General features: G+C 47.0%; 1 protein-coding gene across 1 annotated transcript; it reads left to right on the forward strand.

Annotated features, from left to right (window-relative positions):
* The first annotated feature begins 31,584 nt into the window (after positions 1 to 31,584).
* Positions 31,585 to 99,119, forward strand: ST8SIA2 (ST8 alpha-N-acetyl-neuraminide alpha-2,8-sialyltransferase 2). Its single transcript, XM_045448730.1, has 6 exons — positions 31,585 to 31,878; positions 64,643 to 64,705; positions 68,484 to 68,612; positions 72,485 to 72,742; positions 78,517 to 78,810; positions 94,645 to 99,119. Exons 1-6 carry the CDS (start codon positions 31,781 to 31,783, stop codon positions 94,928 to 94,930), a joined length of 1,128 nt encoding a protein of 375 aa, XP_045304686.1. The 5' UTR covers positions 31,585 to 31,780; the 3' UTR covers positions 94,931 to 99,119.
* The last annotated feature ends 45,060 nt before the right edge of the window (positions 99,120 to 144,179 follow it).

A 144,179-nucleotide genomic window follows, 5' to 3' on the forward strand; every position in this document is an offset into this window, starting at 1 on the left:
CCAAGTAACCTCTTTGCCCAAAACCTTCAAAGTCACAGCGCCTACAGAGAAACATCTACAAATATCAACATCGACTATACACAGGACCTACAAGGCTTTCCCTACAGTTTCTCACCAATCTACCCAGCGACCTTAGTCAGTTCCCTATTTTTTATGCCCAGCTTAGCAATGGGGAAACTGAGGCTCGGGAATTTGGGGGATACTTGCCCAATGTCGCATTACTGGAAAGCATTAGTCAAGACCTAAACTCGTGTCACTTGGATTCCAATTACCATTCCACTCTTCATAGAACTTGTCCAGCTTATTGTTTGGCTGATTGACCAGCTGTGACATTCAATGGATCCTAAGACAGGTTGGATATGTACATGGGCTCTGGCTTTCAAGAAGACAATGCTGTGCTGCCTCAGACGTGAGGAGAAATGTTCTCAGCACTCTGTATGCTGTGGGAAGCAGGCAGCTACTGCAAGTTCATTAGATGCCCCTAATTGCTAAGAACACATTCAGGAAGTATGGTAAATGCAACTTAATTGAGAACTAATTAACTTGTTATAGTTATCTCGTTACATGCCAATTAAATGTCTAAATATTCTTTTCTTCTCAAATAAAGGAATTTAAAAAAAAAGAAAATTAGTGAAGAAGTTGTATCTCCAAATGAATGAATTCAGATAGTTGTTAGGTTTAGGTAGGTATCAACTCTGCAGGGGCAGCAATGGGGTCTCCTGGTCCAGAAGAAGTCAAGCTCATTAACATCCTTTTAAAGGAAGATGTTCAAAGGCAGTGGGCAGATTTTGACTTTCAGAAGAATTCTCCATTAAATCTGGTGTGAAATGGGATTTGGCCTCAAAGGCCCCAAGAGACAGGACCTGGCAAGGGCTGTTCCTACCACCCGGCTGCTGTCTAGCTATTTAAGGTTTGGTCTTCTTATCCCTTTGTTTGCTTTTAATCTGCCCTTTTCCGTGAAAATCCAAGGAGACCTTCCATGTAGCTGCATGCTGTTATCACAAGCATATTGCCAGGGCAGGGCTCGGTTTCAGCTCAGCTCCCAAGTAATCATTCGCTCTTAATCTGTTTTCAATGGCAATGTCGTTTAAACATCTCCTCTACAGAGTTTCCAGAAACTCTTCCAAAGAGAATCAGCAGCAGTGGAGGAGCTGAAAGGGGCCTCCCCAGAGGGCCAGGAAGAGAACTCTGTTCACAGCACTCTACCTTCAGCCCGGATGTTTCTTTCTAAATTACGCCTGTTTAAATCACGGAAAAAAAGCAAATCCTGCTTTTTTTTTCCTGCCAGAATCTCAAATCAATATCCGGTCCTGACAAAGGAGAGAGGCAGATCTTATTCTCACCAGCTAGTTCCTGTCAGAACTGATGGGCAGTGAGTTTGGGCTGCCTTATTGAGATCAGCTGGCATTGCATGAGGAAAGGACCTATCTGGTTTTCCATCTTAATGAAAAGCAGGCATGGCTGCTCTGAAATGTTCCACTTGACTCCCTCAACCTCTCCAGTTTGACAATTAGTACCTGTTGCCGATCTTTCTGGTTCCCTGTTTGGCTGAAGAATGTCCCAACTGAATTATCCCCAGGGTTTTTCCATTCTTCCTTTCTCATAGACAGTGTTTATTCTCTCTTCTAGGGACTGCTGGTGCGGACGTAACTAAACAGCATTCTAGAGAGACATTCCAATGCTGAAGACCCATTCTCTAAGGGGAGATACACATCCCGTCTGCCCCCGACAGGGCCTCCAAACCCCAGAGTCCAGGTATGTTTCTGCAAAAGGGACTGATGGATTCCTTAGTTCTGGCCTTTGTGAAGACAACAGAAGAATTAATTGAAAACAATGAGCCACCCAATGGAATGAAAAATGATAATCCACTTATTACACAGTTTAAGCCTTGGTGCATACAGCAAACTATACATAACACACAGGGATATTCTGATATGAATCTCAATTTCTTTTCACTACAAAACGAGGGCGACCTCTCTTTAGTATCATGAGAAGCTTGCCTGCCCTCTGATTCATCTGGGTTTTTGAAATTTATTTTATTGCCTATGTTTGGCTACTTTGCTTTCGCTGAGGCTCCAACTCCATTCTTATTCCCCTTCAGTCTGTGCTGGGACATGGCTTCATTGTGTGAAGCCCTTGCTTGCTTCTCTTTGCAGAAAACACTCAATCTCTGCTTATGCATTTGTTCAAAGTTCACTTTAAGTACAGAGTATTTATCAACTGTATTGCTCTGCAAAGCGCCTGCCGCTGGTTACTCATTACAGGGAATGGCTTCGCTTCCTATTTTGCATGGCCCCACAGCTTTCTGTCTGTGTCTCTCTCATTTGAGCGCTCTGTTTTCTTTGGCCAGCTGCCTCTGTGCTCAGCCTGCAACCTGATGATCATGGCATATTTCAAACTCTACTCCCTGAGGGTGAGGAAGTTAACTACTAGTTTGGGAGTGAGATTAAAAGAGCTCTTCTAGGGACACCTGGGTGGCTCAGTAGGTTAAGCAACCAACTTTGGCTCAGGTCATGATCTCACGGTTCATGGTTCGAGCCCCACCTTGGGCTTTGTGCTGGCAGCTCAGAGCCTGGAGCCCTCTCTCTCTCTCTCTCTGTCCCTTCCCCACCCCCTACCTCAAAAAATGAATAAACATTAAAGAAAGCTCTTTTATTGCATGGCAACGTGGTTACTATGTTAAAACTCTCCTAGTGGAAGCAAAACCCTGGTAACAGAGGTTTAACCAAAGCTTTGGGAATGGAGGTAAAGGTGAGGGCCACAGAGAGGTGTGGTTTCTGCCAGAGAATGGTTCTCTTTAGCCTAGCTGCCCAGTTCAGTCTTCTGGGGGGGGGGGGGGGGGGGAGGGGGGAGGGCATTTGAAAATTCTAACATCTCTATCCTCCTCAGAGATCCTGACTGAATGATTGGGAAAGAGGAAGCCTGAATCCAGGTTGTTTGAAGTTCCCTAGGTTAGACTGAAGACCACTGGACTGAAGGTTTGAGCCAAATCAGAGTCTGTAAGAAAAAGCTCAGCTTCACATGCAGAGGAGAGCAAGGCTCAACCTCAAGTCCAAAGGACCAGCAATAGGATTGGAGTCCAGGCTACAAAGTGAAGAGTTCAAAGCAGGGCAGAAAGGAAGCACAGTGTAAAAAAAAAAAAAAAAGCCAACCATACAAGAGCCACAAGAGCCCACAGTGGCCTCTGCAAGGGCCATGGCCTGGTGGGGCCCACAGCTCAGCCTTGGAGGCTAAGGTGTCTGGAGCCCCAGTAGGTCAGCTTGGCTTAATGTCTGAGGCAAGACCCATGGCAGGTCTGTGATTTCCTATTTATACCTCTTTGGCACCATTCTGCCTCTGGTAGCTAAGCGTTGGTCCATTTCATGCCATTGCTACACAGATTGTAATGACAAATGTAATGGTATAAAACCACAGAGTGTCAGAGCCCCAAGAAATAATGTAGTCCAACCTCCTCCATTACATCAAAATCAGATCAGACACTGTTTCCCTTCCCAGAGACCTCCAATATAAAGACTTGAAAGACTCAAGTCAGATGTTCATAGAGACAAGCACAAATGGTTTAAAATTTTAACAAGAAAGTTTCAATTATCATCAACTCTGTTATTATTGCAGGGTGGTGGGAAATGGGAAAGAATCCCTAAATCAACCTTTCTTGAACATCATTGTGTTTGAAAAGTGCCCAAGGGGGAGTGTGTTAAAAATGCAAAGTCCTGGGCCTACTGCAGAGAGTCTGATTCAGTAAGCCTAGGAAGGGGCCCAGGAATCTGCATTCTTAATGTGAGAGCTGGCCTACTACCTCAGGGATTCTAGTGTATGTGGTTCTAGAGCCAGATTTAAAGAGATACCAGTTCAAGAAACGATATCATCACCTGATTCCTGAACAGAAAAGAAATTCCAAATGGGCAGTCATCAACCTTGGTTGCATCACCTGGACAGCATTTTAAAAATACTAATGCCTGGGCCTCAACTCCAGCCAACTGAATCATAATCTCTGAGGACTGAAGCCTTGTATTAGTAAGACATTGCTATAATGATACTGTGTAACAAACATCTCAAAACTCAACAGCATAAAGCCACAAGCATTTATTTCTCACTTACAGGTCTGTGGGTGGACTAGAGTTGATTGACCTAAGCTGGACTCAGCTGGGCAAATACTAAAAACTGCAGGTTGCATTGAGGTCAGCACTAAGTATATGTCATTCTCCTTAGATCAGTGGCTACTTAGGATATGTTTTCATGATGGATCATTGGAATGCAAGAGACAAGCCAAACTAAGCACATTTAAAGCTTCTGCTCATGTCATGTCTAGTAACATCCCATTGGCCAAAGCAAGTCCTATGGCCAAGCCTGATATCAACAAGATGGGAAAAAATATTCTGCTCAGTGGTCCAAACTATCACATGGCTCCATCTCAGAGCAATTAAATAATAATTTCTGGGTTGGGGAATGGGCAATGAAAAAGCCCCCTAAAATATGCAGCTGGGGTCGGATTCTTCCTCCTAAAGGATGATTCGGGTCCCAAGCTACCCCACAGATAGGCAGTTAACCCTGCATGAAGGAATTACAGGGCAATATAATTGGAATAAAACATGAGAGTAGCACCATGACAATAGAATTATTAATGATAGACAAAATAATAAAAATCAAACAAAGTACATTATTTGTCCATGTCAGCCCTTCATATATTTGGACTCAATGTTCTACACTGCCAACCCCATCTCCTAATCTGAGCTTTATACTGTCTGTTCTACCAACTGTCATCTACATGCTATGCTTTCAATTCCCCTCACCATCTCATCCCACACGTCTCCAAATGCACTCTACATTATATGTGCACCCCTTCAATACTAGGTCCCCCCACAATATCCCACAGTGCTCCTGCCATGGCCTTGACCGAGAGGAATAAATTAGATGGCCTCTTCCATTGTCTTGAGACCAAATTCCTATTAATTCATCCCAAGTGAGACCAGCGGAAAGGGACAACACCCACCCACCCACCCAAGTCAGTTGCAGCAACCTTGTCAAGACCAATTCCTTAGCCAGTTGCCCTCACTTTGGGGTCTATTCCCAGATCTGCCTCTGACTCCCTGAGTTTCACTGGATAAGTTGCTTTCTCTCATCTTGGTCCCAGTTTCCTCATCTGGAAAAAGGTGTCTGCAGATGGCCTTTCCTTTCCTACCCTGACCTTGAGTATGGGTTTATGCAGGCATGAGAATGGCCTTCAGAGAACATGGGGATCATTCATCCAACTGCCTTTACCCTAACCAGTGAGGCCATGTGTAACCTGGCCCTTCCTCTCACTCTGTGCTTGTCCCCATGCTTTACCACATGCTCATTATATCAGCCTCCTGGACATCCCTGAAATACACCACATTCTTCGCCTCTCACTGGACCTTCTCACCCACTGTTTCCTCTGACTGGGACACTGTTACTAGAGTAACCAACCATCCTGTTTTGCCTAAAACTATCCTGCTTTTAGCACTGAAGTTCCCACCTCTTAGGAAATGCCTCAGCCTTGGGCAGAAGGAGGTTTGTCTATCCTACTATACTAAATATTCACATGGCTGGCTTTTTCATTTCCTTCAGGCTACTTTCCAATGTTATATCTTTAGGGAAGCTTTCATAAACCACCTTTATAAGATGGCCCACCCTAATTTCTTTTCACTTTTTATCACTTACCATATGCTAAACTTGACTGAAATTTATTGTCTGTCTTTTCCTTCTACATAGAGATCAGAGGGTTAGTCTTATTCCCCACTTAGAGGAAAGTCTGGTCCATAGAAAGCATTCTATAAGTATTTTCTGTTGGAGTAATTTTAGGTAAACTGAATTGGTGTCTTTTGTTCTCCAATTACAGAATGGAGTCCATGGGCAATGCTTTCAACACCACGCTCTCCTGGAGCATTTTAGGAGGCCAACTCGTCCTTGAGTCCCAAGAGCTTGAACCTTTGCTCACATCATTACTTGTTTAACAACAGAACAAGCTGCCCAGAGATGCAATAGTGTAGGCAGAAAACAGAATTCTGTTAGCTCTTTAAACCTGTAGCAAAGGGGCGCCTGGGTGGCGCAGTCGGTTAAGCGTCCGACTTCAGCAAGGTCACGATCTCACGGTCCGTGAGTTCGAGCCCCGCGTCAGGCTCTGGGCTGATGGCTCAGAGCCTGGAGCCTGTTTCCGATTCTGTGTCTCCCTCTCTCTCTGCCCCTCCCCCATTCATGCTCTGTCTCTCTCTGTCCCAAAAAATAAATAAAAAACGTTGAAAAAAAAATTTAAACCTGTAGCAAAGTTTCATGGAGAAACATGGGTCCTGCTAAGAACAAATTTAAAGAGGAGAGGTATGGTATGCCCATGAATTGGAGAATAGCTCAGAATCACGCATCCACTCTTTAATCATAATGAAAATGGCAACCAAGTATAAAATGCCAATCCTTAAGGTGTTTTTCCTCATTGAATCCTCATACCTCTATAAAAGTTAGATGATATTACTTCACTTTAGAAATGAGGAAACCAAGGAAAAGAGAGAGCAAATAATTCACATCAACTGGTAAGTGGAAGCAGATATTTGAAGGCAAGTCTGTCTGACACTAGAGCCTTTTGTCTTCTCTCCAGACCAAGTAGCCTCCTTATTTCACTAGCTATGCAGAAATTTAAAAACGTATTAGGACGTTTCCATAATAACTTGGGAAATACCATGTTGTAATGTTTCAAAAAATTAGGATGCAAACATGTATGTGTGCTTTTTTAATATTTACATTTTTTAATGTACATAGGAAAAAGTATTAATCTAAACCAAAATGATACAGTGGTTAACCAAGTAACAGACTTTTAAGTAACATTTTTTTAAATTTTTTTTAACGTTTATTTATTTTTGAGACAGAGAGAAACAGAGCATGACCAGGGGAGGGGCAGAGAGAGAGGGAGACAAAGAATCTGAAACAGGCTCCAGGCTCTGAGCTGTCAGCACAGACCGTGAGATCATGACCTGAGCCGAAGTCGGACACTTAGCCGACGGAGCCACCCAGGCACCCCTTAAGTAACATTTAAAATAGTTTCCAAATATGTGGTAATTTTTTTTAATGTGGTTATTCAAATGGGAAGTTGCTGACACCTTGTTTATCTGTGATGAGGTGGGAGGAGAGCTCTGGAGATGTCTGATCTGTAATCTCATTTGGTTCTTCAATGGCTGGGAGGCAAGAGGAGGCTAGAGAATGAAAGTAGCTTTTCAAGCAATGGAGTGAGAAAGGTGGGGGGGGGGGGCGGTGGCTGGACAGTATCATGGATGACATCAAAATTAAGGCAGGGTCTCACTGGCAAGGGCCAAAGACCCATGTGGTCTGACCAACCTGAGTTAGTGTCCCAGGTTGAGGCTATTAACAGGCAAGTGTCCCAAACCAAGATCATTCCAGAGGGAAAGTGGAGAATAAACTTGGTGCTCAGCCCCCTTTCACTCACAGGGCAAAATATCAGGCATGATTTCCTTCTGTTTTAGGTACTTTGGATCTGATGAGTTACCTGAGAAGCTCTCAATATGGCTCAGCCTTTAGATGCTCAACCATGAACAAGCTTTGTGTGCACTTTCAACGAAGTCTACTTTTCAAAGGCAAAAATTGGGAAATAGTTAAAGAAGGACTCGTCTTCAAGGGGAAATTTTATTGCTTAGGATTTTTAAATAGATTCTATGAAACAGAGTTTTATGGAACCCAGGACCACATATGATAGGTGGACTTCTACGGATGGCAGAATTATTGATTGTGGATTACTTTCTTTCAAAGGAAGGGAATTAGAAGTCTCTTTTTGAACACCATCCTTATGACAAGTTTAAAGACCAAAAACTATCCCAAGAATATTAGAAATATCTCAGGGCAGTTTGCATGTGCTTTGTCATGAGTTATTTTACCACTATTGCATGATATGTTAGCAGAATAATGGCCTAGTGGAATAATAGATCATCCTGGAGAGATGGCAGGGTACACTGGAATGAATATGGGTGCTCCGGTCAAACAGACATAGGTTGAAATCCAGTGTCACAGTCAGCTCAGGCTTCCATAAAAAATATGGCATAAACTTGGTGGCTTCAACAATAGACATTTATTTTCTCATGGCACTGAAGGCTGGAAGGCACAGATCAAGGTGCAGCATGATTAAGTTCTGATCAAAACTCTTTTCCCTCATTTGCAGATGGCCACCTTCTCATTGTGTCCTTATATGGAGAAGAGAAAGAGCAAACTCTGTGATGTCCTTTCTTATAGAAGTACTAAGCCCATCATGAAGGTCCCCACCCTCATGACTTCCTCTAAACCTAATTATTTCCCAAAAGCCTCATTGCCAAATACTATTTTATTGGGGGTTGGTATTTCAACATATCAATTTGGGGGAGGTAAAAACATTCAGTCAATAACACTCAAGCACACCACTTACTAGCTAGGGGGTCTTAGGAAGGCCATGAGACTTTCTGAGTCTCAATTTTGTCACCTGCAAAACTGGGAGACCTGGACAATTCCCCAAGTTAAATGAGCTAAAGTACATGAAAACCGCAACATAGTCCGTGGCACATGGGAAGCATCCCACATATGTTATTGATGCAGAACACTTTTCTTCATAGACAGAAGCACCATCTACACAGATAATAAGGGAAGAGCTGATTCTGTTAAGGCAGCCCTCACATTTGAGTCTCACTTCTCTCTAGAATCAACAGTAGCACCAAGGACTTCAGAGAACATCATTTAAAAATCACTCATCTGGCATAAGTCCACCACACCTACTGAGTAGTCATCCCACCCTCACTTCCAGGGGTCTTAAATGCAAAATGCACACTCATATGAAGACACTGTCATAGCTCAGGCAAGCCTGGACTCCTGGTGACACATCCACACCCTCAGCACGGGTGTCTTTCTCTGTACAACCATCTTATCCCAATGCCCTATGTTCTCTCTTCGATGTCCGTAGCATGCCTCCCACTCCAAGCATGGACTTAGATTCTCAGCCTCCTCCCACTTGTGTTTAACCCTACCCCCCCCACCCCCCCACACACACACAAAGGAAAAGGAATCCAAAAGATTTATTTCTTTCACACTCCAGGTTAAAAATTTTGGAAGGGTACAGTGTGTGTATGTACCATGGGTCTCGGTATAGACAAACTTACTAGATTTAGGAGTCTTATTTTCTCTTAAGGAGTTGTACAGCAGGTTAAAAAGTGCATGATTCATAAGTTTTGCATTCATTAGCATCATTTCTGTGCTGCTGAATGCATAATTCTGACTCATAGTTCCCACTGAACCTATAAGGAAGAGGATTTATTTTATCCTTTCCTTTTATTCATTGCTTTTTCTTCATTTTCAGAGTTTCCCTAGGACTGTGTCATGGGCAAAATTTTGCCTGTGGTTAGAGATGGAATTATAGCAGTGGGAGTTGGGAATCCGGGTACCAGTCTCTGGTTGGCTGGTACTTAGACCTGGGTGGCATGAGGTTGTTTTGAGAAGAGTTGTGGCCTCAGCCAAAATGTTTCTTGCCAACGCAGAAGAAGACTTGACCCTAAGGTATTAGGACCTACTCCTTAATATTTTATATTTTTGATAAGCTGCTTAGATAATGTATCTTCCTTTCAATCCAACTATCCTAAAATTCATAACTAGTTTCCATCATGAATAGCAGTTCACAGAAGAAACATAAGATGTTCACTCACACATATAATGAAATGATTTTCATTTAAAACAACAAAATACCAATTTCTTTCCACCTAGCAGATGGCAAAGATCAACAAGTTTGATATAATGTTATTTTAACAGGTGTGGAGAAACATTTTGATGGAAGAGGATATTTGCATAGCTCTTTGGCAATGGCCGCCAAAATGTAAAGTGAATATGATCCCTGATTCAGCAACTCTGCTCCTGGGACTTCTCAGAGCTACAATGGCCCATGTGAACATGGCTGGAGAAAATCCCATGCCTGTGCAGATTGGACTCCTTTTATTTTTAGCTTCAAATCTCAAACAGCCTCCCTGACCCTGCTCAGGGATTCTACCACTCTTTCCTAGTCTCATGACTTCCTGTTTCTCTAGATGACCCCATCATACGGGCGCCTCACTTCTTACCTTGAACTTCTCTCAGCTAGAGATCCCTCCTCAGTGTTCATGGAGAAAGAGATGCAGATACAAACTTGTTTTCCCAATTTCAAAATTATGGCAGGTCTATCATAGGAAAGGAAAGGAAAGGAAAGGAAAGGAAAGGAAAGGAAAGGAAAGGAAAGGAAAGGAAAGGAAAGGAAAGGGAAGGGAAGGGAAGGGAAGGGAAGGGAAGGGAAGGGAAGGGAAGGAAAAAGAAAGGAAAGGAAAGGAAAGGAAAGGAAAGGAAAGGAAAGGAAAGGAAAGGAAAGGAAAGGAAATGAAAACAGCCTAGGATTTGCTAGTCAGCTTTAGAGGTAAATAGGTTTAAATGTCACCTATTAGCGTGAAATTTTGGCCAAGTCATGTAAACTCTCTGAAATTCTTCTTCTTTACCTAAATAGCCTAGGTAGATCCTGGACATACCCTTGAAGGAAAGAGAAGAATCAAGAATGACCAAGAATGACCAAAGTCTCATACAAATAGGTGGCATTTAAACCCATTTACCCCTGAGGCTGACCAATCACCAAATCCTGTGCTGTCTTCCATGCACAGACAAACCCTCCACAATCTTTCAGTATGTTTTCTTCCTCTGGGTTTTTTTCGCCTACAGTTATAAGAAATAAACTAAATTCTCTAGTTATCCTCCAAAGCCTCTTGTCAGGAAGGGACTTTTCTTATCAGAAAAGAGATCTTATTAGGAGAAGCAGGGATGAGGCCCCAGGCAGGTCTTTGTACCTTCAAAAGCAAAGGTCTTCTACTAATTTCCTCCCATAAGTACTTTCACAGAAGGGAAACATTCAAAGATATAACAGGGAGAAAAAAAAAGATCCACACTCCCTCCCCTTGATTGTTTCAGGTTAATAAGCCAGAATTTGTGCAAATGGATTGACTATGATGGCCACATGAATCTGAGCCTGCCAAAAAAGATTACTCCAAAAATGAGCACAAAATGGACAAGTCAATGCCACACTCAAATGGGGTCATGATCTGCCTGTCACTCACTGTCTTCCTAAAGACATCAGATGGCATTACCTCCCAGGGTCTGGGCCATCAGATGGGCTGTTAAATCTGAATTCATTCTGTATGGACGCAAAATGTACTTGATTTAGTCAACTCAAGAGAGGCTGGAAGCCAGCAGTGGGTTCCACAAAGGTTTTAAAATTATTTTCTGATCAAGGAGACTGTGAGCCCCAGCCAGCATGCACCTGCAGAAGCTGGGGAAATATTCATGGGTGCTTGATCAAGGGATCCAGATGTAAGATTGGATTGGGCAGGACTGTGGGAGTCATTAATGTGTATGCATGTCATAGTGTAGGGTCCTTCCTCCTGGGACTCAGGTACCTCTTCAATCAAAAATTGGCTGAAACCAAGGATATGGGAAAGGAGATGTAATATTTTATGGAGGTGATTGCCCCCAGTCTTCTTCTCATCCATCCTTGATTTCTTCTGGTTTCACAGCTGAGCAGTAAGTACCCTTGTTGGATGCCATTTATTTCATCTCTAGTGCCATTGTGTTCTATTACTTGTCTCCAGAACATTCTGAATTTTCTGTGGGTCAAGCCTCTTGGATTCCACTCCCGCCCTGGTCCGCATCATGATAAATGTGCCCACATGGCCTTCATTGTTCCAGTGCCCTCTCATCCCTATTGCTCTCACTGTGCCCAGCTCAGTAACAGCTCCTCCTATCACCAGCTCTGGCTTATAGAGGAGTAAAAACCAGTGAACTTTTTGGTGATTCTGGTGCTCCCGAACCACTGGTCTTAGAAAATTGTATCTTTGAGACTTCCTTAGATAATTTGTTGAGTCTCCTGGCTTTACATGACATATCCACTTCCTAAGGGACCTACAGCCATTAATTTGCATAGGTGTACACCTAGAGAAGGGAATACTCAAATGTTTGGAGGACTGTTGGACACAGGTCTGAATTAACACAGATACTTACAAACCTAAAGCATCACTATCCTCTCCTGCTCTGTTAGGGAAGGGATCAGATGGGGTCCAGGTAATAAGTAGAAGCCTGGCCAAGTCATGGCTTACAGTAGATCCTCTGGGTCCATAGGCCCACCTACTAGTCACTTCAGGGCCCCAAATGCATATTTATGGTTAACATACATGGGAGTTGATGCAACCCCCATATTGGGTTCTTGATCTGTGAGATGAGAACTATCACAATAGGGAAGACCAAGTGGAAGCTTCTGGAATGGTATTCACATTTGGAGGTAATTTCCATAATTCTGACATTTCTGTTCATCTTTCAAGCCAAAGGCCGTGCAGGAATGTTTCTATAACAGATAGCCTTAGAAGCTAGAAAGAGTGTTTCCCTAAAGATAGAAACTGCAGGAGACATTCCAGGATGATAAAATCTCCCTCCTCCCAGGAGAGGATTTTCTTACCTTCCAGAGTAATGAGCCTAATCTGGAGAAGAGGATGGGCATGTTTGCCAGCAACCCTTATAAGATTTAGCATTTCCTAAGCTTAATGTTTCTTGGCTGTGACACAGACCTGTGTGTGCAGCATCTATCCATTCCACATCACCCCATGGTATTTGGGGGGGGGGGGGCAATGGGAATCCATGCAAATACATTGTGCCATGACTAATGAATTGTCTAAATTCATTTTTCCTCATTTTTCTCTTACCAAATTTATGGAAATGTAGAAACCAAATTTTAGGAACTGCTTGACTGCTTGGTTTAACACACCCTCCCCCAAAACAAGATAGTAAAATTTCTTTAGGATGGTAGAAATTAGTGACACTCTTAAAGACCTAAAGCTGGGGTTGGCAAATTAAAGTCCATAGGCCAAGCCCATTCTACCACCTGTTTCTCTAAATAAAGTTTTATTGGAACACAGCCATGTTCATTTGCTTATATATTGTCTATGGCTGTTTTTGTACTACAGTAGTAGTGTCAAACAGTTATAACAGAGATTGTGTGGCCACAAAGCCTAAAATATTTATTATCTTGTACTTTAAAGGTTTGCTAAAATCTAAAGATTGCAGGGTATGAAATCCACATCATACCTCAAATGAATTCATCAATATGGCTCCTGGCAGAAACCAAATGGATCCTGAAAAATGACAATAAAGTGCCACAAACTCAACAATAGTACCCCTAATAGCAGCTGTCATGTCAAATACATTGACGTTGTTAGGGCAAATTAACATGGGCTCAGGCACATGGTATGAAAAGAGGATCTGAAACAGTATTCACACGGAATGGGCAACACTATATATTCATTTTGTCCCCGAGATATAGGAACCCTCCTGATAAAAGAGATAGGGATGATTTGGACATCCCACAAAGCCTCACATCTTCTACATTGATTACATTATGATAATTGGACCAGATAAGAAAGAGTTGGCTAGCACACTGGATGCTTCGGTATGACACATGGTCCTGATGGTGGAAGGTAAACTGTGCCTATGCAGGGCCTGCTACATCAATACAATTTTTAGGGTTACAGTGGTCGGGGGCATGCGAAGACATCTCCTTCCATCCTTCCACGTAAAAGATAAAGTATTACATTTATATCTCCAGCCATGAAGAAGGAAGGAAACATAGTGCCTGGTAGGCTTCATCGAGTTCTGGAGGTATCATATGCCACACCTGACATTACTGTTCCAGCCTACAGACTGGGTAAATTGAAACACTGCATACTTTGAGTGGAACCAGAACTTTCCATCATGATCTAAGTCTCTCAGACCCACCACGTCCTAAGTTTGGGCTGGCCCAGCAGCAGCCCATCATAAAACGGAAAAGAAGTGTGCCCAGAGGGCACAAGGAAGCTGCAGGAACAGATTGCCCACGTGTCTATGACTCCTCCCTTAGCTCATGTCTGCAGCTGTATTGGAACCACGTATAACTGGCTAAAGGAAGAAAACAACAAACCTTGGTTTATAGATGGATCAGTACCATGGACTGCATGCTTACATACCCTCAGAATTCATACGTTGAAGACTTACCCTCAATGTGATGGTATTCAAGGTGGGGTCATTGGGAAGTAATTAGGTTTAGATGAGGTCATGAGGGTGTGTCCCTTGTGATGGGATAAGTGCCCTTATAAAAAAGGAAGAAGCACCAAAACTCCTCTCTCTACCATGTGAGGATACAGAGCGAAGGCAGCTGTCTGAAAACCACGTAAAGAGCCCTCACCAAGAACTGAACCTGTGAGAAAATAAACGTCTATTGTTTAAGCCACACAGTTTCTGATATTTTGTTATGGTAGTCTGAGCTGACTAAGACAGCTTGGTACATAGATGTGAGCAAAAACTGGATGATGGTTGCACTAGAGCCTCACTCCAGGGAGTCTTGAAAGACAGTGGTGAGGAAAATTCTTCCGACAAGTAGCATTTCCAGCAACATGCTTCATTGTCCTCTTTGTACAGAAGGATAAGTGGCCAAAGGTGAGAATATATATGGCTCATAGTTAGTGTGATTAGTCTGGCTGAGTGGTCGGGAGCCTGGACACAAAGATTTGGAGATTGAGAACAAAGAGATTTGGGTAGTGGCATGTGGATGGGCATATGGCAGTGGACACAAGGTGTGAAGATCTTTACATCAAATGTTAACATCTACCAATGAGCACCCACCATGAATGAGGCACAAAACAACCAACAAGACAAAATGACTCAGCCATTTGAGTCATCCACCCTGAGTTATTGGTCACCCCAGTGCTCATACAATAGGCACATGAATAGGGTGGCCACAGAGGGAGGGGTGAATGCTATGCATGGTCCCAACAGCATGGGATCCCACTTACCAAGGTTGGTAAACTACTGCTGCTACCGAGGGTCCATTTGCCAGCCACCGAGAAAACCCTGAGTGCCTAATATGGCAATATAGTTTAAAGAATATACAGCTGGCCACTTAAATTCTTCCATTCTGGAAGAGCTAGAGATCCTTTTTAAGAGGAATAGACGTATATTCCAAGTATAGTTTTGCCTTTCTTGTCCACATGGCCTCAGCTAGCACCACTCTCCAAGGGCTTAAAATGTTTGATCCACCAACGAGGGATCTTACATAACATTGCATCATAAGAGGCACACTTTGCAGCAAAGGAGGTGTGGAAGTTGGCTCATATGGAATCCACTGGTCATATTACATAATGCACCACCCAGAAGCTGCCAGCCTTATAGAGCAACGGAATGGCTTGTTGAATATTCAGTTGAAACACCGCTTAAACACAATACTTCATGAGGATGGGGTACCATTCTCCAGGATGCAGTATACACATTAAATTAAAGACCTTTATATGGCATTGTGTGCCCAATGAGAAGAATGCATGGGTCTGGGAACCAAGAGGTGGAAGGAGGAATGATCTTACTTAACATCCCTCTCAGTGACCCGCTGGACAACTTTGTGCTTCCCATCCCTGTAACTGTGTTCTTCAGAGTTAGAGGTCCTTTTTGCCAATAGGGGCACACTTTTGCCAGAGGTAGAGCAAGAATGCTATTGAATTATAAGTTATGATTGCCACATGGGCACTTCAAACTCCTTCAGTCCAGAGACGAAGAAGAAAAGCAAGGAATCTCCATTTTGACAGAGAAAACTGTCCCTGAATGTGAGGACAGGTAGAGCTCCAGGTTATCTACTCAGTGCCTGTCAGCTGGTCTTCCCTTCCAAATGTGAAGGTGAGGGGATGGTGCACAACCCTGGCCTAAGAAGGAACAGCGACAAGGGACTCAGACCTCTGGATCACTTTATCAGGTAAGCCACTGAGACCAGCAGAGGTACTAACTGATGGTGGGGGAAATCTAGAGAACAATGAGTTCCAGGTGGGGCCCAAAGACCAGCTGTCATAGGCCCTTCTAATCTTTTTCTCCTAAATTTTCCACAGGAGGGGAGCAGCACTCTGGGATCTCGGCAGAGCTGCTTGAGAATGTACGTGAAGAAGTGAGTCTGGTGGTGCAAATAGTGGACTGTGGACACAGAGACATCCACTAAGATCCCTATGGAAGAGAAGGCTTGTTCCTGCAGCTGTGAAGATTGCTCTCAGAGGACAACTTCCAGCTGTCAACTCCTCCAGGTTTTCTCAGCTGCAGAGAGTGACCTCACCCAAGGGCATGTCTTTCCTAGGGTAATACAACCAATGACCTATTGTGAGGAGTATAATATCTGTCATTTTCCACTCAATGGGGAAAAATCTCTGGTTGGCCAAACATAGTCAAGAGTTCCCCATGTAGTTGGCCAAGGTTTTGTTAGGTCCACATAGCACCACTCCCCTACTCCCAACCCCCAACCCAGCCTTGCTTCCTTTACCTCTTTTTTACTGTGGTTCACAGAGAAATGAGCTGCCCCAAGCCCTATTCAAGGAAAGATATGGTGTCCAGAAGATGCAGTTAGCAGCTCCAGTGTCAGCTCCTTCCTGCTCTGTGTCAGGGACAGACAGCCCCCAAGCAGAGGTCACTCCCCTCTTGGGGGCAGCTTGCATCCAGTGGCCCAGAAAGCTGGGCTATAGAGGCTCTGCCATTTCAGTCCCATTCCAGACACGTCTGATGGACAGTATTTGCTCCAGAGTCCTCCCAGCCCCAATTAGATGAAGCTGTATTAGTGGACACTGTGATTCAGTTCTCTTTTCTGCCCAATCCTTTTCCCTTCCCTTCCTTTCACAGGTGTTGAACCCTGATGAACGTCTTGCAAACCAAACTCTGTTTCAGAGAACCCAACCTACAATGAAGAGAAGGGGGGAAATGTGAATTAAAGTCACCCCAAATCACAATTTCCACCATAAATATAGAGTGTGTCTCAGAGACATGATAGCTCTGTCATAAGTATATGAAATCAGCCAAATAAATTGTAAACTGTTAAGTCACCCTTCTGTTTACTCAATGACAATGTCAAAATCTCAATGTTTTCATCAGAATAAAATATAAAAGCCTGTCAGTGCTGCATCTAAGTGATGTGTAGCCCCCAAACGTTTTAAGAATGTTGGATTTATGCCATCCAGACACATTGACTTCTACTACTTTCCTATATATACCTCTAGATCTCTCACCTGGGGTGTTAGTTATCTATTGCTATGTAACAAATTACCACAAGCTTAGCAGCTCAAAACAACACACATTTATTATTTCAGTTTCTGTGAATCAGGAATCTAGACACAGCTAAGTTGGATCCTCTTTTTAAGAGTCTCCCAAAATCTGCAATCAAAATGTTGTCCAGAGTAGGGTCTCATCTGGAGGCTCAATAGGGGAAGCTCACTCAATGGTTATTTGCAAGATTCACTTCCCTATGGGCTACTGGCTGAAGGCCTCAGTTCCCCACTGGCTGCTGGCTAGAAGCCACCACCTCCACGCTCACCCCCACCCCCCGTTCCCTGCCAGGTGGGCCTTTCTGACATAGTGGCTGTCTTCACCAATGTGAACAAGCCAAAAAGGCAGCATAGAGAGCCCAAATGCAAGACAAAAGTCACAATCTTTTGTAGCCTAATCACGGAACTGACATCCCCTCAGTGTTGCTGTATTCTATTGGTTAGAAACAAGTTTCTCACAGGAAGAGGGTTATACAAGGCTGCAACACCAGGAGGCAGACATCCCTGGGCGCCATTTTGAAGGATGCTCACCACACCATGCATCTATGTGCATGTTAATAGTTGCAAAACTGGGGTCATATTGTTCTATAATCTTCAACTTACTAAAATGAAAAACAACTTTGATATATCACCTATTTATGATGATATAAATATCACCTATTTATGATTGCTAGTGACAACATTGTATTCCACTGGATAGCTGTCACATGATTTGTTCATGAAGGCCTATTGCCAGCCATTAGGTTATTCTCAATATTTCATTTCTATAAATGACATTGTCATAAACATCATGTGTCTAGACGTGTCCACATTGAATTATGTACTTCCTAAGGAAAAAAATTTCTAGAGATGGGTGGGATTGTTAGGTTGAGGGAATTCTCTCTTTAAACACTTCTGTTATGTTATGGGATGTTTTCAACTCCAATTAATGGACTTGTTTGGTTAACGAGAGGCCTCCACCCCTCTCTGTAAATCATACTGCTAACCGCTTCCAGGGCATGCAGACTGTGCAGGAGGTGCAGACCACCTTCCTGGTGGGTCTGCACACTTGTATTCTCACTGATCATCAATTCTAGTATAAGTGCCTCGTATAACAGGGCTTCCATATATCGCCAAATTGGCCTCCAGAGGTGCTGTTCCAATTTACCCTCTCTGAACAGTATAGGGGATTCTCCCCCATTTAATATCTATTATGTGAGAAGGTGCTAAACCATCCTTAGTGAGGTACACACTTTCTAGGTTCTTTTTCCTAATGATGTAGGTTTCATGTTGATCCAGTTCCCAGATGGCCCTGGAGCCAGGCAGAGATCACAGCGTGTGAATCAGACTAGATGTAAAACGGCAGGGAGTGGTGGAGCCTATTGAGAGCTGGGAAGCCTGGGGTCCCCTCGAGCTTTTCAGTCTCAAAAACATTTTCAAACACTTGGCTAGTCCAAGAAAATATTTGGGAGGCTCGGATTAAACTTGGGCTATGAGTTTATGACCCATGATTTACACTTCAGAGAAAGACAGTGGAGAACAGTTATTGCCTCTGAACATGGAAAAAAGGAAAGAAAAAAAAAAAAAGCATTGCCTAAGCAAAGCCAACTGCCTCAGACAGGTGACCCAAAAGCAACACATCCTTACTACAAAAAAAAAAAAAAAAAAAAAAAAAAAAGTCATACAAAATGGGCCAGCAGGAACTCCAAGATGGACAAAATGCAAAAATCAATAAGCCTTCTCTTCTTGGGAAGCAAAACGAGGTGTCATAAAAAGCATAAATGAATGAACAAACAGTGACAGCTGGTGGGAACAGTGCTCACTTCCTCCTTATCTGCCACAGGACCAGAGCTCTCCTGCTTTCAGAACCTGGGAGCAGTGGGAGACACACTTATAAATACTCTGCACTCACCATGAATTGCAGTAGCTTCACTTCTACATCCCTGGGGGACTGACTATAGGAATCCATTAAGTTAATGAGGGGTTGGGTGCAGCTATATCTGTGCAACATGTGACAAGCGTCACCCCATAATTGAATCAGAGATCTTTTCCAAAGACTCTGGGGGAAGAGTTCTGATTTCTATTTCCTAATACCATAGCACTGGGCACAGTGGTGGGCACATAAAGGGATGATACCAAATAGTGCCTCATGGCTAGTGCATGAGCTGTAAGGACATGGATGCCATATTAATATCACCCCCGTCCTCCGTTCCCTAGGAAGCGAGCAGATTTGCAGTTTTATGTACCTTCCTTGGGGGAGGGGGGAAAGGCACCAAGAGAAAGGCTGATTCTTGGTCTAATTATATGTCGGGATAACTGGGAAAGTGGAAACATTTCATATCTTCTAACTCTTCAATTTGAATAGCTGGAAATGCACATCTACTATTGTGCCCAAATCAGGGACACTGCATTGATTTTCACCGATAGTGCAAAGTGTCCATCTATTATTGATTTCCATTATGGATTATCTGAAGAACTGCTCAAACTTACTTCCTCCACCAAGGCTGGAAGGGGCATTAATAAAAGGACCCTGCTGCAGAGATAACTTGGATCTTCCAACCAGTTTTAGGTGATCCATGGTCATCTCCTGTTTTGCTTGTCTTGAATACTGATTGCTGGAGATGCTATGTCTACTTCTCATCTCAATCCCAGTTACAAGCTTGAAAACTGGCTGATGGAAATTGGCTTCCGTGAGTCGAACACAGGTCAATACGCAAAATGCAAGATTCTTGTCCCTCGGGTGCTCCTGTGCTCTCTCTGTTCACATTCCCTCTATCTCTCTTTTTGACCCTCCCTGGCCCAGGATCCACCCCGCACAGGCTCAGCCCTGTAATTCCATTTCATTTTCTGGAGACCCTTGTCTAGCACGGCGCCACCTGGTGGCCCCTCTCAGTGATTGCAAAAGCCCAGAAAAGTCAATCAAATGAGTGAGGATGAGAACATCCTGGATTGATCGCATGAAAGAAATCAAATGAGGGATAAAGAGAGATAAATTCCTCCTTTTGCGGAATGGCCCATAAATCCCCAACCTGTATGACAGCACAGGAAGGATTGATTCTGCAGAGACTATTTTACAAATATCAAAACTATTCTCTTCTCCACGTCTTCTCTCAAAATACCTTTTACATCGTGTTTTGTCAGTGGACAAGGATCACTTTCGAGTGGTTAACCACTCCCAACGGAAGCCTTCTCTTTACTGGCTTCTGAAAGCAAAACTGTAAAATGGTTTTCTACTATCTAGCAAATTATGATGAATCATCAATATTATTGATACTTAATTCCTGCTTTGCACAAAGCGTCTGGCTCTCACGATGGCTAGCTGCGTGCTATAGTCCTGGATCCCAGCAGGTACTCTGCTGTGAGAAGAAAAAAGGAACAAAGTGGCAGTTATCTTTTTAAGCAATTATCTTTTTTTTTTTTTTTTTTAGCTACGCTTTGGAAATGACAACGAAAATGTTTGTTGGATATGATTTTTACATTTCTCTACCTTTTAAAGTGGATGCTGCTTAGTGATTTCCACCACATCATTATTTGTGGTCAATTAAATTCTAGAAACAGAGAAAAAGAAGTTCTTTTCCATCAGCTTCCTCTTTCCCATTGGTTTCCTCGCCCAATGCATGCCCCTAATGGATCTTGAAATGAATTTAGTGCTGCTGTTATTTTCTTCCCTTGTGCACACACCTCTGCCAGGGCCAGGCTCCATCTAAGCCGTGAGGACACTCATCCTGCAAGGAGGACGCCTGCCCCTGGGGCAAGCAAACAGGAAGTAAGAAAGAGGAGGGGAAGATGTGTCCCCCTCCTTTGCTGGGCCTGGAACCATCAGAGAACGTTTTCTTTTGAAATGAGCCTCACTACAGAAAATAAAAGAGAACCAAGAAGTTGGCAATTCAGGTGGAAAGGTAGGGTGGCAATACTAGAAATGTGGGAGCTCCTTAGAAAAAGCCAGATGGGGACGCCTGGGTGGCTCAGTCGGTTGAGCGTCTGACTCTTGGTTTTGGCTCAGGTCATCATCTCATGGCTTAGTGGGTTTGAGCCCCACATCGGGCTCTGCACTGGCAGCACGGAGCCTGCTTAGGATTCTCTCTCTCTCTCTCTCTCTCTGCCCCTGCCCCACTCTGTCTCACTTTCAAAATACAGAAATAAACTTTAAAAAAAATAAAAAGCCAGATGAAGCCCTTTATACCTTTTAAGTACAAAATTAAGTGCCAAATAAGTACTACAAGACTCATCTTAAATGGTCCACACTAGGGATTATTCACACAGAGAACAAGGCAAAAGGAAGGATATTGTAAAGAAAGCGTTCTGAATCCAGCTGTCAGTGGTTTGTCGTCCGTTTTGACCGCCCCCGAGCACTCAAGAACCACAATCCACACAAACAGCTGAATCCATGGACGTGAGCCAGTGTGTCCCTCTGGTAAAATTTAGAGAGTTTGGCCAAGGATCTTATGGGCATTTAGAGAAGTATAATAAGCCTCTCTGGGGCCTTTCTGGATCTGAGACCCTGGCATTTTCCTTTTGGAATAAAACTGAAAGATCAAGCTGGCCTTCCTAATCTCTCTTGGACGTATGTTCTGCTGTACTGGGAAAATCACATAGCATTTTTCTGACTCAGTATGTGAGTAACTTAAATGCTCACAGGGACTGCTGTTATGTGCCCAATTTACCTCTGGTGATGTCAGGTGGCTGGAGGCCATAGCTGCTCCCAGGGCCACTCAGGAAAATTTACGAACCTGTTTTCAGAAGAAAGAATGACCCAGAACTAACTTGTCATGTCAGTGAATTTCCAGAAACCTGCAAAATGGACCATATTTCTTCCATTGGATCAAGGCTATGACTGGGGTTCTGTTACTGACCAGCGGGCTTGGAAGCAAATAAATGCTAGCTAGTACCAATAATATGTGGATATAAAGGCAGATACACAGCTACAAATCTCCATAATCATTTAAAATTATCAAAATCATCTCCCTGTTGGTGAACATCTGCTCTTAAGCTTTAGTTATACACGGGATCCCAAAGCACTCTGAAGGATATTTGTAACAACAACAAGAACAAAACAAAACAAAACAAAACGAAACGAAACGAAACATGCAACACTACTAAGCCATAAAGATAATCTTTCTCCCAAAAATGTTAACGATAATAAATGTTACATAGTAATAATGCCTTTAGAATTTGGAAGAGTTTGAGACAATTTGGATTTTACTGTTCAGATTAAAAAAAAAGTCTGGGGGATCTTAAATTATCGCCTTCTTTTTTCATCTCAATAAATTTCTTCCCACCAAAAAAAAAAAAAAAAAAAAAAAAGTGGGGAGGGGTTAGATATTCCAAACTAGGAAGTGGTCACATAGCTGCATTCAAAGTGAGGGTCATTCTTCTCAAAGAGAGCTGTGTACAATGAGATGCAAGGACTTCATGTGTGAGGATTTGAAAAGGAAAGATGTCTTGATTATGTCCCTCGTGTTTGTCTTTCCCCCTCTGCCCCTCATTTTAATACATCTTCAGTACAGTCGCCTGCACAAAACCTTCAGTGGCAGAGTGTGAGCCATGGTGAGAATGGAGAAGAGAGTCTGTCCCTTCAGCCCCAGGAGCTGGGTGATTTGAAGCATCGTGTGGGTGGGAGGCTACTTCCTTCTCTCCCTGCACACCAGTCACCCCTTTGGTCCAGAAGCTGGGAATTGGCTGTGACACAGAGCCACAGAGAAGTCCGGGTTCCATGCTGAGCGGGTGGCATCAGGTGAGAACCAGAGGAAAGCATCTCCAGGGCTCCCAATGCCAGTGGGCAACATTTTACGGATTGTGTTTTCCTTCACCAGAAACGGCAGTATGAATATTAGGCAGCTGCTCACAAAACATCAAAAAAAGAAATTGCAAAACCAATTTTCTTTACTAAATACGTGTGTTTCTATTGGGTTATTAAGAAAGAATATTAAATTCTGGCAGAAAAAAATTCAAGGCAGAGAAAATAGGCGCAACAAATTGTAATGACTTTTTTTTTTCCTGATCACAGAGTAATTTATGGTCATTGTAGAAAACGTATAAAGTGGAAAAAAGTGTGGAGAAAATAAAAAGCAACCCAAATTTCACCACCCAGAGATAACCACGCCTTGCATTTTACATACTGTGTATCTTTTTTCTTTTTGCATTATCCTAAATAATAAACAAAAGCCCGGCTGTAACGAACACTTACTTTATGCAGGCATCCTCCCAAGTACTTGAGTTACCTTCTTACCAAAACTCATGAGCTAAGTAAGTGTTATTATCTCCCCCATTTAATATCAAGAAGACAGGAACTTAGATCAATATCACGGAAAAAGCGAAGTTCCAAACAGGAATCGGAGTGATCTCAAAACCAGCTCCTGTCAGGACCTTTCGAGGTGTGGCACAGGGGCCAGCGCTGGTGTGTGAACTGTACCTTCCTGGTCCGTGCTGAGACAAGCACAGAAACCGAAGACAAACGTTTAGAAACATTCACAGCAGTTCCACGTTTTGCAGCATCTGTGTGTGTGATCAGGGACTCCCCTCGATGAAGAGGGTTTAGGGGTGCTCGACAGGCATGGTGAGTGGCGCTCGGTGTGAAATGCCCACTAGTGGGTGCTTTGCAATCAATGACACTTAAAAGCGAATAAAAACCCCGGTCCTGTTCCACTAATAGTTTGAGAAGCTCTACCCCAAACCATGTCTTTAAATGTAGGTGTTATTATAATTCAGCTGGAGACTTTGACCATCGAAAAGATCCTTTGTTACAGCTCCCACGAGGAGAGCACAGGCCGTGCCACACAGGGCCACAGCATCCTTCAGGAGGCAAAGGAGTGGGAAGAAAATGTGGGCAAGAGCCTTTATTGTGGTTTTCACGGGAAGGACCAGGTGGGTCAGGCTTAGGATTCACTTGTTTGTGTAATTTCAGGGGACTCTGGGGCACAGGGGCTGTTTCTGGCTGTCTGGTATGAGGCCTTGGGGTGATGAGGGCACAGAAATAGTGGCCCAGAGAATGAGAGTCCACAGAGGAGGTGGATGGGCTCTGGGCTCTGGATTGGCTGGTTTGCATACGAAAGGCATACTCCCAGGCAGAACCCTTACTATCTCTAGGAATTGACTAGTCCTCGGAGGGTACTTTCCAGGGTCAGGGAAGCCGTAGATGTCAAAGTATTCGAATAGAAAGATCTGCTTAATTCAGATCACTGTGCTGCCTCCCTAGGGCGATAACAAAGAGATAAATGTGGCAAACTAGGGAGCGGAGAAACAGGAAGACATCAACAACGTGGAACTCAGCTTCAGAAACAGCCCTGTTGCCACGGACTCAGGCATTTCTGGTCAGTCCGCACAATTATCTGAAGGCAGGGCTAATGAGGACTGGTGTGCAGAGCTGAAGACGGGAGAGAAAAACCCTGCGGTGAGTGGTCTCTTCGTTGCCTTTGCGGCAGATCCCAGCACTTACCCCTCACATCTGCGCTGCCCTTGTTCCATAATGGACTATTGAGCTGAGCGCCCAGAGAGCCAGAATCAAGGTCTGCTTCATGCTTGCCCTGCAGCTGGGTGAGGCCGTGTGACAGCATTCTTCTGGCTGAAGGGGACTAAGCAGAAGCACCGTGTGGTAGGTTTCAGGAAGTTTCCTTGCTTTTTTATCTCTTCCTCCATTCTACTGCTTGGAATCTGGATGGGATGAGCCATGAGGAAGAGCCTCATCAAAGGGAAAGCTGGAAGGACCTGAATCCTAAGGACGTCAGGAGCACCCCAGCCAAAAGCCAGCCCTGCATGCCTCCTTGGGCATTTGCACAGGACAGAGAAATAAACTTGTTTCGAATAAGCCATTGGCATTTAGGGTTCACTGTTGCTTGCCGTTTAACCTAATCCAAATACACTCATGCAGCCCAAAAAAAACACTGTCTCTAGATCTCCCTGCAGTTTCCCAGTCTGCTTTGTCCAACCAGACTGGGGAAACTGGGGAGAGAGGATGTGCAACCACAAAGACTCTGAGGCAGGGAGAGGTAGAAGACGACGCCCAAAGGGACATTTTGCAAGAAATGCATTTGGGTCCCAGGGCACTCTCCTTTGGCCACTGCTTTATGCCAAGATCCTAGCAGGTCGATATTCCACTGAATGCTGCCACCGCTTTGAAGACTATCCCATCTGGAGTTTGCTGTAGAGATGTTATTTCACCGGGGCACCTGGGTGGCTCAGTCAGTTAAGTGTCCGACTTTGGCTCAGGTCATGATCTCCTGGTCTGTGAGTTCAAGCCCCACGTCAGGCTCTGTGCTGACAGCTCAGAGCCTGGAGCCTGCTTAGGATTCTGTGTCTCCCTCTCTCTGCCCCCCTCCCCCCCCCCCCCCCCGCCAATCACTTTCTCTCATTCTCTCTCTCTCTCTCAAAAATAAAATAAACACTTTAAAATTTTTTCTTTAAATGATATTTCACCAGGGCACCTGGGTGGCTCAGTCGGTTGAACGTCCGACTTTAGCTCAGGTCATGATCTCACAGTTTGTGAGTTCAAGCCCCACGTCGGGCTCTGTGCTGACAGCTCAGAGCCTGGAGCCTGCTTTGGATTCTGTGTCTCATTCTCTCTCTGCCCCTCCCCCACTTGTGCTCTGTCTCTCTCTGTCTCTCAAAAATAAATAAAAATGTAAAAAAAAAAATTTAATAAAAAAATGGTATTTCACCAAGCATGCTCACCAAGTTCATTGTTGCCACTGGTCACCAGTATTGTGCTGACGGTGACCCATGCTGATTGCTAAACAGAGCCATGTAAACTCCCACTAAATAAACTTATTAAACGCAAAAGCCATACGTACTCAGAACTCATCACTTCCTAATTTTATTTTCTACCTTTTACTACTACCTATGCCCTTGAAATGATTTCTTTTATCATACGTATGTGATGGACATACGATACCATGGTGTGCCACTGCACACCCTCCCCAACATTGCCTTCAATGACATGATGTTGGTGGCTTGAAATTGGCCATGGGGGGAACCGGTATTCATTGGGTTTCTACAGCACTAGATAATGTGGGACCAGAAGAGGAATAAAGCTCTCTACCCCTTGGGAGCTTACGATCTCCTCGAAATGTCATGAAAAACGAGATGAAATTGTGTATGTGTGGGACACCTGGCATGGAGTTTAGCTAGGGGACAAGACAGAGAGGATTCTGTTCTCAGCTCTAAAACTCTAAAACTAGCAATGGGCCTGCGGGTTGTCCCTTGATCTCTGGGTCCCAGCATTCTCTATCTGTAAAATCCCATGGGACCCCGAGCTCCACAAGGGCAGAAACTGTGCCTGCAGTTCACCACTGCCGCGCGGGCTTCTAGCATAATTCCAGACACACCATAGGTGATGCAGCAATATTTGTTGAGTGAGTGAATGGACAGGGGGCATGCTCTCTACCCAACTTTCCAGCTCTGACAATGGAGAGGTCTGTGATCCAAACAGAGGCTAGGAAAAGTGATACAAGAGGGAGAGCCAGGGATGGCTGACAAGGGCCAGCTTCCTTGGATGCTCATGGGGAGGGAGTCATGCTGGCGTTTGGGCAAAGTTGGACGAGCTGATTCAGACATCCCAGTTGTAATTTTGCTCAAGCACTGTTGAGAATCATGAGAGCACATTCCTTTTCATTTATCTCTGCCATCTGGTCCTTGACTTCATGTTTTGGTTCAAAACCACCTTTAATCCTGACTGAAGACTTTGGAAAAATCCCAGCAAAATACTGAACCACCACCCTCCCCCACCCCCCACCTTCTGCTATTACCTCCAGCTCCCCTGTGGAGCCCATTCCAAGTCCCTCCCAAGGTCTCTAGCAGATAATCCCAGAAACCTTTACAGCACTTGCCTGGGTATATTTCTTTTCTTTCTTTAGCTAATATACAATTTTGCTATTTACAAAAGCTACAAATGGAATGCAAATGTGCCCATTTATTTTCCCATATTGTTATCAACGGGTTCTGATTTTGAAGGGGGAAATGTTGCATTTGTGAGAACATTCAAATTTGGTGTAAATTTCAAAAGGGAAGGCAGGTTCTCTCCTTATGGGAGGTGCAGAAATACAATAGCCTATTAGTCTGTTCCAATTATGATATTCTAAACTCTTTACCCCCTCCTAAACAGCCCCCTCCCCTCTACTAGGCTATTCATAGCTCCTCCTTCAGAGATGTGAAAACACAAGGCTATTACCACTCTATTTTTTCTTAAGCGTTCTAAACTGCTTTCTGAATGAGTTCAAGGGTGTTCAGGACTGGGTCAGAATGCTGGATAAGAAAATTATTATTTATTATTGAGGGGTTTGGGGTGTTTTTTTCTGTTTTGTTTTGTTTTTTGAGATTGGATTAAGGGGCACCTGGGTGGCTCAGTCAGTGAAGCATCCAACTCTTGGTTTCAGCGCAGAACGTGATCTCAGAGTTCATGAGATCGAGCCCCGCATCAGGCTCTGTGCTGACAACGTGGAGCCTGCTTGGGATTCTCTTTCTCCCTCCCTCTCTCCCCTCACCTCTCTCTCAAAATAAATAAAAAAATTTTTTTAAAGATTAGATTAAAAGGACTGGTTTCTTCTGTGTGGAGAGATAAAAATTGAGATTTATGATTACAGTCTCACCAGTGATGGAGGGTGTACTGTGAGTGAAGATAAATTTGCTCCCTGAATCCTGACATACCCAGGCCGAAGGGGATTCCATTAGAATCAAAGATGCTGCCTACTTATACATCCATTTAGAACTGCCCAAAGTGCTGAGAGGACCTTGGCATTCCCACAATCCCAGAAGTCAGTGAAGCCCAGAGGAGGCCAACTGCATTACGATTCCCTCTCTGCCAACTGAGCTATCTTGGGCCACCGAGCCTCCTTTGAGCCTCAGTTTCCTCAAGTGTAAAATGAAGATGATGGTACCTGTGCAAAACGATTGCCAAGAGGTGTCTTTTTTGCCCCCAGGAAGTAGTTCAGATGGAAACTCGCCACATCTGGGGTGAGCGGTATAGAGAGTTTGTTGATGTGTCAGTGATACATACGGTTTTGGGGTTTTCATGAGCTTCAGCTCTGGATGGGGGTCCCCACTGTTGAGGTCAGCAGCTGGAAAGAGAAGCACGCCCTTAGCCAGAGTCAGAGACAAGGAAGGGCCGCCTAACTGCTACGTGTGAATCCACTAGATGCCTTGGGGGCTCTGCAGAACCTCCTGTTACTCTATCCCTCATTAATATGAACTTCCTAGGGCCTTATCAGTTGCCCAGATAACGAATATACTACCATTAATGTGAGTTAAAATGTTAATGTGTGGTAAAGACTTTTAATTTGCTGTCACTCCCATCTAACACCTGTGTTTTAACCCAGATACTAACTTACCCTAAAGATGTGATCACTGTGGGTTTTCCCAGTTTCTTGGAAAGACCAAGGCAGGAAAAGGGACTTGTTTATTTATTTTTTTTTTCAATGTTTATTTATTTTTGGGACAGAGAGAGACAGAGCATCAACGGGGGAGGGGCAGAGAGAGAGGGAGACACAGAATCGGAAACAGGCTCCAGGCTCTGAGCCATCAGCCCAGAGCCTGATGCGGGGCTCGAACTCACGGACCGCGAGATCGTGACCTGGCTGAAGTCGGACGCTTAACCGACTGCGCCACCCAGGCGCCCCGAAAAGGGACTTGTTTAAACGGAGGGGTCGGAAAGAGGGGAGCGGTCAGGATGGCTGAGCAAAGTATGTGTGCATGTGGCAGTTAACTCAGCATCCGCAGCGATGACACTTACTGCCAATGCAATCATGTTCCCTCTTTCCAGACTCCAGGAACAAACTCAGTGTTCAGAGACAGCTGTGAGGCAGTGAATGTGCACAGGGCCATGCAGATTCAAACTGCCTCCAGACAGCATTGCGGTCAACTGTCATGAGGGTTCCCTATCACCCTCCAAATAAAATCCCGTCCCAGTAACTCTCAGTGCAAGGACAGCCTCAATAACAAGGATAGCCAGTTTTTTCCCAGCAGGTGTAGTTGAAGATGTTGCTCTGTGGGTCTGGTTACAAGCATTTCTCTGTAAGGGATGGAACTGTCCAACAGTGTCCACGTTTCCTGTCCGGTCCTAATGACTCGTCTCAAGTTGAGTCCAAAGAAGGAAGGCCCTGATTTGGATGAATTTAGGATCACAATAATCTCTCCATGCTGTTCAGCATGGTAAGAGTGTAGCTGGTAGAGAAGCAGGGAGCAGAGAAGAGAGAGGCCAGCCAGTTTCTTCTTGCTCTCTTGTGTGATCTTATTAATTAGTTATAAGCTATGCAGGAGACCATAGCTATAGTGTAGCTCACTCACATCCCATACCATGATTACATCTGTCTTCCTCCTAAACCATGAGCCACTAGAGGGCAGGAAATGTCTCTCTCTCTCTCTCTCTCTCACTCTCGCTCTCGCTCTCTCTTCCTCCCTCCTTCCCTCCCTCCCTCTCTCCTTCTCCCTCTCTCTCTCCTCTTCATAGCTCTAGCCTGAAGCACAGAGTGGCTAGCACAGGGTAGGTGCTCAATAAACATTGCTGAGTAATGAAGTGAATGAATAAGTGATTGAAATATTGAGTAGCGTAGCAGGTACAACCTGTTCTTTCTTACCTCTCCCTGTTCAGATATCACAACCATTCATCTCAGAAAAATAAAACAACAACAAATGCGATTCAACAACTCCTTAACCACCCATCCAGCAAGACAGAGGGAAAGATCAAGGCGATCAGAAGATGTGGAGACACGATGGTTAGACCATGTGGCCAGCCACACACACAGACTTAGGTAAGCCCTCTTTTGATGCATGTTACCACCTCTAATGGACTGGGAGATGGACATCCAACATTGTACCTCAACATCACACTCCAAGAAAAATATGGGGTATTCTGGAGAAGTTCACTGTAGGAATGGAGGAGCAAGAGGCTGGGAAAGAAATTAAATGCTGTCGCGGGCATTGGTACACCCCTCCAATGGGGACAAGACGTCTGCTCCCCACAACCAAAGCTCTCCCCCTTTCTAAGGGCTGCTTCCCTTTCCTGCTCTCCAGGAAGGCTGATGGAACCCCTCCTGCAGAACCGAACTTATCTCCACTTCCAGGATCAACAACAGCTGTCCAGCAGCCTCCTAGCTTGGAAGCCTTGGTCCTGTCCCTCCTTCCTAACACAAAGAGGCAGGATTCTGGCCAAAAGCAGTGCTTTAAAGGCCCTCTTACCTCCCCAAGGTGACCCTGAAAGGACTTAGCCACTGCCAGCCCCTCCCCAAACCCTCTGAGAACGGGCTCTGTATTGGTGGCCCTGAAGAAATAGCCAATCTGCACCCCCCCCCTTCATTCTTCAGTCCTTTCCAGGCAGTTAAGATATTCCACACAGCTTCTTGAACAGGACCGTTTTCCCCAAACTCAGACCTCAAAGACCCTTTCATAAACCCGACCATCACTTCTGGGAAGTTACATTTCCTGATTTCAGGATTGTTACAATTAGTGCAAGAAAAAAAAATCAGGTAATTACCTAATTCCAGTAAAACTTAATGGGGCCCTTCCCAGGCTAATGGTTGGTGCAAAGTGTAATTTGAGTTAAATTGTCTAAGGCTGGGGAAGCGAAAAATATTCGGCATGGGGGGCATTACCCCTTTGTGGGAGCCATATTTTCTAGGAGGCCTTTAGATCAAGGTAGGACTGGGTGGCGGGGGTGGGGGGTGTTGATTTTGCAAGGAGAGGATAAGAGCTGGGGAGAGGAAGCCCAGCCCAGAGTTAGAAGGGCGAGGGCCAAGGCAGGGTGGGCGCTGAGTCTGCCATTGTGGGTAGAGCCACCACTCCGGCAAGAGCCCAGAGTTCTAGCCAAGGCTGTGTGACCTCAGGCAACTCAGGGAGCCTCTCCGGATCCACTCTCGGCTGTACCAGTGGTGACCAAGATGACCGCCCTGAGGGGGTGGTTTCTCACGGGCTGAGCACCTGGCCCTCAAATTGCAATCTGCATCTCCGCCGAAGTTGGCCTATCTTAGGTATCTTTTCTCTCCTCCCCTTCCCCCACCACCCCTCCTAATTCGTCAACTGCTGAAACATCTGTCTGGTTGAAACCGCCTCCTCGCCGAGCGCTGGGGGCAGTCCCCAGGTGTAGGTCTTTGTGTCGCCAAAACTTTGCAAGGAAGCGAGGGCGCTGGACAAAGAGCGAGCGCGGGAGGGCGTCTGCCAGCCGTCTGGGGACGCCGGGCGGTGCGCGCTCTTCCCTGGGCTCAGCGCGGTACCCGGACGCCCGCGGTGCCCCGAGCCCAGCCTCCCTAGGCGGGGAGTGGCAGGTTCTGGCCACATCCCAGCGCCCTCGGGAGCTGAGAGAGGAACCAGGCGGGAGAAGCAAAGGCGGATGGCTGGACATTGGAGTTGACTAGGGTGGGAGGAGGCGAGCTGAGGCGCGGAGCAAAGCTGTCAAACTGCACTCAGAGCCCCGCGCGGGGCGGAGGAGGGAGGGGAGGGGAGGGGAGGGAGGAGAAGGGAGGGGAGAGGAGGGGCGGGCAGGAGCGGAGAGGGAGCGAGCGGGCTTGCCGCGCCTGAGCAACCCCTGTCTGCCGCTGTCGCCGCCGCCGCCGCTGGCCCGCACTCGCCCGGAGCGCAGGGTGTCTGCCCCGCTGCGCGCCGCGCGCGGAGGCTCCGGCGCCCGCCGCTGCGCCCTCCAGCCCCCGCTCCTCGCGCCGGCCCGCGCGGGTCCCGGCGGGCGCGAACCCACCATGCAGCTGCAGTTCCGGAGCTGGATGCTGGCTGCGCTCACGCTGCTCGTGGTCTTCCTCATCTTCGCGGACATCTCGGAGATCGAAGAAGAAATCGGGTAAATAGCTGCGCCCAGGCCCGTGCGGAGCCCTGGCGGGATCTCTCCCACCCCGGTACTCCGCCCCCCACACCCGCTTTGTGTGCGCCGCGCCCCCCTAACGCTCAGCTGGAGAAGTGGGGGGGAGGTTTCGGCCCGGGGAGGCGGTGCCGGGGGACCGGGACGGTTTGGGGAGCGGAGGATGGGGGGCGCGGCTGCCGTGGGGTGTCCCCAAGCGGGGAGCACGGGCAGCCTCCAGCTGGCCCGCGTCAGGGAGCAGACTCGCCCACCCTACCCCGCTTCCCTAGCTTGTCCGCGGGCGCTGTCGCCGGGTCGAGGGAGGGCGCCGGGGAGTGTCTGGGGTGGGCGGAGGGGCCGAGAGTGGAGGAGGCAGGAGTTTCTTTGTCTCCAGCTCGGCCGCTTTCTCGCCTTGGCAAAGTGGGCAGGGGGCGCGCGGGGATCTCTGCGCTGGGGGAGGGGATCCCCGGGTCGGAGCGGAGGGCGGGGGCTCTGCACTGGCTCCCGGGAAGGGGAGTGTCCCCAGTACCCACGGACTGGCACACGATCCTCCCGCCGGCCCGGGAGCCCGGCGTTGGGGCGCCGGCTGGTACCGCTAGAGGCGGAGCGCTTGGGGCTGCGCTGAGACTCTCGCTGTCGCCTGGCTTTGGACGCTCAGCCAACCCCGCGGCGCCCCCCTGCGCCCCCGGGTTCCCGTGCGCTCCCAGCGCCGATACCGAGACCGAGACCTTTCGAGAAAGTCTGTACCGTCGCCGGGGGTGTCTTCGAGGGCCCCCAGGCGCGCTGTCTCGCCCCGGCTTTTCTGGGATCTCTCCAGAGGTGGGGAGGGACCGCGAGCCCCTGCCATGGCGCGGGACTTCCAGGAGTGCGCACTTGCGGCTCGGGACGCACCCGCCGTGGGTCCGGGAGGCTGAGACTCGCGCCCCGCCCGGCCACCTCCCGCACGCTCCTCGCGGTCTCTCTGCTTCAGCGCCACAAAGAGCGTCCAACCCGCGGCGTGCAGGTGGGGAGGCAGCTAGGGTTCTGAGGGGCCCTGTGGAGAGCTTCCTGGCCCAGGGCAGGGAAAAGGTGAGGTCGCCGAGTGGGCAAAAGGTCCCCTCTTCTTTGAGGCTACGGCCGAGCCGGAGCCCTACTCGAGTCTGCGCCGCGCGCGCCCCCTCCTCCTTTGTCCCATTTGTTGCCTTCATTATCACAGCGAGTTTAGGGCCCGCTATGCTGACACGTCCCTCAAAAGGGGAATGCCAGGATCCCAAGGCCCTAAGGACCCAGACCCCAGCCCCGGGGGAGGCGCCCACCTCCTGCTCTCTCCTTTTCTCCCTGCGCCTTCCCATCTCAGGAACCCAAGAATTCCTTCTGTGAACTCCACAGCACTTCAAGAACCCCTCTGTCTGCCTCTTCTTCGTCCTTGGTTTCCCCAAGAGCTCCGCAAACTTTCACAAATACTGTTAATACATGACGTGCTCCCAAGCGGAGATAGAGGAACACGCTACTTTCCGGAGCTGTTCGCCTCAAAAACCAGGGTCGGAAAGGAAATCAGGCAAGCCAAGTCTTGGGGTGATGGATGACCCGGTGGGGAGGGCCTTCCTCCCAGTTCTCCCTCTCTCCTCCCAGATGTGGGCTTGCCTGGCCCAAACCACTTGCTGACCCTGCCAGGTGAGAGGGACGGATCAGCAGCTGCCCATTGTTCTACTATAAAAACCTAAGGAGTGCTGCACTCATTCAGGCATCCCTGGCTTATCCATTCCCTAAACTTTTACTGAATAGCTTCTACATGCCAGGGACTTTTAATTTTTAAAACACAGTCAGGAAATCACTTTGCACATAATGCTGCACTTTCCTGCCAAATGCCTTATAGAGCCCCCACACCCCACATCAGGTTACTCCAACAGTGTATCCAGGAATAAGCCAGAAGGCCTGAGCTAAGAAGGACATTTGCATATATATTTAAAACCCAGGGCTTTTCTGCTATGCGTGTGCCCCTGGAGACCTGTTTCATTGGGAGGTTCCCTGTTTAGGCTGACCCTGGGGAAAACTGTCAGACAGGTCAAATGTGTTATCTTCTGTGGCATTATCCTTCCTTCTTGGTGCCCCTGTCCTCAGGGTGACCCCTGGCTAGACCACTTGTGACCCAAGCTTGAGAATATCCTCCCACTTCAATCCCTCCCCCAGGCTGCCCCACAAGTGTTTAAGTGGAGCGGAGCCGTATCTAGGATTCGCCGTGACTGGAGGAAGAAGGACATGGGGCAGAAGACTAGAATCCCAACAGGTCTGATATCTGCTTCAGAGCCAGGTTTCAAGCTCAGTCGTGTATATAACCCTTGGAACCAGCCCATCTTCGAGTAGCCAGTAGGGGCTCAGTGGTTTAAGAGCCCTGGCACAGTGGCCAGTAAGGGGCGCCAGGAGTAGGGTTCTATCTTCCTTATCATAGTCCTTCCTGGGGGACCTGGAATCACACTGAAGACCATGGTGCTATTATACCAGGCATGCCCACCCTTCCCCAACTTGACCTCCCCTATGCTAGGGGAGATGGAAAATTACCTGCCGGAGAAGACGATGGTTCTGTAAAAGGATGGCTGTTTCTGGAAGGCAGTGAAGAGTGGGGACCTTGTGATTTTGGTAGGAAGGAAAGAAGGAAGGAAGGGGAGGTAGGGAAGGGGAAGGGAAGGGGAAGGGAAGGAAGGGAAGGAAGGGAAGAAGGAAGGGAGGGAGGAAGCGAGGGAGGAAGGGAGGGAAGGAAGGAAAGAGGGAAGGAAGGAAGGAAGAGAGGGAGGGAAGGAGGAAGGGAGGGAAGGAAGGAAAGAGGGAAGGAAGGAAGGGAGGGAGGGAAGGAGGAAGGGAAGGAAAGAGTGAAGGAAGGAAGGAAGGGGAAAAAGGAAGGAAAGGAAGGAAGGAAGGGAAAGGAAGGAAGGAAGGGAGGAAGGGGAAAAAAGGAAGGAAGGAAGAGAAAAAGGAAAGAAGGAAGAGAGGGAGGGAAGGAGGAAGGGAAGGAAAGAGTGAAGGAAGGAAAGGGAAAAAAGGAAGGAAGGAAGGAAGGGAGGGAGGGAGGAGAAAAAAAGGAAGAAAAAAAAGGAAGGAAGGAAGGAAGACTTGTCTTTCTGGAGTAAATATTCAAAGGATTAAGGAATGAGAAGTGAACAAGGAAAGAGAATTGTATATGCATATCAGGTCGAAAAAACTGAGACACACTTTTCTTAAGTTCTCCATCCATCCCCTTTCTTGTAAAATGAAGCTTCTGGTATGGTAGTCTCAGAGGTCCTGTCCTGCCCAAGTAATCGTATGATGGGTTATGAGGGGCAGGATTTTCTTCCCGAAGCTTTTTCTGAGAGACTCGTTTCTTTTCCTCGGTGATGGTTTTCAACTTCTAACTTGCGCACTTGTGAAAATGCCTCCCTGGGGCTGGAAGAGAAAAGGAAATGTAGAAAGATGAATTCTCTGCAAAGCACTCAAACAAAGAGCAAATTCAAATTCTACATCCAACGTTGGATGGGGCTTTGATAAAACAGCCCCCATGGATTCATGCCATGCCCCAATTTTTAGACCCAGTCGTAAGCTACAATGTTTTTCTGATTGTCCCCTGAGCTTTAGTCTTCCATGTAACCCACAAGAGAGGAGCATGAGGCACGGCTGTCTTGCCCACCATGGTGTCCCCAGAACCCAGCACACAGAGCATTCAATACACATCTATTGCACTGGCCCAGTGATGGTCATGCATGGCATCCTTGGGCAAAGCAGACACCCACACAGCCTTAGGATGGAAAGGAAGTGTGAGTTTCCCCCTAGGAAACCTCCTCCCTTTTTACAGTTAGGGTAAATTTGACCCTGAGAAGCAACTTCACCTATCCAACATCACACCCTGACCTGGTAAAGAGAGGCCAGGCCCGCACAGATCTGCATATTTGCAACCCAATCCCCTCCTCCCCAGAGGATCTCCATGAACATAAAAGAGTCTCTGGTTTCAAAGGAGGTAACTGGCAATAATAATAGTCATCGTGATAATGGTGAAGATGAAGGTGATGACGATCATTAGCATTTATTGATTTACTGAGTGCTTGCTAGGAGCCAAAGGCCATTCCAAGTGCTTCATAGATGTAATACATGTTATCCTCATGGCCACCCAATGGTCACCTCCCACTGGCCACAAGAGCTACTATTTGTTGAGTTCTGTTGTGTCAAACATGGGCTAATTTCTTTAAAGTACCACTTCACTCAATCCTTACTGAACCTCCTTAAGCTAGGTACTTGTGGCTGTCTCCAAATTATCAATGAGGAAACTGAGGCTCAGAGAGGTTTGGTGATCAAGCAAGTGACCCTAGTTCTGTGAGAAGCCAAAGCCTGTGCCCTTTTTTTTTTTTTATTTATTTTTGAGAGAGAGCGAGTGGGGGAAGGGCAGAGAAAGAAGAGGAGAGAGAGAGAGAGAGAGAGAGAGAGAGAGAATCCCAAGCAGGGTCCACACTGTCAGTACAGAGCCTCACGTGGGGCTCAACCTCAGAAACTATGAGATCAGGACCTGAGCCAAAATCAAGAGTTGGATGCTTAACCGACTGAGCCACCCAGACACCCCACAGCCTGTGCTCTTGACCACCTTGCTAGACTGCCCTGCCCTGTGGGTTCTTTCCCCCTGTGCCAATAGTAGGGAGTGGGTCTCAGAACGTAACCCATTCCCCAGGGATCTTCCACAGGCCCAGAGATTTCCTGAGAGACTAGTCTGGCCTCAGAACCTTATAAAGAGGGAAGGTGAATAAAGAAGACTGTGGAAGCACTGAGCGCCTGTCTCCCCAAAATGCCCCATTGGTCCAGTCAAGTTCAGTAATGGCGCCATCCCCCTGGCTTGCCAGACAAGCTCCCATGCCATAGGCATGGGCATCCTAGACTCACAGCTGGGGCCTTGGCTAAAGCTTCCGGAGGGAAAACTCTCATCCCTCTGCAAATCTGATTCAGATGTCAATTGAAAGAGAATGCTGGCATCTATGTGCCACATGATTGGGCATCCAGAGGCCTGGAGCAGGGGTGATAGTAAAGATATTTAACAACGGGTCTATTGGAAGAGACATCCAACTGGTCAGAATGGATGCCATCCGGTCACCCTGGCCAGGGGTCCCAGTGCACCTCAGGGAGACATCAGACCATGTCTGGGGAAAGTAAAGGCAAGTTGGGGGGCAGGGGTGGGCTTCTACCTCTGGTCCTTGGCTGTGACCAGATCTGGGAGCAGGCAGCAACTGTGGCCGTCAGCCAAGAGTGAGGTGAGGCACACCTTTTGGTGGTGGAGGAGTCCAGGCTGATGTGAAAGAAAACAAGCTCTCCTCTCTGAACATTTGAAGTGCAGGCACTTTGTAAGAAGCACACATATTTGCTCAAGACGATACAATCTTTTTTTTTTCCATTCTTTCTTTTTTTTTTTTTTTTGGAAGAAGCTCATTCTTCTCCCCAGTCATGGTGTACTTCCCTCACCTCGCGTAGAAATATGACTGGAGGGTAAAATAAGAGAGAAAGCTCTGGTTTTTAAGTCACTTGCTCCAAGTCCTCTTGCCAACTGTTCCTAGCATCAAATTTAAATTGTAAATACAGATCCGTCTTAGAAACCAATTCACCACTCAGGGCCTCTTTCCCCTTATAAAGCAGGGTTGCTAGGTTTTTAAAAATTATTTAGGTTTTACAAATTGGGGATGTTGTGAGTTGCCAATTATAAATACTTCTCGGAGAGAGTGGAATTCCAGAAGGGCTCTCATGGCTTTTAGCACAGTGTACAAGGTAATACATAATCTGGCCCCTGCCTCCTGTTTCAGCCTCCCTGGGTTCCAGCCATTCTGTTTTGCTTACAATTTCCCGGGATGAGCCATGCCTCCATGCCTCCATGCTTTTGCACATGTTCTTTCTCCTTTCTGGAAAAGCCTTCTTGCATATCCTATCCCTCCTGAGTCCCACCCCACCCTATCCTTCCTTCCCCTGCCTCCACTTTCAAGGCTGAGGTCTGGTATCAGTTCCTTTGTAAAGCATTTCCAGACCCCAGACCCTCCTTGGACAGTCCGCGGTAGCTGCCCCTCCTGTGTGTTCCCTTAGCATGCTGTCACGCCAGTATCCACGCCAATGAAGAGAGCCTCGATTCCGTTTTCGTTCTCCCTGCCCCCAGGCCCCTGGTGATAAGCATATGGTCTAGTGCATAAAGCCCATAATATATTTTTTTGGATGAGCAAGTTCAGGCCTAGGACATGGCGAAAATAAGCTCTCAGTGTTTCTGCCCCCAAAGGTCTATACTAGTCTAATAACAAGTAAACACCCTCCACTTAGTCAGAAGGCCCTGCTTTTTCCGCCATATGCATCCAACATGGAGAGCACAGCCCTGTTAAGGGCATTGTTCATCATCTTAGAATGTTGGAGGCGGGCCAATGGAAAAGCCTTTCTAGTTTGTAAAAGGAGGAGACCTGGTGGTATGTTCCGAACTGCCAGTTCAGATAAAAACCATAGCTGTAGAGACCCACCTCCGAGCCTCTGTTTAGCTCTTTATCCTCCACTGAGCCCCTTCCAGCCCTGCCACTGCCCAGAGTGCCAGTGCCCCCAGACGTCGTCCTTTTGCCCGGAGAGAAAGTGCCAGCCCTTGTGCGCCTGTATCACCTTAATGCTTCCATACGGGTGCTAAGAGCAGGCTTCACTTAGAGCCAACTATTTCCTTCCAAGGGCTGATCCCCAGAGAGGATGCTGGAAGTTGCATGTTTGAAACATTGGGAGGGTAAGAGACGTGAGGTCAGGTCAATGTGTGTGATCTCCAAGACTTTTGTTATTAAGCATTTTTAACTGGTGTTCTGATTTTCAAACACTGAGCAAACCAGGGAATCGTGATGGATGGGTCAAGACTTGTGGCAGCTGTGTGGACCCCAGAGAAGCTCCAGAGATTCTGGAGGAAGTTCTGGAGACAGATGGAAAGACAGAATGAACATAAATGCCATGGTGGGGGGAGGGGGGCGCAGGAGGGGTGGACACATCAGGTGGCCATCTCCTACCAGGGGATGGAGTAGGTCCATTTGTCCAAGAGAAGCCCCAGGGTGAGACACTTGGGTGCCATCTGGGTCCAGGAAAACTGTCTCCTGTGTCTGAATGACTGCCGGTCTGGGGCTTCTCCTTAAGTGTTGAGATTACTCACTCTCCTGGGTGGCAGCTGGGTTGGTTTTAAATTCTCCCCAGTCGCCTGCAATTCGTCACTAGGCTAGGAAGCTGCCCGGTGTCCTGACGGGACCTGTTTGTCCCCGCGTTTTCTCGGCTTCAGCTGTCACAGACTTCACAGTGGCAAGGGGAACTGCTCCATCTGGGGAGAGAGCAGTGGCTGTGACAAGACATGTATCCTGGTGACATGCCAGCAGGAGCGGCCCTTCCGGACACTTGTCCACTTGGAATCCTGATTCGCTGCTCTTGGAAATCCAGCGTCTGCCTTGCGGGGTGGGTGTGGGTGTGAGGTCCTAAATTGCTTTGCTCTGCAAACCAGGAGGCTCTTGCTTTGACCCAGACTTTCCCCGAACACTTTTGTGTTCTTACTGGAGGAACATGGAGGCCCTCAGCCCTGCCTGTAGCCCCTTTTTGAGGCTTAAAGTTTTTCCTTCCCCTCTAGCCTCTTAGTCAATGACTAGGGGGTCGAAATGATCCTTAGAACAGTGGTCCTGAAGGCTGATCTGCAGACGGGCGGTGATCTGAAAGGGAGAAGAGAAAGAAAAAAGAGAAAAAGCACAATGCATCCATGACAGTTATGTTCTTTTCAAGTTGCTCATCACCATTGCTGACAATGACTCTTCTTTGTTCAGAGATGACGTCCTTTTTTCTTTGGGGTATTCCTCCCTGAAAGAGGGTGTCAGTAGATAGTGATTGTGATGGTCTTCCTTAGCCAAAGAGGTTGATAACCCTATGACTCCCCAAGTCCCAATCTGGGGGAAACATTACCCGTCCCTGAAATCAAACATACTGGGGTCTGAGTTTGCCTTGACAGGTAAAGGGAGGTGGTTGCTTCTGGAAGCATGGCTTCACTACTCACACATCTTTTCTGCTCAGAGGCTGAAGCCAACAGAGACTAACGCATCACCTGCGGGTGTCGGCTCTGCACTGAATGATACTCTAGACCCGTGAGCCTTCTTCACCCCTCTAGCCTTCCCAGAAGTCCTGTGAGGGCTGTGTTACTGCCTCGCCCACAGATGAGGAAACTGAGGCACAGAGCAGTTAAACGACTTGGCCAAAGTCACACAGCCAGTAAGCTGTGCAGAGCTGGGATTTGAACCCAGGCTCCGGGAAGCAAGGAGAACTATCCAGAAACGAAGTGCTAAATAGCATCCAGTAGGGAAGCAGGCATGCTCCTGCTCCAAAGGCTAACGCTGGGAAACACAAAGGTCTGTGGGAAGCACCAGTGCCAAAAGAGACCCACGGGGCGGCGGGCCAGTGCCGAGGCCGGGACAGCATCCTGCAGCCTAAGGACCACTGCCGCATCGAATCACCCTGTGGCACAACGGTGCTCCCGCTCTGCCTTCCGTCTTTCTGCCTCCCCCAGCCACCTGCTTGCCCCGCCAAGTCTCATCACATCGGCTCTGGAGCACGGCATTTGTTTGCCTGTCTCATTACCAGACAGACAGATACACACTGAAGGAAGAGAGAAACAACACAAATGATTAAGGCCTGGAGCAATTTTCTTCTGGGGAAAGACAGAAGGGCTGGGGCTTTCAGCTTCCTCAGGCTGGGCAGGGGCCTGGCGAGAAAGGAAGGAAGCTGCCAGGGAAGGGGACAGGCTTCTGCCGGGAGGAGGTACCCACCCAAGGAGTCCCGTGGCCTGGGGGCTGCCTCTGGGCCCCCGTTCTGCCAAGGGCCCCACGGGTCACCCGCTGAAGCCTCACAACCACCCTCTTTGCCCATTTGCAGAGGAGGAAGTGGAGGCCCGGAGAGGTTCCAGGATTTACTAAGGTCACGCAGGTGGGGAAACTGAGGAGCTGGGGTTCCAGGCCGGTTTGCCTGATTCCACGGCCCACGCAGGCTGTAGCCGCTTTTGTGCACGGCAACTACAAGGCGGCTGGTCCTGGTCTTCCAGCTCCCGAGGCCTCCTCTCTACACTCTGTGCCACACAGTTTGTACAGGGGACTAGGGACATCTGACACTGCACACTAGACTCACGGCAGGGCAGGTGAGCCTCCGAAACGCAGCGATGGCCTTTGCCCTTGGGCGCACCGTTTCGGCAGATGCTGGGGGAAGGGGCAGCCGCGCTCAGACTCGGCCCGGTGAGGCGTGGGTGTGTGTCGCCAGTTACCCATCTCCGATTTCAAGAACAAGAACATTGGCTGCACTCGGAGGAGCGATACCCAGGATTAATTCACACCTTCTCTCTCAGTAAATGCCACCGTGGCTTAAATAATGAAGGGAGGAGGCAGAAGATATCCAGAGAAGATGAGTTGGTAAATTCATCAGGCCAGTGGCTTTCATTTGCCGTTCTCCTGTGAGAAGCAAATCCTCTCCTATTGAACCTCTGCAGTTCCCAAAATTTGGGAATTGGTGCTAAGAGGACCCTGGGTGATGTCTGACTATACCCTGATGGGTAGATTTAGTTCCAAGGAGAAGCAAAGAGAAGGGCAAGAGAGAAACCTGCAATGGTGCCTCTATCCCGGCCCCGGGCAGGATGCCTCTTGTGCTGCTGTGCATGAGGACGGCATGCTGACAAACGGCCTTGGATGGGCCCGCGTGGTCCAGCCTTGGGGGTGGTACCAGCCAAAGCGCCATGGCCATTTCTCCAGCCTGCCTGGTGCTGCCCACCAAAGCTCCGATCTCTAGCAGTGTCAGAATAACTCATTTAGGTCTTCCCTGTAGATTTCTCTCAGCTGCCAACCTGAGGGGTTACTGGGGGAACACTGAGGCTCTGGTCTCTTGAGAAATACTTATTGCCTATGTGACCGCAGGCGGGTGCCCTCACCTTTCTGAGCTCCACTTTCCTAATCTAAATAATGGGGTCAATAATATCCAACTCACCGTGTTCTGAGGATTAAATAAAACACGGACTATGGGAATGAAAAATAGTGCAGCCGTTATGGAAATCAGGATGGTGGTTCCTCAAAAAATTAAAAATAGAATTATCGTACGACCCAACAATTCCACGTCTGGGCGTCTACCCCAAAGAATTGAAAGCAGGGGCCTGGACAGGTATTTATATTCCTACGTTCACAGCAGTATTATTTACGGTGGCCAAAAGATGTCCATGGGTGGATGACAGGATAAGTAAAATGTGGCACATACGTACAACGGGATATTACTCAACCTTGAAAAGGAAGAAAACAACGTGGATGAGCTTTGAGGACATGATGCTCAATGAAATAAGCCAGTCACAAAAAGACACATAGTGTATGATTCCACTTACAGGAGGGGCCTAGAGTCGTCAAATACATCCAGACAGGAAGTAGCAAGGTGGTGGCCTGCGGCTGGGGGAGGAGGGAGCTCCTATTTAACGGGTACCGAGTTTCAGTTTTGCAAGACGAGGAGAACTCTGGAGACTGGTTTTACAACCACGAGAATGTACTTAGCGCTACTGAACTGTGCAGTTAAAAATGGTTAAGATGGTGAATTTTATGTTATGCGCACTTTACCACAATTAAAAACACACATACAGATGCGAGCTGCCGAAAGAGTGTCTGGCAGGTGCTCAACACCCATTGATTTACTTTAAGAGGGTAGTTACGATATTAACCGAGCAACATCAATGGGAACGTGCTTTAGTTCAAAAAATAATACAGTGACTAAAAGCGTGGTGCAGAGGAAGTAGAGGGCGAAAAAGAAGAAGGGATGTAGACGTAGATTTACAGAAATACAAACCGGTGTTTGTTATATTTGGACACACTTGCTGCAGGTGAGCAAATACCCAACACCTGGGATTTAGGACTGTGGAAAGTGCAAACGCGTAATTTGTGTGTGTGTGTGGCGTTCTGTAAATACTTGTTGGTCTGCCTGCCTGTCTCCATTCAGTGGAGGAGCGCATGAGGTCTCGTAAAAGCCCAAGCCACATGTAAGGCACCAAATGGTGGGGGAAGACAGTAGGGCGCTGGACAGCCAACTCATCCTCCCTAGCAGAACTAGGTCCCTAGCTGCCCCTTTCCTTACCACCTGCATTGGGGTCGCCTGATCTAGTGTTTGGGGGTCAACAGTGAATCTGAAAACAGAAAAGAGCCCCCACATGCTAATGCCCAGAGATTTGGCTCTTTCTGGCCTAGGAAGGGCTGAGATACAGCTGTCTCTTCCCTTTTAGGCTCAGGCCACATGGTTCCCATAGCACAAGAGGAATTAGCAAGTGCTGTGGGTGGATTCCAGGGACGGGAAGTGCCAGAGCTGTGGCTCAGCATCACATGAGGGTGTAAGAACACACACACACATTGCTAGCCCCACCCCGGAGGTTCTGATTCAGCAGGTCCCGAGTGGGGTCTGAGAATCCAAATCTCGAACAAGTCCCAAGGACCCTTGGTCCTTACAGGCACCATCCTTTGAGAACCACTGGGCTAGAGCCTTGTCACTCAAAGGGCAGTCCTCAGACCAGCCACATGGCATCCTCTGGAGTTTTGGTGAAAATGAAAAATCTCAGGCCTCACCCCAGACCCAGACTTAATGAAATGGAATCTGCATTGTAACAAGACCCCAGGTAACTTGTGTATACACTCCTTCCATTGGTGGGAATAGTTGGTTTCTGCAGAGTCCCAGCCCAAGGCAGTGATGTAGGCCCATGAGACAAGGGGAAACCTGTCTGAGGATCCCTGTTACCCATCACAAAGTTGGCCTAGAGTTATGTTCAAATGGATGTCAAAAGACATTAATTATAATTATAGCCACTTGCTGGATGCCTGTGTATGCACCAGGAGCCTTTCATACATTGTTTCACACATTGATGATAAAGCCCCTGCAAAACCCACTTTATGGAGAGGTAAACTGAGACTGAGATAAAGTAACTACTTACTAAACACAAAAAAAAAAGAACTGAATTTTCTCAAGGTCAAGCTGGCCATTTCCCAGGTGCTGGCAATTTAGCCCTAGAGATTAACCTGATTCTCTCTCTTTGCCCATCTCCCAGATGAGGCAAGGCAAGGAGAAATCCTAATCAAGTATTTAACTGACTTACTAAATCAGTTTTTAAGGAGGCTGCGGCCGGTCTGTACCAGAAACAACTTTGACCCAGGCCTAGAGCACGTGATTGAAATTTCTGGAGAAGCTGGACAGCAGAGCACTCCTCGACTGGATCATTAGGCCCCCTGGAGCTTGACTGAGAGGTGGCCATTCACACAGCAAATGGCACTCCCTTTACAGTTGGCACATACAGTAACACTCCCCTAGAGTTCTTGGGGTTCCCGAGTGTTTTTGGTGACCTGCCCAGCCTACAGTCTCATTCCAAACTGTGCTCTGTTCTGGAAAGCAGAAGATTTGAGGGAGGAGGCCTCTGGGGGCGATCTAAGACAAGTATAATGGAGCCTTTTAGAACCAACCTGCTCCTTCAGGTACAGACAGCCTCTGGGCAGGTCGGTAGCAGAGAATTTAACTGCGTTTATTTTTGCCATTACTTTCTACTCGGGGCAGGGGATATTGGTATTCTATTTATGGCAGTGATATAAAGATTCCTTTTATGATAAATTCATTTGCATTTTTAAGTGACTCATTGCAAAGTAAAGTATTAAGTCAATAATGTGGACCTGGCAGAACACGTGAAGGTGGATCCAGAAAACAACTGACGTCTGTGCAGCGACCACGTGCTGGCCTTACTTCTTCCCCCTGGTCACTATCTGCCCCTTTGGTAGCAAACCTTCGACAACTCCTTGCAAAATTCCTATAGAGAAGAAGTGAGTTAATCTTCCCAGAAAAGTACCTAGTGACAGATACATTTTCTCACTGTACCTGGGAAATTGCCCGGCGTGCAGACAAGGAATGGTCCGATGAAATAATCTTGTGAATGACTCAAAAGACAAGGACAATTCCGACTCGAGAGACCTCCCCACCCCCAGCAATGCCACTAGGTTAGACCCCTATCTTGCCGTCTTAGGGCATGCTCTCCTGCTTTTTTGCACAATCCCTTGGGCTTTATGGGTCTTGTGTGTCTTGCATGGTATCTTTCTTGCCTGCTAGATAGTAGCCCGAGGAAGGCTGGGACCACTTCAGACCTGGGCTCCATTGTACTTCCAGCTCCCTGCAGGGTGCCTGGCAGAGAGTAAGTGCTGGGTTGGAGAAAAAAAGAAGGAAAGGAGGGAATTAGCTCCTTGGGGTTCAGAAAGGCCCCTAACATCGACATCCTGAGATCATGTATATGTTTCTCTCCATGGCCAGAGGTGAGAAATGTATTGAGTTATATGAGCCCCTGCCATAGAACTGTCTTCTGTGAAATCCTTAGAGTTCTATCTTATTTATAGATGAAGCCCCACTTTCCTTCTTCCTGATTCCATGAAGAAAGACCAGCCCCCTGCTAAAGTATTCCTTGCAGGGTAATTCACGGTTCTATACCGGCTCCGTGGCCTGGTACACAGAAGCCAGAGGACTGGAGGGATGTGGCCAGAATCGGGAATCAGACAGGCTGGCTCCTGGCAGGCTGAGATTAAGCTGATAAAGAAGGAGATTAATAAGGGTCTGCAACCTCTTCCATCCTGTAGCATCAAGGAGGGTTTTTAAATCAATGCTGGTCTGACTGGCTTAATGGTACCTAATCTTACCTTTTGAAGCTGGAACATTTGGGAGTTGAGATCAATTGAGAGAAAATAAAGTAAAACGTGTTGACTTTTGGATTTCTTAGTCTTCATCAGAGTCCCATTGTGTAGCGTTGTTTTTATTTTGTCTTGGAAACAGGCGGAGATTAGCCACAGAGAGGGTCGTTCAGCCTGGACGAGGCAGTGGTCTGTTTACTTTTGTTCTTACTGTTTTCATCTGCCACAAGATGATCTCCGTGAGGGAAGGATCCGTTTCTGTCCCGTTCGCCAGTGTGTCTCAAGTGCAGGCCACACAGTACAGGCTCGAGTGTCAGTTTCTCACATACAACATTTCAGTGTAACCAGGGCATGCTATGCGCCACGGGCCAGTCTGCTGGAAAAGTCCATCTGCTCCCGATGCGGGGCCGGGGCAGAAACAGCAGCCTTACTAGGCGTTCACGGTGCCCCTGGAGAAAAGCCCCGGGAGGCTCCTTGGTGCCTACTTTTCTGTGACAGTGACCATGAGCTCCGTGCAGTCATCACAAAGCTGTGTGAGTAAAATGCATCCGACTCAGTGTATACAGGTGCTCACAAGCCCTCTGTTGGATGCTGGCGCCGTGCAAAGCTGAACCCAGTACAGAGAAAGGACTCAAGGCGTTTGTGGTGTGACGGGGCAGAGAATCCTTAGGGGTTGATGACAGGCGTGTCTGGAGTGAGCAACAATTTGGAGACAGGGCTTTGGTTGTGGATTCGCCACCACCGGGCCGTTACCTTAATGGCAGGCCCTAAGCTTTCTGGGCCTCAGTTTCCCCATCTGTACAATGAACATTCGATGAACTCACACATCACAACTGGTGTCTCCCTGGATGAGCTTCCCTGCTGGATGGAGTCCAGACTCCCTGGAAATAGCAAATCCTTTTGCTATGCCTCTGAATTCCTTGCCCTGAAATTTTAGAGCGGGACAGTAATAGGTGCTGGTCTATTTTCACCCACCATCTGCTCTACATTAAATAGAATAAAAAGGCCACTGTCAGAGCGGGCAAGCCAACACACTGAGCACCTGCCACACGCGAGGCATTGCAGTAGACACTTTCACATCTCAACGAAGCGCCTTGATAAACTTGCAAGAGAGGTGCAGTAGCATTGTTGTTTCCCACCTTCCAGCACCACTTGGAGACTCGTTCTATTACGGCAGGATTGGCGTTCCAGATAAATTATGCTCAATATTCCGTGTTTCAGAAAAGCGCCTGAGTGTGTGTAATAAAATACGAAAAAGCTATTATCGAACATAGCTAGGTTGGCGGATTTGGAAAGCCTTCTTCCTTTGGTTTTCAGGAAGATTCATCGTCACCAACCAACCTCTCGAGTGTGCAATGGCAGAGCCTGTCCTCAGCGGTGAGCCCTGCCTTGTAATAAAAATGAAAGTGACATTATTATGCTAACGGTACTGATGATTCGTACTATAGGAGTTACAAAGAGGGAGTCCCCACCAAGGGCTGGGGACAAGGTACACATTTTCTAGAGGAGACAGGATCAGGGTGGGACTTACAGGAAGGGTCCAAGGACTTAGCTGGAAAAAAAAATGAAGGTGGTGATCCAGATGGGGAAAATGGCCCAAGGCAAAGAAGGTATGAGTGACAGCAAGGGGCTTGGCTGGAGTGAAGGCTTCTGGGTGCCTGGAGGTGGAGGGAAATATGCCAGGTCAGAGGGCTCAGAGCGAAGCTGTCTGTGCTGAGGAACTCACACTTGGTTCTTTGGGGAGTCACTTCAGGTTAAGCTGGGGTCCAAAGACCTCTAAAGAGTCCGTGATGGATCTCAGGAGATCTGTGAACCTCCCGAAATTGTAGGCATTTTTCTGGGCAAAGGATACATGTATTTTAAAGGATTCTCAAAGGGATCCACAAAACTGAAGACAAGATGCTATGGACAGTGGGGACCCCTGAAAGGTTTTGAACAGGAGTGTGCAGAGAATATGTGAGTTGCTCAGAAGGGGACAGGCTGGGGAGACCAGTCAGGTCATCTACAGGAGCAGCTTGGAGGGTGTGGGGTGTGGTCATGTCAATGGAAAGGAAGACAGAGTTAGGGCGTCTTGGTACAGAAAAGAAGTGACAGCACTTTGGGGACCATCAGTGGTGGCCGGGACAATGGCTTGGTCTTAAACATGATGGTTTTAACAAGATGGAGTTTATCTATGTGGGAATGAAGACATTTAAAAATAACTGAAACACCAATTATTGGAGCACAGGGACAAAAGGCCAGGTGGTCCATTCTCCTTTATGTTTCAAGTATGGCCACAAAGGCGCTGAGATGGTGAGAGACTGTCCGTGGTCACCGAGATGGTGAGCAACAGGGGACCAGTCCATGAGAGAATTATATTCAGGAGGGAGGTCATGGAAGATGGAGATGGAAATTGGAAGCCATTTGTAGGGAGACATTGACTGAAGCCACGAGTAGAGATGAAATCCCTAAAGTAACAGAGACCCTAGGATTAAGCCTTGGCCATTGCCCTCATTTAGAGGGTGGGAAGGAGAGGCCAAGACAGCAAAGGCCATGGAGAAGGATGGCCAGAAAGATGAGAGGGGAACCAAAGGAAAGGCGTGAGCAAGAGAGGTGAGTGCTCCTGGCAGGAGGGCCACAGGAATGAGTGTCTCGGCTGTTGTCAGGCCCCTGGTGACCTGTGAGACAATGATGAGGTGGAAGGAAAATTCGAATCATGGGAATCTACCCCCAAAACCAACAGCACACTGTCCGCACTGTATGTCAGCCAATTTGACAATAAATTATATTCAAAACAAAACAAAACAAAAAGAGGTCCCTGATCAAAGGAGCAGTGATCGCAGTCTGGCCACGCCCGAGGTTTGAGAAGGAAGGAGAAGCAGGTCTGGGGCGGGGAGACCAGGCAGGAGGACACTATTTTGCAAAGGGAAGAATGCGTTTGTAAAAATAAGGCAGAGAAACCAGGAGTGGAAGGAGGAACGGGAGGTTCTACGATAAAGCCACAATGTTGAGGTGAAAACAGGCCCAGTATCAGAGGTGGGCAGGAGGAGGGGGGTGGGAATGAAGGTTCAGAGACCATATTCTGCAGTGGGGAGGGTCCAGAGACATGAATTTTAAAGGAGAGAAGGGGCGCCTGGGTGGCTCAGTCAGTTAAGCGTCCGACTTCGGCTCAGGTCATGATCTCACGGTTCGCGAGTTCGAGCCCCGCGTCGGGCTCTGTGCTGATGGCTCAGAGCCTGGAGCCTGCTTCGGATTCTGTGTCTCCCTCTCTCTCTGCCTCTCCCCCACTCACACTCTGCCTCTCTCTCTCTCTCTCAAAAATAAATAAAGATTTAAAAAAATTAAAGGAGGGAAGATTCGGGATCCACTGACCCATCAGGAGCTTCTTGCCTGCATGCTCTGGCCTCAGCTGACCCCTCTGCCTGGGGCTCTTCCCACAGTCGTTGGCAAGGCTGGCTCCTCATCAGATTCTAGGATTCTGACAAAATGCGGCTCCTTCAATAGCTCTTCCCCGACCACTGCCGAGTCTCCCCCCAGTCCACAGGCTCACCACTCCCCCTGTTTTGTTCTCAGAGCCACTCTTCCTTTGCTGGGGCATTTTGCTTTCCTCGGGTGCGTATGTGTGCACTTCCCGTCTCCAAATGGAGATGCTAAGCACCTTCAAACGGGGAGCTCCCTGTCTATCCCCACTGTGCCCCCAGGGCCCAGCTCAGGAGCCTGTCACATAGTAGGTGCTCAGTAAGTGCGTGCTCATTGGCACAAAATGACAGGAAGGCAGAGGAATTCAGCCGTGACCAACCTCTCCTCTCTGAAAAGTTTTAACGAGAACAATAAAATAAAACAAAGCATCTGCCAAGCTGTTTGTATGTATTCACCATCTCAGTGACTCTACAGAGTTTACTCCCTTGAAGGAGTGAGGAGGCTCAGTTTTAAATACTCTGCTTGTGAAGGCGGAGCTAGGGAATCACCCCAAAGCCTGTGTTCTTTTGCTATTCATTTTTTGACAGCGTTGGATCAAAGACGCCTTTCTGTCAAAAAAAAAAAAAAAAAAAAAATGCCAGGCGGTGGTAGGTGCCCTGTCCCCACTCCTCCCCATTCCAAACATGCCATACAAAACCCTTCACATGCCGGGGTGTTTTACCAGAGCATGAAAAGGGTTACATTCCCCATCCACTTGTCAGTCCGCTCTGGTCACATGGAGAGGAATTCTCTTTGCCTGTGGATTATTCTCAACTCCAGGGAGGGGCAGACTAGCCCCTCCCCCTCCACTTCACCCTAGCTTCTTCCCTGGCATATTCCATGGGAATTTGGTGGCAGGAGAAGTGGGGAGAGGGTAGTGCTCTCAAGCAGCCCCAGTACAAAGCCCAAAATTGTACCTTGAACCACTGTTCCCAGAGCACCATGCAGACCCACCAGCCCAGACGCTGGAGGCAGACAGGCCTGTGACTGTGATGCTCCCAGGCCCCAATCTCCCCCTCCGAGAGTCTGGACTGAGGCTCAGGGCAAGAGGAAAAGCAAAGGAGGGGCTAGTTTCTTGTCCAGCGTTGCACCTCTCGTTTGTGCATATTCACAACAGACACCAGGCACAGCCTGAACTCCCTGAAAAGCTGCTAGAAACATTCCATGCATGAGGGCCAAAGCCTTCTAGAATGAAAGCGTAGGAATCCAGTCGGATGGACAGTCCCAGACCCCTGCGCGCACACCCGTTATAGGACTTGGCTTCATGCTTCCTCCTCTCCACTCTGCCCGGTGACGTTTTTTGGGCATCTGTCTGGAGTCAGGTGTAGTGTCCCAGGTACAACGACTGCCTGGCCCTGCTCTCTGGATTCTCTTCTGGGTTTGTTCCAGTCACACTAAGCCCCAGTTTGGACTCCACTCAGGCTTTGCCAGGCTTTACCTGCCCCCTCACCCCAGCCCTTTACACCACGTTCCTGATTTGGAGACAATCTGTCAGACAAAGCCGGGTTCAGATCCTGCCTCCAGCCCCTCCTTGCTGTAAATCCTTGGATTCAATGCTTACCATCTCTAACTGAATGGGAATACTAAAAATGTCCAGCTCACAGGGCTGTGATAGAGATGGAAGGAGAAAATCCTCAGCGAGGGCGTGGCCTGTGAGTGCTGCATGCTAGGTGCCCAGCAGTAGTAACTCTGCATGGTCCCTCCTCTGGGCTCTGTCCACCCACACAAAGTTCTTCTTAAGCCCCCATCCAGACACCTGTTTCTAGATCAACCTGACACACCCTCTGTTGCCACCATCCTCCCTACGCCTATCCCTACCCCACCCCCACCTGCTACAAGCTTCAGTGATCTTTGTTGGGTGGACTCATTTTTCCATGCCCTAACTCAGCATGGCTGGAGGTCGTGTTTTCCACCCTGAGCACCATCTCTGGGCTTTTCTCTAAGGCAATCAAGAGTAGGCTCACAGAGAGGACCGAAGGAGCAGAACCCCACCACGATCCCTCCCCAGAGCCCCAGACTCCTGCAGAACACAGGGCGGGGTTGATGACGGAGGCCACGACTGTCACCTGAAGACAGTGGGGCTAAGTATCCCTCCGGAGCGTGGGCTGGCTTCCTCTTACGGTTCTATCAGTTGGCGATTCAATCAGTGAGCCTCAGGGAGCAGCCTTGCACTGTGTTGTAGGAAGAACAAGGCTCCCAGATATTCCCTTCTAGCAGCTTCGTCTTCTACACGTTGCAGGGGGCAAAGGGCTGGGGTCCTGGGTGTTCCTCTTCTGTCTATGGTTGACTTGGTCAATAAGCATCTTGTCAGTTGTCCCTGAGGAGCAAGAAATTAGTACCCCCCAGCCACTCCCTGCACATCATCAGGTCCGGCAGGGTTACTCTGCCTGGCATAAGATGGGCTTCTGCATCAGGGGAGTTAATGGAGAAGATGACGTGCACGTTGCTACCTGAGTAACAAAGAGTCGGTCCAGGGATCTCAAACTTCAGAGTCAGGTGGGACACATACATAAGTGAGGCAGCTCAGTGTAATACAATGGGGAGTGGAGAGGACTGTGGCATATCCCCCGCCCCAACTCCAGCCAACGTGAGGCATGGCTGCTTCTCCTGTGTGTCCAGTACATGTCACTGCAGTCCCACAAAAAGACCCCACTTTATCAAGAAGGGCATCAAGACCTACAGAGGTCTAGAGCTGCAAAGGTAGAACCATCAGGAGCCAGAACTCCTAATCCCCTAACTGATGGTCCTGGCTGGCCTCCTTCTTTTTTTTTTTTTTTTTATTTTATTTATTTATTTTGAGAGAGACAGAGCGTGCAAGTGGAGGAGGGGCATAGACACAGGGGGAGAGAGAATCCCAAGCAGGCTCCATGCTGTCAGTGCACAGCCCGACACAGGGCTCGAACTCATGAAGCCACGAGATCACGACCCGAGCCAAAACCAAGAGTCGGACGCTTAACCAACTGAGCCACCCAGGTGCCCCGTGGCTGTCCTCCTTCTGTATGACACAAACACTCCCTGCTGTTGACCGCTGGGCAGGCAGGGTGGGGACACATCTGACACCCAGAGAAAAACATGACTTCAAAGTCCTCTGTAACACTGGTGCCTTCGGGGGCTTTCCTCGGGAAAAGGCCACAGCTGGCATTAATGGGGATGCTGTTTCTGAATGTGGCTCTATCAAGAAGTGAACAAAAGACGGGGAAGAAAGGCCGGCTTAAGGTAGAGGCCTTTCAAGTGCTGGCGAGGTGGGTTCAAGAGCAAAGCACGGCACGGTGGACGGGCATTCTGCTTCTCTTTAAAGAGCACGGATTTATCCACAGCAGGCCACATGAATGAAATGAGAAGTCTTCAGAGCTGCCAACCTCTTGCCTCAGGTTTTGCAGGAGTATATTTCCAACACAATGCGAAAGGGAAAAATGACAGCCAAGTTTAACATTGCGTCTGCAGCAGGTGGCCCAGGGACTGCCGATGATGGTCGCTAAGTAACTGGCCAGGGGAGGCACTACCGTCTGAGTGCGTGAGTCCTCCCCCAAATTCACAGGTCACAATCCTAACCCTCAATGTGATGCTGTTAGGAAGTGGCGCCTTTGGGAGGTGATCAGGTCACAAGGGTGGGGCCCCCAGGATGGGATGAGTGCCCTCCCTGTAAACCCCATGGAGCACCCTCGCTTTCCCCACCACGCAAGGCTAGAACAAAGAAGGGGCCTCACCTAACTGTGCTGGCTCCCTGATCTCAATCTTCTAACCTCCAGGACAGTGAGCAATAAATTTCTGTTTATAAGCCACCCAGTCTCTGGTGTTGTTCTAGCAGCCCAAAAGGACTCAGGCAGTAGGATCGAATGAATTTTCATATAAAACCATTCCTAACTGTAGCTTCCAATGGCTGGATCATGTTTTGTCTTTACTGGGGCGGTGTGGGTAAAGAATCCAACTTGAGTATTTCCCCAGTTAGCTCACCAGCTGCCTCAAGACTACTTGTTGAGCTAACCTTTGCTTCCCCTTAACCCCCTGGAGCCCCCTTGACAATATGTTAAATCCTTACTTGCAGCTGGTGAAGGGTGGGGGTCAGGGACTGGCTTCTGTGGTCACAGGAGATCCCAATGCCTGCTCTGTCAGTGTTTCCACTGGGCCAAATCTTTTGGGGCCCAGTGGATCTTATTTTTAAAACCAAAATATGGAAATTAATATGTCTCTTGTACCCAGCCTGGCACATGGTGGGCTCAGGCAGATGAGGTTACTAATATTTTGCACTGATCTCTTGGAATCCACATCCCCGTCCCAGGAATATGGTTTTGTTTTTTTTTAAGTTTATTTATTTATTTTGAGAGAGACAGCGTGAGCAGGAGAGGGGCAGAAAGAGACAGGGAGAGAGAATCCCAAGCAGGATCTACCCTGTCAGCGCTGAGTCCACCACAGGGCGCAAACCCATGAACCATGAGATCAGGACCTGAGCCGAAACCAAGAGTCAGACACTTAACCAACTGAGCCACCTAGGTGCCCCAGGAATATGTTTTATTAACATGTCCACCTGGGACAGGGATTATCACCTGGATTGGAGAAAGCATCACTCTTAGGAAGTAAAGTTTGGTGGGAAAAGAGACTTTTTCATTTGGGAAAAAAAAAAAAAAAAACACATATTCTGCTATACTGTGTATTTGAAAATTTTACATAACTCATATTTTGTGAGAAAAACCATAGAAAATACTGCTGGACAAAACCTTGCTGAGTTTGAATATAGAGAAAAATCAAGACTTTTAATTGGGGGCGCCCTGTCAGGGGAGCAGTGAGAATCAAGGAGGGATTTTATGTCACTGTAAAGTGGAACCTTAAAGTGTTCAGAGGAGATGATTTAATATAATAATGGATTTTCTGAGCCAGAAGGAATCTTAACGATGCCCTGAGGACTCCAACCCATCTCTTCATTGGGGATCATTCATCATGTCATTATCTAGTAGCATATTTCCTCCAGAGGGAGAAGGTCTGTCCCATGGCCAGACCCAGGAAGCCCTGACTTTACCTCTTTACCTCTCCAGGAAGGAGGACGCGGCCACTGGCGTCACACAATGACGGGGTTCAAATAAGACGGGGACTGAGTAACGTCCATTGCAAGATACTCACACAAGAGCTCTTCTGATGGTGTGATGAGGACGTAGACCAGATGGGAATGATGCCAGGAGGGGATGGAATGAGGAACACAGATGGTTAGTATAGACAGTGCATTAAGAAGTTTGCAAAGTGCTGGCAAGACACAGAGAAAGAACTGAGGGGAAATGTCAAATTAAGGTTGGGGTGTTTATTTCAGAAAAGCAAACATAAGTATATAAATGCTAGTGGGTATGAGCCAGTAACTCAGGAGCTGGGCTCCTGAGCCAGTCTACTGGGATCAAATCCCGGTGTCCCTACTTTGTCCCTGTGCTACCCTAAAAAAAGTATTTCAACTTCTCTGTGCCTGGGTGTTGTATAGAATGGATAAGATAAATATCAGAAGTATTACAGAGCTGAAAGGAGGCTGTTGAATATAAGGAAGGGAAAAGAAATAGTAGAGCGAGAGTCTCAAAAGGCAGGAAGCAATGCAATTTAGAGCCCAGGTGGAAGCAGTGGGTTTGGATAAGAGATCAGCTAGCTTCTCTGTTTTAACAAAGGAAGGGAGGGGGCAGGCTCCTTCTATTTACAAATATTCATTGGGCCCTGATGACGTCCTGGCGCTGTGCCCAACACTGGGGGCGCAGCAGTCAACAAGACAGACACAACACTTCCATCACAAAGCTTATATTCCAGGGGCAGAAGCAGACAGGGCGCTTAATACACAAACATGGTGATAAGAAGGCAAAAGGAGATAGGAGTGAGAAGGGCCAAAATGGGGGAGAGGGGTGGGAAGAGCAGAGCAGATGCTATTTTATGGGATGGATGGAGAGGTCTCTCTGAGAAGGTGACATATGAGCCAAGGTTTGAACTAGCAGGGAGAGAGCCATGGAGATATCTGTAAAAAGAGTGTTCTAGGGAGAGGGCACAGCCAGTGCAAAGGCCCTGGGACTGTAGCACCCCTGGGGGAACATGGGTAGGTGGGCAGTAGTATTGGAGGTGAGGCTGGGATTTCCTTTCTTCTTCCCCAAGCCATGCTTCTGGGAGGCTGAATCGTCTTCTCTACAGCAGAGGGACACTTTTAGCTTTTCTGACTCATCTATTCATTCAGCAGCACTCTCCAGAGCATGTTTGATGTGCAGGAGAAACACACCCACCCCTCGCAATATGGAGATGAGCAGGACCTTGTCCTATGCTTGGCCGCGTTCTGGCAAAGCCACATGCTAGGCGACACTGCAAGTAGTAGGGAACACTTGGGTGCAGATACAACCAGGACACTGAGTAGGACGAGTGCACTGGCTCGCTGTAAAGTGGGGTCTTCAGAATGGGGACAGGAGTCCGGGGGACTCAGAAAAGCCTCCAGAGCCATGAACAACTTACAGAAGTCTTCTCTGCCAACAGCTTTACTATTTCCAGCTCAAGCAACACAATAAATATGTCTCCTCTCTGACTTACAGCTGCTTTGGTTTCTGGGTGTTTGAGTGCTCAGGATTTTGGAATGAAGCATTCTCTTAGAAGTCTTTCTATTATAAAGTCCATCGCCTTTAGAGCATGGGTGTGGATTGGACCATCGATGAGTCCCACATGGATTGGTAATCGGTGCCTCAGTGTACTCTGAAAGGGATCTGGTTTGGATGATAAGTCATATGACCCCCCTCTCCCCCACCCCATTACAAGGGACAGTTTGACGATGAGAAAGGATCAGGAATAAACATGGTACAAAATGTTTGGCGTCCGAGTGACTTGTTTACTTGAATTTTGATGTGCAGATGCCTCACCGCACCTTTATATAAAGATGAGGGAAATTGGCTGGCACATAATCAAAGCCCTAAGTTCACACAGATGTTTTCTGAAGTTGAGCAAAGGGAAGAGCCATGAGCTGGTTGCTTTTTGTACACCGACAGAAGCTGAGTAACAAGCAAAAGCTTGCCGAAATCAAAGCAAATGGATAAAATTTAATAATTTAATAATAAGCTAATATGTAAAGTGAGGACAGCAGAGAAGGGAGCTGAGTAGCCAACAGGGAGAGCGCAGGGGCATAAGAGAGACACCCACAGGGGTGTAAGAGCGACACCTGCGAGCTTGCTGTCATAACCCTCCTCCCTGGCATCTACAGCAGATATCTCAATCGCCATGGCAACACCACGATCAAGGTGGAACCCCACACAGGTGTCTTCAGAGCTCTGTGCCCAGGGTGTTTCAGTATCTGTGAGGTTCAAGAGCTTCTGTACAGTAAGACTTGCTGTACAGGAAAAGGTGTCTCAGAGACTGTTGGGCACATCAGTAAAACTTTAGGCTTACCTGATGAGCAAGAAGCTGAGTTCATGGAACCAGAGGGGAGGGACAAACTGGTGACAGACATGGGTGGCATGGAAAATAAGTCTAAATTTGATGGAAATACCATACTCAAAGCGTCACCTGCTCCCTATAAAGTCAGAGCTGCTGTGACCTTTACAGTGACACACAGTCCTGGCTGGCAATCCAGAAGTGACTGGTCAGTTCCTGCTTTCTATGTGATCCACGGTAGTTGTCACCGTGGGGAAGAGCTGGCAGTGCAGGAGGACATAGTCCTCCTGGTTGGAGCTGTGCCCAATCAGAAGGACATCATCAAAAACAAATATGGCAAAGACACCTCCCATGTGCAGGATGAGGGGCATTTTGCTCTTGACTTCCTAGAGCAGAGGTCAGCAAAGTGTGGCTCACAGGCCATAATCCAGCCAACTACCTGCTTTCACGTGGCCCTCAAGCCAAGAATATTTGGACATTTTTAAAAGCCAGGGTAAAAAAAATCAAAGGAAGTCTAACACTAATATCGAGTGCTTTATAATATTCTGCAGTGTTCTAAAGCCTTGCATTCATTAGCATATGCAATCTTTACAGAAACCCCATGAAGTAGGTAGTGTTACTCATTTTGTAGACGGGCAACCCAACGGAAGCTTCTAGATAGGTTAAATAATAGTCAAAGGTCACACCACTAACGATTAGTCCAGCTAGAAGTCAGACCCAGGGAGTCATCCCAGAGCCTGTGTTCTCAACCCGCATCCCCATACAGAGTAAGGGTAGGTAGAGTAGAAGTCTGAGAGATTCGAGTCTCATGTTCCAGTGGGTTCATGGGAGGGAAGATAACAGTGTGGTGGAGAAGCAAGGGAAGGTTTTGTGGAGGAATGATACAGGAAGACTATTAACTCTGAACCTCAATTAGGCAAATTCTAATCTCCCCCAAAAAGAACTATATTCTTCTCATTGACAGACCTATACCAAAAGAAAAAAAAAAAAAAAAAAAAGGTACTCAATTACGTTTTCTATTTCATAATGAGAAATATGTGGACATTTGTTTTTTTCTCTTGTTTAAGTTCTTCAATTTTCCCTCTTGGACCACAAAGCCTAAAATATTTGCTGTCTGACCCTTCAAAGGAAAAGTTCGCTGACTCATATCCTGGAGAATATAGAACCTTGGAGCTGCAATGAAATGTGACTAGAAAGGCTGGCTCCATTGGGGCACCTGGGTGGTCCAAGCAGTTAAGCATCTGACTCTTGATCTCAGGGTTGTGAATTCAGGCCCCACATTATGAAGGGAAAGAAAGGGAAGGGAAGGGAAGGGGAGGGGATGGGAGGGGAGGGGAGGGGGGGAGGGAAGGGAAGGGGAAGGGAGGGGAGGGGAGGGGAGGGGAGGGGACAGAGAGGGGGAGAGAGGGAGAGAGAGAGAGAGAGAGAGAGAGGGAGAGAAGGGAGAGAGAGGGAGAGAAAGAAAGAAAGAAAGAAAGAAAGAAAGAAAGAAAGAAAGAAAGAAGAAAAGAAAGAAGGAAGGAAAGAAGAAAGAAAGAAAGAAGAAAAGAAAAAAGAAAAGAAAGAAGGAAGGAAAGAAGGAAGGAAGGAAGGAAGGAAGGAAGGAAGGAAGGAAGGAAGGAAAGAAAGAAAGAAAGAAAGAAAGAAAGAAAGAAAGAAAGAAAAGAAAGAAAGAAAGAAAGAAAGAAAGAAAGAAAGAAAGAAAGAAAGAAAGAAAGAAAAGAGGGCTACATTTACATGGTGGTGAATGATGTGAATGCAATAGCCTCTAGTTCTTAGAGTTTGGAAAGTATGACCTTGAACTTCAGGTTTCTTGATGACCCCAGCCATTGCCTCACTCCTGACTAGCTGGTGACTGGATGCAAGTACTTCATCAAGGACTACCCAGTGGTGTCTACTGAAGATGCCTTAGACCAAGATGACCAGAAAGCTTGCAGGTAGTATACAGGTTGTAGGGGATGGTCTCACAGCAACCAACCCAAAACGGATTACTAAGCCTATGGACAAGAAGGCCTGCAACTACCTTCTGCTTAGAGTGAATCAGAGACCAGTGACAGAGAATCTTCAGGAATGCAAATTGGCTTAGTCCAAAGGATGGGGTGCCATGTTTCCCACTGTGCTAGGGCAACTGAAGATACTTTCATTGCCAGACTCATAGTGATGATCTGCACTGGATCAACCAGGCCGGGCCCCTTGCCCATCTGAGCACTTGGCCAAGTACAACGAGCTCCATGGAGGAGGAGATGGACAGCAAAGCTTAATTTTCTGGCAACAAACTCAGGAAGCTCCTGGGCAAGAGAGCCCCCGAGCCATTCAAACACTGGTCAACCGGTAGAACCTCTGCTCCTATTCTAATCATGGGTGCTCAAGGATCAAGACACGAACGCTTTGGAGGGGTCTTTTCTTCTCTGGTCTCGATAACGTTCTGCCTCCTTACAACTGCCACATCAAAAGCCAGGCTTCTGATACATGCGACTACATGGAGGAATCTTGAAAACATTATACTAATTGAAAGAAGCCAGATACAAAGGACAAATATTATATGATTCCATGCATGTAAAATATCTAGAATGGACAAATTCACAAAGATAGGAAGTAGAGGGGCGCCTGGGTGGCTCAGTCGGTTAAGCAACTAACTTCAGCTCAGATCATGATCTCACAGTTTGTGAGTTCGAGCCCCATGTCGGGCTCTGTGCTGACAGTTCAGAGCCTGAAGCCTGCTTCGGGTTCTGTGTCCACCTCTGTCTCTGTTCCTCCCCTGCTTGCGCTCTGTTTCTCTCTCTCTCTCTCTCTCTCTCTCTCTCTCTCTCAAAAATAAATAAACATTAAAAGAATGTTTGGGGAAAAAAAAGGAAGTAGAATAGAGGTTGCCAAGGGCTGGGAGGAGGAGGGATTGGGGAGATATTGTTTAATGGGTACAGAGTTTCTGTTTGAGGAGATAAAAAAACAAACAAACAAACAAACAAACAAACAAAAACCTGTTTCTGTGTGAGGAGAAAAATAGTGCTGATGGCTACAGGATTTTGTGAATATACTAAGGCCACTGAATTGTACACTTTAAAAGGGTTAAAATGGGAGTTTTATGGGAGCACATTTTAGCACAATAAAACTATTTTTTAAGAAACCTGCTCTTGAACTCTGTAGGGAAGCCCTAGCTCGGTCCATGTGATTGATCCCAAATGATTCATCCTTTTCATGACTGTCCTCCCAACCATGCGTCTGTGGAGCCATATACTTATAGTGTGTCCCTTGGATGTCAACAAGTAGGAACCCCAAGTGGTTTTAAGGAAAAATTAAAAAACAACAACAACAACACATTTAATATCCTCCCAAAACTCTGAAGGAAGAACCATCTGCGAATTCATGAATTATGCTTTAGTTTAATCTTTTATTCTCAAGACTAGTCAATTGCTTAAGTTGGGTCTAGACTCTTAATTAAAGCTGACAGTTTGTTTACTGAGCCTGAGTCTCCAGTGAAAAACAGAGAACACAGGAGATTCTCACACAGCTACAAGACCCCAACATGCCAGGTGTTACCTTACCCATAAACAACTGGGCTTGGGGGAAGAGGCAACACAGAAATGCAGTTTTCAGGTTTGCTAATTGCTTTTCACTAAAAACAGAGCTAACTGTGCATGATGTATTTTTTTTCTATGCCATTTTTATGTATTGTCTTAGTTGACCACATACACTGTACTCAGAGGAAGTATTAGGTCAGTGGTGGAAGGGAGATCACTGTGCTAAAATGTAGAGCTTTAAAGCAGTCAATCTCTATTGTCGCTGTGGCTGAGAATATTTAGCAGGGTCAAATGAACAGTGGTTATTACTAGTATTATACCTTGTTTTATAGGGTTCTTTATGTGTGCGGAGTGCTTTCCCATATATTTTCTCCTTTGCATGATCTAAGCGCCTTTGTTTCTATGACTTAAGCACACTGTGAATTATCTTTAGCAAACCTTTCCCACTTGATCACCTTCTTATGTCACTCACCCAAGCAGATATCAGCATTCCCCTAGCATAAGGAATGTAAGCTTATTTTAATAACATTGAAGGCAAAACCTAATGAGGAAAAAAAAAATCCCTTCTTAATTCATGCGATTCTTGTTGAGCCAAAAATCTGCAGTCTGTTTCTTTGAATGTCTGTCTGCCCCATTCTATGGACATGTGAGAGGTAAAACTATGTCTGGTACAGGTGGAAATAATATGCAGGAACACAGTCTGCACACTGAAGTGAAGACTTTGGAAGAAAAGTCCCACTAAATCTTGAAGTCAGATTTGATTCACTGAGCCCCAGTTGGGTAAGGCTGTGAAGGTGAACAAGGCAGGATCCCCCCATTTTAATATAGGTTTTATTATTATTTAGATATGGTCAGGCCAACAGATCAGGGGACAACTGCCATTAAAAAGATATTGGTTATACTCCTAGACCCCAAGAGGAGAGGACATGGTGCACCATGCAGGGCCACGTGGACGAGTGCCAGGTCACTCAGGAGGCAGGAAGATGGGGACAACTGTGGACAAGAGCCTTTGCTGTCATTCTCACCAGAAGGAAGAGTGAGGCAGGGCAAGCAGGCTGAGGGTTGGCTAATTTGAATAATTTCAGCAAGCTCTGGGACATAAGGGCTGTCCTTAGAATCTGACACCTAGCTCTGGGGTAATTAGGGCAGGGGAATAGTAGCCCAGAGTATGAGACTCCAGTAAGGGAGGTGGCAGGGGTGTGGGCTCCCGATTGGTTGGTTTGCACTCCCAGGTGAGTTGTTTACTGTCCCTAGGAATTGGCTAACCCTGGGAGGGGCGGCCCCTCCAGAGTCCACAAGACCTCAGACATCAAAGCATCAGAATACAGAAAATAAAAGATGTGGTTAATGCATGCCCTCCAGGGGCTTACATTCTAGTGTGGTGAGCAACCAAGAAAGCTGCAACCAGAACCAAATCTCTAGTCCCTGATTTCAACTCTAAGAAGAGGAGTTTAGATGATACAAATGAGATTTTTTTTTAAAGCCTCCCATCTGTGAGTCCATGATATAATTAAATACGGAACTAAGGTGACAAATGCTATAAGAGAATTGAATGCTCTGGGAGAAGGAAAAGATGGTGGAGAAATGAAAATGGAGATGGTTCAGAAGGAAGGCGCAGTAATTGGCTTGGGGTTTCGCATGGGAAGGTGATGTGGATGGGCTGGCTGGTGGGGGATTCATCTTCCCAGGGGCACCAGGCAGAAAACAGGAGTTAGAGCAGAGATCCTGAAATGGAGACAATTTGGCCCCACGGCCCCAGGGGACATTTGGTGATGTCCAGAGACATTTGGGGTTGTCACAGCTTAAGGGGTAGGGCGGGAGGCCTGCCACTTGCTGAAAGTGATGGAGGCCAGGATGCTGCTAAACACCCTGCCCCAGAACCCGCCAACAAAGAAATATCCCAACCAAATGTCAACAGTGCTAAAGCTAGGAAGACCTGAGGTAGAGGAAGGCTTGGTAGAAAGAGTGCATGGAGGTGTGGTGCCACGTTGGCCAATCTGGGTGCCACTCAGCACCCGGCCTGGAGGCAGGTGAAGAGAAAGACCAGGGGCAGCTGTTGTCTGGCATATGGTCCTCTCTAAACTCGGGTCACATTAAACCAGAGGGTTCATACAGACAGTGCTCTCTCACCTGGTGGTGCTTCTATTTCATGAAAGACACTGTGCATGGAGTTTGTTGAGGCCTGTTTTTTGTACAAGCAGAGTTTTACATTTTTATGAAGTCAGATCTGTCTTGTATTTCCTCTCATGATTTCTTCTTACCCCTCTGAATGTAAAAAGTCCTTCATATACACTCTTCATACCTCAACAAGTATATGATAAATATTCTCTTCCATTTTCTTACCAATTTCTTATGGGATACCCTCCTTAAATATGTAACTATTCAATTCAGTCTTTCCCAGAGGGTGCTATAAGTATTCTTGGGGATAATGTAAGATGCTTCTAGGAATTCCGTTGATAAATACTTTTGTGTTAATGATTTTCTGTTGTCAAATAGATATATAACCATCATATCAAACCTGTATTTTCACAGATGGCATTGCTTAGGATAAGGAGTTTTTAAAGATGAGTCCATTTTAAAACTTAAGTAGATAATGGTGTGAGTGATAAACAAAATCCAGCAAACTGGTGATAGGGGTATGAGAATGGCTGAAGTTTAGGAAACACTAGTTAAATCACTTGAAATTTATTTCACGGTGTAGAATAGAGCAACACTCAACTGACTTCCCTCCACCTCACCTCCTGGTTGTTAACCAACTACTCTGAACCATTTATTGAATTTCTCATTGATCATGATTTTTTAAAGTCGTAAATCAATTCTTATATGTAGCCTTTTTGGATGATCTTTTTTGTTCCATTAACATTTCACTAGTCTTGAGCTATTACCACAGTTTGAATTACTGCATTTGACTTAATATCTGGCCATGCAGGTCTCCTCTCCCCACAAGGAGTACTGATTTTGAGGACGGGGGTCAGGGTGGGGGTGTGAAAGGTCAGTGACATGTGGACAGCAGTACACCCAGGAAAGCCCTTGGGGTTTGACCTGAGTAGCTATAGTTACAGGGCCAGAGCCCTGAGTTACAAGGACCAAAGATCTGTCATCCCAGGGAGAAACCAGGAGGAATAAAAAGGAAATATGAGACATTGATTTAAAATGTGAAGAACAAATGATATTCCATGTAATCAAGAACCAGACAGGAAGTGATGAAATCTGAGACCCGAGGGAAGAGCTGGGAGGAGGCTCTGGGTAGGACATAGCACGCTTCCTCTTGTCTGGCTGGCTGTGAAGTAGGAGGACATTGCCATTGCCAAGTAATGCTAAAAAGACATTTCAGTCCATCAGGAAAAGCCATGTATGTTTTCACAGACACACACACACACACACACACACACACACACACACACACACACAGACTTATACCTACAGATATGCTAACCCTAAAGAAAGTAGACAGAAAAATTCAGATGTAAAGCCAGCATAGAGATAGGCATTAACATCCCCTGAAGAGTTCTCATTAAATCATAGGATCCCTCGAAACACAGAGCTTTGCTAGTAATTTAAGCATTTCTTTGGATTGTACCAACACCCTGACCAAAAAGCTAGATGGAATTTTAAAAAAGTGAGAAAAGTATGAAGAAATAGCTCTTCAAACCACATAGCCTATATAGATCAGTGGGGAAAAATTGTTTAATTTAATAAAAATAACTCATCTCACAACTTTTTAAAAACACACACAGAGCGCAAAGTGGACTAGGTACTGGGGATGGATGGGTTCATCTGTTCCCTGGCCCATTATGATCGCAAAGCGGGGTGAAACTTCATGGCCTGAGAGTCCCCTGAGAATGGAAGTTTCTAGAACCAAAGGGATCATGGGGCTAGAAAGGGCCTTAGAAAGCTTTTATTCCAAAACTTGATATGCCAAAAGAAGCAAAGGACTCCATTATTCCCCCAGCTCCTGCTCCCCCCACAAAGTGACACCACTTAGTATTTTTCTGCCACCAAAAAGCAAATCATTATTACATTTGGTTGGAGGCAATGACTGAGTCGATCACTGCTGCCTCTGTTGAACTTCTGATGTCTCAGTTTTGGAAAGAATGTGATGGACAACATCCTAACACATGTGAGTGAGAGCAAGAGAAGACTAGGGGCAGAGGCTGAATCAGGCTAGCGTGAATGCCAAGCCATGTTGAGTCATACTAGAGCACATGCTGAGTCATGATGAGTCATGCTAGAAAGATGCTGAGTCATGTCGAGTCATGCTAGAACAGATACTGAGTCATACTAGAGCACATGCTGAGTCATGATGAGTCGTGCTAGAAAGATGCTGAGTCATGATGAGTCATGTTAGAGTGCATGCTGAGTCATGATGAGTCATGCTAGAACAGATACTGAGTCATACTAGAGCACATGCTGAGTCATGACGAGTCATGTTAGAGCACATGCTGAGGTGTACCTGTCCTGTGGGATTAACTACCGGAGATTAATCTCAGAGGAGTTTGTCTCAAGAGTCAAATGAGAGTCTCAAGTGGAAATCTTTGTGCGGATTCAAACAGTGTTCAAGTGGGAGGCAGGGAGGATCTGGGAGGCCTCATTCCCTGAAAAATGCTTGGGTTTGTAGCTGGGCCAGGATGTTACCCATTCTGGAGAAGCCAAAGTAAGATCTCCTTCTCCCTCTGTAGTTCTCCAGGCGGGCTGCAGGATCTCCTGGTGATTGAAGAGGGCTTTACAAAGAAGAGCTGGGTTTATAAATAATGCATTTCCTTTGTCTTGCAGGGATTCTGGAGGCAGAGGTACAATCAGATCAGCTGTGAACAGCTTACATAGCAAATCTAATAGGTTTGTAAATTAGATTTTGTGTTCATTTGTTTTTGCTGTAAGGCAGCTATTAATCTGCTTCTCCTCTTTGCTGGATGGTGCCCTTCTTCCTTAGCAAATAGATCTGTTTTGTTTCACTTTGGCTTTGCATTTCCCTAATCACTTTTGGGGAGGAGCTGTCGATAGAAGAGCCCATGAAATGGCCCAAGGTCTAGAGGCTTCAGAGGTGGAAAACTGAGATGGGTAAGCGCTGCTTTCTGGAAAAGAGCCCACGCTCTTTGGAGCACTTGAGCCGTCAATGTGCTTATTCAGAAACTTGGCATTTTTGCTGAACAGTGGAGGCTCTGAAGAGAATCCGGACTTTCACTCCATTTCATTGTGGTAGGTGGCTTGTCCAAGAGATTAAGACAGAAAATAAAACATTCGGGAACTTCACAAAGATCTCTTAAAATTTTTAGGGAGCCCACTCAGTAATGTTAACCTTGATTACTGAATGCACAATCTAAACTCTCAAAAAAGCATTTTCTCCTGTGATGATCCCTGGCCAGGGGCAGCTGGGTATGGAGGCGTGAGCACATGTTTTGTAAACCAACAGACTCACACTTGCTACTGGCTATGGTTGGACCATGCCTCTGAGTCCTCATTCTCCATTAATGACAACTGCTCCATAGCTCTGACTTACAGTCTCAGGAGCTCCAGCTAAAGGAACGGTAGAAGGGAGAAAAGAATGCCAAGTTACTTAATATAGACAACCACTACTGAAAATGAAGGTCTTGCTTTACTTCCTGGTGGTCAGTCTTGGAATGAGAGACCTAAATTATTTAGAGCAGGGTCTGTTATTTGCTCTTCCGTAAATTTTTTTAGGTCTCTTGACCCTATTAGACCTATCAGTTGTGTCCCTCCCTGACCCCACATGATTCAGGAAACTGACCCTCTCTCCCTGATGTCATTGCTTCTGGATATCTAATGACCCCTTAACCACCTGGGAGCTACAGATGAAGCTTATACTGGGCCTGGTAAAATGCGGAAATAAAAAAGGAGGCCATGTGACCCTAAGTTCCTCTCTCTTCTACTGTGGAAAGATGTCCCCTATTGGAGAAAAAAGATCTTGCCCCCCGAGGGGGAACCCTGTGCCCCATGGTAATTTCAGGGTGGAAGAACCTTTCTTGAAATAGCGTGAGAAGCGGGAAGAAAAGTCTTGGGAGCCAAGCAGACCTGGATTCAGTCCCCATGCTTGTTAGCTGGGGCTGTGGGCAAATGATCTCTCCTCTCTGAGCCTCAGTTTCCTCACTCAATTAGAACAACCCACCAATCCAGGTGTGTTGGTGCAACATACAGCACGTAAACCAGTGAGCTGAAGTGGCTCCTGGGGTCACCTAATCCATCCCCTCGATGTTATAGAGAAGAAGGCAGAGGCGAGAGACCCGAGATGACTTGACCAAGTTCCCCAGCTCAATAGCCACAGAGCCAGGTTTAGTCCAGGAAGACCATGGCCGGTGGTGGTAGATGATGTCCCCTCTGAAGTTTCACTTAGAAGTGGAGACAGAAACAGAACATTACCCCCAGCCACGCCAGTGTTTATCTCCTTCCCTTTATTGCCTCCACCACACTGTGTCCCAGAGAAGCCTGGAAACTCCTTCTGGAGTGTTCCAAGCAAATCCCCAGGGCAAGCAGCCATGACAGATCCCTCTGCAGATCCCTCTTGCCTGAGATAGCCTGGGGTCACCCAATGTGCCCCAGTTTCTGAGGAGCTTCACCTTAGACTAAGTCCACTTTAGGCCACAGATGCCAGGTTCTGGTCACCTGTTACTGACGAGAACATCAGCTAGCCTCTTAAGAAGACAACTCCCCATCACAAGTAGTCAAGTGTTTCTATCATAGATACCATCTGATGTAAGCTGCAGTGAAGCTTGGGCTCTTGGGGTGTGACAGCTGAAGCTGTGGTCCCAAGTGTCACTGCTCCTGCCTGTGCCCTGTGCAGAAGTAGGCTGTACCAAAGGTTGACAGCCACAAGCAGCTCCTGCTGGAACCTCATGAGAGTGCAGTCAGTGACAGGTGCAGGTGACACCATGGTCCTCACTGAATTCCAGAACCTTAGAGGTGGCTATCTTCCTCTTCCACACCTTCTTTCTATAAGTGGGCAAACTGAAGCTCAGAGAGGTAAAGTGGTTTACCCACAGTCACACAGCCTGTGAAATCTTTTCACTATGCCTTCTGCTCCCTTTCATGAAAACAGCAAAATTTCCAAGGGTCGGGTCTTTGGTTTCCTTTTCTAGTCCTCTGCAAAAGTTACATATGTTTGAATCCAGGGCCAGCTGTATCATCCAGAGGAGTCAGGAATATAGAGAAATGGAGGTGTGTGGGGAGAACGTGCAGAGAAAATTTGCACCCCCAACTTCTCTACCTACAAAAAGAAAAATAGAGCATTGACTGTATACCCCCTTAAAAGGCCTGCAGCTTTTTTTAACTTAAGTGCTCTGAGATAAACACTGAGGACATAGATGTTTCGTTTGAATTCTTTTTTTTAAATTTATTTATTTTGAGAGACAGCGTGCACAAGCACAAGTGCAAGTGAGGCAGGGCAGAAAGAGAGGGAGGGAAGGAGAGACAGAGAGACAGAGAGAGAGAGAGAGAGAGAGAGAGAGAGAGCAGGTGAGGGGCAGATAGAGAGGAAGAGAGAGAATCCCAGGCAGAGTCTGGGCTGTCAGCATGGAGCCCAACATGAGGCTCAATCCCACAACTGTGAGATCACGACGTGAACTAAAATCAAGAGTTGGACGCCTAACCGACTGAGCCACCCAGGCACCCCTGGTTTGAATTTTTTAGAGCTCCAAAATTTGGCATCACAAACCCACTTATTCTAAGTGGGAGAATCCACTTAAGTGGGAGAATCCACAGCAAAGGAAATTCTGCATTTGTACACATTCGACAGAGGCAGGCTGGCTACCACACTGCCTTTAGAGACGTAATTGTAACCTAGTTTCTTAGAAACCTACTAGCAAAGATTGAAACCCTCAGAATTCAAGTGGGTCCGAAATGCCTGGCGTTCCAGCGTCAGGCGGAAAGACCGTGCGCAGCCAGAATTGTGATTTGCCCCAAGACAGGCAGGGCCAACCAGCTCCTTCACACATCCAGGCTCCCCACCCCCCCAGGGTGAAATTCAAACTCAAATTCAACAAATGGTTATTTACTGAGCACCTGCTATGTTAGACCATCGGGGAATAAAGAAATGAATGAGGGAGCTCCCCTGCTCACAGCCTAGTGGGAGACACAGACCCAACACCGATAACTCTGGAACAAGGCGGATGTGTGAGGTGGCATTGGAGAGTACAAAGGAGGCAGTGATAAGATAAGGGGGAGGTGGGGGAAGCCGCAGGCTGCATCTCATTCCCCTGGCATGAGCTTTTGTTTTCTCTTTATTAAGTTTGCAGACCATCGTATAACACCCAGCTGCTAATGCAACTGCGGAGTTTCACAAAAGTAACTCGAGAGAAGACGTATTACCGTTCTGACAGTGACAGCTAGATCTCCCTGGGAGGAGACGGTGGGGCGGAGGGTGGGGAGAAAGATAGTTTTAATACCCCCTCCCTGTCTCCAAAGCGTAAGGAGCTTATACCTAAGGGAGAGAGCTCGGGCATTCTAGAGGATAAATAGACTTCCTTCTCTTCTCAGGTAATAACCTCAATTTTGCTCTCCCGAAGTTTACATCCAAGCCCGTGCAAAAACAAAACTATTAGACTTGTCATCGGCATGCTAACACATCATGTCTACCCTCTTCCTTTTTCTCCCCCCCATCCAGAGCTGAAGTTGTAATAAATGGTTCCTCGTCGCCAGCTGTTGTTGACAGAAGTAATGAAAGCATTAAGCACAACATCCAGCCCGCCTCGGCCAAGTGGAGGCACAACCAGACGCTGTCTCTAAGGATCAGGTAGTGGTAATTACCAATAGGACAAGAGACAGACCTGGCCTTCTTCAGCACAAGCCAGCAAATTGCCACTCTCCATCATCTCAAGAAGTCAGGATAGAAATAAAATGTTTACCTCCCGCCGAGGCAGGTGTCATCTGTAAGCGATCAATTGGAAATAAAAACCCAAGACAAGCCGAGCCGGCCAGCACGTGTATGCAGCGACCGGGGCCTGAGAGGGGGCAGGAGCACCCAGCTAGGGTCCTGGGTCTGGAAGGAGTGAGGCTCTTGGGCCAACAGCAGCAGGAGCCTGGGGGCTAGAGACCACAGGCAGGAGTCCTTCTCTGGCAGGATATGTCTCCTGCTTGGGCCAGTCTGGCACCTGTGGCCCCCTTTCTGTGCATGACCCAGAGTGACGCGACACCTGTTTGCCAAGGGAGAAGGCTGCTTAGCCAGAGAGCAGCTCTTGTCCAGCACTTGGACCGCGTGACTTTGACGTAGCCATGACTGACCCAGCAGAGGGTGGTCAGTATAACCCCAGCATCGTGCTGGGGGCCCAGGGTGCTAACGTGAATCAGACATGCTAGCAGGGAGACACAAATGTCAGACAGGACGGGGCCACGTGACGTACACAGATGGTGTTGCTTCTCATCAATAGGTGGAAATACAGAGATCGTGCTGAGAAGAGAGCACACTTCATTTTGTAAGGGAGCTGAGAGGGATAGCAGAGAAAGAAGCAATGTGTTTTGAGCGGTAATTAGGGGTTTGCCAGGCATGCCAAGCTGGGTCCCACTTGCACACAGGCTGACTTCCGCTATTCGCGCTCAATGCCTCTGGAGCTCTAAGTAGGAGGTAGGGGATACGGGTGGTGAGGTGGGCACAGTCGCCTGGACCAGACGGGGAAAGCCTCAACTATGGTGGCCAACCTTCCCAGGCCTTCCACCATGGGGAGGGAGAACAGGGGGCCCAGCTACCCAAAATGTCACCACACAGAGAGGGGGGCCCCTTCCAGGTAGGCTCATTGTCAAAATGGAAATGCCCCCACCCCGTAGCTCTCAAGGTTTTGTGTGGGGACATGAGAGGGTGTCGGGGCTGCAGAGGCCTGAGACCCAGATGGCAGCTGAGAAGCCATCTGAAGGAACGGACTTCTGCTGCCCCCAATCTGCCACCCTCACCAGTGCCCCTCCTGGGGCCCCCCTGGGTGGACCAGCTGCAGGCCTTCCTCACTTGCCCTCGGATCAGTCAGTGAGAACAGCTGTGGCAGTAACCAGTTCCCACCCACTTGGGGGCTTCAAACAATGGGAATGTATTCTGTCCGAGCTCTGGGGCTAGAGTTCCAAATGCTCCCTCTGCAGGCCCTGGGGAGATCCTTCTTTGTCCCTTCCAGATGCTGGGGGGGGGCGGGGCAGGTGAAGGTTCCAGCCCTTTCTCACCCTGTGGCCTCATCACTCCAATCCCTGCCTCCATGTCACATGGTCTTCTTCTCTGTGTCTGTGTATTTCCCTAGCCTGCCTCTTGTACAGACACTTATCACTGGATTTAGGGCCAGGTAATCCAGGACCATGTCAAGATCCTTAATTTCATTATCTGCAAAGATGCTCTTTACAAATAAAGCCACATCACAGGCTCTGAGGGTTAGGGACCAGACATATATTTAGCGGGTGGGCACTGTTCACCCACTGCACCACCTATGAGTGAAATCCTTTCCGTGGCCCTTTCTCGGCCACTGCGTAGAGAAATGGACACTACACACACACACACACACACACACACACACACCTCACTTTCAGAGAAGACCAGACCATGGGAGCCTACACACAGCCACCCTGGCAGGAGCAATGTGCCTTCACCAAGAGGGAAAAGAATTTCCTTTAACTTCCTTCAATTAATCACCAAAATTATTCTTAATAAAAGATGCTGGGAATGATTTGGAATGATGTTTAATAATTGATAGTAATTTCTCATAATTAGTTATAAATTAATTCACTCACAGAGGTGTTTATTTATGGACTTTCTGGGGGGCTCTCCTTAGTTTTAAATACTGTGGGGTAAGTGACTGCAGAGGCTGTAGCAATTTCCATACTGTGTCAGTTTGCCAAATTGTATAATCCTTGGTAAAGGGCAGGGTGGTAAATAAAATTAATGCCTCTGTTTCCTATCAAGAGATACAAATTATTCAGCAAAGGGTGTCTCCCCTGCATGATGGCAAGAGTTCCCGGTCATTAATCAGGAAAGACTAGCAGAGAGGTGGTGCCCTGCCAAGCATTCTAGTTATTCCTTGGCTATTCCAGAGGCTCCCAACCCTGGGGACATGCTGGAGTCACCTGCTGAGCTTTGGGAAGCATGCTGGGACCTGGGCCACTCTTGGAGTTGGGATTTCTCAGGTGGGATCCCAGAACTTCTGAATTCTTTATAGTCCCCTGAGTGACTGAGTGGGCACCCTACTGGGATGCACTGCAGGTTGTAAATATCTCACATCTCACAGGCTCTCAGGCATCAGTGTTACCATCTGCACAATGGGGCAACCGTCTTGCAAATTCTCACCTTTGCCAAGTGCAGGAAGGTTCTATCCCTCCAGTGTTCTGTGGAAAAGAAGACTGCCATCATTGTATCTATTCTAGATAGGGGTTTGCTGTAGGAAATGAAGTGCATTTAGGCTAGTGTGGGTACCAAGTTTCTTTCTATTACTGGAATCATTTCTTTTTTCTAATGTTTATTTATTTTTGAGAGAGAGAGAGAGAGTTTGTGTGTGCACAAGCAGGGGAGGGGCAGAGAGAGGGAGACAAAGAATCTGAAGGAGGCTCTAGGCTCTGAGCTGTCAGCCCAACACAGGACTCAAACTCACAAACCACTAGATCATGACCTGAGCTGAAGCCAGACACTTAACCAACAGAGCCACACAGGTACCCTGACTTGAATCATTTCTAAAGATCTTTTGGGAGATTTAGACAGTTCTTCATGTCACTGCAGCCACCCCCCCCCCTCCCGACTAGGATCCCCTACCTTGGCCTGAGTGGTTTCAATAAATCTCCCCAGGTGATTCTAAGAGGACATCTATCCTTTTTCTGACCATCCCCCGTTCCAACTGTGTACTTTGCCAGATGATTCTAGAACTTTCATCCTAGAGCCTAGAGAGCTGTCATTTGCTCACCTTTGTTCTGGAACAGCACAAAGGAACTTGCTCAGAGGGACCAGACAGGTATCAATATTTACAAACTCCAAACTAGACAGCAGTGGGTTCAGGCAGCACACCGCATGGAATGGACCGGCTCAGGGACACCAGGAGGCATGCTCAGTCTCTCAAAGGGAGAGCAGTTGACACACCTCACAGTATCCATTCCCACTCACCCCATAGGAAACCCTTTGCGCAGAGAAGAAAACAGACCACTGAGGCGTGAGGGACAGGTGCCATCCTGGTTCAGGACCTCCTGTCAGATGATGGCCCCGAATCCTACTGAGAGGAGAGTGTGATGTATGCTGACCACTGTCTGGGTTTATCCGAGACACGGGTTCCCTGCCACGTGGGATTTTCAGTGATAAACGCAGGTCCTGGGCCAACCAGAGCAGTAGGTCACCCTTCCTTCCAGGGCCTTCTGTGATGAGCTCACAGTGTGTCCTAATGGAGTCATTTCTCTGGGCAGTTATCACCTCTCACAGGAAGAGGGCGTAACCACAGCAACCAGACTGGTCACGCCCGTTGTTGCCTCTGGGTCATTTCTGATACTCCCCACCTGGAACCCATTCTCAGAGGGCCTCTGAACTCAACTTCACCCGGGGGCTGGCTGAAGCAGGCCACAGGGTGACACAGGACTGGGAAAGCCGGGTTGCAGGGCAGAGGGCAACTGGCAACAGGACAACAGGAAGACCTTTTCTTCACGTGTATTTGGTGTTTGTAGGAAGCAGATCTTGAAGTTCTTGGACGCTGAAAAGGACATTTCTGTCCTCAAGGGGACCCTGAAGCCTGGAGACATTATTCATTACATCTTCGACCGTGACAGCACAATGAACGTGTCCCAGAACCTCTACGATCTGCTCCCCAGAACGTCTCCACTGAAGAACAAGCACTTCCAGACTTGTGCCATCGTGGGCAACTCGGGGGTCTTGCTGAACAGCGGCTGCGGGCAGGAGATTGACACGCACAGCTTTGTCATAAGGTAACGGCTGCAGGGGCTCTGGGCCCAGAGCGACAGGCAGGCTGAAGTTGAGCCTGGCCACTTGTCCCAGTGTCTCTGCAACCAGAGACACTGCTTGGGTTTGTCCCCATTCTCAACCTTGTGCATTAGAATTTCTTCAGGTGCCTTTAAAAGTCCTGGTGTCCAGACGGCACCCCAGTCCGATTAAATCAACCTGAGGGGTCAGGGGCATGTGGCCCAGAATGCTTCTGGTGAACAGCCAAGGTTGAGAATCTCTAATCTGACACAGAGGTAGGCAGACTGTGGCCCACAGCCTGCTTTTGTCAATAAAGCTTTACTGGAACACAGTCATGCCCATTCATTTTCATATCCTCAATGGCTGCTTTCTCTCTGCAAAGTAAAGTTAGATTAGTTGGGCAGGGTTGAAGTGTTGCAACAGAGAGAGCATATACCAGAAGCCTTTATATCAGGTCCTTACAGAAAAAGTTTGCTGAGCCTTAGATAAAGCCCGGGCTGACCAGTCAGTTGGTTCAAGTTTGCAAACCTCTTTTAAGTATTCGTGAAGGTGGTGCTCCGCTCGTAACTATTATCCTGCAGTCAAAATCTGGAAAGTGAAGGGGTGACAGAGAAACTTGGGCTTCAACTTGACCATCATTCTGCTGAAATATCAGCTCTCATTGTTCAGTCTCCGGGGACACATTGGGACACATTTGCCAATGGCCCTGATACCTGACCCCCAACCCAGACAGACTTGGAAACAAGGCCTTGCTGTCCTCTGGTCAGAAGTAGGGCACACAGAGCCTCGAGTTTCGTCCCCAAACAGTGCCCCAGCCCTGGCAGAAGTGCATACGGCATCTCACATTTCCATCGGGGCTGTCCTGATGCCAAGAGAGCCTTGTCCTGAGGCTTTGGGAAATGGCCTTTATCACAGAATTCCCTGGGCCTCGGGACATGGGATTTTAGAAGGTGTGTTTACTCCTGCGTCCACTCTCATGGAAGAGCCACCACAACCTAGCAGCCGAACTTGTGTTAGTGTCCCAGGCTTTGTCTGTGCCTGGCATAGCCAGTGGCTCAGTCCTTCCGGTCTAAAGACTCAGGGACAGAGGGGGAGAAGAAGGCAGGCAGAAAGCAGAGCAAATGTCTGACAGAAGCTGAAGGAGGGTCGGGGGGAGCAAAGGGGACAGAGGTGTTAAAGGTGCAGGCGGAGGGTAAAAGCAGGGGTGCCAGGCAGCATGGAGGGAGGCCTTTCTGATTTGGTGTCACACATATAAGCCAATGCCTTTGTCACTAGTTTTGATGACGAGGTTTCCCTCTCTGAACTAGCCCTGCCCTAGCAACTTCCAAAGGCAACGGCTGATTCCAGCCAGAACTTTTCCTTGTGGGCACTGACACAGCAAGATGAGCAGTGTGGCGTCAGAGTCCCATCTTGGCTCTGTGGCTCATTTTTGTCACACGACTCGGGAGTGTGTCACTGCCCTTTCTGGACCTCTGCTTCACCCTCTGTAAATGGAGCCGGTTGGACTGGTTGTCTTTGAGGTCCTTCTGTTAGGAATACCGGCTGTGCTCTGGGCACAGACCCGGCAAACTTTGACCTTCACAGGAGCCCCCTGAGCTTATCCAAGGGCAGAGTCATCCAGTCTGGAGTGGGACCTAAGACCATGCATATCTAATGCCCTCCCTGCTGCTGTGCAGGCTGTACTTGGAAAGCCATGCTTTGCCTCTCCCGGGGGTCCTGTCCACACCTGTCCACACGTGCTTAGAAAAGAGGGAGCTGAAGCACCAAGGAGAGAGCACCTCAGAACAACGCACAGTTGTCCTTCGAGCTTTACACTCTGCACGTGGCTTTCACACACCTGTGTGTTTGGGGGGTGGACTTGAGCGGTCTTTTAGGACAAGATCACAAAGCTGTTCCGGGTACAGACCCCTGCTGGTGCCGAGTGGCAGCACTGGCTCCTCCGCCCCAGTGGGGCCATTCCTCTGGGCTCTTCCCATCTGGAGAATCATTCGTGTCCTCCCCCGGGGGGATCCCACAGGCCAAAGGCCCCATAAAGAGTAAACGGGGTGTGATGCTGTGGCCACTGCCTGAGTTGGCATGTGTGAGTGTGCCTGGGCCATGTCTCCCACAACAAAGCACAAGTGTTCATCTCCCCGCTGCCTTTCCCTTGGGGTGCAGGGAGGTCACCCCACAATTCCACACCATCTCTCCTGTACCATTTGCCTCTGCAAATGAGAGCTCTCCGTGGACCCTGTGTCTCCACCCCATCTGCCTCACACTGACCATGAGCTCCCCTAAAGCGGACTGCTTGTGTCCATCCCTGAACGCCAGCCCAAGCCTGTGCCTGGCATAGATGAGGGACTCGGGCTCGGGCTCAGGCTTGGAGCAGCTTCCCTGAGAGAACAGATGCCCGGAGGGTTCTGATGGGATGTTCTTTGTCTCCATCAATTGAAGTCTTCAATCACTTTGCCTTGCTCTATGTCATTTGGGCCCCTCTTCTGCATGGGAGACAACAAGACCTTGCCCCCTCTCAGAAAACTCAACACTGAACCATGGGAAGACACCCCCATGCAAAATGCAATGAGGTTGCAAAATACGCAGCCTCCTGGGGGACCTGAGGGCAGGCTTCTGGAAGAAGGTGGCTGAGTTCAGCACATGAAAATGGTGAGCATGAGGACGTAGTGTGAGGAAAGCCATGAAGCAAGAAGATAGACTCATGGATCATGGAAGCTGGTGCCTGAGTGAGCCTACGTTGTCTCGGGTGTGGCTGGGAAATGGGGCCAGACAGGAGGGCTGGTCCCCACAGGGTCCCCGTGAGCCTGCAATGGCAGGTTGAAGAGACTACCTAACTCAGGGTCATATATGTACAGAGTATATTCCCAGATGTTTAGGGATCAAAACTTCACTGTTTGCTCACATTCACATGTGTGCGCATGAACACACACACACACACACACACACACACACACACTTTCAATAGGGAGAGTCTTATGAACAAACGCCCTTTCACAGATAAATCCCCATCATTATCATCATGCTCATTAGCTACTTAGCAGGTGCAAATCTATGCACTTCATGTTTATTAACTTATTTTATTCTTGCAACAACCCTGTCAGGAATGTTCTATCTTGCACTGGCTTTTGCAGGGAGGAAATTGAGGCTGAGAGAACCAGAGGTCCATGGCACACTCGGGCCAGGCTCAGGCTGTGGGCCTCACCCTGTGCCTGTGGACATGCCTGTTTCTGGAATGGATGGACTCTTGTCCAGCCCACCCACAGCCCACCCCAGAATTTGCTTTGGGAGGCCGGGCCTGCTGTGGGATAAGATAGAGCTGAGCAGACTTACTCTAATGTCTCCATCATCCTCGCTCAAGAAGTGGCCCTGAGACATGGTCATGGGAAAATCCTAGCCTTTGCAGTTTTCCCCTGCCTGGAATACCTTCCATTAGCTGGGTCCCATGTTGAATGAGGTTGGGAGCCTGCCCCAGGGAGGTTGAAGCCCCAGGGCTCCCCAGAGTCTATCGCACCTTACTTGGACGATATCCCGAGCGACCAGTATCGTAGCTGGGTATGGACTTCCATGGTTCCTCTCCCCTAACCACCCCAGAAGCCTCCTGGTGTCAGGCTCCACATCAGTTCCTCCTTTGCCTCTCCCACAGCCCTCACCGGCCCACGATAGACTCAGTACACCTGAACTGCACTGAGGACCCTGCTCTCAGGACCTGGTGGCTGGCCTGGAAGAGGCCCCAGGGCTTCAGGAAGCCCTTAGAAGCCTGGTTCAGCTGGGCTATAGGACAATAGGGGTAACTGTCTCTAACTGGTGGACATGATGAGATGCTCTGTGCCTCTAAGGTCTGCAGCAGGGGCCCCTGAAGGTGTCTCAAGTCAGTTCTGCCCCCTTGCAATGTGTAACCACAGTCAGCGATAGCAAGGCCAGGGTGGGAATGGGGAGAGCGGGCATTTTGGGGGGTCTAGTCTGAGCAGCAAACAGGCTTTTGAGCCCGACCCACCAGAGACTGAATCCTGGAGATTCCCTTACTAGCTCTGGGACTCTGGGCAAGTTACTTGGCACATTCTGGGCCTTAGTTTCCACATCCATAAAGTGAGGGTGATTAATACTGAGCCAGAATAAGATGAGCAGACCTGTGTTAAAGGACCAGGGGCTGGCACACACCCGGAGCCCCAGGATGTTAGTTTTCTTTCTGATGATCCTACTTTTTCTCCCCAATTGTTGAAGGAAGAAAGTCCTGGCTTGAAAGGAGGGTAAGTGGTGTCTCTCTGGATCTCATCATTTGGCAATGACCTGTGACCCTGGTCTTCATGTCTCCAGCCTCTGTTCTATAAATACTTACTCTAATTTCTCAGACTTAACTCCACTGGTCAAAGGGCTCCTCCACCAACAAATCTTCCAGGCAGACAGCAGCAAGGCCTCCCCAGCAGTGCCCTTGGCCACCCTAGTCTGATCAGCTTGCATCACAGGCAAGAAGCCCCAGTGTGCACATGCAAGCTGGACCCGTGAAGGTGGGAGAGTTCCCCACAAAGCAGGCCTCTGGTGAGATATCAGAGGCCACCCACCCAGAGTCCCAGGCTTGTTCAGCAAGAGATTGCAATGGCCTTTTAGTTTGTCCTCCTAGATACAATTCCATCCACTCTAAATACCTGTACAACTTCATCTTATTGTTGTCTAGCTATTGCCTAAAATGCAAATCTGTTACTCTCCTGCTCGGGAATCTTCAGTGACTCCCTATTGCCCTTGGAGCCAAATCCCTGACATATAGGCCCTGCTGACCTCTCTAGATTCATCGCTTCCACACAATATGCCCCAGAAGGCAAATCGCTTGCCTTCCCCTTAATACCCACACTGCTCCACAACTCTATGCCCTTACATACATTTCTTGTGCCTACAATGCCAGAGCCTGATGTTTCCCAAACTGCCTGGTTATAAGAATTACCTGAAGAGCTTGTAAAAATAAGTATCAATTCCTAGGCTCACCTGCTGAACCTGGATGCCCAGGTGAGAGACACAGTGAATCTGTATTTTTAACTACTGCCTGAAGTGATTCCTCTGCTCGGGAAAGCTGGAAAAACACTCTTCTAACTGCCTCATCCACAAATGGACTAATGCTCACCCATCCTTCTAGATTTCTCTCAGTGGTCACCACCTCTGGGAACACGACCAAACATTCCTCCTTCCCATACTAATATGGGAATATTAATAGGCCAATAGTTTGCATTTACTGAGATCTTGGTGTGGTCCAACAGGGTCCTAAGTACTCGATATGCAATGACTCCTTTAATCCCTGGAACGGGGTGCTGTTGAAATCTCTATCATAACTAAAGAAACCGTTGGGCATACTCCTTAGCTGTAGGGAAAGCTCTTAGGAAGCACAGAGAGGCTGAGCAGGTTGCCCAGAATCACACAGGTAAGAAGCAGGAGTGTGCCTTCAGAGCCCTCACTGTTACCTAACGTGGCCAGGTCACACCTGCAATAGCATGGTCATCTTGTGAGCTGAGGGTGGCTTACTCGCCTCCTTCCTCTGCTACATCCTCAACTCCAGAAGGCAGGCACTGTACAGCCCCAGGGACCAGCAAAGTTGTATGTGTGCAGTAAGAGCCTAGCAAATACGTGTGGCAGGGAAGAAGGAGCACGGGTGACAGGAGGGGCGGGTGGGGGCTGGAAGATGCCCTGGGTCTTTGGGGATGAGGAAGAGGTGAGGGGAGGCAAAGGTTGGACAAAATGAAATACAAGCAACAGCGTCTCATCTTGCCCCAAAGGACCATGATGCTTTTCTCCCTGGCAGGTGCAACCTGGCCCCCGTGCAGGAATATGCCCGGGATGTGGGGCTCAAGACAGACCTGGTGACCATGAACCCCTCCGTCATCCAACGGGCCTTTGAGGACTTGGTCAACGCCACTTGGCGGGAGAAGTTGCTGCAGCGACTGCACAGTCTCAATGGCAGCATCCTGTGGATTCCCGCCTTCATGGCCAGGGGCGGCAAGGAGCGCGTTGAGTGGGTCAACGAGCTCATCCTGAAGCACCGCGTCAACGTGCGAACTGCATACCCCTCTCTGCGCCTGCTGCACGCCGTCCGCGGGTGAGCGGCCTCTCCCTGGGGGTGGGGGCCGTCACCGAGTATGACAGGTGCTTGGTGGGCAATACTCCTTTTCCAGATGCATTTCCATTCCAGCTTACCCCCCTCACTGGTTGTATGACCTCAGCACGTCCCCGGCCTTTCTGAGCCTTCCCACCTGGAGGAAGGAAGGGCACTGGCAGGTGGGTTCCATCTGGCATGCCAGTTTTGACCAATCGGTAGTGCCGGCCTGGAGAGCTGTGTTGAGAACGGTCCTCCCCTTGCTGCTGCGTGAGTGACAAACCATGAAGGGCAAGGATGGAAGGAGGAACATGTGTTGGAAGCTCTTGCAATAGTTTGGGTTGGGGCTGACCGTGGCTTTGACTGGGACAGTGGTGGCAGATAGGCAACAGTTGGCTCAGATTTGCTGAATACTTTGGAGGAGAGGCAGCAGGATTTTCTGGTGGGTTCTGCTTAAGGACCTCCAGGGTGTGAGAAAGAGAAACATCCAGGATGGCAGTTAGGATTAGAGCTTGAGCAGGTGGATGGACAGTGGCACCATTTTCTGTGAGTGGAGAGCTGGGGAGAACCCCATGCATGCCTGGGGGTATTGAGGAAGAAGGATTTGGGGCATATTAAGCTTGAGATGCCTGTTACAAACATGCCCCTGCACACTCCTGACCTTGCAGCTTGAGTCAGGCCCTACAACCAGATGCCCATCCAGTCACATGGCAGGGAGTTCACTGTCCTGCTCTGGGCATAAGCGAGCCCCTTGTACAGACCCCCTGTGAAATTGAAATGCTCTTTACTGGGGCCTGAGCATAACTCAGTGTGACCCTGGGAAACTCTCTAGCCAATCAAAGGACTCTTGCTGTCCTCACCAAGGTGACCCCTGAGGCACCCAAGCCTCTGACCAGCTCTGGTCTCTTTAGGGTGGGTGTCAACACAGAAACCCATTGCCCCCCAAAAAGGCCTAAAGAGACATTCAGTAAGAGGCAGCCATGCTCGTGGCTGATGGAGCAGAGTGACTCCTGATGGACACAGGGCTCACTGGGGCCACATCCCTTATCCTGGAGGTTCACCTGTCAGGCCTTCCTTCAGCATCCACTTCACCCCTGTCACAGCGTGGGTCTTGCCCCCAGAAACCCCCATCTCTTGGATTTAGGTTCCAGGCCTTAAATGTTGCCTCTTCCTGGAAGGAAGAAATTCTTTGCATGGTTTGGAGGTCAGACGGGATAAGAAAAGAAGAAGGACTGCCCCTTGGTAAAGAGAAACAGTCCCTTAGACAGGGAAAGGGCCACTACCTGGAAGAGATGTACACAGCCAGAGCTATTTCTAGCTATAATTGACTCACTTTCATCTGTCAAAATAGCATTAAGCACCAGTAATAGGCCCTTTAAACAAACAGGCTGTTAATCCTGGGATGGCAACATTTTCTCTTGCAGCAACTCCCGGGAGGAAATCCTGCAGGAGAGAGAACAGGGCAGCCTTCTGCTTTTAGCAAGGAAAAGAGGTGGGGGGCGGGGGGCAGAGAGGGCTTCAGGGGCCTTGGAATGGATTTCTGCCAATGAGCCTCTCCCTCTGTGGGGTCTGGGGTCCAGGAGGGCGTTACAGGAAAGGTGGGCAGCATCTGTAGTGAGAAGGAGGGCTTGCCTTGGACTTGGTGGGAATTTACCTGGGGTTTGCTTCAAGAGGAGGAGTGGGCTGGTGGGGGTGGGGGGCACGTGGAAAAAAGCCACAGGAGAAAAGACCAAGGGATCACAGAAAAGATGGCTGAGGAGGAACCTGGCCCAGAGGCAGACCCGTCTAGCATGAAAATTGTGGGCTTTGGAGTTAGGGAGCCCTGGCTTCAAATCCCGGCTCCACTACTCATGCGGTTGAAGAGGCCCATTGTCTGCCTGAGCCCTGTTTTTTCTGTCCCTTCGCTGGGGAACACTTCCTACATCTGAGTGTGTGTCCTGTGCTGACGAAGGAGACACACAGTCAGTCAACCATAGCTCCTGCCACCATGCCAGCTGCCACCAACCACCCACCAAGGGATTAGACTTGACCTATAGACTTAAGAGGTAGAAGTTAGGGGGCGCCTGGGTGGCTCAGTCGGTTAAGCATTCAACTTTGGCTCAGGTCATGATCTCACAGTTCCTGAGTTTGAGCCCTGGATCGGGCTCTGTGATGTCAGTGCAGAGCTGCTTCAGATCCTCTGTCCCCCTCTGTCTCTGCCCCTCCCTGCTCATTCTCTCTCTCTCTCTCTCTCTCTCTCTCAAATAAGCAAACTTACAAAAAAAAAAAAAAGACCATATTTAAAAGGAAGAAGTAGAAGTAGGACCAGAAGGTAAAACCACAGGAAGGAGCCATATTAGGCTCAATTTTGATAAAAGATCCTGTAGTAGAGTGATGGATGAAGTCAGAGTCACCTGTCGGGAGTTCTTCACCTCAAAGTTCCAGTATAAACTAGTTCACAGGATAATCTTGTTCCTAATTTAAAAATCTATCATTAAATTCTGTTTATGAGGTGGGAGGGGATAAACATTTTCATTGTGATAAAATATATACAACATAATATTTACTACTTTAACCAGGTTTAACCGGGCAGCTCAGTAGCATTAAGTATATGGACACTGTTGGGAAACAGATCTCCAGAAGTTTTTCATCTTGCAAATCTGAAACTCTGTACCTATGAAACAACAAGTCCCCTTTTCTCCAATCCCTCCAGCCCCTGGTACCACTTTCTACTTCACTTGCCATGAATTTGGCTACTTTATACACTTCCTACAAGTAGATTCGCACAGCAGTTGCCTTTCTGTGACTGACTCATTTTCACTTAACATAATGTCCTCAAGGTTCATCCATACTGTAGCATATGTCAGAATGTGCTTCCTTTTGAAGACTGAGTAACATTCTGTTTGTCCATTCACCCATCAAAGGACATTCAATTTTCTTTCACCTCTTGACAATTGTGAGTAGTGCTATTATGAACATAGGTGTGCTCTCTCTTCAAGACCCTGCTTTCTTTTTTTTTTTATGTTTGTTTTGTTTATTCTTGAAAGAGAGAGAGAGAGCAGGGGAGGGGCAGAGAGTGAGGGAGGCAGAGAATCTGAAGCAGGCTCTATGCTGTCAGCACACAACCCAGCTCAGAGCTTGATCCCACAAACTGGGAGATTGTGACCTGAGCCAAAGTCAGTTGCTGAACCAACTGAGCCACTCAGGCGCCCCAAGACCCTGCTTTTGATTCTTTTGGCTACATACCCAAGTAGAATTGCTGGGTCGTATGGTAGTTCTGTTTTTAATTTTTTAAAGAACCTCCACACTGTTCTCCATAGTAGCTGCACCATTTTACAATCCACCAGCAGTGCCCAAGGGTCTCGGTTTCTCCACATTTTCACTGACATTTGTCATTGAATTTTCCCACATCCCTGATAACACTTGTTATGTTTGTTTGTTTTTTTATATAGTAGCCCATGTTAGCCGCTTTTAAGTGTACAATTATAAGAAAGAGGCTATTAGAGGAAAACGTAGGGGAAAATCCTTATGACCTTAGGTTAAGCCACGGCTTCTTAAGAATGACACCAAAAACACAGGCAACAAAAGAAAAAACAGATAAAAGGGACTCCATCAAAATTAAAACTTCTTCTGCACCAAAAAGCCAATATATTAAAAGAGTGAAAAAAAAAATCCACCCACAGAATGGGAGAAAATATTTGGGAGAAAATCACATAAGTGGGAAAATAAATGGGAGAAAATCACATATCTGATAAGGGATTCGTATCCGGAGTACACATGGAACTCCTACAATTGAGCAACATAAATAAATCAAACAGCCCAATTTAAAAATGATTTGGATAGACATTTCTACAGAGCAGATGTCCAGATGGCCAAAAAGCACATGAAAAGATGCTCAACATCACTAGTCATTGGGAAAACACGAAACCACAGTGAGGTACCACTCTACACCCACTAGGATGATGGCTATCAAAAAAGTGGGAAATAGCAAGTGTCAGTGAGGATGTGAAGAAATCGGAATCCTTGTGCCCTGCTGGTGGGAATGTCAAGTGGGAATGAACTTTGAGTCATCCTAGCGTCTTCATTCTGCAAATGAGGAAGTCAATGCCCAGACGGGTTGGGTGATTTGTGGGAGACCACCCAGCCAGTGAGAGGCACAGCCAGGCACTCAAGCACATCACCCCACTCTAGCCAGTGCATGAGATGCAGCAAATTTACACCCAGCCCGGTCTGGATTGGGGGTCCAGTGAGCTCAGTGGGCCGGGCACTGCTGCACTGGGGAAGCGGTGTTAGGAGACCACAGGGGGCAGCAGCATATATGAGCGCAGTGCACAGGGCAGTTCTGAGTATGGGGCAGCTTTCCCACCAGGCGCAATGCACCAAAAGGTGAGAATACCTCAGGGTCCCACCAAACACCCGCTGGCACCTGAGGCTTGACACAGTCTTGTGGAACCCTCTGTTGAGGCTCTCAGTGTCGTTTGCCCCTTGACCTCACCTTGGTCTTTGCCCTCCCTCATTCATTTGGCTGTTGGGTGGCTTGCAATGCCCAGATATGTCCACATGCAAGTCACTGTGCTCCCAGGGCTGGTTTAGTGTCCGCAGCCCATCCATTCATGGGGAAAAAATTGTGGGATGCTCTAGTAACCGCCAATAGGCTTATTGTGAAGACCACATGAAATCATGTATATAAATCACTTCTAGAGCCAATGCTGCTTGTGTTAAGTCCATCCGGCACTAACACCTGGCACATGGTGGAGCCATGTCAAGAGACCAAATGACCATGGTTTCAGTTTCCCTGGTTCAACAATCTCCTAGTACACATTTGTGATTATTAACCTACTTCTGGTCACTAATTGTTTCAGGTGTAAGTGCCTTGAGGCCAGGGTGATGCCACTTCCTGCTGCACAGTGCTGATACTCAGAGAGCATCTGGCGACTGGTCAACAGGTCCCCAGTGACCTCAGAGTTAAGAAGGACATGTAGGAAAAGAGACAAGGGCCACAAGTAACCATCCCTAACACTTCTGTGCCAGACACTGTGCTAAGCATTGTGTCACATAATGAGAGAGCTACTACAAATATCCCATTTTAAAGATAAGAAAATTGAGCCTTGGGTGGTAAGCAACTTGTATAAGGTCCCATGGCTGGCAAGAGACAGATTCAGGACTCCTCCCTTGCTCCGGATAACCCCTCCCCACCCCCCCGCCGCCCGCCCCCGATCCATTTGCCCCCTGTTACAATAACCAGGGAATAATGACCGAGGCCCTAGAAGAATAATGTCAGGAAGGCCAAAGCCTGAGTTTGAGCTTAAGAAAATAATAAGAACAACAGAAAGGGCATCTTATGTTTCAAGTAAGGAAAACCAAAAAGATAAGGGCAGGTGGTGCAGAGGCTACAAAAGACAGAGGGAAACTAGACTCTTGATTTCTCTTCTACATCTGTCTTCTCAGCAAAGAAGAGCTGTGGATAGTGTAACAAAGCCTTTGGTATCATTACTTATAATCCCACCCAACTGCTTGAAACCAGTGGTTCTCAACATGGTCCCCAGACCAGCAATATCAGCATCACGTGGGTACCTGTTAGAAATGCAAATTCTCGGGCCAACCGGGCTTACTGAATCAGAAACTGTAGGACTGGGGCCAAGAAATCTGCATTTTAACAAACCCAGTAGGTGATTCTGATGCATGGCATAAGTTTGAGAACCTCTACTCTCAACAAAACCGAGACCAATTAACATCCCGGGAGAAATCGTACACTAAGACCACTGAGAAGCTGGCTGTGATCTTCTCCAAATCATACAAAAAATTGGAAAAGGACAGTCTGGAACAGCCCATCCTTGCCCCAATTTTCTAAACATGGGTGAAATATGGACTCCACTGGGCTTGTTGTCAACCCTAAGCCAGAATTTTAAAAAGGTCAGCAGTGCAATCAATGGCTCGTGAACACCTGAAGAAGTAAACACCGAGAGCAGTTGTGCTCACTGGACGATGCCAGAGCACACTGTCCTGCTCTGCTTTTCCAAGAAGGATGGTAGACAGGTAGAGCCAGCATCAATATGTTGACAAAGTATTTCACGAGCAGCATGGAGAGAGAACTGCGATCTGATGGATGGTTCAAGGAGTAAAAGGGAGCAAATGTTAACTCTCTTCTCAGAGAAGCCTTGTAAGATACATGCTATTTTCATCCCCATTTTCCTCACAAGGAAACAGGCTCAGAAATGCTAAGTGGATCGCCCCAGGTCACTCAGATGAGGAGCGGCGGGACTAGAACCCATGTGTATAGGCTTCAGTTGTCTCTACTCTTCCACTGCCATCCCTCCTCTCATGTCCTTGACAGATAGGCTGACCACTGTCTGTTGACCACTGACACCCAAAAGACACTAATTAATTAAAGGTTGATTTCATGGGGATCTCTAAGAACGTTCCACCAGCCTCCTATCCTGCCAACTATCCCCATTTTTACCAATGGCTTAGAGGAAGGCATCAGTTGTCTCCTTAGCCAATGCACAGAAGATGTGACTTTTGGGACATTCCTAATATTTGGGGCTCAGAATTGAATCCACACTTCTTTTGATGGGCTGAAACAATTAGTCAGTCTAAGAGGGAGGAATTTAATATGGATAAATGCGAGATTCTGTACTCAAGTTCTAAACAACTGTATAATCTAAAATCTTAGATCTTATACAAAATGTATAACATTTCGAGAGTCTGGGAGATCAGCAATGACCTTGGTCAAATCCCACCTGGAGATGTTTTAGGTCCCAGGCCCAGGCATGAGAAGGACCACAGTGGCAGAGAAGTTCGAAAGTTGAAAGCTTTAGACAGAGAAGTCTCCAAAGAGCATGAGAACAATCTTTCTCCGATTAACAAGTATTTATAGGCTCCCAGAAGGCTCCAGGCCTGTCCTGGGGGAACACAAAAGTCAATGAAGCAAGGATTTTGCCCTTGAGGGGCTCAAGGATTTGGCCTGTGAGGCTCCAGGTGTAGAACTAGGGTTGAGAAGGGATATACAGGGAGTCAGGTTTCATCTGGACACTGGGAAGAACATTCCAACAAATAAAGGTCATCTGAAATGAGCTTGGTTGCCTCTTGTTCAGGCAGCAGTGAATGCCTCTTGGTGGGCCATGACTTGGGAAACCTACATCAGGCAGAGTTAGTGTATTAGTTTGTAAGGACTGCTATAACAAAGGACCACAGGCCGAGTGACCTAAATTGACAACAGGAAATTATTGTCTCACAGATATGGAAACTGGAAGTCCTTCCAAGAGCTCTGAGGGAAGAATCTGTCCCAGGCCTCTCTCTTGTGGAGGACCAGCTCCATCGTTCTCCCTGTGTGCCTGTGTATCTCCAAATCCCCCCTGCGTATTATGGCATCCATTGCATTGGAATAAGGGCCACCCTAATTACCTCATTTTAACTTCATTACCTCTGTAAAGACCCTTATCTCCAGATGAGGTCACATTCTGAGGTTGACTTCCACAGACGAGTTTTGAGGGAACATCATTCAGCCCACAACAGTTGAGCTAGATGGTCACCTTTTCCACTCAGAGAGTCTTTGATTCATTGCACCTGTGCCAGGAGAGTCTCTAACCACTGACTACTCTGCAGATGCTTGCCCACCTGAGGTAGTTCTTGGGCAGGGGCTTTGCAGGGAGGGGGCAGCCTAGTGCTAAGAAAGCCTGCCCTTGACTCTTCGTACTGGCCCTGCCCCTGACTGAACAGCTCTTCCAGAGGGCTTCTGGCTCTGCCACACTGCAGGGTGGCACAGTGCCCCGGCTGGCTGCTAGCAAGGGAGATGAGCAACCCAGCGGAAGGACACCCAGGCAGCTGAATGTGGCTGCAGGATGGGGAACACTCTGGTCCGCAGCTGGTAGTGAATGGCTCAGATTCAATGACAACAATTCGGAAGGCTGTGACCCACTGAGAGGGTGGCCCTCGGGCAGGAAAGCAGCCTGCTGCCTGGCCCGTTTAGCTGCCCAACCGTGGGCCTGGTGCAGAGGAAGCCTGTGAATTGGTGCTTAATTGGGCACCAAAAGTGCTGAACGTAGGCCGTAGGATGGCAGTGATCCAGCGGGCATCCCAGCCAGGGCTGGAGCAGCAGATCTGCAGAGCGGGCACTGCTGCCTGGCAGCCTGGAGAAGCCTGAGGTTGGATGGGTGAGAGAACAAGCCTGGTGCAGAGAACAAGAGGCAAGACCAGCGCAGTTGGGAGGTGGCCCCTCCCACACATGCCCGTCTCAGTCCCAAGAACGTGTCCCTAGGGCCAGTCCAGGAGCCGGGTTCCAGTCCCCTCCAGGGACATGGAGTGTATATTCCATGACGGCGTTACATGGAGGAAAGGAGAGAGGTCTGCGGTATTAAGTCATTTTTCATAGACTGTCTCTCTATTTTTTAAATAGCAAATGCACATAGTAAAAAGAAAAATCCAAACAGTCTAAAAGGATTTAAAGTGAAAAGCAAGCAAGACTTCCTCCACAGAAGCAGCCTGTTAAACTGGTTTTCTGTGTATACTCCTCCAGAAATAGCCACTTTTAAACATAAGGGAGCGTGTTTTAAGCACCGTACCTTGATTTTTTCTGGAAATCATTCCACATCAGTACACAGCACCTAGCTCTCCTTTACAGTGTCTGGGCAATAATTTCTGTGAGCAGAAGCCATTGGTGGTCATCGTGGGTTTTTCCAATCTTGTCCCAGTATAATCACTGCTACAGTGATCATCTTATACTGACACCTGCACACATACATGCATGTATAGGCTTGCTCGTTAGATGTGCCATCGCTAAAAAGAGATGAATGTGGGTATTGTTAGTTTGTATAGAGGTTACCAAATTGCCCTCACTAGAGGTAGGTACCAATTTACACCCCCACCTACGATTATCGAAAATTCCTGTTTTTCCATAACCTTGCCAACGTGGTATATTATCAACATTTGTTATGTTTCCAATCCAGCGGAAAATGGCATCTGACTGTTGTGTGAAATTGGATTCCTTTAGTTATGAATGAGGTTAATTATTTTTTTTTTTTTTTTCCTGTCTGGAGTGGTGTCAGTTTAACCTCCAGGATCCAGCCACAAGTTTTCAGCCCCCAAGAGGTGGTCTTTCTGTCCCTGCTGGGCCAAAGGGTGATCCCTGTGCATGAGCGACAGTCTCTTGACTCCCCAAGGGGCCCTCCCTGTAGCAGGAGGAAGCCCTGAAGGGATCAGCATCGTGATTTTTCCTCATGTTTTTTGGCATCATACCGTTAGCCTGCCTGTCTCATGTGCAGACCTGGTGGCTGCCTAGAAGGGTCTATGGTAAGGCCAGCCTCCTTCACTTCTCTGACCAGCGCCCCCACAGGGAGTCACTGGCCTCTGCTTGCTCGTTTCCACTCATTGCTTCATTGAATACAGATTTGTGATTCACCCACTTTGTGCATGAGCTATGCTAGGATCTGGGGTCTTAAAGAAGCAGGAAGTCAGTCCACTTGCTCACAGAATTTTTAATCGTAGGGGAGGAGAAACACAAGTAAATGAATAATTATAGCGTAGGGTGATAAGTGCTCTGCTAGGGAAAGAACAGCACACAGGCACAGACCCATCTGGGGAGATCCCGGAAGTGACATCGAAGCTCAGACCATACGAGGGAATTGCCAGCCAGGAGAACTGGGAGGTGGTGATGTCCTGCCAGAAACCAAGAAGTACCTCGTAGCCATGTGGCTGTGTATGCCAGGAGGTAGGAGGGATTTCAGGCCCAGCTCACGAGGGCTTCACAAGCCTGGCTGAGGCCACTGGACATTCTCCCGGGGACTCCGAGAGTCACTGGGGAGTTTTTGGTGGCATGGTCATACTTGAGGTTAACCTTGCTGACTCGACTGAAGAGCATTGGCTTGGGTAAGCACGGAGGCCTGAGGACCAGGAACGGGCCTCAACCATCCACGGGACTTAGCTCTGCACTGCCCCCATTCCAGATTTTGAGACAAAATCCCCAGCTCTCCATCGTCACAAAGCTGGGCAGCCTCATCCTGAGATGTTCCCCAGGATACCAGAGCCCTACGCAGAGGGCTGTGGTCAGAAAAGACAGCTGTGGGCCCTCAGATCAGGGCCCAGGCTGTTGATGTGCATAATGGGAGACCAGGAGTCTGAGGGTCTTGTCCCCTACTTTGCTGCTGACCTTGCACAAAGCGACACCTAGTGTCCCATGGTAACTACCTGTAAGGCATTCCTGCTCCTTAAGGACAACATGAGCTATGTCCCACAAAGTGCTTTTAGTGTCTTAGAGAAAGCCCTTTTGGCGTCTTTTTCCAACAGTGGCAACCATTGCGTTTGCCACATCCCGAGCCCAGGGAGCCAGGAAGAAGGACAAATGTGCTTTGGAGATGATTTTGGCAATCCTCATCTATTGCTGTCCATGCTCATAAAATACGGCGCTTAATCGTCTTGGCAATTGGGGTAACCAATTTGAAAAATAATTACTGCCTTCTTTGAGATTACTTTGCCTTCTAATTAAAATCTCAAGACTGGGATATTAAAGGTGCATTGTCAATACAACATCCCGGATGCACCCAGCTAACCTCATTTGGGAAGGCAAAATTAATTAGTTTGTGTTTTAACACCCAGCTGTTATCCTAAGGAAGGAAATAGTGTACAAGTCGGCCACACACACAGTCTCTAAATTGGCCAGAGCGGCTGAGGAGATAGAAAGGAAATCAAGGGTGATTTGTTCCCACATGACTCAGCCAGCTTCTATTACAAGCTGCTCATTAAACGGCACCCCCGTGTCCCTGTCAGACATCACTCAGGAGTGTTCTTGTTTACCCATGGCTGCAGGATGGGAATTAAGTGGGTCCCTCTGTGCCCCTGAGCTCTCGATTCAATCTGGAGCCTCCTTTGCTGTTAACACCTTCCCCAGTGATTGACTCTCGGTGGAAAGGCCGGCAGCAGATCCGAGAGGGCAGGCATCTCCAGCCCTGGCCCCACCAGCCACAGGTACAAGGCCGTGTGCGCTGCTGGGCTTCCCCCTTTCTGCTTTCTGACTTCTTTGTATTTTCCAGTTCCATTTGAGTCAAACGTTTGCTGAGCACAATGGAAGCCAGGATAATAGTGGTTCTAGGCTGTGCTACAGTAACAACCCCCAGACCCTTCATGGTTTAGCACAACTGAAGCTCATTGCTCATTCGTGCAAGGTGTGGTGCAGGTCGGCTCCCAGCCTCTTCCAGCCAGTGATTCAGGGATCTAGGATTCTTCCTTGTTAGGCTGACACCGTCTTTATGAGAGGCTTTGAGGTTCTCCAAGGCAGAAGAGAAGAAGGGAGGGCCAGCTCTTAAGAAACATTGGCCCTGGGGCGACTGGGTGGCTTAGTCGGTTGAGTGTCTGACATCAGCTCAAGTCATGATCTCGCAGTTTGTGAGTTCGAGCCCCGCGTCAGGCTCTGTGCTGACAGCTCAGAGCCTGGAGCCTGCTTCAGATTCTGTGTCTCCCTCTCTGTCTGTCCCTCCACTGCTCGCACTCTGTTTCTCTCTCTCAAAAATAAATAAATATTTTTTTAAAATTAAAAAAAAAAGAAACATTGGCCCCCAAGGGACACATTTCTTGTCACAGCCTATTGGCAAAAGCTGGTCACGTGACTCCTGTCCAATTGCAAGGGATACTGGGAGATGTAGGAGGGCTCATGGAGTGTCTGTTGAGTGCTGCTGTCCTCAGCGCAGTGCCCTGGCTGCCCCGTGCAATGAGCCAGGTGCCTCTGAAGCTCCTACCAGGAGTATAAGGCACGGCCCCTGCTCTCGAGGAAATTCCAGCACTGTTTAGGGGGGGAGACCAACCCATACACTAGCGAATTATCAGGCCAGATTGATAAGCACCACAGGAGAAGCAGGAGCAATGTTCATAATAGGTGGAAGCGATTACCTCAGTAGGAACTGGGAAGGAATGGAACAAAAAGAACATTTCCAGGAAGATGTGATTCATGTGGTTAGTTTGGGGGAGGGGGACGGCGAGGGGAGGGGAAAGACAGTGTTCACCAAGGAGACGTGGGGATGAAAGTCACATCTGCAAAGGAGGGCAAAGCACGTGTCTGTGTAACCTCAGACCTCCTCCTGATCAAACTCTTCCCTCCCCGTCTCTGAGCACAGCACTGATGTCCTGAAAAGAAATTCGTATCCAAAAGCCTTCTCAGGCGAAAGGTCTTACAATCAGAAAATAAACAAACCACAAATCCCTTAATCTGGCATGTGGCCGGTGTTAGGGCTTCAATTTGCTCAGGGAGCAAATGGAGCTATGCTCTCGTGCAGGGACACTGCAGTGGCTCACACGCCCCTGGGTAGGGTCAACAGCCTCTGTGGCCAGCTCGGTCCTGGCCTCGACCCTCTCAGAATCACCCTAGGGCGGAAGAGGCCCAAAAACCCGGAGTGGGGAGGCAGTGTTTTATCTAAGCTCTATCTAACCTTTTCTCAGGTACATCTAGGACTGCTGCGTTTTCCCCTGGAACCTGAAAGAAGAGGTCAAGTTCAATCTAGGAGACCCATCAATTACTCACAGATACAGTCTGTTGACTCACCCAATAGGGCTTCACATGATGTTTTTAATTTATTTTATTTTTTTGAGAGAGAGAGAGAGAAAGAGTGTATGTGAGCAGGGGAAGGGCAGAGAGAGGAGACACAGAACCTGAACCAGGTTCCAGGCTCTGAGCAATCAGTGCTTAGACAGACACGAGGCTCGAACCCACGGACTGTGAGATCATGACCTGAACTGAAGTTGAATGCTTAACTGAATCACCCAGGAGCCCCTGTTTGTTTTTTTTTTAATTAGTTGCCAACATTTAAAAGCTTCGAGAAATTGCATAAAAATCCAGATCTCTGATACTCTTGGGAAAAAAAATCAGAAAATTCAGCACCACCATACTGGACAATGGTAAAACTGAGTGCCCTATTAGATGCCACAGTCCCATCACTGGCAAGCCTGAGGGTGGGCACTGGTTTTCTCTACACACATCCCAGCTCCCAGCTCACTCTGTCACATCCCCTGCCAGGCTGCTGGGCTAGATGAGTTCTCTGGGCTCAATCGTCTTTAAAACTCTACGACTATTCCTTTCAGACTCACTCGTTGCCCATCTTTTCTCTAAATATACCTTCCTCTTAGCAGAACCACCTACCAGTGAGAGCAGGGCTTTGTAGCCTTGGCTGCACTTTTGAACTACTGGAGAAGGTTTTAAAATTCCCAGTGTCCAGTCTGCACCTAGAGGTTGCATTCAGGTTCAGTGCTCTTAAAGCTCCAGGCCATTCAGTGGACAGCCGAGGTCGAAAACCATCGAGTTAGAACCAAAAATGCAACAGGCTAGCACAGGAGTGGGAGAGCTCCCTGTTATCAGAGGTAGTTAAGCCAAGGTGAATGAGCGCTTTGTTAAAGATGTGTGGGGTGATCCAAACATCAGCTGCTACTCTGCTGGGATTCTTCTCCTCCTTGTACTCTCCCTGCTTTTGCCCCCGCTCCCCCGGGGCCCTTCCAAGCTCAGCTCAGCCCCGTTGAACATACAAGGAAGGACACCTTCTCTGGTGAGCCTCAACCTCAGCACCAAGCGCCCGCCCTGAGCCGGCTCCATGACCTCCACGTATCAGCTGGGAGTAAGCTTCTCAGCCGTGCAGGGAGGAAATGATGAAGGTCTGCGCGATGTCCACACAGGTTTTCCCCCTATTTTTTTCCCAGTTGTGTTTGTGGTTAGTGGAGCCATTGTCTTGCTCTCTGCCTGTGTCCCCTTCTTCTGCTTCTGGGTTGAAAAATTCAGCCACAGGGAAGTTGCTTGGCCCGGACAGGATGAAACAAGAGACCCAAGCACAGTGGTCTTCAAGTGACAGGCTCATGAGATAACAGCAGTTGCCTGTACCCGCCTCCCCCCGGAGCACACGGTGCTCCAGAGAATCATGTTTGCTCTGATTCTGGCCACCTGGGACCACAGCCTCCACCAGCAAACTCTAAGGGGAGATTCAAATCACCCACCCTGACAGAATGGACCAAGGGAGGTGGGGGGTGTCCTGGAAATAGGTTTCATTATAGCAAATATTCCTGATATACTGAAATTATATGGGTTATCAGGAATCTGTAAGCTTGTCTGAGCCAACGGCTAATACCTCCTCCCCCCCACAAAAAAATGGATTTTAAGGTTAACTTTCTGGAATGTCTTGGGGTTTCCCTTTGGGGGCTGCAGAAAGAACCACTTGCAAAAGACAGGGCATACCTGAGCTTCAAGAAAATCTTCCCCCTGCTCACCCAGCTTTTAGCTAAAAACCACTGTGACTAATGAAGCAGTTTCAACTTCCAGCAACATGTAAATGTCCTGCCTGGCATACTTCTACTTCTGGCGTGAATTCAGTTGGTGTGTGTGACTATACAGTCACGCGTATCACTGTGCTCAGGTGTCATCAGGAGCCACACTGTGGCTGGGGAGTGCATGTGTCTCACAATGGCAGGTGGAGCTCATGGGGTGAGGCCCCGAGAGTGTGAGGTCAGAAAAATACAGTCAGCGTCTGGCGTGGACACATGGTCGTGAGGAGTCGGTGGTAAGGAATTCTGTCTTTCCACCGAAGCATATGTACTGCATGTAAAGGGATTCAGCCTAGGGTAAAGAGAAACTTTTACAAGAAAGAAAGAGGTTATACCACACACCCCAGTGAGTTTGAAAACCAAGCTGAAGAACCACAGTGGAGGGGCGCCTGGGTGGCTCAGTCGGTTAAGTGTCCGACTTCGGCTCAGATCATAATCTCAGGTCTGTGAGTTCGAGCCCTGCATCAGGCTCTGTGCTGACAGCTCAGGGCCTGGAGCCTGCTTCGGTTTCTGTGTGTCTCTCTCTGCTCCTCCCCTGCTCATACTCTGTCTCTCTCTCAAAAATAAGATTAAAAAAATTTTTTTAATTGTCCCCTTCCTAGAACCCTTTTGTACTATTGGTGGGAATGCAAACTGGTGCAGCCACTCTGGAAAACAGTGTAGAGGTTCCTCAAAAAATTAAAAATAAAACTGTCCTATTACCCAGCAATTGCACTACTAGGAATTTATCCAAAGGATACAAAAATGTGGATTCTAAGGGGCACATGCACCCCAATGTTTATAGCAGCATTTTCAACAATAGCCAAATTATGGAACTATCCAAATGTCCATTGACTGATGGATGGATAAAGATGTGGTGTATATATACAATGGAATACTACTCAGTGATGAAAAAGAATGAAATCTTGCCATTTGCAACAATGTGGATGGAACTGGAGGGTATTATGCTAAACGAAATAAGTCAGTCAAAAAAAGACAGGTATCACATGATTTCAATCATATGTGGAATTTGAGAAACTTAACAGGTGATCATATGGGAAGGGAAGGAAAAATAAGATAAAAATGGAGAGGGAGGCAAACCACAAGAGATTTTAAATACAGAGAACAAACTGAGGGTTGATGGGGGTGGGGAAAATAGGTGATGAGCATTGAGGAGGACACTTGTTGGGATGAGCACTGGGTGTCATATGTAAGAGATGAATCGCTGGGATCTACTCCTGAAGCTAAGACTACACTGAATGTTAACTAACTTGAGAAGGAAGGAAGGAAGGAAGGAAGGAAGGAAGGAAGGAAGGAAGGAAGGAAGGAAGGAAAGGAAAGAAAGGAAAGAAGGAAGGAAGGAAGGAAGGAAGGAAGGAAGGAAGGAAGGAAGGAAGGAAGGGAGGGAGGAAGAAAGAAAGAAAGAAAAAGAAAGAAAGAAAGAAGGAAGGAAGGAAGGAAATCTAACATTTCAAACCTTAAAAAAATAAAGAAAGAAATTGTTCCCTTCCTGGAAAAGTGATTCACAAGCTCACATTTCTTTTTTGTTTCTCTTCTCACTTTTTCTTTTTTTTTTTTTTTTTTTTTTTTCAGATACTGGCTGACCAACAAAGTCCACATCAAAAGACCCACCACCGGTCTCTTGATGTACACCCTGGCCACACGTTTCTGCAACCAGATCTACCTCTATGGCTTCTGGCCCTTTCCACTAGATCAGAACCAGAACCCCGTCAAGTACCACTATTACGACAGCCTCAAGTATGGCTACACCTCCCAGGCCAGCCCCCACACCATGCCTTTGGAGTTCAAGGCCCTCAAGAGCCTGCATGAGCAGGGGGCTTTGAAACTGACTGTTGGCCAGTGTGACGGGGCCACGTAAGCTGGGCACCTCGTGGGACTCAGTGGCTCACATTTCCTGCCAGCTACACCACAGGCAGATGGGAGTCGGGGTGGTACAAATTATACAACAAGCAGGCTAGTGGTTTTCTTTGTTCAAGTGTAAAACAGTGACCAGAATATATATATCTATACCTGCATATATATATTGACCTGAGTATTTATAACTGTGTGGTGTTCATCTAGCATTAGGCAGATAAGCCACAGGAAGAAGGCGTGGAGAACCCACCCAAACCAGATGGAGACTCGGTCCATCTTTAAGGGCAGAAGGACTTGACATGAAAAAGAAGCCAGTCCCATGACTTTGGATGACAAACTGCTTCCTGGATTGGAGAGATCTTTGGGCTCATGGATGGATGGAGAGCCACCTGTTGGCAGCTGCCCCAAGCCTCTGAGATACGTGGATCCTGGGTGAGCCAAGACCCAGAAGGGACATCTTGACCCAAGTCTAAAATGGTGCTGTTCACAGAGGAGAAGGAGATTGAGGGGTCCAGCCTGGCAGAGGAGTATAGGGACACTGGGAAGCAGAAGCCGCTTCAGAGCCGTGGGCCTTGTTCCACAGACTTGGAGTTTAACTCTCCCAGAGATGATCCCCGGTGGACCCACCTGTCCCAGCCAGGCTTCCACAGCTGTGGAGGGAAGGCTAGAGAAGAAACTATGGTCAGTGCATATTCTGGCTTTGCAAGAACCACCAAGGACCTGGACAGAGCAGGCAGATGACACTAAAGAGCCTTGCGTTTTTCAAACTTTGAGACCTCCTGCTCAGGGGAGCAGTCCGCCCCACAGTAAGGCAGAAGCGTGTCCAGAATGTGGTGGTTTGGTGGGTGTTCTTTAAGCAAGTAGAGTCCACCAAGGAGCAAGGGGCCCTGGGATTCCACCCTCTGGGTTAGCCCCCTTCCTGCTCTGTTAGAATGTCACTGGAGGGACCGGACTGTCCCCTTCTGCCACCGGGGAAGCCATGGCAAAAGCTTGAAAGGGCACCATCAAGATAAATGTCACCCTTTTTAAAATATACATGATTGCCTTTCTGGGTGCCTCACAGAGCCCCAGAGCGTGAGACCTGAAAAAATGTTAAGCACTCAGCTTCATTTCTCTGTAACTGCTCTGTTTGCTTTCTGCATCATGCACTCGGGGGGCCTGTGCAGCCAGACTGCCTGTGTCAATGCCACTTCCTTATCATCTTCCTATCCTGATGGTCACATTAGCCGGCGCTGAGCTCCAACACTGAGGCTTTCAAGTCTGCAGGGAGCGGTTCCAATTCCACCTCGACCCCCACCAGCCCACCCTCCCCCATGGGGGCAATGATTTTAGAATTTCACGAAGATCCTTCTTGCCCCCTATTAAGATTAATAGTTAAGACTTTTTTTTTTTTTTAACCCAAAGCCAAATGCAGTATCCAAATACTGGACACAATCTCCCTGGGGAAATCTGGGCTCCATGCCAATCACTTAGGGGCTAGAATCAGAGGTCACATATAGACAAGCATCAGCCGGCCTGATTAGTTAGATGTATTCCCTCACCTGATAAATAACAGTGTTTTCAAACATATTTGAAAGATAAGTAAAAAACCATTATCTTGAAGGTGAAGGGGGTTAAGAAAAGTAACCCAGACCTGCTCCCAAGCGCACGAGACCGGACATAATTAATCAGCGGCAATTCAGAACAGGACGTTGGCTCTAAATTCATGACTGAGGGGAAGAAGAGGCTGTGGGAGGGTACGCAGAACCATCAACCCCCACACGTGGATACCCCAGCTCCAAACCGCGACTACGATTGCCACCCCGCATCTCTGTGTTTCTTCCCTTGTTGTTCTTGCCGTTGATGCTTGAAGTCTAAGATTTGGGATTTGCATTATAAAATGAATATTTTAAAAAGCAACAGCCCTAACAGCCTCTGTGGGAACTGAGTGGTTGGACTCCCTCACAAGAAATGGAAGTAATTAGTATCATATTTTACACTTCTCCAGAGCCTTTCATCTTGAGGATCTCAAAGGCCCTGGAAGACATTTAATGTCTGAAGCTGGCAATGCCCTGGGGAACAGGTAGAATTGCCTGGGTCTCGGTGGATTAACTAAGGCTTTCGACTCCAGAACGTTCCAGTGGTGAGTCCTAGGGAAGCTGGGATGCCAGGTCCTGGGGTTGGCCCCGCACTCTGTGTACTGGCCAGAGCTCCGTGGAAGAGATGATTTTCCTTCTGTCCCATATTGAGCATTGTCCCCCATTGTCCCATAGTGTCCCATTGTCGTGGCTCCTTTAAACTGACAGTGGCGGCTGTTGAAGTAGAAGGAGCCCTGAGAACCTGTCCTCAGCTTCTCCCCAGAGAAGGGCTGGGGAGCCAGGACCATCCACACCCTTCTGTTCCCCAGCTCACAGGTCCTGCGCCACCAAAATGCTCTGGCCACTGATGGCAGAAGCTCCAGGGGCCTGGGCTCCCCCACCGGCTCCTGCTCCTCCAGCTGGGCGCACAGTCAGGAGGCAGCCTGCCCCCTCTGTCCATTCAGAGAAGTTCAGTTTGACTGAGGCGACACCGTAGCCTCTGGCACAGGCCAGCTAGCCTGGGTGGCCCCGAGTCCCAGCCTGCATCCTGTCCCTACCACCTGGTCCACCACCTTGTGACGACAGTGGGCATGGCCATCCTTGGAGCAGGAGACCCTTCCAGTCACCTCCTGTTGACCGTTAGTCCCCAGTACTCTGCCATCACCCACCCTGGAGCCCCCGAGACCCTCATGCCCCTCAAGTCCCCAGATGACCACCGCCCTCCAGCAGCCACCTCCTTGGCTGATGGAGCCATCTAAAACACCATCTCTCCTCCAGATCTCCTGCTCTCTTTCCTCCCCGCTCCCTTCCTTCCTCCCATTTCTGGGAGGAAGTGACATCTGTCCTCTGACCAGTGACATTTTCCCCAGCCACTCCTCTGCCACCTCTGTCCTCACTTCCAGTAGCACACACCACCCATCCCGGCTTCTGCGGCCTCTTCCCATCACTACCCGCCTTGGGAAGCGGTCTCTGGTGCTTGTGCTGAGGTCCCCCCAACCTGGCCTCCATGCTCCAGGGACCTGCAACTCAGCACCCTCCACGTGGCCACATCAAAAGACCCCTTGTCATCCCCAAGCTCCCCACATGGCTTGGTTCCACAGTGACCCTTCCTGGAGACCCCTGTCCCCTTGGTGCCCAGGATGCCATGCTCTCCTCCCTTCCCAATGCCTCATCATGTATTTATGTATTTATTTATTTATGTATTTATGATTTATTTATTGCCACCCTTACCTGGATCCAAAAATGACCCGAGGAGGGTCAGACCATCATTTCCTTTTCTCCACCTTGCCCCACCACATGGACACTCTGTACATGGGCGCCTTCCGTGGCATCCCCACACTACCCCTTGGTGGCGCCATAGACCTCATGCACCCAAAGGCAAGTTTATCATGTCTGCCCCCCCTTCTGCCACAATCCTCTCTCTTCATGAGAAAAGCCCCACGACCTTCTCAACCACCCAAGTCGAGACCCAAAAGTCATCTTCGACTCTTCTCCAGGGGTCCCCTTGTCACCCCTCCCCACCAGCTCTGTCCTTGCCTCCCCGTGGCTCACACAATTGCAGCAGCATGCTCCCTTGCCCTCACTCTGAGCACGTTGGCACACCCCCGGCGTCCTGCACCTGCATGGCAGTTTTTATCTCCAGCCATTCACAAAACTTTAAACATTCCCCTGACCCACAAAATAAAGTACAAGTCTTCACCCTGACACTACAGACCACCCAGTAACACCCCATTCCTTCTTTACACCTTGCACTGGTCCATCTAGAATTGTTGCTACTTCTGGAAGGGGTGCCCGGGTTTCCTGTCTCTGTGCCTTTGGTCTTGCTGTTCTTCTTCTGTTCCCTTCAAGGCCCATTCAGAAACTACATCTTCCATGAAGCCCTCCCTGATCTACCAACCACTGGGATCTCTCCCTCTGCTGGACCACCATAGCACTTTATTTGTACCTTTCTCATGGCACTTACCATACTCTGCCTTGTATTATAGTTATTGTGCACTTGTCCTATGACCGTTCTTAGACTGTAAGCTCGCCAAGGGCAGGGACTGTGTTTTACTCATCTGTGTCCATCACAGCACCAGGAGAGGTGCGTAGCACACAGCAGTTGCTCAATAAATGTTTGTTGGATTAAATCCTGAATGCCTGTGGAGGGCTGTATAATTAATGAAGTCATTTTGCATCTGTAATGTCATAAGAACCTCCAAAAAAATCATATGAACTGGGCAGATGCAGAAATCATTATTCCTAATGGATGGGTCATAAAACTGAGGCAAAAAACTGCATGAAACCCCATAGCTCACTGGCAGAATTTGCACTCAGGTCTTACCCCCTTATGGAATCTTCTGTTAATCCTTGTGGCTGGGTCACTGCAAAAAGGAAACTGACCTTAAGCACAGTCCTGGCTGCCACAGGTCTGGGCATTGCCTTCACAGAGTCAGACATGAACATGAACCTCAGCATGAACCCCAGATTTTGCACCCACAAAGGCAAAGCCTCCCTCCTTTTGGGGGGAGGACAAAAGCCATTCAAGTTTTACCAGGTCCCTGCGGGACCTCATAAATCATTCCCGCTGTTGTTGTCACAGGGTACGAAGCCATCCGTCCAGATGGCAAAGAGACCAACAGCTCCAAGGGGCCGCCGTTTGATAAATCTCTTCATGCCTAATTAAAGCCCCCCTTCCAGAATGAACGGAACAGGGACATTTGTTGATGCCAGTCAGATGGGACTCCAGACGTGTGTGCTGCCTCATGAATGCCCTTAATAGCGTCCCCAATGACACTGACAGCCTGCCCTAGCCCGCCTGTCTCTCACCAGCACTGCTGGATGGAATCATCTCTTCCCGTCTCCATCCGCCTCCTTCTGCTTCCCCTAAGCAGGGCTCTTCCCTCTGGCATCCACCAAGAACAGGGTGAGCCTGGGGAGCCGGGTTGCAGCTCTTCTCGGGTATCTGAGCCCTGACTGGGGCAATGTAGGGGGATGGCAGAAAGGGAGGAGGGTGGGGAGCACCCTATGCCATTTCTCTGGGAAGCAAAATCCCAAGGGATTCTGCTCCAGTGGCAGGTTATCCACAGCAACAGGCAGGCAGCAGAAGGAGGTCTATCCGGAAGCAATTACCGCCCTTGGGCTTCATGGTAAGGGCAGGAGTTTCACCATTAGTGGTCCTGGTGGTGGGGCCGTATTCTACATACTATACGCATTGAGCCATCTATCCCCAAATCATCCAGTTTCCAGAATCACCCCCGTTGTGTATATCCAGAACCCAACAGAACCACCCAATGAGGACACTAAGGGTCCCCTGTGGCTGTTCTTAGTCTTCCTCTCCATTTCCTCAGCCATCCCTCCCCTCCTGAGAACCTGGGGTGAGAAATGGGTCTCCCAGGGGATCCAAGGGCTATGTCAGGAAAGACCCAAATGCTCCAGGCATGATGTTCTAATATTAAAGAGGTTTCTCCAAAACTGACCCAGCACCAGCTGTGAGCAGCCAGAACTTGGGGAATTAATATAAAATGAGAGCCCACAGCCAAGCAGTGGGGAAGCTGCTCAGTGGCCGCGTGGACCCTGGCAGGGCAGACTCCGTGGCCAAACATGGAGGTGAGTCAAGTCGGGGTTGGCTCCACAAAACACCCCTTCGATTTGGTTCAAAGCACCTTCATGTTCTAAAACGAGGTGGTCACAGGGGAGTGCCAGAGAGAGTCTGTGAAGAGACGACTGGCAATGAGAATAATTAGCCCTTCATGGAAGGTAGACGTTGCAAAGGAGACCACTCTGGGGCAAGCTGCTTTGCTCAAGGAGAGCCAGCATTGTGCATTCCCCTTGCAAGGGCCTGGGGTTGACAAGAATGTAACTCACTGTAATAACAACTGTGGCTGCTGCTTGAGCTCAGGAGCAACCCATCTCCCCACAAGAGCTCTGGGACCCGCACCAGATGATCGCAGAAGCCTGCACTCAGAGCAGCAAGACACAGTCAAGATGAAGCCAGTCGACTTGGGCGCCATCTCTTCTGTAAACTGGAGAAGATGCCTACCTACCTCTTTCACCGAGTCATTGTGAAAATGCATATAAAGAACCGGGTAGAGGGGCGCCTGGGGGGGCTCAGATGGTTGAGCGTCTGACTCTTGTTTTTGGCTCAGGTCGTGATCTCACGGTTCATGAGTTTGAGCCCCCCGCACTGACAGTGCTGAGCCTGCTTGGGATTCTCTCTCTGTGTCTCTCTCCCTCTCTCCCTCCCTCTCTCCCTCTCTCTCTCTCTCTCTCCCTCTCTCAAAGATAAAGAAATAAACTTTCAAAAAAAAAAAAAAAAAACGCGGTGGAGAGAGAAGCTGGGTGAGGGGAGTGGGGAGGTTCAGTGCCATAAAGCAAATGAAATGGGTGCAGCTATGAGTTTGTACGAATCTCCCCATGTCATTGCCTTGCTCAAACATGTTGGTGGCTTTCCTTAGCTCTTGGAAAAAAAAAAAATGCTGACGTTTCCGAGACTGCAAAATTCCATGGCTTACTGGGGCTTGAAACCCCCTCCCCTTTGGCTCATGCCATTCCAGGCACACAGCTTTTTCGGCTTCTCCTAAAACTTACCAGCCCCATTCCAGCCTCAGGGACTTTGCACTTACAGTTCCCTCTACCTGGATCACAGCTTCCCCTGCCCCTTGCAAGCTGCCACCTCCTCATGTTTCAAGTTGCAAATTGAACTTCACCTCCTGGGGAGTCCATCCCTGGTCTCCCACAGCTAATTACTCTCTATTACCTATCGCATTATCCTGCTAGGTAGCCTCTATAAACTCTCTGAATTGTCTCATTTATCTTGTAGTTCTCAGCTCCAAGAAACGTCATAAAAGGTCCCAATGCCCAGGCCACACTCTGGATAAGTTTCATCAGTTTCTCCGGAAACTCATCGGGGATGTCAGTATTTTTTAAAAGCTCCTTCTTGGGGCGCCTGGGTGGCGCAGTCGGTCAGGCGTCCGACTTCAGCCAGGTCACGATCTCGCGGTCCGTGAGTTCGAGCCCCGCGTCGGGCTCTGGGCTGATGGCTCAGAGCCTGGAGCCTGTTTCCGATTCTGTGTCTCCCTCTCTCTCTGCCCCTCCCCCGTTCATGCTCTGTCTCTCTCTGTCCCAAAAATAAATAAATGTTGAAAAAAAAAAAATTTAAAAGCTCCTTCTGGTGCACAGCCAGGATTAAGAAACAATGGCATTTGCTCCCTTGTTTGTTGCCTGCCTGCCTTTCTAGAATGTTCAGTGGGAACTCGTTTCTGACAGCAATGTCTTGTGCCCCGGGAGGGAGAAATGTCCACCCTTCATCATTGTTGTTAATGTGTCTGCCCCGGGTGCTGGCAATAGGCTGGCAATGTGACCAGTTCTCTGGCACTCTTAGGAGGCACAAACCAGCTTTGCACTCTCAGGAGCGACAGTTTGTCCCCTGCAGCCGCGTAGGCGGCTGGGTAGCAGTTGGGCAGGTGGCCAGCATTTTATCCCGTTAGCCGAGTTGGGAGTGGAGTTTTTCCGGTGCCCTTTTCACCTACTCAGAGAACTTCACGACTCCCGCCCTACCCGGGATCCCAGCTCGTTTCTGGTCTGAGCAGGCTTGAGAACCCCAGCCCCATCCCACTGCAGAAGCTGGGGGCGCTTTCAAATGGCTGGTACCTCAGCCCTGCACCCAGCAGGATGCTGATCCAGTTGGTTCTGAGATGAGACCTTGGCATCTCTAGAAGGCCCCCAGGGAGCACTGAGGTGCACCCCCACGGGAAGGGCTGACCCAGACCCAGCTCAGGAATCCCTGCACCAGTTCATGGCAACTTCCCTCAGGCCGCTGGTTGGAGGTCGTTCTTTTGTTTCTGGCTTCTGGAGTTTTCCTTCCTCGATGTCAAGCTTGGTTCCGTTGCATCTGCTGGGTTCTGTCGATGCTGCTGCTGATGAAACACCTCCAGGGTTTGAGATCTCTGTGTGCTTGCAGCAGGAAGAAAGGCCTGGCCTCACCCGCCTCCCCTTCCCAAATGTAAAGCTCTGTGAGGCCCGGGGCCTGCCTGGCATGTTCACTGAAGCATCCCCAGCACTGGAACTATGCCTGGCACAGAGAAGGCACTTAAAGTCTTGTGGCCTGAATGAACAAACGGGCCCGGGCTGCAGGGAGTGAGTGCTTTAAGGAAGATTTGCACCCCGCTGACCCCCAGAGTGGGAAGGACTCCTATCTTAATGGGAAGAACACCGGGGCCTCCTGAAGAGGAACAGAGATTGCACCCATTTCTCCTTATGGGCCCTGCATGCTGGGCCCTGTGCTTTCTGTAACACTTATCTTTACAACAGCCGTGTGAGCTTCATGCCTCCATTTTATAGATTAGATCACCAAGGTCTCAGAGGCTAAAAACTTGCACAAGATGCCAAAGCTCATGAGTAGATGGTTTGATGCCAAAGCCAACACGTAGCACAGGCCCCTCGAACCCTCTACTCTCTAGACACAAGCTGAGCCCGCATACAGGAAGGGGCTCAGGAGCACCCAGACCCCTCCCGGCCTACTGCTTGCATTGGCTCTTCCCACGGGCACAGCTGCTATAGACCCAGAACACACTTGCACAACAATGTCAACTGTTAAAAGTACTTCCTTAAACACCAAAAAAAAAAAAAAAAAATTAAAGGGGCACCTGGGTGGCTCAGTTGATTAAGCGTCCGACTTCGGCTCAGGTCATGATCTCACGGTTCATGGGTTCGAGCCTCATGTCGGGCTCTGTGCTGTCAGCTCGGAGCCTGGAGCCTGCTTCGGATTCTGTGTCTCCCTCTCTCTCTGTCCCTCCCACAGTTGTGCTCTGTCTCTCTCTCTCAAAAATAAATAAACATTTAAAAAATTAAAAAAAGAAAAACTACCTCCTTGCCAGTTGGTTACGAGCTACCATGCTGAGCCCTCCCGAGTGCGCCATGCTCCAGCACCATGACCAGAGTCCACTCTGACTGGCCAGGGTCCCTCACCATTTCCCACATCATCCCCTGCTCCCAGACCCTCCAGGCAAGAGAGCGGTTGGAGCATCTGGATCACAGGGCAGGACACCACAGCCTCCTCTCCTTGGTGTTTTTGTGGCAGCCAGGCCTGCAGAGGTGGCTGGCTTTCCCCCCTCTTGTTTCCCATGGACACACCCTTGACCCAGAGCAGATGTTCTGTGCAGCTCATGTGAGTGTGGGTGGTGATTTCAATTGCAGAAGCATCAAGAGACCTAAGAAGCAGGAGAGGCATCTTAGGGCAATCAGCCAGGACTGGTGGTTAGAAATGATTGCCTTCACGAGTATATGTGAGGCACAAGTGGAAGGTGGGAGATGGGCCAGGAACAGAGGGGTGGCAGGGGACCAGAAAAGGCAGGCAAGGTTCACTGACCACTAACTGAATGCTTTACGTGGACTAACTCCTCACAGTGCTCCTTGCAGGTGGACGTTATCATCATTCCCACCTCACAGATGAGGACACTGAGGCAAAGGGTTTATTAATTTGCCAGGGGTCAAAATTCCAGGAAGTGACTGAGTTGGGATTTGAACTGAAGTCCACAGATTCCAAAGTGGTGCGGGAAGCCCCTCACCATCACCTTGGTCAGCATATCTCAGTGGCCTGGGGGGCTGCATTAGCCTCACTGCTGGATGACCAGCCTTTTCCCACAGGTGCTGTTCCCACACCAGTCGCAGCCACCAGCCCCCGCTGACCCCCAGCTGTCACCACCAGGCCCACTGAGTGGAAACGCTCATTAGCACAGTGACAGTGACAGGCTCTGTCTGCACAGGGCCCTGTGGATGCAGCTGTTGCTTTTTGAACTTGGCGAGGAAGCGGGGACTGGACATTTCCCTGTGCACACGCCGAGCCACTTGGCCCGTGTCCGGGGATGACATGGGGGGACAGCCAAGCCACAGGCTGCTAGGAAAATGTGGAAGCGCCCTCTGTCAGAGGCTAGCCTGGAAAGGGAAAGTGGACAGAGGTGAGAGGGTAAAGAGCAGGAACAGAAGAGACAGAGCATGGAAAAGGTCATGGAGCTTTCCTGTGAACTCTGCCAGATGTCACCAGCTGTCCTGCCAAGACCCTTGCTCTAACAGCCTGCCTCAAAACAACCATTCACACGAGGCTGAGTTACAGCACACAAGGGACCTCCAGACCTGCTTTGCAGCACTGGGGAACTGGGGCACCCCAGATGACCCAGCCCCAACCTTTCCTCCACAGCGTCCTGTCTGAGCTGCTGGGTCCAGCAACTTCATCCCCTGTCTGTGTTTCCCCATCAGCAAACTGGGAAAATGAAAATCTGCCTGGCTTAGATGCCCTTGTGACTGACCAGGCACCTTGAGCCCTCCCCCACCCCACCTCGCAAAGCCAGCGAGGCCTTCTCCAGGGCACTCAGGCCACTCGGGTGAAGCCTAGCCTGTGATGGGTTCTGCTTGGTCCCCACCTGGCTTGGCCTGTCTGCTTAGCTGTTGCAGAAGTGAGTGGCAGGGCCTGGCATGAATGGACGAACGATGCTTCCCAGTTTCCTGAAACCACTTCTCTCCAGCTCCTCAACAGATGGGCTCCCCAGCCTTGGTTTCCATACCTGAACAAAAGAGGTCCATTCCTCTGCCTTCCTCTACCTGACAGCCACAGCTGGGATCATAGTAGTGCAGCAGATTACCATGGGTTTTGAATGCCAGTCAGAATCCCTAAATTCCCTCCCCACTGCACACCAGAAGAGGGCTTTCTCTAAGTGGCTTTGTGTCCCTGCGACACCCCGAGCCATGTAGTCTTAGGACCTGCCATTTGTTGAGTATCTACCGTTTGCTCATTGCTGCATCGGGCACTTTGCCCTCTGGGGTCAATAGTACTATCCCCATTTTATGGATGAGAAAGCCAAGGCCCATGGCCTGTCAGATGGCTAGTATGGCAGCGCTGGGATCTAACTCAGAGGGAGAATTCCTTCTATGAATCTCTCCCTCCCTAATCTATGCAGCAGGTGGAGTCTGCTCATTCATTCATGCATGCATGCATGCATGCATCACTCACTCATTCATCTTTTCACCCACTCAAGAAACACTGGGGAGTTCCTCTGGGTGTCAGGGCACAAGAAGAGCCCGTGCTCACTCCTGAGGGGCTCACAGTCCAGTGTTGGGCATGGCAGAGGGAGGGCAGACACACAGCACAGCACTGTAAGGGTACATGTGAGGGGAAGGAGCAGATTGCCCAGGGAGAGCAGAAAGAAAGGAGGGAGGAACCTGGCTGGCAGGAAAGCACACCAAAGAGAAGGGCCCTTGGAGGGGCAGCTCTCAAATGAGGAGTGCTTGAATTCTTACAGTAAGTGACTGTTCCCCTTGTTGCCAGTTTTCCAGCCCGCACATGTCAGCTCCTTCCTCTCCTGTTTGTCCATTGTCTTTGATGACCTTCACTACGGAGGGGCAGTGGAACTCTAAAACACGCCCTAGGGACTGAGTCTTCGTGCCTGTGAAGACAACACTCCTTTCCTCTACAGACACAGGACCCCAGTGGGGGCTGGGACCCTCTGGATCCTACCTCCTCACACCCTGGAAGCTTGGTGAGCCTCCGGCTCTGGGAGTTGGGGGGTGTAGTCCACATACCCGGCACACGGCCCCCACCAGTGAGCTCACCAGTAGGAGCAGGGCAAGGAGAGGGCCCCAAGTGGTGCCTGTGTCTGCTTGTAGTTGTTCATTCATTATCAGACACACTGAGAGCCAGCAATGAACTAGCTTTCTCTGGGCACTGTGGGAGACACAGAACCTGCCCCCAGAAGCTCAGGTCTGATGGGAGGGACAGTTCTGCACAACCAATGGCAGAATGAAATACAAGGGAAACGCCAGTCCAAGCAACTGGAGAGATTCAGGGCAGGCTTCACAGAGGGGAGGATAGATGAGCTGAGGCTTGAGGAATGAGTAGGATTTTGGTAGTTGGATGTTGACTTTCTTGATTGGCCCTCTGGATGGTTCCACCCTCCTTGGCAGCAGCGAGGAGCAGGGGAAGGTTCGGGCAGCAGACTGCCACACTCCTGCCAATCCCCACCAATTTACGAAAGCCACCAAGGGAATAAACCTTGCCACTGGCCTCCCCGCTACATTAAAATGCTGCACCAGGTGAGGTTACCTGGATTCATGAGACCCTTGATCTGTGGATAATGGTCTCTGCCATTCCAGAGGGAGAGAAGAAGGCAAGCAGGTGCCCACCCAAAGTGCTACAGTTCCCCAAGAGTGCTGTAAACTACGCAGACCACTGAGGCACTGATCTGCTTCCTCCTGCTCTTTCTCAAGGAACATAGGGGCCTCTAGCTTCTCACCAATGGGAGTCAAGCAGATAGAAAGGAGGAGCTAAGGATAAAAGTAGTGGCAACTCCATGGATCACTGAGCTGGGTGAGCAGGATCCTGCACTTTTTTCTTCAGCCCTGGAGGAAAAAAAGACCTGTCCTGGATCTGAGGAGCAGCCTCAGCACCTAATGATGTCATCAGTCGGGATCCCACCAAGCTCACCAGAATCTCCAGGAGACGTGCTATCCTATCCCTGCCTGAGAGCATAAAGGATATGTGACAAGGTCCTAAATCTGAGCCCCCACCTACAAGAGGAAGAGGTGGATGGCAGGAATAAATAGGGCATGGTAAATAGCAGGTGCCTCAAAATTTGCCTGCTTGGTTAAAAAGAAAGGAGAAATTAACAAGATGACCCACCCTGAATTACATCTGGAGGTGGTGGTGGAGGACGGAAGAGAAGCCCATTCTACAAAGTGGCACCTTTTCCCAAAATATTTAAGGTACTAAGCTGACATGACAATCACTAAGACTGATGAAAAGGAGGAGGAGCAAGGTGAGTCAAGACGTAGAGACACATGGCTAAGTGGTGGCACTTTGCTGGTGCTTACAACCTCACACCCAACAACGCAGATGCCAAAAGAGCTCATCCCTGCTTGCATTTCCAAAGGGAGACACGAGCTACACTTCTGTCTATAACAGATGGTGACTTTGAACTCAGCCTATTTAAAAACAGCATGCACAATGTGGGGTCTAGCCTTTCTCAAGAGCTGGGGCACAGAAGGTAGCCCTGCCTACTTTTGGCTCATCAGGCATTATCTTTGCCAATCATGAGAGAGAATTTTAAGGACAATGGGACTTCCATTATGGAATTATAAAGAGGCTTCCCAGGGAAGCACTAAGTCATAGACTAGATTCAAACCCAATTTTTCCTCCTGCATGTGCCAGTGACAGGAAGCTGGCCTAGATGGCTCTATAATTCCAGCTCATGTTTCCTATGCTGAACACAGGGCAGCTGCCACCAGAGCTTAACTCAGAAGGGCCTTAGCTGTACATCAGGGGACCAGATAATATCAAATATTCACATGTAAATCTGTAGATAGGGGATGGGCTCAGGATGACTCATATGTACCCAGAGTAGGTTTAAAAGCAGAGTTGATTAGCTGAGTCTCAACCATATTCTAAACAAACTCCAAGCACAAAGCATGTGTTTATCCTCCCTTTGAAAAGCACAAACAATGACCCATTTCTACTGGAGAGTCTATTTCAGGCTGTACCTTCAATATAGTGTCTCTGTATCCCACAGACACCGCCCCTCCCCTTGAAATCTCCATTCATTCTGCCATATTCTACAAGAGAAAAAAAAAAAAGATAAATTACGATGTGTTTCTGGAAATAAGGTCTTTTATAACTCCCTATAAAGAGAACAAAGTGGGCTCTCATCAAGCTTTCCATAAACCATTAAATAAACTCTTAAAACATTAAGAGACACTACGCTTCTTCCAAGTTGAAAAAGCCCATGATAAAGCCACAATATGCTACCCTGAAGGTTTATGGTACCAGAGTCACAGCACAACAGTTTTAGGGCTTGAGGGCATATGTGGTGGATGAATTTGTGTTCCAGGTAATGAAAAAGAAAACTCCACATTCAGTGGTCCTACTCTACCAAGCTCCTTTGAATTAACTATGGTTTGTCATCTACAAAAATACTCCAAAGCTAAGATACCTACTTTTACCACTCTTACTACAGAGAAGGAAGGCAGGGTGAGTAAAGTGCCCTGTTTTGCTTCCTGAATGGGAGTAGGACAGGGCTGTCCCAAGTTCCAATAAAAACAATTTTAAATGATAAGATGTATGTAAGATTCCAGGAATTGTCATTTAACAAGAAAGGGAGATTTCTAAAAATTGTGAGAACAGGTCTTCTGCATAAAGATGGGGATTGAAAGCATCCATTTACCTCTATTGACTTTAGAAATCCTATTAAAATGATTTTTAAAAAGGATACAAATCCGGGCGCCTGGGTGGCTCAATCGGTTGAATGTCTGACTCCAGATCAGGTCATGATCTCATGGTTCGTGACTTCGAGCCCTGCGTCGGGCTCTGTGCTGACAGCTTGAAGCCTGGAGCCTGTTTCAGATTGTGTGTCTCCCTCTCTCTCTGCCTCTCCCCCACTCGTGCTCTGTCTCTCTCTCTCTCTCTCTCTCTGAAAAATAAACACTAAAAAGTTTTCTTTAAAAAAGGATGCAAATCTTCTGGCACATAAATCATGGGAAAGAAAACAAGAGAAATTTGGAAGGTGAAAAGCAGAGGGATTAATACAGACTGACCTGACTACGTTGTAAGCTGGCATAGGAAATGTGGCACCAGGTGCCTGTGAATGTGGGGTGAAGATGAGGCTAAAAACAGGAAAAATGGTTAAGACACATTACAGTAGTGATTAAACCCTCTGATTCCCTCTGCCCTCTGGGAAACTAGATGACAGCTCCTCACACATCTAGCACTGGAGAGGATAAAACCAAAGAACTGGGGATACCAGGCAAAGGTACAGGACAGAGGCGCTGAGTGATTCCGGGCATATTAAATGTAGAGATTTCCCCTCCACAAACCCCATTTTAGCCTTCTTCCTCCTTCCAGAGCATTGGATATGGGGAGTCACTCTATAGGTAAGAGATTAGAAGAACTTCTTTTGGAATCTATCTCAAGAGAAAAACACAGAAAGATATTAACACTGGGGTCCAGCCAGATCACTGTACAAGAGCCCACAGTTAAAAAGCTTGTGGCAAAGGCAGTGCTGGTCAACAAGCATTCCATCTGCTCTCCCACATTTTCCAGCCCACTTGCAGTGAGGCAGAACCTAATTCTAACTAGATATGGCCAATTGACTTTAGGCAGAAGTGGCATAGTACTTCTGGAGTAAGACATATAAGAACCAGCACAAACACACACACACACACACACACACACACACACACACACACACACACACACAGCCATCTGGTTGACTATTCCTGTACTGTGCCCAAATAGACAACATGACCCAGATGAAACAACAATAATGGAAACTCCCTCAAGCAGGGACCCTGAGTGCAGAGCAGAGTTCTAAAGTAACCTTCACTAAGTATGTTCTGTTAAGTGGCTGAGAACTGGAGATTGTTTCCAAACATAAGTCTACGTGAGCTCCCCTCTACCTGCTGAATGGTATACTACCCAATTCATAAATTACTTAACAAAGCCAATTAGATCTTCAAATTAAAAAAAGAAAAGCGTAAGTGTAGTCTCTCATGACTAACACAAATACACACACATATACACATACACTGACACACGAGTTTTCAAATGCTATTTTCGTTCACAGTGCTAACACATGAGCATTCAAGGATCACCAGGCATCGGGTCCATCATCCTTCCAATTGTACCTCCTGGGCAAAGTTTCCAGACCAAATCTCCTCCTCACACCCATTGGACTCACAGAAAATTCACAACATTGCCTGCCAGCAGCCTCCATCCTCCCAGCTCTGGTGCCTCAATCTATAACTTCATCTTTAATCCTTAATCAATAACTCCAACATGTATCAGGTCACAGTCCACTGTGGCACCCAATTCTAAGGAAGAGCAGCATTCCAGGTGGTCCTCCAGAGGCTTTTCTTACTTCTTTTGCCTCCTCTCCCCTGTGGTGTGTGGATTGGGGTATGGGGCGGGTCATATCACCTACCAACTCTACCCCCAAATATCCTCTTTCCAATTGCCATTTTCCACAATTATATGGCCTTGAGATGGGCAATGGGCTAAGGATCAGGACACTGGATTTAGGTCACCCCCTTTGCAAGTCCTGAGTGGATGTGTAGCTCCTGGCTTTGGAATGCGAGAGTCATGTTCCTGGCCCGTGGCATCTCAGCGAAAAGAGAAATAGAAAGTCACATTTTATTTATTTTTTTATTTTTCTCAATATTTATTTATTTTTGAGAGAGAGAGACAGAGTGCGAGTGGGGGAGAGGCAGAGAGAGAGAGGGAGACACAGAATCCGAAGCAGGCTCCAGGCTTTGAGCTGTCACGGGGCTCGAACTCACAAACCGTGAGATCATGACCTGAGCTGAGGTCGGACACTTAACTGAGCCACCCACACGCCCCAGAAAGTCACATTTTAATGTACCGTTACAGGTAATGGTTCAGGCAGCTTGCTTGAAAGCCTGTTCTACAGGGTCAGGCAATCTCAGGGCCTAGATTTCTTAAAGCTCAATCTCCAAGGACCCAGAAAATAGACATTTGGTAACTCAAAGGCCATGATTATAGCTGACTGAAACCCAAAGAGCTACCAGAAGAGATGGGCCACACCTCGGGGATCTGAAACAAGATGAGATTCCATTATCTAACCCTTGCTTCTGGTTTACAATCTCATTAAAATCAGAATTCCAGAGTAGCTGCATCTGTGTTTCCATGACATCAAACGGTCTGTTGTTGGAACTATTCCCTGTCTGGGCAGGAAAACCTCACAGCAATGGGCAGATGGACATAGGGGTTTGTGTACAGGCATTCCTCATGTTCGAGAATGCTTTGAAGAAGTCCGAGCAGCCTTCTTCAGTCACTAAGAGGTTTCCAAATGGTGCCCAGGATCCTCAAGGTCAATTGTTGAACAAACTGAATTGTAGTTACAAAATGTTATTGCTGGAAAGGACCTTGGAGACATTCAATTCTAAACCAAGTAAGTGGTGGCCATGCTCACCTCCAGGCCCCAGGCTCACAGCGAACATCTAATTCACCTCACCACCATGCACACTAAGCCTTAGCCAGTACCCACCAGTGCAAGATACCATGAGAGATGAAATCCATTTGCTATTGCTAATTCTACCTAATACCCGTATTTTATAGGTGAGGAACGTAATCCCAGCACTCGCTCAAAGTCACACAGCTAGTCAGCAGCAACGTGGGTAAACAGGAAAATGAGCCCTTCCTTCTTACTACCTTTACTCTGTCTTTCCTGTCAAGTTTCTCCAAACACTCAAGGCTTATTCTAGTTGTAGATATGATCTAGATGCCATATTTACCAGTCTCTCCTGAGCCACAGTACTTCTGCTTTTCCATTCTGAGATCACCCCAAGAAGCATCAAATTAAGTTCAAATGTGTTTGAAAGGACTAGAACAAGCTAACTCGTTATTTATAGTCTTCAGACTTTAACAAAAAGTCAAATGTTATGCTTTCAAGTTAAAAGGCCTAACATTCTTGGAAAAGTAAAAATGGAATACTTCCAAGTGCCATATTATGGATGCACTAAACTCTTAGAACTGATTGCATTTGAGGTCTTGAGTCTAGAAGGAGCCAGAGAAAACAAAAGCCATCTCTTCAGACTTTCAGCATCTTTCTGAATCTTTTCCAGATAAACTTGCCTACCTCTGTCCAGAACAGAAAGTGCTTATGGGTTAGAGGTGACCGACAATGCAGACGTAGAGAAATAGTGCATTCTATTCTTGGATTGAATATCACTGTTCCATATGTGGGGGCAAGCCAAAACATATGGCGTTCCATCTGCAAGATGGGGCTGGCTGGGTCCCATGAATGGCTTTTAATGCGAGTAGATTCAGCCTGACTTGGTCTGCCTCCAAAGGAGAAGAAAAACCAGTGATTCAAATATTGTGTAAAACCATTGAAATTAATGGCACAAAACAAGACTCATTTGTATTCCGCCTAATTTAAAAGATGTCTGCTTGGTGTAAAGTAATGAATTAGTTACGGGGGTGTTTGGACTGAATGTTTGACATTCTTCTTGAAGGAATAAATGCCTTTTTTCCTTCTCTCAAGCCACTCTCTGTTATTTTGTGTTGTTTCCCCCCAGGAAATGCACTAAGCATTTTGGCTTCTGTAACAGGCCAGATTTCATGAAGTTCACAACACTAGGCACAGATGATCCTGTTTCAACTCCCTAAGATGAGGTTGGGAGAGAGAATTCAAGTAGATGTTCTTTTAAAAACTGCCTAATGGGGAGTTGAGTGCAAGATGGCAGTGTAGGAAGATCCTGAACACACTCTTTCCCACAGACACAATAAATGTACAGCTACATAGGGAATACTTTCCTCTGAAAAAGACCAGAAAACTGAGTAAACAGAGGATCCACAACAAAGGACAAAAAGGATAGCATCAAGACAGGTAGGAGAGAGAGAGACACTATGTCACAAAAAAAAGGGGGGGAGGACCATCCCAGGCATTTCAATCCACAATTGGGAGGGATCTCAAAAATATAGAACTTTATCCTGAGGAGTAATGGGTTTATGTTCCACATCAGGCATCTCAACCCTTAGATCCTGCACAAGAGGAACAAGCCCCCTAAATGGCAGGCTTTGAAAAACACTGGGGATTATGTCCAGGGAAATCATAGAACTGTAGGGAACAAACAGCCCAGTCTTAAAGGGCTCATGCACAGGAACTCACCCGAGGACTCAGCACAAAACATCAATTTGAAAAGTACCTATACCATATGTGAAAAAGACCCACTTATTAACCTTAAATCACCTGCCAAAGAGGCAGGAAACTATTAGGACTTCCTCTGGGGACAGAGACGCTGGAAGGCACTATATTTGCAACTTCATTCTATTTTGCCAATGATGGCACTGGCACATGCCATTTTGAAACTATTTCCCCAACATGCTAGAGGTGGTGGGCTTACCCAGCTGAAAACACTGCCCAGTGCAACAGCAAGTCACAGATGGGCCAATTACTAGCCCTTCCTGTCCCTACGCCACAGCACAACTACACACTACAGCCAAGCAGGTGCCAGTCTTACTTGCCTCTATGCCACAGATGTGGCCCCACCACAGCAGACAAGCATGTGCATCCCACATAGGGGATACCCTTTAAGTGACTAGCTCTAATAGTCAGAGGTGATTATGTTTCTGGGCTCCATGTGACATCTCCTACACAAGACCACTCCTTCAAGACTGGGAAAGGTAGTTGATTTGCCTAACACATAGAAACAAACTCAGAAAGTCAGGCAAAATGAACAGACAGAGGAATATGTTCCAAATGAAAGACCAAGACAAAACAATGGAAAAAGAAATTAATGAAATGGACTAAGCAATCTCCTGAGGAAGAGTCAAAGTAATGATTATAAAGATGCTCACTGAACTTGAGAAAAGAATGGATGAGCCAAGTAGACCATCAATAAAGAGCTAGAAAATATAAGTAAGTTCCAAACAGAAGTTACAGAGCTGAAAATACAATAACTGAACTAAAAAATACAATAGAAGGTTTCAACAGACTGGATGAGGCCAAAGATAAGATCAACAAACTGGAAGACAAAGAAATAGAACTCATCCAGATCGAGCAGGAAAAAAAAAAAAAAAAAAAAAAAAAAAAAAAAAAAACTTTTAAAAAATGAATATAATTCAAGGGACCTTTGAGACAGTACTAAGTGAAATAATATTTGTATTATAGGGCTCCCAAAAGGAGAAGAGAGAGGGAAAGGGCCAGAAAACTTATTTGAGAAAAATGGCCCAAAACTTACCTAAAGAAGGAGACACCCCAGGTCTAGGAATTCCAGAGAGTTCCAAATAAGATGAATCTAAAAAGAGCCACACCAAGACACTTTATAATTAAAAAGGTAAAAGTTAAAGAGAGAATCTTAAAAGCAGAAAGAAAGAAAAACTTACCACATACAAGGGAAATCACATAAGGCTACCAACAGACTTTTAAGCAGAAACTTTGTAAGCCAGAAAAGACTGTCATGACATATTCAGAGTACTAAAAGGATAAAACTTCCAATTAAGAATTCTTGGGGCGCCTGGGTGGCGCAGTCGGTTAAGCGTCCGACTTCAGCCAGGTCACGATCTCTCGGTCCGTGAGTTCGAGCCCCGCGTCGGGCTCTGGGCTGATGGCTCAGAGCCTGGAGCCTGTTTCCGATTCTGTGTCTCCCTCTCTCTCTGCCCCTCCCCCGTTCATGCTCTGTCTCTCTCTGTCCCAAAAATAAATAAACGTTGAAAAAAAAAAAAAAATTAAAAAAAAAAGAATTCTTTACCCAGGAAGGCTATCATTCAGGAATTAAAAGAGATTATTAAGAGTTTTCCAAATAAGCAAAAGCTAAAGGAGTTCATTACCATTAAGCCAGCCTTATAAGAAATGTAAAGGGACTAAAGAAAATGGCACTAATTTATAATAAGAAAATACAAGAAAGCAAAAATCTTACCAGAAAAGGGAAAGGGAAATATATAGTAAAGGTAGTACGATCAATTACTCATAAAGCAACTATGAAGGTTAAAAGACAAAAATAGTGAAATTAACTAAAGCTGTAATAATTAGTAAAGTGATACACAAATTAAAAGATGGGAAATGTGACATCAAAAATATAAAATGGGAGGCAATGTCAAGTTTATAATGCAATCAAATTTAAGTTGCTATCAAATCAAAACAGACCTTTATTTACTTAGGAAATTATATGTGAACCTCCCAGTAACCACAAAGCAAAAATTTATACTAAATACACAAAAGAAAATGAGAAAGTGGTCTAACACTTTCATAACACTAAAGAAAGCCATCAAACCACGGGGGGGAAAGAAAGAGAAAAAGAAAGGAAGAGAAAAGAACTACAAAAACAGCAGAAAACAATTAACAAAATGACAATAAACACATACTTATCAATAATCACTTCAGATGTAAACACACTAAACTCTCCAATCAAAAGACACAGAGTGGCTGAATGGATTTAAAAAAAAAAAAAAAAAAAGCAAGAACAAGACCCATCTGGGGGCATCTGGCTCAGTCAGCCGAGCATGCGACTCAATTTTGGCTCAGGTCATGATCCCAGGATCATGGGAGCGAGCCCCACATGGGGCTCCATGCTGAGCATGAGCCTGCTTAATAAGATTATCTCTCTTTCCCTCTGCCCCTCTGCCCTGCTCACACTCTCTCTCCCTCTCTCTAAAATAAAATTTAAAAATGTTTTATTAAAAAACAACAAAATCAACATACAGAAATCTGTTGAGTTTCTGTACACTAATAGCAAATTATCAGAAAGAGAAATTAAGAAGACGATCCCATTTGCAACTGCATCAAAAAGAATAAAATACCTAGGAAGAAATTTAACTAAGAGAGTGAAAGACCTCTACACTGAAAACTATAAAACACTGATAAAGAAATTGAAGAAGACACAAATAAATGAAAAGATATTTCATGCTCACATATTAGAAGAATATCGTTATAATGTTCATACTACCCAAAAAAAGTCTGTAGATTCAGTGCAATACCTATCGAAATTCCAATGGCATTTTTCACAGAACTAGAACAAATAATTCTAAAATTTGCATGGAACCATAAAAGATCCCGAATAGGCAGGGCAAACTTAAGAAAGAAGAGCTGGAGGCATCATGCACCCTGATTTCAAACTATTAAAGCTATAACAATCAATGGGGCACCTGGGCTCAGTTGGTGAAGTATCTGACTCTTGACCTCGGCTCAGGTCATGATCTCACAATTCATGAGACCGTCCGTGCTGACAGCTCAGAGCCTGCTTGGGATTCTCTCTCCCTGTCTCTCTGCCCTGCCCATACTCACACACACACACACACACACACACACACACACGTGTTCTCTCTCCCTTTCACTTTCAAAGTAAATAAATAAGCACTTTTTAAAAAAACAGTGCTACAATAATCAAAACAGACACACAGAACAATGCAACAGAATTGAGAGCCCAGAATTAAACCCGCACATATATGAGCAATTAATTTATGACAAGGAGCCAAGAATATAGAATGGAGAAAGGACAGTCTTTCAATAAATGATGTTTGGAAAACTGGGCACCCACACACAAAAGAATGAAACTATATCATTATTGCATGCAATACACAAAAATAAACTCAAAAATGTATTCAAGACTTGAATGTAAAATCTAAAACCATAAAATTCCTAGAAGAAAATATAGGTAATAAGCTCCTTAACATTGGTCTTAGTGGTATTTTTATAGATGTGACTCCAAAGAGAAGGGAAACAAAAGCAAGAATAAGTGAACGGGATTCCATCAATTAAAAAGCTGCACAGTGAGAAAAAAAAAAACATCAAAATGAAAAGGCAATCTACTGAATGGGAGAAAATTTTTGCAAGTCATATATATGACAAAGGATTATGTATCCAAAATACATAAAGAACCCATACAACTCAACAACAACAATCAATTCAATTTTAAAAAGGGCAGAGGACCTAAATAAGCATTTTTCCAAAGAAGACAAACAACAGCCACAAGAAAAGACATTTAACATCATTAATTATTACAGAAATGCATATCAAAACCATAATGAGTTATTACCTTACACTGGTTACAATGGCTAACGTCAACAACAGAAGAAATAACAAGTGTTGGAGAAGATGTGGAGAACAGGAAATCCTCATACGTGCTGGTGGGAATATAAACTGGTACAGACACTATGAAAAACAGTACGGAGATTCCTCAAAAAATTAAGCATACAACTACAATATGATCCAGCTATTCCATTTCTGGGTATTTCTCCAAAGAATACAAAAACACTCATTCAAAAATATATAGGCACCACCACTCATGGTAGCATTATTTACAATATCCAGGAGAAATGGTAACAATCCCAATGTCCATCAATGGATGCACGGATAAAGAAGATGTGGTATATACACATTTCATATATACAATGGAATACTAATCAGCCATAAAAAAAAAAGAATGAGATCTTGCCATTTGCAACAATATGGATGGACCTAGAGGGCATTATTCTGAGTGAAACAAGTCCGATAGAGAAAGACAAATATCGTATGGTATCACTCAAGTGTGGAATCTAAAAAACAAAACAAATGAACAAACAAAATAACTCAAACTCATAGAGACAGAGAACAGATTGGTGGTTACTAGAGGGGACTGGGGTGGGAGGGTGGGAGTGAAATAGGAGGTGAGTGTCCATAGCAGATGGACAGTAACTAGACTTTTAATGGTGACCACTTTTTAGTATTACTGATGTCAAATTATAATGTCGTACACCTGAAATTTATATAATGTTGTATACCAATTTTACTTCAATGTAAACAAAAATGCATCATGGGGTCTTCTTGTTCATGCCCCTCCAGCAAAACTTCATGGGCTGCTTATCCTCAAGGGACCAGTGGGCAGACTTGCCCTTCCTAAATGTAGCAAGAGAGAATTTGGAGTTCTTCCTTGAACAATTGCGCTGTGCCTCCATGTCACACATTTCACGTCCCAGAGGGCTCACCTGCAGCCCCTGTGATGCTCGGTCACTGACCCACAGGCCATCCACTCCTGAGATGATGGTGATGATGATGATAATTCAGTGAGACTCTGATCTGTGCCAGACAGCATGCTATGCGTTCCATGTGAATGATCTGATTCCGTTTTAGAAGAACTTCGTAAGTTCTGTCCTCCCCGCTTTTCAGATGAAGAAAGTGTAGCTGCCAACGTCACAGAGTTAGTGAACGGTAGGCCAAGAACACCAGTGTTCCTGCCCCAAGCCTATGCTGGGATCAAACAGGAAAAGGTGGGGTGGCACCCTCTGTGAGCACCCACGTGGGCTGCTGCATCTTGTGATGGGACAGCCCAGCATGCCTAAAGTGCCAGTTCACTCAAACCAGGGCTAACAAGAAAATCAACTGCTCCCTAGTCATGGTCCTTGGTCAAAGCAGTACAGGGCAGAAGCCTACATAAAACATCGATGGCATCATTCCCACCTGGACGGGACTGGCTTCCTCAACACTGTAATATGACTCCGATTGAGACATTTCTGGGGTGCCAGGGTGGCTCAGTCAGTTAAGCACCTGACTTCAGCTCAGGTTGTGATCTCATGGTTCATGAGTTCAAGCCCTGCTTCCGGCTCTGTGCTGTCAGACCTGGAGCCTGGAGCCTGCTTCGGATTCTGTGTCTCCCTCTCTCTCTGCACTCCCCTGCTCATGCTGTGTGTGTCTCTCTCTCTCAAAAATAAATGTACATTTAAAAAAATTACCTTAAAAAAAAAAAAACACTTCTGATCAAGGGGCATCTGGGTGACTCAGTCGGTTAAGCATCCAACTTTGGCTCATATCACAGTCTCAGGGTTCAAGGGTTTGAGAGTTCAAGCCCCAAGTTGGGCTCTCTGCTGTCAGCACAGAGCCCATCTGGGACTCTCTGTCCCCCTCTCACTACCCCTCTCCCTCTCTCTCTCCCTGTCCCTCCCCCTGTCTCTCTGGCCCTCTCCTGCCTGTGCAGGCACAGGTGCAGGTTCTCTCAAAAATAAACGTTTAAAAAAAACAGGGTGCCCAGGTGGCTCAGTGGTCTAAGCGTCCAGCTTCAGCTCAGGTCATGATCTTGCAGTCCACAAATTCGAGTCCCGCATTGGGCTCTGTGCTGACAGCTCAGAGCCTGGAGCCTGTTTCAGATTCTGTGTCTCCCTCTCTCCCTGCCCCTCCCCCACTTGCACTCTGTCTCTCTCTCTCCCTCTCTCTCTCTCTCAAAAATAAATAAAACATTTAAAAAAAATTTTTTAAAGACACTTCTGATTGAGGCTGAAGTTAACCAAAACCCCACACTCAATCTTTCCCTATGGAGTGAAGGCTTTTGTCCATTCGGGGCTTCCTAGTCACATGGTTTTCAAACCTATTTCAGCAACAGAGACCTTTTCCCCTCCAGATGAAATCGGCAAAGAGAACCCCTCCATTTGAAAAGTGAGTGGGGGGCTCATGGCTTCCTTCTCTGAAAGAAGGAAATCTGGAAATCTGCTAGAAATCTGTAGTTGTAGACCCATTTTTCACCTTCTACCTGTAAGAGTCCTGACAGACCAGCCACGGACACATCTCTTGGCTTTTTGCAAGGAAGCAGAATTGTTGTGGAAAGCAGCCAGGCTCGTCGTTAACAAGAGCCATTTTCATAATTGTGTGCATTAAGGGAACTGTATCATCCTACATGATCACAGAAGGTGGAGTTCAAGGGAGTCCCCACCTGCATCATTTCCAAGAGAGAGTGTTAGTGAGCCCTCTGTCTGGAGCAGCCCTCGCTCAGGTAGCAGACCAAGCATCATGTGCAAGGTCACCGTGCCTTGCTTGGTGCTTGATAGGAAGGAGGTCACAGAAGAAGCCGCTGCATCTGTTTGTGATGTGTCTTCTGGTGTTTTCAAGATCCAAGTGAAAGATATAAGGAAATTAAAAGAAGACAGTTTTAGCTCCCTGGTATCCATTCTAAAAGAATGGATTCTGAGAAAATGAAATGTAGATTTCTTTTACTGGAAAATCGTGGAGTTTTGTTTTTTTTTTTTTTTTTTTTCTGGTTCCTTCTCGTTCCTCATTTTGACACCCAATGTAAGGCTTAGCACAATTTATTTCAGGTTTCCCTATCACAGAACACACCCATCAGAGCATTCATTGAGAAGCTATTTGTCAGCAGCTGATCCAGGAAATGCCACCACAGGGCCGGTAAATGCAAAGAAGCCGCACAAGAAGTAGGAGATGCTGAGCAGAGCTGGAGGCCCAGGAAGGCGGCCTGACGCACAGGCTCCCAGCTTTCTCCTGCCTCCAAAAGAAAGCTCCTTGTGGTGGCCATGTCTGGATAATTTACGTTATGCTGAGACACTGGCCTCTGCCCCCTCCCCACCTCCCCTGGGACAAAGACACAAAATTGCATCCGCCCACCAAGCGCCCCCTCCCCATCCGCACTCACCCTCTTCCTATACAGGCCTGTATCCCCCTCCCCTCATTCAGGACCAGCCCCTGCTTCCTTCTCCAACATCCAGTCTGTAGAAAAGGCCAGAGTCCTGCCCCCTGAAGAAAGGGCCTTTAAGTCTGCCAACATGGGTGGCAGACATGAACTGTAGTCCCCCACTCGGTGTGCAAATAAGGAGACCTGCTTGTCTTTCCAAAACTCGTAACTCGGGTTTAGTTCTGTTTGGAGCCATCGCTCCATAAGGCTGGGAGAAAATCTGACTCAGTTCAGAATGTCCTCATCTCCCTGTGATGGCCCCCAAATCCTGAGGACCTCTGCGGTGTCACCATCTGGTCCTTGCTGTCAACTGCCAGATGTCTGCCCACATTCCCTTTGACCCTCTCTCTCCTCAATGCCCTTGGGGCCAGCTCTGCACTGCTTCTATGCCTGTTGGAAGGTCTGGAAATGATTTCGCTCTTCATGGGGCCAGGGGGTGCTGGGGGCAGTCACCCAGCCTCCAGGCTCTACCCTTGGTGTGCCCATGAACACGCTCGCTGCCTGGGGCTCTTGCCTCCCCTGGAACGCAGTTGCCTGTGGGCCCCCACTGATGTTGTCTACTTTGAGGTGACTTGGTACCACGGTTTGCAAGGTAAGCGAGGTGGGGCAGGGACGACAAAGACAGGGATTGTTAAATGACAAGAACACAAAATCTCACGGTCCGTGAGTTTGAGCCCCGAGTCAGGCTCTGTGCTGACAGCGCGGAGCCTAGAGCCTGCTTTGGATTCTGTGTCCCCCTCTCACTCTGCCCCTCCTTTGCTTGTGCTCTGTTTCTCTCCCTCTCTCAAAAATAAACATTAAAAAAAATTTTTTTTTTAAATATGTTGTCACCTTCCAGGTGGCCACACAGCAGCAGCCCCGGGCTGGGATCTGTTTTCCGCCCTCTTTTGAAGGTGAACCAAGCCTGAGAGGACGGGAAACAAGGATGCCTGTGGTCGTGGTGGGGACGACCCAGGACCCCCTCCTGATGAGGCAGGCTGTAAACTAGAATGGAAGGAATGTCCCCGTGCAGACGGCGCTGGCCTTCCCCGGAGCTCCCGGCCACTTATGTGGCCAGCTCCTAAGGAACTTGGAATGTTTGCAGCCGGCGTGTTCCTTCATCTGACACAACGCACACCATGTGCTCAGGATGGGCACCCCACGACTCCTGGGGTCCTTCCTACGACCCAGGGAATTGAGACTGCGGTTCCTGTTGCACTGAAGACGTTTTTATTTGTCAGTCTCCACCTCTCAGGTATGAGCTTCTCAAAACTGGCTCAGGAGAGTTCTGTCTCTACCCACTAAAGGAGAGAGTAGTGAGAACCTGTGGGCCAGAGCCCTGGACAGGGCCAGTTTGGGAATCAGGGAATCAAGGTTTAAAGTCTGGCCATGCCTCAAGCTAGCAGTGTGATCTGGGTCTCCTGGAGTCTCCCATTTCTCTATCTGTTAACTCAAAGGCACCTGTAAGAATGGGATGAGAACATTTGTGTGCAATCCTTCGGCACAGGGTCAGGAACACAGTGAAAGCAAATGACAAAGAGAGTTCAGCCAATTCCAATGTCATGATCACCAGCTTCACCTCCAGCCCATCTCCTTACTCCTCTTCCTGGGCAGGCAGAGCCAGGGAGGGGTTTTCCAAGACCCCCTCCTCACCTCCTCTGAGGAGGGGCATAAGCCCCGGCTACCTCTACCCCAGGGAAGACCTGTCTCTACGAACTGACCCAGTGAGCCCCGATTTTGTCCTGTATCTGCAGAGTTAAGAGAAGGGGTGGGAAGGGTAATGACCACCTAAGACTGGCTCTGGGACCCTCTCTTTTTCTCCACTCCACTCAGGCTTCACTCTGCACGGGGACACATTCTGAGTCCCCCAGATAAGCATTAGGGGCCAGAGACCAGGCGGTTTCTGTGCCAGGCACACCCCCCCTGGGCATCTCCGCTGCCCCTTGCTATAAGCTGAGGCTTTCTGGGCCAACCCACTATCCCTTAATGTCTTAGAGTGCCACCTTGGCCCTAATTTCTGGGTAAAGAGACCTGCAAAACCAGAGCCCCAGACACTGAACCCCAATATCTCTGAGGCTCAGATAGCTAGAAGCCAAAACCTGGAGCATTAATTTCTAGTGGCTTTGGGCAGAAGTTGTGGTTTTTCTTTGGGGCAGGACCTGCCTGGTGTTGGGAAAAGTCACCACAGTGGCTATTTTCCAGGGTGCAGACCCAAGTCCCCATGTAAGTGTCCTGAAATGGGGAGTGCTTAACAATGCAGAAGCCAATGCTATGATTGGGATGTGGGTCTCCAGGTGTGATAACCTAACAGGAAATCTTCACAGAAGGTGAGGGATACCTCTCTGAAGACAGTTTTGATGCCAGCTCTGACCTTCCCAGGCACAGGGGTGGGGGGGCTCCAGAACGAGGTAGGGGGCTAAGTGGATAACACCAGATTGACTCAGCTGTGCAAGGAGAAGCCTCACAAGCTGGGGACAGGCCTGAGGCTCAGCAAACAGATTGCTCTGGAGATGGGAGGGAGCCGGAGGCAGGTCTGACACCTGGAGGTAACAAACTTTGAGGAAGTGAAACCCCAGGACCACTTCTAAGGTTTTATTTTCTTTAATACAGATCCTTCAAGCTTCAAGTGAAGCTTTTAAAACAGATCCATGTTCGTGTTTATCTCTTAGAAGACAAAGGGAAGAGTCAGTGGTTAACTCTGGGCCAAGGCAGCTGGAGGAGGTGGGGAGCCCTCTCTGGTGGAGGGTCCCCCTTTCAGCACTTGTGGGTAGATTTCCCAGATGGGGTGGGGGTGGGGGTGCTGGACACTGACTTACCAGAAAAGCACTTGAGTTGTGGCCATTTGTTTTGTAACAGAGGGAGGAATAAGAATGCATATAAACTTATTTACTCACTGTTTAGTTTGTTTATTTGTTTCAAGTTTTTATTTAAATTTTAGTTATTTAACATACAGTGCAATATTTCAGGACTAGAATTCGGTGATTCGTCACTTACCCAGTGCTCATACAACAAGTGCCCTCCCTAATACCCATCTAGCCCAGTCTCCACCCACCTCCCTCCATCAACCCTGAGTTTGTTCTCTATAGTTAAGAGTCTATTATGGTTTGTTTCCCTCTCTCTCTTCCCCCCTTCCTATATGTTCATCTGTTTCTTAAATTCCACATATAAGTGAAATCACATGGTAGTTGTCTTCCTCTGACTGATTTATTTTGCTTAGCACAATACACTCTAGCTCCATCCATGTCATTGCAAATAGCAAGATTTCATCCTTTTTGATGGCTGAGTAATATTCCAGACTCACCATATTTTTTTAGCATTTTTAATATTTACTTATTTTGGGGAGAGTGCAAGCAGGCGGGGGGAAGGGGGCGGTGGGCAGAGGGAAGGGGACGGAGCATCCAAAGTAGGCTCTGTGCTGACAGGCTTGACAGCAGTGAGCCTGACATGGGGCTTGAACTCACAAACTGTGAGATCATGACCTGAGCCGAAGTCGGATGCTCAAACAACTGAGCCACCCAGGTGCCCGTAACCATTTATTTTCAAGTACATGCCGTGTAAAGTGGTTAGGATACAGAGTGAAGAAAACAGTCACAGTTCTTGCCCGGATGGAGCTTCCAACACCAGAAACGAATGAACAATAATCATGCTGTATGCAACATATTAATTAGGGCTCTGTGGAGTACAACAGGAGAGATCCGAAAGCCCGAAGAGAGTGTAATGAGTGACCTCACCTACAACTCCTATTTATTGGAACATTATGCTTTGTTATATTTTTTTAATGTTTATTTTATTTTTGAGAGAGAGAGAGAGACAGACCACAGAGGAGGGGCAGAGAGAGAGGGAGACACAGAATCTGAAGCAGGCTCCAGGCTCTGAGCTGACAGCACAGAGCCCGACATGGGGCTTGAACCCACAGACTGTGAGATCACGACCTGAGCCGAAGTCAGACGCTTAACCGACTGAGCCACCCAGGTGCCCCTATGCTTTATTATATTTTTAACCGCAGATCATTATATTATTTAAACATCAAATTTTGTTAGCATTTCATCATAATGGCAACCAACATCTAGTAAAAATGAGGTTCCAGACACTGTACCAGTTTTCCGGTTTGCTTTTGAGACACGCTTCTAGAACAGAATCCTGGCTATTCTCCTCAACAAACACAGCATGGGGGCAAGGGTAGCCCAGTAAAGATGACTGGTCAGGAGCAGGTGACTATTTGGGACTGAACTGAGTCCTACCAAAGTTCTTATGGGGAAGTCTTAACTCCGAGCACGTCAGAATGCAACTGTATTTGGAGACAGATAGGGTCTTCAAAGAGTTAAAATGGGGTCATATGGGTGGGCCCCAATCTAATCTGACTGGTGTCCTTATAAGATGGAGTGATTAGGACATAGATATTCACTTGGGAGACCATGTGAGGACTCAAGAAGAAGACAACCATTTGCAAGCCAAGGAGAGAGGCCTCAGAAGGAAACGACTGTACCATCATCTTGATCTCAGACTTCCCACTTCCAGAAATGTGAGGAAATAAATGTTTAAGCTGCCCAGTCTGTGGTATTTCATTATGGCAGGCCTATAGCAGACTAACACGGGGGTCAGGGTGGGGAAGACACTCTGGGAGGAGGTAAGGACCAGCAGAGTTTGCCCACATCTCCAGCCCCTCGTCTCTGCACTGGCCAGAGGGTCAGGCCTCCCCTCCTCTCACAGCAGATGTGGGGCCTCTGCTTCTAAAGGCAGGGGGACCCGAAGACTGATGGCAGCACGTGCCCTTTCCAGGAGCGACCTTTATCTTCCCCGATGCCCAATCATCCCTTTCGCCTGACTGACTGTTGGCAAGGGATTGAGAGCCTGATCTATCCTCCTGAAGACTCTGTGAGCGTCACATATTTTTTGCCTTCTCCCCTCTTCTTTTAACCATGGGGTGAATACAAAACAACCTCTTGAAAGTCCCCAGCAGTCATTGTGCATTCCAGCTCCTCTCCCTTTACAAGAAGCACCGAGCTTGTAGTTTAAAGGAGATTATCTCCTCAGATTTAATGAGAGTCACAGTGAAAACAGAATCCCCAGGAAAAGAAGAAAAACACAATAAAAAAAAAAGGAGGAAAAAGGAGATCCGTCCAATTAGTGTCTCTAACACGGCCTCATTATACATCCACTTCTGACATTTGCCAGTGATGTTCGAATTGAGCTGCAAAAAAATGGCTTCTAAAAGGCAAATTGACATTTGCCTAACTATCCCCCACTCCTTCGCCCCCTAAAATGTAAGCATTTACCACAACAGCTGGGATTAGGGCAAGGAGAACCAGGCAGGGACCGGATTCATGGCAGAGGAGGAGAGGCTGGTAATCAGGGAGCGAGACAAGGCGAGAGCACATCATGGCTACATGTGAATGACCCTCATCGCCCGTGTCTCTGTGTGATTTCCTTTTTAGGGAACATTTAATAAGATACAGAAGCCAGATTTGGTTGAGCTGAATGCAGGATCGCCATGGCAACCTTCCTTTGGAGGTTATCCAAGTCAGGTAGTGACAGCACAGCTGAGTTAAAGGTCACCCCTGCAGAGAAAGATGGGCACTGATAAAGTATTTTAACAAGACCCAGAGGAGCTGGTATTTGAAAGCTACCTGCAGAGGACCAGCGAGGCACCAGGAATGGGAAGCAAACAACAGCAGAGGGGGTGGGGGGGTGTCCTGGGGGGGATCCCACCAGAGCCAACACTGTTAACACCTCGTCCTACAGACAGAGAACTCAGGTCTCCACCGAAAGCTCAGACTTGCCACAGTCTGTCCCTGCTCAATGGAAGGTTTGACAATCTTTTTTACCCAGGCATTTGGATAGTAAAGAATCCTGCTTGCGCCTAAGACATGTATGCCTGAAAAGTTCTCAACAAGCCAGAGTTTTGCAAATGGAACAGCACTGACCTTCTTTATCACTCCCGAAATGCTTTATTTAATCTCTTTTCTATTAGAAAGTCACTTCAAAATCGTGGAGTTCAGAAGACCCTGCTTTGCATGACACTGAAGCCAGAAACTTGCAGAAACCATATAAATATGAATGTCTGTGTGGCTGGCCCCTCGAGAAAAGTGATAAACTTCATTTTAAGCATAAGAAAATATGGAAAATTAACCCAACCTTCCTTATATATAAGTATACGCCAATTTAAATGGTGACAAAAAGATGTCCATTAAAATAATAAATTTTTGCTTCTCCAATAAGCAAAAATCTAGATGTGTGGTACTACCTTGAGCTGGCGGAGAATGGGTCTCATACATTCTCGGTGGCAGTATAAATTAGTATCGTTCCAATGGGGAATAATTTGCAAATAACTATCAAAATTCTAAATGGCTCTCCCTTTGAGCTGGAAATTCCACTTGTACATATCTGGTCTCAAACAAAGATGTGTGGACACAGATGTTCACTGCGGCCTTGTTTATATTAGCAAAACATTAGAAAAAACTTCAAGGTAGAGGAGACTGATGGAATACGTTATGGAACATTCATGAAATGGAATGATATACAGCTTTTAGAGAGACTGAGATTCGTGGCTATGGACATAAAGCAATCTCCCTGGCATTCTGAGTGAAAAAAGCAAGTATAGAATCATGAGTATAGTATGCCCACCTATACCTTTCCACAACTAGAAAACGTTACTAAGTGCATGTATTAATTTTTTAATTTTTTTTGAGAGAGAGGGTATGAGCGGGGGAGGGGCAGAGAGAGAAGAAGAGTGAGAACCCCAAGCAGGCTCCACGCTCAGTGTGGAGCACGAAGCAGGGCTCAATCTCACAACTGCGAGATCATGACCTGAGCCGAAATCAAGAGTCAGACACTTAAGTGACTGAGCCACCCAGGTGCTGTTTAATTTTTGTATTTAACAAGTTGCATTTAAAAGGTCATCTGGGTTTGAATTATGGGCCATTTGTCCCATGTAGTGACCTTTGCTGGTACCTCTCCAGCTTTCATTTCTCTCTTCCTGCCTCCCAGAATCTCTGCTTTATTCAGGAGTCCATCCCTCCCTTAACTACTCTATGTGATTCAAGGGACATACCCACTCAGCTCCAGTGGTGGGCCCTGGGCCAGTGGGTTTCAGGCTTGAGGGGCATTTGAACCAGCTGGAGGGCTTATTAAATCAGAGAATTTCTGATTCTGTACACCTGCAGTGAGGCCCTGAGAGCTTTTATTTCAAAGGAAGGTTGACGTTGCTGTTCTAGAGACCACACTTTGAGAACCCCTGATGTAAGCCAAGAGTATAATACCCCTCCTTTTTGCCAATGATGGCTTCTGGGATAGGTCACCTATGCCTTCTGAGATACAGGGAGATGTTTGATAAAAGTTTTCTGGAATAAAACTTCCTTAAGATAGAGCCACAGGGCAAGTCAGACTTTCTCTCCTTTTTTCCTGCCCTGAACACGAAACAAGAGGAGAGTTCTAGGTGTCCTAGAATAACAAGAGAAATCAGCCTTAAGATGTTGTAGATACTCCGAAAGGTGGAAAGGTCTGAGTCCTTGATGTGAAGCCCACCCCATTGCTAGACCTACCTTTACATTAACCAATACCCCTGATTACAGTTTAAGCTCCTCTGCATTGTGTCTTCTGTCACTTGCAGACAAATACATCATCACTGACACAAGTTTAGGAGATAGTATTTTAAAATATTTAAAATTAAAACAATTTTTTCCTTCGTGGCAAAATGTCATAAGCAATACAAAGACTAAGAACAGATAAAGGAAAATGTTTGCAAAATGCACCTCACTTGCCCCATCTCAGTTAATAACCTGGTCAAATGAGTCTTCTGGCTCTCCTTAAATCCAGTGTCACATAGAGCTAAGTACTAAAGAAATACAGCTCTGTATCAAAGCTCAAGAAAAGAATTTTATTGAATAAAAAGCTCAGGGAGGGGGAGGAACAAGAGTCTACAAAGGAAAGGTTACAACACTCAGAAAAACGTTCTTTAAAAACTGTTTGGCCCATCTATCTTCCCCACACCCCAGAGTGGAGCTGCTCCCCTCAATCGTCTCTCTTTCCATTTTCCTCCATTGATTCTTCTCTTTATGCTTCCTACCTTCTCTGGATTTGTCATTATTATGTACAGACCCAACCCTCTTGGCTGCTACCAATGCCATCTCTCCCAGTTGTCCCTGGAGGGGTGTGGTTGAGAGGAAAAGACTAATATTTTATACCTGTCCAATATGGACTAATTTACAGATGAAGAAGTGACAGCAGAATTTAAATATCTTAGTTTGATCTCGAAAACCCAAGCTCTCAGCCACCACTCTAATCTGCCATCAACAAAGGATGGAGATCCCTAACACAAAAATAACTCTTCCAAATCAAAGAAGGGGGAGAAAAACCACCCTAATGGAAAAATTTGTAGAGAACACACACAAGCAAATTAAAGAAGAAAAACAAATTGGAAAAGATGTTCAAGCTCACTAGTAATAAAACGAATGGAAATTAAAACAATATTTCAGCTAGCAGATGAGCAAAGATTTTTTTTTTTAATTAATTACAGCCAGTGTTGGCGAGGGTACAGAGGAAAAGGAACTCCACACTGCTGACGAAAGAATTAAGTAATTAGAAAAATTAGGTAATACCCCTCCAAATTTAAAATTACCATACATTTGACCCTACAATTCTGCTTTGAGTAATTTATCCTAACGAGTTCATCAGACAAGTAGGAAAGAAATACGTACAAGAATGTTTACAAAGCCTGTGTTTTAATAGTAAAATATGGAAACAATTTAATGCATCCATAGGGGATTAAGGGAAAGAGAGAGAGAGAGAGAAATACTGACTATGGCTTCCCAGTACAGAGCCCCACCACTGACTGCCTTGCCTACTGGATCACTGGCAACATTGGGCAAAAGCAGGCTCCCTCAGCAGGACCACATCCTGTCCCTGTAAGACTCACAGGAGGGAGCCCCAAGGCAGAATGGGGGCTCTCTGCACATCTCAGGCAAGTGGAGGTAGTGACTTCTACAGGCCCAGCATCTCCAAGCCCCTCCTCTTCAGAGGACTAAGTGAAGCATTAGAGAAAGGCTAGAGTGTTCCTCTAGTGCAAGTGTTACCATGTGGAACCACAAATAGCAGAGAAAGGAGGTTCCCTCTACCCACACCCTAAAGTAGATATGTAGTCACAGAAAAATGTCTGGAGGTAGATAAATATCAGAAAGGGAGAAGTGGTTATCTCTGAGCAGTGGACCCATTTCCCTTCCTTTAACCCACTATCGGAGCCAGACGTGTGATTGCCTACTGAAGAAAAAGAAGGGTAGGAAAATTGACGTATTTTTTACACCCACTATGTACTGGGCTGCCTTGCCTCCAAGAGTGTAAGTTGGACACATTAGTGTCTTTCCCCAGTGAGAGAGCAGCCAGAACTTTCACCCTGGCTTACCACGGAGGAAAGCAGGAGGAAGTAGAACACTGTAAGCCAGCAGGCCTGCCATAAGACTGCAGTGGTGAGGGGCAAGGTGCCACTGAAGGCAGAAATTGATAAGGAGATGGCCCAAGCCATGGACAGATGGAAAGTGAAGAGAATATCTGCAAGGCCCACAAGAACCCTGGTAGGACCATCAAGAATCCAGATGATGACAAAAGGACCCTCCATGAACCAGTCGCCTGCATACTAGCATGAAATCACATACACCTATGCCTACACCCAGATGCCAACTTGAAAAGATGGAGAATAGAGAAAAGCACTTGAAAGAAGAAAAAACTGGCCCAGTAGAGGCTGAACACGAATTTGATTGGATATTTATAGATGAGAGTTAGAACTAACTTATGACAATTGTTACAAGACTACAAGACTGTGTAAAATTTTCTTGAATTTTATTTGGTGTGTGACTAGCATATGGAGGAAAAGCAATGCCCATACTCTGCTGGTAAGACAGTAACTGAGGAAAAATTAGGTAATACCTCTCCAAATTTAAAATCAGCATACAGGGGCACCTGGGTGGCTCAGTCGGCTGAGCGGCCGACTTCAGCTCAGGTCATGATCTCGCAGTCTGTGAGTTGGAGCCCTGCATCGGGCTCTGTGCTGACAGCTCGGAGCCTGGAGCCTGTTTCGGATTCTGTGTCTCCCTCTCTCTCTGACCCTCCCCCGCTCGTGCTCTGTCTCTCTCTCTCAAAAATAAATAAATGTTTAAAAAAAAATCAGCATACATTTGAGCCTGCAATTCTGTTTCTAGTAATTTATCCTAACAAGTTTACAGGCAGCAAGAAAGAAAGCAATACAAACCTACTTACAGACCACTGTTACAGTGCAAGCGTCCTCAATCTCCTCTAGAATCGGCAGTAACTGACAGTGCCACATGTTTTCTCACATCTGAGTTAGAGTGTGTTAATTTCTACCTTATTATTCCACCATACATTAGTAATATTTAAAGAAAAAAATGAGGGGGATTAAATGCTTTGCTGGTTGACCTCTATTGGGAAGCTATGAAGAACTCATCTCGAGAAGGAGAAAATGATGTGTGAGTCTTTATGCAAAAGGAGAGGAGTGAGGTGCTAGAGGCAACTCACACTGTGCCTTCAGGTAAGCCTGTAAGGATTTTGTTCCTACTCCTTGGCCCTTGCTTTTTCTCACTTCAGGCTGTGTTTAATGTGATTTTCATGTAGGATACTGTTTACAGTATACAGGGTTGGTTGCCTGCCCAATTCCGTTCCTTTCCCATCTTTCCTGATGGCAGAGCAAAGCTCAGAGCTCCCTCAATGTAGAGCGAGCGTGAAATTTGACACCCTCCACAAAAAGCTGGGACCCCAAAAGCCATCCCTTAGTGTAAGAATGATTTAGAAAGAAACCCACCCGTCAAGAGCTGCAAGGAAAATGACCTGTCTCAAATCTCTGTGGTGAGTAGAGAAGAAAAAACATCTCCCCTGAGACTCTGTAATCCCAAATCTGACTCGTGCATGTTCACAGACTGAATTAAAACACCTGCTTGATTTTAAGAACCTCAAGAAGAGAATGCAGTTCAAACAGTCCCAGATTGGTGATTCCCCAGGCACCTGACAGCAAGGGATGCCTTCCCTATCTGAGAAACGTCATCTTCAACCCAGCTCTCAGAGCATTTCCTCAGATAAAGGTCCAAATAATATGAATTCACAATCTATAGCGAGAAATCACGAATAAGAGTCAGCTGAAAAAAACAGCAGAATGAGACCTGAAAATATGGTAGCTATGGGGATTATTGGACGCTGAATATAAAGTAAGTTTAATATGTTTTTGAAAAGTAAAGAAGAGGGATGCCTGGGTGACTCAGTTGGTTAAGCATCTGACTTCAGCTCAGGTCATGATCTCACCATTCCTGAGTCCAAGCCCCGTGTAGGGTTCTGTGCTGACAGCTCAAAGCCTGGAGCCTGCTTCGGACTCTGTGTCTCCCTCTCTCTTCCCATCCCCCACTTGTGCTCACTCGCTCTCTCTCTATCAAAAATAAACATAAAAAAAGTAAAGGAGAGCCAAGTAATAAACAAGCATATCTAAAAATGACTAACCAGATTTGAAGAAAAATGAATAAAACCTCTAGAAATAAAAAATATAGTAACTGAAATTGCAAATATATTACAGAAACACCACACACCTGCTACAACAGCTAAACTTAAAAAAGACTGGCAATATCAAGTGTTGACATGGATGTGGAGGAATTGAAATGCTCATACATTGCCAGCAGGAATGCAAAATGGTATGGAAGCTTTGGGAAATGTTCAGCTGTTTTTTAAAGCTAAACATACATTTACTCTACAATCCAGAAATCCTACTCCTAGGTACTATCCATAATAAGTGAAACAAACGTCCACACACAGACCTACAAGCAAGCGTTCATAGCATTTTTATTCATAATAGCCAAAAAATTGAAACCACCCAAATTCTATCAATTGAAAAAAATGGATCAATAAATCATGGTACATCCATACAAAGGGATACTATTCAGGAATAAAACAGAATGAACTATTGATGCATGGATGAATCTCAAAAGCATGCTAAGTGAGTAAAAGAAGCCAAACATGAAAGGCTATATGCTATATGATTCCATTTAGATGGCATTCTGGAAAAGGCAAAACTATAAAAAAAGAAAATAAACCAGTGGTTTCCAGGACCTGGGAGAGGACAGACAGAAATGAATATGAAAGATCTTGAGGAAACTTTTTGAGGGGATGGAAATGCTCTATGCACTGATTGTGGTGATGATTCCACTATTGTATAATTTTGTCAAAACTGATCATATCAAACTACTAAAAATGGTGAATTTTACTGGCTATAAATTATATCTCAATAAACCCTGACTTTAAAAAACAAGATAACATGGGGGCACCTGGGTGGCTCAGTAGTTTAAGCATCTGACTCTTGATTCTGGCTTAGGTCATGATCTCACAGTTGTGAAATCAAGCCCTGCACTGGGCTTGGCACTGGGCATGGAGCCTGCTTGAGATTCTCCCTTTCTGACTGCCCCTCTCTCTCTCTCTTTCTCTCTCTCTTTTTTTTTTTTTGAAAAAAAAGATAACATGGGGAAATTTTTCTTTTCTAAAAACACACTACAGAGGTGGAGCACTTTAGACACTGCTGAAGAGAGAATTAATTAACTGGAAGTTACAGCTGAATAAATTATCTAAAAGGCAACACATGGAAAAACAGATGGTAAGTATGAAAAAAAAAAATAAGAAATATAGAGACATGCATCTAATTAGAGCCCAGAAGAGAGACATAACCTATAAGACTCATCAGCTTGAGACTTTCTCTACATGACCCTTCTAACCATAAAGAAAATATACTTCAAAATAAGACATAATTTCCCAAATCAGTACAACTAGAAAGTTTCTAAGAAAAAGGTTCACCAAGAACACACAAGACATCTATGGTGAAACTTTAAAACTCAGTAAAGAATATCCAAAATTAAATAAATGCAGAGATACTGCATTTCATTTTCTTGAATGATATTACTTAATATTATAAAATTACAGTCTGCCCTCAGTAATGTATAAATCCTATGCAATCAAAATTCTGTTTCGATTTTTTAAGGAACTCAATAAATTTACTTTAAAACATACATATAAAAATAAAGATTTGTGAGTAGGTAAATCATTTTTTAAAAGTACAGTTAGTTAAGGGACACCTGGGTGGCTCAGTCAGTTAAGCATCCAACTCTTGATTTCAGCTCAGGTCATGATCTTATGGCTCATGAGTTTGAGCCCCGTGTCAGGCTCTGTGCTTGGTATTCTCTCCCTCTCCTTCTGCCCCTCCCCACTCTCTCTCTCTCTCAAAATAAATAAATAAACCTAAAAAAAAGTACAGTTAATAAAGGGTCTTTGCTTACATAAGACAGTCTACAAAGACATACTCACATATTAACAAAAAAACATTTTGGTAGTAGAGAAAAAATAGTTAAGTAGACCAATAGAAGAGAATGAAGAGCTCAGTTCAAACCTACATATTTGGGCTAACCTTATGTATACATCCACATGCATACACACACACATATAAATGCCTATGTACACACACATGTGCATGCATTGGAATTGAATATGTGACGAAGGTGTCACCATGAATCAGTTCGAAAAGAATGGATCATTAAATCTGATTTTAAACCTACTACTAGAGGACTTCTGATGGATCAAAGACCTGAATGTGAAACGTAGTATGAACATAAAATTGATCAAAGAAAATGCACAATAACATTCTTGTGGTTTGGGGGCAAGGAAGGACCCTATAAACAAATTTTCAAAAGTATAAATCATAAGGCAAACATGTTGATAAAATCAACAATTTTTCAATGTCTAAAATCAACAAGAGAATAATATCTAGAATATACAAGGAATGTGTGTAAATCAACAGGAAAGAACAGAAACCCAATAGAAAAATGAGGAAAATATAAACAAACATTTTACTTAAAAGAAACCCCAAAACCAAAAAGTATATGAAGAGATGCTCAAACTTATTAGGATAAGAAATGAAAATGAAAATAACAATGAAATATCCATTCTCATGTATTAGCTTGGCAAAATTAGGAAGATGGCCCATGCCATGTGTTGGAGGAGATGAGGACACAGAAACACCATACACCACTGGCAAGAGGGGTTCTGAAGCCCCATGCAGACGACTTCATCAAATTAGGAATATGCAGGGCACCTGGGTGCTTCAGTCAGTTGGGCGTCCAACTTCGGCCCAGGTCATGATCTCACAGTTCATGAGTTCAAGCCCCACGTCGGGCTCTACACTAACAGTGTGCAGAACCTGCTTGGAATTTTCTCTCTTTCTCCATCTCTCTGCCCCTCCCACACTTGCACTTTCTCTCTCTCAAAATAAATAAATAAACTGGGACACCTGACTGGCTCAGTCGGTAGCGTGGTCAACTTCAGCTCAAGTCATGATCTCACAGTTCATGGGTTCAAGCCCCGCGTGGGGCTCTGTGCTGACCGCTCAGAGCCTGGAGCCTTCTTCATCCTGTCTCTCTTGCTCTCTGCTCATCCCCCCTGAGCTTGCTCTTTCTCTTTCTCTCTCTCTCTCAAAATAAATAAACTTTAAAAAATAAGTATATAAACTTAAAAAAAATTAAGAGCCCATGATTCCACTCCCACCTATGGATTCCAAATATGCTCTTACACAGGTCTATAAGGAGATATTTACAGAGATGTTTGCTGTAGCTCTATTTGTGTGGCAAAGAGGTTTTCTGGGCATGCGTTACTGAGAAACTGAAGAAGCAAAATACGATAGATTTACCATGAAGCAGTTAGAAACTATGGATTAAGTCTTCATATAATGTTTAATATAAAAAGAAAGAAACCTAATGACCTATATAATACAACATATTTGTGTAAACTAAAAGTATATTCCCACCAAACAATAACATCTTCCAAAATACATACAAAGGAAAACATGTAGATTAAACATGATGAAGCCATTGTCCCTGGAGTATGGGGAGGGCAGTGGGAGTATCAGAAATGGGGAATAAATAAATAATGCAAGAGAGGTGCTTTGCATGAATCAATTATGATAATTCACCATTCACCATGAACTAAGAAGCATAAATAACTTGACCCTCTGCTCTTGAGGCCTCAAAAAAACAAAACAAAACAAAAAAAACCAGAATAATAAAAGGAATTTTCTTTCTCCAAGAAAATAAATAAGGATTGGAAAGGAAGAAACAAAGCTATCATTGTTTGCAGAATATACTATTAGGTATGTAGAATACACAGCATCTATAGATAATTAGAATTAATATGATAGTTTAAGGTTACCAGATTTGAAATCAAAATATAAAAATATTTTTCATTTCTATATACCAGCAAAGTAACTGTTCAAAATGTAATTTTCAGAAGAAGCTATTTAGAACAGTACGCAATTTACAGCATATGTCAACATATAGACAGTATCTAAGAATAAATTTAATTAAAATTGTGCCAAGACTGGATTCTTTCCCCAGTTATTTACATAGTATTGCACTATATGCACAATTACCTTGGTCCCCTGAATCTTGTCCTCAGAGCAAATATCTCCAGCTCCTTCTATGGCACACATCCAGACCCCTGTTTACCTTACTCTTGAAAACCCCAGCTTGTCACTACCTCTCTTAAAATGTATTGACCAGGGATATACCCAGTTCAGGCCTGGAAAGTAAGCCAACGCAGTTAAGGAGGTGATTTTCCTGACATAGCACTCAGTAGCAGGGCATTATCAAGGATTTGGCCACAACTCTTTCTGGACCCCAACTTAAAATTCCCTTTTCAAGATGCTGACAACAATTCAAAGGTACTGTCTTTTGACCTTGCATTCTGAGCAAGTCCTCCTCCTCCTGCCACCCAGAGCTGGCCTTCCGATCCAGACTTCGCTCTTTCTTGGCCAAAATCGAACTCCCTGGCCTTAGCTGCTTAGGTCTGGTCTGACCTCCAGAATTCTTCCAGGGTAGCTTATATTAAAGAGCTCAACCTCAAGCGTTAGCATCGCCTTAATAACAAGAAAAGTATTAAGATGGTAAATTTTGTGTGATGTATTTTGTACCACAATGAACAAGGGAAGGAGGGAGAAAGAGATGGAGGAGGGAAGGATGGAAGGAGGGAGGAAGGGAGGGAGGGAGGGAAGGAGAGAGGGAAGGAGGAAGGGAGGAAGGGAGGGAGGGAGGAAGGAAGGAAGGAAGGAAGGGAGGGAGGGAGGGAGGGAGCGAAGGAGAGAGGGAAGGAGGGAGAGGGGAAGGGAGGGAGGGAGGGAGGGAGGGAAGGAAGGGAGGGAGGAAGGATGATGGATGAATGCTGGCTAAGCATAGTATCTGTAGCACCCAGGAGAAGAGTGTTCCCCACCCTAGCTTACCCTCTTTCTGTTCCTATCCTGACTTCACGGGGACATCACAAAAGGCCTCCTATGAACATTTCTGCCCAGCTCAGTACATACATATAAATTCACATAACACTCCTCTCCTTAAACATGGCTGTCCCTCTGACCTTGAGGTGTACAGCCCAACTTCTCAGGCCCTGGAAGCAGGCTGGAGCCCTGTGCAAAGAATATTCCTGGGCCCTGAGGCTCAGAACATGGTCTAGATGAGGGCGCAGGCACTGGGTGGGCAGGGGTTCAGCTGTCCAGCTGTAAGGGGTCCTGCACAGAATAGCCCAGGGCAGCGGGGTGACCACGGTAAGAATGGCTCCCCAGAGGAATGAATCTTCAAGGATGGGCAGAAACTAGCTCATTCTAGGCAAGGAGAAAATACCAGGTGCAAAGCCATGATGGTAAGAGAGACTCAAGAATCCTAGGCACTGCCAATGATCCTGTGCAGAGCACAGGGGCAAGTGGAATGGGTGGGGGTGGGGGTCAGGGGTAGAGCAAGGAATAAATGGCCAGGAGAGCAAAGGCCAGATCAGGCCTGAGAGGCCATGCTTGAATTCTGTCCAGAAAGCCGTGCGGAACCATGACTAATTTTATGCTAAGGGGCGATGTGATGGGATTTGTATTTTAAAGAGGCAGCACCCTGCCATCGAGGAAAATAATGGAATAGAAATTGAACATGAACAAAAAGATAATGGCTAGAAAAATACAGCCTGCTGAAAGCAGATGTTGTAGGGGGCAGCCAGAGAAAGCGGGGGTCACCGGGGCGGGTGGAAGGCAGTCCGTGGAAGCACGCCCCACAGGGAGGACTTCAGCCCTGAACTGAATGCAAGTTCTTGCTCAGCAGAAAACTAGCCACATTATCTGACCTCCCTGAGCCTCGGTTTCCCTCATCTCTAAAATAGCATAGCAATTTCTGGAGAGAACTGAAATGAGAATTTAACAGAATATAAATTGCAAAGGATGACGTTACTCATTGAAGGTGGTCGGAATCAGGAAACTCTCCCCCAGAAGATTTTTGGAGAGCTTCCACAGAGAGCAAAGGGGGACAGCAGGAAAGGCTGGGAGGAAAAACATCAGTTATCTCCCAATTTTGTCAAGGTCCTTGGCAAAGGGAGCCAGAGAAAGGAAATAGACAAGTTGGAGCTTTATGAAAATGTAGAGACTCAGACAAGCCTTTGGGAGGTGCTGTGCACTTCTCTGACAAATATCCTGGAACCTGCCAGTAACGAAATGAAAAAGGAATAGCACTGATTTATTAAGAGCATATCATTTTTTTATTAAGACTTTATTTCAGGGGCACCTGGGTGGCTCAGTCGGTTATGTGTCCAACTTCGGTTCAGGTCATGATCTCACCATTTGTGAGTACGAGCCCCGTGTTGGGCTCTGTGCTGACAGCTCAGAGCCTGGAGCCTGCTTCCGATTCTGTGTCTTCCTTTCTCTCTACTCCTCTCCTGTTCACTCTCTGTCTCTCTCTGTCTCTCAAAACTGAATAGAAGTTAAAAAATTTTTTTTTTAAGATTTTATTTTGATTCTAGTTAGGTAACATACAGTGTGATATTAGTTTCAGGTGCACAATACAGTGATTCAACAATTGTACACATCACCCTGTGTTCATCACGACAAGTGCACTCCTTAATCCCCATCAGCTATTTCATCATATCCCGCGCCCCCCCCCCACCCCGCCCTTCTGGTGACCAGCAGTTTGTTCTCTATAGTGAGGAGTCTATTTGTTGGTTCATCTCTCTTTTTTTTCCCTTTGCTCATTTGTTTTGTTTCTTAACTTCCACATATGAGTGAGATCATCTGGTATTTGTCTCTCTCTGGCTCACTTATTTCATTTAGCATTATACTCTCTATCTCCATCCATGTCATTCTAAAAGGCAAGATTTCATTGTTTTTGATGGCTAGTACCCATTGTGTATGTCCATTCACCTCTCAGTGGACAGTTGGGCTGCTTCTATAATTTGCCTATTGTAAATAATGCTGCAATAAACATAGGGATGCATGTATTCCTTTGAATTAACGTTTTTATATTTTGGGAGAAAATATTCAGTGGTGCAGTTACTGGACTGTGGGGTAATCTATTTTTAACTTTTTGAGGAATCTTTATACTGTTTTCCAGAGTGGCTGCACCAGTTTGTATTCCCACCAACAGTGCAGGAAGGTTCCCCTCTTCTCCACATCCTCACCAACACTTGTTTCTTGTGTTGTTGATTTTAGCCATTCTGATAGGTGTAAGGTGATATCTCATTGTAGTTTTGATTTTCATTTCCCTGGTGATGAGCGACGTTGAGCATCTTTTTATGTGTCTGTTGGCCACCTGAATATGTTCTTTGGAGAAATGTCTATTCATATCTTCTGACCATTTTAATTAGATTATTTGGGGTGTTGCATTGTATCAGTTCTTGGTTTTTGGTTTTTTGTTTTTGTTTTTTTTTTATTTTAGAGAGAAAGACCAAACAGGAGAGAGGCAGAGGGAGAGAAAGAATCTTAAGCAGGGTTCACATTCAACGCAGATCCCAATGCAGGGCTCAATTTCATGACCCTGAGATCATGACCTGAGCTGAAATCAAGAGTCAGACGCTTAACTGACCAAGCCACCCAGGCACCCCTGTGTCAGTTCTTTATATATGTTGGATACTAACCCTTTATCAGATATGTCACCTGCAAATATCTTCTCCCATTCAATAGATTGTCTTTTGCTTTTGTTGATTGTTTCCTTCACTGTGCAGAAGCTTTTTATTTTGATGTAGTCCCAATAGTCTATTTTAGCTTTTATTTCCCTTGCCCAGGAAACATGCTGCCACGACCAAGTTCAGAAAAGTTATTTACTGTGCACTCTTCTAGGATTTTTATAGTTTCAGGTCTCACAGTTAGGTCTTTCATACATTTTGAATTTATTTTTGTGTGTGGTGTAGGAAAGTGGTCCAGTTTCGTTCTTTTGCATGTGGCTGTCCAGTTTTCCCAATATCATTTATTGAAGAGACTATCTTTTTTCCCACTGCATATTTTTCCTGCTTTGTCAAAGATTAACTGACCATATAATTGTGGGTTTATTTCTGGGATTTCTATTCTGTTCTACTGATCTATGTGTCTGTTTTTGTGCCAGTGCCATACTATTTTGATTACTACAGCTTTGTAATATAAAGTCTGGAATTGTGGTACCTCCAGTTTTGTTTTTCTTTTTCAAGATTGCTTTGGCTATTTGGGATCTTTTGTGGTTCCACACAAATTTTAGGATTGTTTGTTGTAGTTTTGTAAGAAATGCTATTGGTATTTTGATAAAGATTGTATTAAATCTGTAGATTGATTTGGGTAGTAATAAACATTTTAACAATATTTGTTTTCCAATCCATGAGCATGGGATGTCTTTCAATTTCTTTGTGTCATCTTCAGTTTCTTTTATCACTGTTTTATAGTTTTCAGAGTACAGGCCTTTCACTTCTGGTTAAGTTTATTCCTAGGTATCTTATTATTTTTGATGCAATTGTAAATAGGATTGTCTTCTTAGTTTCTCTTTCTGCTGCTTCATTATTGGGATGTAGAAATGCAACAGATTTCTGTACATTGATTTCATATCCTGCAACTTTACTGAATTCATTTATCAGTTCTACTAGGTTTTTTGTGGAATCTTTAGGATTTTCTATATATAGCATCATGTCATCTTCAAATAGTGAAAGTTTTACTTCTTCCTTACCAATTTGGATGCCTTTTATTTATTTTTGTTGTCTGCTTGCTGTGGCTAGAACTTCTAGTACTATGTTGAATAAAAGTGGTAAGAGTGGACATCCTTGTCTTGTTCCTGACCTTGGGGGAAAAGCTCTCACTTTTTCCCCATTGAGTGTGATGTTAGCTGTGGGGTTTTCCTGATAAAGTATTTATTATGCTGAGGTATGTACCTCTAACCCTACGTTTTTATCATGAATGGCTGTCGTACTCTGTCAAATGCTTTTTCTGCATCTATTGATGATCATATGATTTTATCCTTTCTTTTTTTTTTTAATTTTTTAATGTTTATTTATTTTTGAGAGAGAAAGAGAGACACACAAAGTGCAAGCAGGGAGGGGCACAGAGAGAGAGGGAGACACAGACTCCGAAGCAGGCTCCAGGCTCCTAGCTGTCAGCACAGAGCCCGACACGGGGCTCAAACACACGAACTGCAAGGTCATGACCAGAGCCGAAGACGGATGCTTAACTGACTGAGCCATCCAGGCATCCCTGGTTTTATCCTTTCTAAGAGCATAGTTTTGTGAGTCTTGGGAGAACCACCTCGGGGACTGACAGCAACCCCCAACTCCCACACTCCCATCAAGAAACATACTTCCAGGGCACTGAAATAGGCCACATTCTTGGAGTTTCCCCCAAACAAGCTGCTCAAGGAGCTGTTCCCACAAAAATGACCACAGCTAGAGCTGCAGTTTACTGGTGCACCAAGAAGCCGATAACTCTCAATGACCAGGACACATAAAACAGGACAGTTTCAAGGAAGGTGCTGGTAAGAGCTGGCAGCAATGATACAGGCAAGAGTCAGAAAGGAAACAGAAACCCACTAGCTGGCTAAGCTATTTGTCAATTGTTCTTTTAAGCCTCTATACACAGAATTCCTTCATCCAGAAATAACATTAGACAATAAATAATAAAATCCCATTAGATCCAAATGAATTAATCATCAATCTGCCATCACTTATTTTTGGGCTAAGTTAGAGCTTACCCTTAGCCTATGGCCACAGGACTTCCCTGCCATATGGCAGTTAGGACAGCAAGAGACATGGAAAACCAGCTCACACAGATGCTCCCTCCTTGCCAATTGTATCGTATGCACCAAACACACATTCTCTTTATTTACCCCACGGAGTAACATAAGGCAAAATTAACTTAAAAGTAGTACCCTCCCTCCACCGCTACCCAGTTTATCAATAAATCCTTTTCTCGGTTGGATTGAATGTCTTGTGATTCACCAGGGCAGGAATGAGACACAAAGCACACCTACCACGTCTCATCCTGCCTGAGCCCCCTGCAGACAAGACTATCTGATCAGAGCCTAAGGATCCTTCTCAACTCAGCGATGCCAAAGAAGCAAAGCATTCTAATTTTTAATTTCTTAAATGTTTATTTATTTTTGAAGAAGAGAAAAAAGGAGCGTGAGTGGGGGAGGTGGGGGGCAGAGAGAAAGGGAGACACAGAATCAGAAGCAGGCTCCAGCCTCTGAGCTGTCAGCACAGAGCCTGACGCAGGGCTCGAACTCATGAGCCGTGAGATGATGACGTGAGCCGAAGTCAGACGCTTAACTGACTGAGCCACCCAGGCGCCCCAAGAAGCAAAACATTCTAAGCATGTTCCTTCTTCTCAAATAACAAATGTGTTATCCTCCTTCCAATGAGAAAACATCTGTTTTGTGCCCAAGGTTCTAAGAGCTGAGGGTACTTATCCAGCAAACTTACCCTTTCCATTTCAGAAAGAACTGTCAAGGCAAGTGATAGAACAGGGCTTTCTGGGGGTGGGGGGGACAGAGGAAGGATTCCCTGATGCCCACTGGACTGAGAGTTAGCCTAGTATATGGGTTAAGCACATGGCTCTGAGTTCAAATCCTACCTTTATTATACAGTGTGCCCTTGGGTATGTTACTTAACGTCTCTGTACCTTGGTGTCCTCATCCACAAAGTGAAAGTAACAATACCTGCCTCATAGCGTTGTTGTGCGAATTAAATAAGATAGCCTGTGAAAACCTCCCAGGGCACACTGTTGTGTACACCAGTGTACCTTTTGTGTTGTTGTAACTCCTCTAAGCAGACAGCGTGTAAGTAGCACAGGAGTCAGACGAAGGCGCTGGTTACCTTGCAGGGAGTCCAGAGGTAGGGAGTTCTGGACACAGCTGGTCACATCACAGCTGCTTTCATCGTCCAGAGTCTCGAGGAGGCCAACAATTGTTTCCCCACTATGATGAGGCAACCCTGCATTCCCAGGTGTCATGTGGCCGCTGGCAAAAAAAGGGAGGGGGCATTGCCAGCAAAGGAGACAGAGGAGACAGCTGGTGGGATGGAATCAATATCGTACGGCTCAGGCTGAATACAGTGGGGAAAGGAAAGATGTATTTGCGTGTGTGCGTGCTCACACGTGGACTCCATGTGCTTACGGCTGGTTCACGGGCCGCACCTGCGTGCCTTCCAGGCATCATGGGACATGGCAGAGGGGTTCCACCGGTGTGACCACCCATCCGGGACCGGGGACATTTCGAATTGTCTGTCTCCACCTAGTCCTCTCTAGTGTATGTCAAGCCCTCAGCTGGATTTAACCAGGTTACTTTGCTCTGGAGCCATTAGTGCTCTGAGGAATCCGTAGGCTGTGACTCATCACATGCAGGGACCTGTTTGCTGCAAGCAGAGTTTCACCTGGGTGCTGCGGCATATGAAAATAAAGTTGCCTACAACCACGTACATACACGCTGTGACAATAATACAAGTAGGCAGCCTTCTTGTGTGGATTGCAGAGTGGTTTAGAAGCAGAGGGGTCCAGAAATCTTTTAAGCAACAGTCGTTTAGAGGAAATGACACTTATTTGGATACACCTAAAATGCCACAGGTGTAGGAATAAGATTTATGCTCTAAGTATATTTTCTGGCTCCCACTATTCTGCGACCTTAGACAAGTTACTTAAAATCCCTGAGAGCCAGTTCAGTTCCACTGTCTTTAAAACAGGTATACAATAGCTGCTTCAGAGACTTATTGGAGAGGTAAGTCAGGTAAATCATGGACATAAAGTGCCTGGCCTAATGGCTGGCACTGAGAAAATATTTATGTGGTGGGTTGAATGGGCTCCCAAAAGATATGTCCACCCTGAACCTGTAAATGTGACCTTATTTGAAAAAAGGGTCTTTACAGATGTGATTAAGACTCTCAAGATGGCGGGGGGGGGGGGGGTGTCTCTGGGTGGCTCAGTCAGTTAAGCGTCTAACTCTTGATTTCAGCTCAGGTCATGATCTCACAGTTCGTGGGTTC

The sequence above is a fragment of the Leopardus geoffroyi genome, chromosome B3 (genome assembly GCF_018350155.1).
Source record: "Leopardus geoffroyi isolate Oge1 chromosome B3, O.geoffroyi_Oge1_pat1.0, whole genome shotgun sequence".
NCBI lineage: Eukaryota > Metazoa > Chordata > Mammalia > Carnivora > Felidae > Leopardus > Leopardus geoffroyi.

Coding starts and splice junctions, on each gene's coding strand:
- ST8SIA2 (XM_045448730.1), top strand. CDS start 31,781: ATGCAGCTGCAGTTCCGGAGCTGGATGCTGGCTGCGCTCACGCTGCTC. Junction 64,706..68,483: donor TTACATAGCAAATCTAATAG/GTTTGTAAATTA, acceptor CCCCCCATCCAG/AGCTGAAGTTGTAATAAATG. Junction 68,613..72,484: donor ACGCTGTCTCTAAGGATCAG/GTAGTGGTAATT, acceptor TGGTGTTTGTAG/GAAGCAGATCTTGAAGTTCT.